The sequence below is a fragment of the Canis aureus genome, chromosome 9 (assembly GCF_053574225.1).
Source record: "Canis aureus isolate CA01 chromosome 9, VMU_Caureus_v.1.0, whole genome shotgun sequence".
Lineage (NCBI taxonomy): Eukaryota > Metazoa > Chordata > Mammalia > Carnivora > Canidae > Canis > Canis aureus.
In genome coordinates this window covers 32560378-32704556 of record NC_135619.1, presented here as the reverse complement: position 1 = coordinate 32704556, position 144179 = coordinate 32560378, and the positions used below count along the sequence as shown (strand labels likewise).

General features: G+C 37.7%; 1 protein-coding gene across 7 annotated transcripts; it reads left to right on the top strand.

Moving 5' to 3' along the window:
• Positions 1 to 32331: 32331 nt before the first annotated feature.
• On the top strand, positions 32332 to 143202 carry DDHD1 (DDHD domain containing 1). 7 transcript variants are annotated; one of them, XM_077909326.1, is made up of 15 exons: positions 32333 to 33346; positions 80899 to 81072; positions 81678 to 81698; positions 87876 to 87977; positions 89880 to 90008; positions 91069 to 91216; positions 105822 to 105928; positions 112662 to 112768; positions 120653 to 120915; positions 122509 to 122584; positions 128512 to 128661; positions 130525 to 130777; positions 131989 to 132180; positions 134664 to 134747; positions 140528 to 143202. In XM_077909326.1, exons 1-15 carry the CDS (start codon positions 32479 to 32481, stop codon positions 140707 to 140709), a joined length of 2856 nt encoding a protein of 951 aa, XP_077765452.1. In that variant the 5' UTR covers positions 32333 to 32478; the 3' UTR covers positions 140710 to 143202. The 7 variants fall into 7 exon arrangements, with proteins under 7 accessions (XP_077765455.1, XP_077765452.1, XP_077765453.1 ...); XM_077909329.1 differs by lacking the exon at positions 134664 to 134747 and having other exon boundaries at positions 32332 to 33346; XM_077909327.1 differs by lacking the exon at positions 81678 to 81698.
• Positions 143203 to 144179: the final 977 nt, after the last annotated feature.

Sequence of the window (144179 nt, the reverse complement as noted above, 5' to 3'; positions counted from 1 at the left end):
CAGGCAACACCCTTTTTGAACTCGGCCATAGTAACTTCTTGCAAGATACATCCACGAAGGCAAAAGAAACAAAAGCAAAAATGAACTATTGGGACTTCATCAAGATAAGAAGCTTTTGCACAGCAAAGGATACAGTCAACAAAACTCAAAGACAACCTACAGAATGGGAGAAGATATTTGCAAATGACATATCAGATAAAGGGCTAGTTTCCAAGATCTATAAAGAACTTATTAAACTCAACACCAAAGAAACAAACAATCCAATCATGAAATGGGCAAAAGACATGAACAGAAATCTCACAGAAGAAGACATAGACATGGCCAACATGCACATGAGAAAATGCTCTGCATCACTTGCCATCAGGGAAATACAAATCAAAACCACAATGAGATACCACCTCACACCAGTGAGAATGGGAAAAATTAACAAGGCAGGAAACAACAAATGTTGGAGAGGATGTGGAGAAAAGGGAACCCTCTTACACTGTTGGTGGGAATGTGAACTGGTGCAGCCACTGTGGAAAACTGTGTGGAGGTTCCTCAAACAGTTAAAAATATACCTGCCCTACGACCCAGCAATTGCACTGTTGGGGATTTACCCCAAAGATACAAATGCAATGAAACGCCGGGACACCTGCACCCCGATGTTTCTAGCAGCAATGGCCACGATAGCCAAACTGTGGAAGGAGCCTCGGTGTCCAACGAAAGATGAATGGATAAAGAAGATGTGGTTTATGTATACAATGGAATATTACTCAGCTATTAGAAATGACAAATACCCACCATTTGCTTCAACGTGGATGGAACTGGAGGGTATTATGCTGAGTGAAGTAAGTCAGTCGGAGAAGGACAAACATTATATGTTCTCATGCATTTGGGGATTATAAATAATAGTGAAAGGGAAAATAAGGGAAGGGAGAAGAAATGTGTGGGAAATATCAGAAAGGGAGACAGAACATAAAGACTGCTAACTCTGGGAAACGAACTAGGGGTGGTAGAAGGGGAGGAGGGCGGGGGGTGGGAGTGAATGGGTGACGGGCACTGGGTGTTATTCTGTATGTTAGTAAATTGAACACCAATAAAAAAAAAAAATAAATAAATAAATAAAATCTTTAAAAAAAAAAAAAAAAAAAGAAAGGGATATGTGTTTACACGAACCAATTTTGAAAATCTAGTATTCAACCCTGATCTCTGGGCATACTTCTTTCTTTCCCTAATGGCAACCCAGGCTAGCCTGATTTGTACAACTCCCATGTGGCCCCACCAAGAGGGCCTAGGGCACTGAGTCTTATTCTAGTTCAGCCACCTGGATTCTCTCATTAGATCTCTCATTAGATCAACAGAGTCCTACATCATAAGAATAATAGCCACCTTATTAAATACACAAAGTCCTTGTACAGTGGCCCACATGGACCAAAGTTGGGGATATACAGTAACTGTGATTTTTCTAAAAATCCATTGTCCATCTTGTAACTGATCCTTCCTGACAAGATCCACATGCATCAGGGGATCATTGGGGGAGGTGAACAGTGAAGTTATAGCTACTAGCATGGCTCACATTGATTTTGTTGTGGTGGGGGAAGGATAATACCTCGGCCCTTAGGCGGGACCATGTCACATTACAAAGATCTGATGGAGAAGGGGTAGTAAGGATCTTTAGAATCAATTCTGGGGCCTTTCTCACAAAGAAAAATTCCCTGATTGAATAAGGGTTAGGATTTCAACACAGACATTTGGGAGTGGGGCAGGGACACAAATATTCAGACTATAGCATGGCTCATAACCAGGGCTATATATGTGTATTCTCAAGGATACAGTGTATTCTCTAGAGGAAAAAGAAGAAAGAACTTTTGAACATAAAAATAAAAATCCCTGAGTTGTTAGATTAGCAAAACAAAACCTTCTTAACTTCAATTTAGGAAGAGCCAGTTGGTAAAAAGTTACATTTGCATGATAATTTAAAAGAGTTTGTTACTTATAATCATGTATAGGAATTCCTTTAGCAGAATGTCCAGGCAGTAATTCCTCTGGATCTGTCTTAATGACATATTATAATTAGTAAACTTGATAAATAAACAAGAACACATTCAAAGCCCTTGATAATGCCACTTCTCAGATACAGAGGGAATGTTGATGCCTAAAAACATAATCTCTATAGCAACACTAGTTATATCAGTTTGCTAGGGCTGCCATAACCTCATACCACAGACTGGGTGGCTTCAACAACAGAAATTTATTTTCTCACATTTCTGAAGACTAAAAGTCTGACATGAAAGTGTCATCAGGATTAGTTCCATTGAAGGCTTCTCTTCCTGGTTTATAGATGGCTGTTTTCTTCCTGTGTCTTCACAAGGTTACACAGAAAGCCATTGCCAGTATGCCCCATCATCTGAAAAGTACACACATGTGCAAACTGAACAAGTGAGCCTGACATCCAGATCAAAAGTCCATTCAGGGATCCCTGGGTGGCGCAGCGGTTTAGCGCCTGCTTTTGGCCCGGGGTGCGATCCTGGAGACCCGGGATCGAGTCCCGCGTCGGGCTCCCTGCATGGAGCCTGCTTCTCCCTCTGCCTGTGTCTCTGCCTCTCTGTCTCTCTCTGTGTGACTATCATGAATAAATAAATAAAATCTTTTTTAAAAAAAAGAAAAAAGTCCATTCAGCCATCAAAAAATAAAAAGACAGGGACGCCTGGGTGGCTCAGCGGTTGAGCATCTGCCTTTGGCTCAGGGCGTGATCCCGAAATCCCCGGATCGAATCCCACATCGGGCTCCCCTCAGAGAGCCTGCTTCTCCCTCTGCCTGTGTCTCTGCCTCTTTCTCTGTGTCTCTCATGAATAAATAAATAAAATCTTAAAAAAACAATAATAAAATAAATAAAAATTGAAAAATAAAAAGAGTGGAAGAATGGAAGAAAATACTTGCAAATCATATATCTTACAAGGAACTTGTATCCAAAAATATATAAAGAACTCTTACAATCAACAAATATTCTAATATTTTGAATAGGAAAAAGAATTTTTTCTTAAAAATTTTTATTTATTCATTCATGAGAGACATACAGAGGCAGAGACACAGGCAGAGGAAGAAGCAGACTGCCTGCCAGGAGCTCGATATGGAACTAGATTCTAGGACCTCAAGATCGAAACCTGAGCCAAAGGCAGATGCTCAACCACTGAGCCACCCAGGTGCCCCTAAATAAGGAAAGGATTTGAATAGATATTTTTCCAAAGAAGATACACAAATGGTCAATAAGCAAATGAAAAGATTAATTAAACATTATTAGTCATCAGGGAAACATAAGTCACAACCACAAAGAAATATCAATTCCATACCCACTACAATGGCCGTAATCAAAAGGACAGCAATAACAAGTATTGGCAAGGATGCGGAGAAACTGGATTCCACATATGCTGCTTGTAGGATTGAAAAATGGTGCAGCTACTTTAGGAAATATGAACGAACCTTGAAAACATTATGCTAAGCAAAAGAACCAAGACACAAAAGACCACACATCATATGATGCTATTTACATGAAATATCCAGAATAGGCAAATCCATGGAGATGGAAAATAGATTAGTGGTTGCCAGGAGGTGGAGGTCAAGGGGAAGTGGCAAATGACTGCTAATGGGTCTGGAGTTCCTTTTGGGGATAATGAAAATGTTCTGGAATTAGATAGTGGTGATTAAGGCATAATTTTGTTAATGTTTACAATTAATTCTCATTTTTCAGTGTAATTATATTCTATATAGTTATGTAAACATTGCTGTAGTAAATACTGAGCTATTGCTCCTCAAGGAAATATAGGGCTAGGCTCTGACAAGCTTCTGTTCATAGCATTTTTATCAACCAATTGGTGCATAACCTTGTTTTATGTATATTCCTGTCTAAAAACATATTATTTAATATGTATTTCTTATAATTAATTATATGCAGTATTTCTATATGCTAAAACACTAACCAAGAAGAGTTTAACATTTTCCTCACCTTGGGCAACATGACAGTAAATATTTTTGGCTTTTGGCTCACAATGCCCCCAACCTATATATCCTTTATGCTTTTTAAAGATGGATTATCATCTCAAGAGGTCACAGATTTAGCCACTTTTCCATCTTCTCCATAGCTTCATCACACACTACAGATGTCACGTTAGCATTTTCCAAAGCAGCTTCAAGAACAGACGGGCAAACTTCCTCCTCTTTTTTCTAGATGTACCGCATTGTTGATTCATTAGCATTGAGCTCATAGGGAACAGAGCTATAACTCATGCCTGAAAAAAAAAAAAGCTTATCTAACATACATATTTTCTTTGTAAGGCACATCACAGCCTTCCAATGCTTGGGAACAGCAGACAGCACTTTGGCACTATACTGGGGGGCCATTCTAAACAGCAATATCAGGCAGCCCGGGTGGCTCAGCGGTTTAGCGCCACCTTCAGCCCAGAGCCTGATCTTGGAGACCCAGGATCGAATCCTGTGTCAGGCTCCCTGCATGGAGCCTGCTTCTCCCTCTGCCTGTGTCTCTGTGCCCCGCACCCCCACCATGTCTCTCATGAATAAATAAATAAAATCTTAAACAAAAAATAAATAGCAATATCACCAACAAAAAGCACAAAAATGCAAAAAACATGACACTAAATAGACCACCAAAAGGGCATCTGTCTTTGGTGTGTGTTGTCCAACCTCAGCTGGAAGCGTGCATGTCCAGCAATTCAAATTTTTCACCACTGTGCATGTTTCTGTGAATAACCAACTGTATAAAAAGTCACTACTGAGCCATACAACTTTATTTTTTTTTAAATAGAATTTAAATTTTTTCTTTTTTTTTTTTTTTTTTTTAATTTATGATAGTCACAGAGAGAGAGAGAGAGAGAGGCAGAGACACAGGCAGAGGGAGAAGCAGGCTCCATGCACTGAGAGCCCGATGTGGGATTCGATCCCGGGTCTCCAGGATCGCGCCCTGGGCCAAAGGCAGGCGCTAACCCGCTGCGCCACCCAGGGATCCCGTGAGCCATACAACTTTAAAAGTGAACTTTATGGTATGTGAATTTTTTACTTCTATCTCAATAAATCCATTACCTTAAAAAAAAACTTTAAAAAGGAAAATATCAAGAATCAGTCAACTATGTGACATATAAAACTTGTATTTTATATACCATTACCTGTGGCTTCTTTTTTCTACCATGTATATATACTGCGAAATAGAAAAATACCATCTGGGACTCCTAGGTGGCTCAGTGGTTGAGCGTCTGCTTTTGGCTCAGGGTGTGATCCCAGGGTCTGGGGATCGAGTCCCACATCAGGATCCCTACAGAAAGCCTGCTTCTCCCTCTGCCTATGTCTCTGCCTCTCTCTGTGTGGCTCTCATGAATAAATAAATAAAATCTTAAAAAGAAAAATACCATTCTGTTACATGAGAGATTAGTGATACTGACCAGCAGGAAGAAGCAGATGAGGAGGACCCCCAGAAAGAAGAATTCTAGGCTCCTTACAATGCTTCCAACCCCAGTTCCTATCCTCTTGGGGCCTGCTTGTCCAACTCCTTCTTCAATCCCGCCGTAACTAATGCACCCTTTTTGCTGAAACTGACTCAAGTAGGCTTCTGTTCTGGCAACCAAAACGATTCTAATCAATACAATAGATCTTTAGAGAATTTTCCTGAATCTTTTGCCAAAGCAAAGAATGAGTATAACTAAGTCGTCATCTTGAACTTGAATAGATGACTGGAAAACATCAGACTGAATTTCTTGAGAGCAAGTTTCTATTGGTCTTTACCCAGAATTTAGGCTTGCCATCCATTCCATGCAAGGAAAATGTTGAAGCGTTAAGTGCTGAGTGGTGTAAAGTATTCCTGGCACTGTAGACAGTACATTCGAATCCCTAGAACAAGCACCCCTTTGTGGTCCTGACTCTATCACTAACTAGTTGTGAGACCTCCATAAAACAAGATCAGAAAAACAATCAGTTCCTAAGGTCTCTTGCAGCTCTGATATTTTTTATGTAAATGAAACATACTTCTTAAAATCTTTCATACACTATTGATTATCTTGCTAACCCCCCCTCCTTCACGGCTGTCACAGAAGATAAATGTCAACTCAGGCCGAATCAGTCCAGTGCATCCAGATCAATTTACAGTGTTCAACTAAGCACTATTCCAGCTCTCAGCTGAATTAGCAAATCCCTATTAAGATTTCAATGGATAAGTAAAGTGTTATTTTAGTAGAGAGAGCTTTGAAGTATTTTTATTTTAATAGGACAAAAAAAAAAAAAAAGAATAAGCTTCATTCTCCCTTTTTCCCCAGAAACATTCATTTTCTCCATTGCCCAAGGCCCAAGGGAGCTTTCCCCAGGTGATCTGAACCGCTGGTACACAACAGCTGGTGAGGGTCAGGGTGGAACAGTATTCTCAAATTTTATTCTGCAGCAGAATCACCTGGAGGGCTTGTTAAAGAGCAGAGTCCTCGGCTCCACCCCAGAGTTCCTGATTCAGTAGATCCCAGGAGGGTCAGAAATTTTACATTTCTAGCTGGTTCCCAAGCAAAGTGAACTATTAGTTTTTGGTTTGGAACCACACCTTGAGAACGATAGAAAATCTCAGAGTCAATTCTTACAGCCAGCCAGGTTATATTGCCTTTTAGAGGTTGTCCAGTGGGGATGCTATTATATCAGGGATTGCATGTGAAGCGAGCCTCCATAAAGGTTTTCCTTGTTATCTTCCCCTTTCCTATTTTTAGCTTTCCTAGAGAGGTCAGGAGCTCCTCCTAAGAGCTTTCTAAAGCATTAGATGGATCTCCTTTCAAAGTCCCATCACATGACATCCCAATTGCAAGAAACCTGTTCCCTCTTGAAGCATCTGATTGCTATGTAATGTGAGAATAGTTCTTTCATGAAACAGGTACATTGAAGCCTTACATTAATGTTTTATGCCACATTGATTATCAAGTAGTGACTCCTTTCCCTTTAGGTTAATCTTGGAGATGAAATGTTCTGATACTCTTTATAAATGCCTACTATGCCCAAGGGCTATGTTACCTAAAGAGAGATACAGTTACCTAAACATACTGGCCATATTGCATTTAGATTGCACAGCAGAATTAATAGCACAAAGTAGAAGATGGCAGAAGGACTCCCCGTTTTCGGAGGAAATCATGAATAGCTTCATATAATTTTTTTTTCTTAAGGTTTTGAGCTGCAGGAAATTTGGCCCTTGGTCACTTTGTGTAAATGCTCTTTATGGTACTAGGAATGATTAATCTATCTAATATTAGTGGTCTAATATTGTCTCTCTATGAAAGAAAACATAAGATAACTGCATGGGACAGAAAAATTAAAACACTATTAACCAAATGGCAATCTGGAAGTGATAGTAAGGTGACTAGCTACCCACAGTAGTTCGGTGGAACTTCCTTTTCTAACCTTGTTCTCCTCCTTCCATCTCACACACGCACACAGTTACTCACACACACCTTCACCTCCAATGTCCCTTTTCACCTTATTCATGGGCCAAGGTAGGTGGGCAGTTTGCAATTTTAGAAAAAGCAGAAAAGAAGAGCACAAAAACAGGTTGTTAACCTTATAATTTGGAGCTGTTGGAAGAAACATACTTGCAATTCCACTGAGACTTGCATTCATTTTTAGCATCAGAATAAATAACACCATGCATACTAATCTCTTGAGTATTTCAAAACAAATATAAGTGAGAATGTGTGTGAAACCCAAACTGTGACTTTCCACTCAATATATATTTAGTTCAGTTAGATACAAGTTTCTGATCATACTTAAAATTAAGATGGAGGGAAAAGTATCTTAAATATTTAGTGGCAGGTGGGAAGAAAAGGTATCTATACCCAAATTATTATGTTATACAGAATACTTTAAATTTGTTGTCAACATGCAATATATGGTTTTTTTATTTTATTTAACTAACGCTAAGTATTTTTCCTTTTGAAAGCTAGAATAAAACAAAGAGATTGTATCAAGATAAATATCATTCTGCTTTTTAAACAAAGTGAATGATTTTTCAGTTTCCTTTTAATTCCGTATCCTGGGAGACCCTACCAAGTTACCCCTATCTTTTATTTAAATGATTGTTTGATGCATTTATAATCAGACCTCCTAACTGCTGCTGGTCGTTAGGCATACTGGTCTATCCAGAGCTAAGCTTCTCTCTTATATAACATCCAAGAACAAAAATGTTTTAATTATTTATAGAACAAAGGCTGTGTTAGTGGAATTGAGGCTATGGTAATGTTAGCAAAAATATGGAAATCTATGTGATAGAATAGAAAACACAATATTAGTTTCCATCACTAACTAGCTGTGAGACTTTGCATAGCTCACTTCAAATCTCTGGGACTTAGTTCCTTCGTCTATAAAATAGAATGATTGGACTTGTTGAGTTGTTCTGAACCAGAATAGGCAGCAGGATCATCTGAAGAAATTTTTTTTAAAGATGTATTTATTTATTTTAAGAGTAGGGAGAGAGAGAGACCACATGCAAGAGGAGAGGTGGGGGGTTGCCAGAGGGAGAAGGAAAGAGTAAACTCAAGTAAATTCCCAACTGATCATTAAACCCAAGGTGGGCCTTGATCTCAGGATCCTGAGATCATGACCTAAGCCAAAATCAAGAGTCAGATGCTAAACTGACTGAACCACCCAGGCATCCCTGGAGAGCTTCTTCTTCTTCTTCTCCTTTTTTTTTTTTTTTTTTAAGATTGTATTTATTTATTTGACAAGAGATAGCATAAGCAGGAGGAACAGCAGGCAGACAGAGAGGGAGAAGCAGGCTCCCCACTGAGCAGGGAGCCCAATGGGGGGCTCGATCCCAGGACCGTGGAATCATGACCTGAGCCAAAGGCAGACACTTATGTGACTGAGCCACCCAAGGGCCCCCCTGGAGAGCTTCATAAAATCATCTGTACCAAATCCCCCATTCCTGGCTCCTATATTCCAGATCATCCCTTCAGAAACCTGCCAAGTTTGTTTCTGAGAAAGCTCTCTAGGTCATTCTGGATGGTCTCCTGGATTTTTCCAACCCTCCCTTCTACCCCTCAATTCTAGGATTCTCTAAGTCTATGAAATATATCTTTAATTTTTTTCTCAATTTATCTCAAAGTGGAGCCAAGTAAGAGAAGAAATTAAAATACTTCAACAAAAACTTGGATATTTGTTTTCAAAAGATGCTTTCCTGTCTTATTCAAGTTGAAATCTTAGAATTTCAAGCTCCCCAGAGACCATCATAAACACAAGCTATCTCCAGAGCTTTAAAAATAAAGACATGGGGCAGCCTGGGTGGCTCAGCAGTTTAGCACCACCTTCAGCCCATGGCATGATCCTGGAGACCCAGGATTGAGTCCCACGTCGGGCACCCTGCATGGAGCCTGCTTCTTCCTCTGCCTGTGTCTCTGCCTCTCTCTGTCTCTGTGTCTCTTATGAATAAATAAATAAAATCTTTTAAAAAATAAAGACATGATTCTATATTCTTTTAAAACTTTCAAAATTGTATTGGCCTTAGCATTTGGCTTGTTTTCACAGTGAACTTTTTTTTTTAATCTTGTTCAGAAAAAAAAAAAAAATGTACCCTTTCTAACTTGGATAGAGTTATTCATTGATAATTTTTTAAAAAATCTGTTAAGTACCCTTTTGTACCTGATACAACACTACATGATACATAAAACAAGTAAAAAAGAAACCATTGCTACTTTCTGAAAATATTTCCAAAACCAGTAGCAATAAGTAGCAAAACTTGAGGTTTTATGGTTTCACAGTTCAAGGTATATAGAATTTTCTGTTGACTCATCAGGGATTCCTTATTTTCCAAAGCATTTGAATATTTATAATCTATTTTTATCCTCAGATCAGCCTTTTGAAATACGTTCAGAAGGCATTTTTGGGGATCCCTGGGTGGCGCAGCGGTTTAGCACCTGCCTTTGGCCCAGGGCGCGATCCTGGAGACGCGGGATCGAATCCCACATCGGGCTCCCAGTGCATGGAGCCTGCTTCTCCCTCTGCCTGTGTCTCTGCCTCTCTCTCTCTCACTGTGTGACTATCATAAATAAATAAAGAAAAAAATATTAAAAAAAAAGAAGGCATTTTTGTTTTGATTTATCCTGACAAACTAAAAAACAGAATAGATTCCTTGTCTTCTGTGAGCAACTTGAGTTCATGGCTGCTCTTCTAGCCCCAATGCCTAGCACACTGCCTGACACATAGTAGGTGCTCAGTAAATGTTGAATCAATGAATAAATGATGCATATTGCCTCCTTCCTCGGGCCAATTCTCCAAGGCAAGGATATGATAGGGAGAGCAATCAAAGCAGCAGGGTGCCTTGACTGCCCTCTGAATCCTCACAACTGGACACCAGGAGGAGGAGCATCCATCTCTCCTGGCTGGGGGTTCCTGGTTTCTGGGATTTCCAGTGAAAATACCAGGAAAGACACTGTAGATATGCAACCACATGATTTATTATTTTCATTGACTTTGACTTCAAAGATTCCTTTAATTGCATCCTGACATGTGGGGCTGTCTCAACTTTGATTGCTTTAGTACCAGCAGCAGGCAGATGCTAGGACTTCGGAGTGGTTAACAGCGAAAACAGCTTTCACACTTACTCATCTTCGTAGGCACAGCATCTAACACAGTGCTTGGATTTAGGATCAGTAGTAGCTCAATAAATGTTTGTTAAATTGAATTGCAGAGGCTACTGTATCTTATAAAATATGGTTGCTTGGCTCCCATGCTTAGAGATTCTGATTTACTTGGTCTTGAGTGTGGCCTTGCATCAGCATATTTAAAAGTTTTTCTGACACAGCCACATCTGAGAACTACTAAAAAAGACTTCACAAATGCTACCCCTTATTAAGGGGGAAATTAATAGTTCATCAAAAGCCACCAGGTGTTAAAGAGAGACTAGCTCCTAATAGGAATTTCTATCTGATGTAGTCAGAATGAAAAGCTTAGAAATAGGGAATGAATGCCACAAAGCAAAGTAGGCACGATTGTCACTCTCCTTATTCAACACCTTTCAAAGGTATCATATCGCTCCTGAGACAAGATCCCAAATCCTTAGCATGGACTGCAAAACGTCTTCTTCTATAACCCCAACCTGGCTTCCCAATGTCATCTGGTGCTACCTCCTCCCTCACCTCCTCTGCAGCAACCTCCTTTCAGTGCCATGGGCTATCGTACCTTTTCTTACCTCAGACTCTCTTCCCTCCCAAAATATTGCCTACTCCTCATCCTTAATCCCATCCCACACATCCACCCATCCCACTCATTCTTTTGCCTTGATAACTCCTACACATGTAATGGCTCACAACTGAATGTCACTTTGTCAGGAAAGAATGTTTTCCTTCACCCATCAGACTAGAGGTTATGGGTGCTAAGGACCTGGCATGACACTCATCACACCTGTCATCGATTATTTGTTCATTGTTCAATATCTGTTGTCTCCATAGGGGACTGGGATGGGATCTATCTTATTTACCCCTCCATGGGATTCTGCTGCTTAATCATTCTGTAACTTTGGGCATATTAATTAACCACTTCAAGTTTCTAATTAGTGAGCCTATGTCCCTAGTGCCCATCTCATAGGACTGCTGTAAGAATTAAATGAGATCTTCATGCAGAAGGCTTGTGGTCCAGTGCCCATCATATAGTAAGTGCTAATAAAATGTTAAGAACGATTATTTTATGGAAGTCTTTAAGCTTAGATGTGGTTCAGGATGACCTATTCAGGTCCCTTCCAAACTCAATCATACAATTTTATGATGGCATACCATGAGTTTAAGGACTGAAAAAATAACAGCTCTTTTCTTCCTTTCTAAAATCTGTAACCAATAAGAAATAAAATGTGGGAAACAGAAAAATAAGTATCTGTTACCTTTATATCAGATAAAGCTAATTAGATATTGTGACTTTAGATATGAAGCCAAAAGGGCTGAGAATACCCTTCCCAAATGGAATTCACCCTAAGTCAGAGACAGCAGGCTTCTTCCTAGAGGCAGAGCTCCTTCAGTAGATGAACCACAGGGAAGAGCAGAGGATATGGGTATCCTGGAGATAGACTGGCTCTGAAAGGTAAGCCCAAAAGACACAGAGCCAAGCCAATTCACAGGTAAGGTCAGTTATTCCATGTCCCTGGAGAAGGAATGAGAGGACAGAAGGTACAGTACAAGGAGTCCTGGCAGGCCTATTCCTTTTGGGAAGGAAATGGATGGCCCATCCCTGTCCATGAAGAGTAGGAAGGAAGTACTGTCTCATTCACAATGTAGTTTCAATACTGACAGAATGGTGTTTTTCAAAGATAATTACAGAATGCATTTCGAAAAAAATCAATTCATAGTGTACTACAGGTGGTATGTCTGAGGTAGTATTTAAGTAAAAAGAATTTTGGTGAATGCTTCTATTGCTTTTCTTCTAAACCAGTTAGTGTTTCTTTGTGTGTATATGTATAACAATACCTGAAGATAGTATCTAAGGCCCAAGCCTATTCCAGCCTCCCACTCTTATTAATTATCTCTGGCCCCTTCTTCAAGAGACACCCTAGTTTTCAGACTGATATAGGTCTGTGACCACATTTTCACCTGTTGATGTCAAAATTAGAAAAAGAGGTTATGTAACCAATATTTTAGTGACGCTAATTGTAAGGTGTCATTAATACTTATCACATAGTTTTTAAAACCATGGTCTCTGAAGAAATGAATTCACACTGTGCCATTACTGTGTTTCCTTAGACACATTATCTCCTTGTAATCCAATTCCTCATCTGTCCAGTGGGAATAATAACTGTATCCATCTCACAAGGTTGTATGAGTAAGACAATATATTCAATGTCTTAGTACCTTACATGGAAGTGTCCAATAAGTGTTAGACACTGTTATCTACTCTGAAAGTTATTCTTTATTCTGAAATTATATCCACTCTTTTATTTTGGTATTTGAATGTCTTTCTTCATGAAATTATAGCAATAGTTTCTAGGAAATCTCTTTTTTAATTTCCTTCACAAAATTTGCAAAAAAAGTTGACAACCTTGTACTAATTAGTTCCTCTCATTTCTTGTTTTAAAATTTAACTAATTTATTGAAAAAAATTATCTGGAAACCACTAAACTATAGTACTCTACTTCCCACTTCCATTTTTTGAAGACCTTACAGGTAAAGAAATAATGATGTATATTTTGTAATCAAATCTCTTTTAGAATATCACCAACTTTCATGCCTCTTTATCCATACAATTTGCCTTTTTTTGCAAATTAACACCCAAGGTCCCATTAGGATATTTGCACAGGGGTCTGAAGAATTCTGTGAAATATCTGTGTGTTAAACAGTCTTTGCTAATGGGCAATCATTCTGCCTATCTACCTTGTCTTGGCATTGTGCAGCAATCAATTTATGATAAATACGGCTCCATGACAATGTCCTCTGTGACAGTGATTCTAATATCCTTTGTCACTTGACTTGAGGCAGTAGAGGCACTGAATGAACAATTTATCCATGATTGACTGAAAGACACCAGAAGACACCAATTAAAATCAAACCTCATTTCTTTTTTTTCTAGTTCAAAGTTTTATTAACCACTCTCCTTTTTTATACAGTGTTGAATTAGGTTCAGGTGTACAGTAATTCAGTAATTCTGTACATCACCTGGTGCTCATCATCACACTGCACTCCTTAATCCCCATCACCTGTTTCACCCATCCTCCCACCTCCCCTCTGGTAATCATCAGTTTGTTCTCTGTATTTAAGAGTCTGGATTTTTGTTTGTTTCCCCCCTACCCTTTCTTTCTTTTTTTTTTTTTTTAAGCAAACCTCATTTGCATCTCTAGGCCTGATCTTTTTTTAATATTTATTTATTTATTATTCATGATAGACACAGAGAGAGACAGACAGACAGGAGGAGGGAGAAGCAGGCTCCGTGCTGGGAGCCCAACACGGGACTCGATCCTGGGACTCCAGGATCGCGCCCTGGGCCAAAAGCAGGTGCCAAACCGCTGAGCCACCCAAGGATCCCCTCTAGGCCTGATCTTATGAAGTCGCTGGCCTGCTGATTGTCACTAGTGAGAAACAAATTCGTATTTTGAAATAAGTTGGTAATGAAATAAGGAAATGAGAACCCATGTAGTAGGGAAGTGAGAATCCATGTTAGCACCCAGAAGTTCTATAAATCCATTGGGATGGACTCTAAAAGTCCAAAACATTTTCCCAGGACCTCCTATTTGCTCATACTGCAGCACTGTGGGTTAAAGCTATGATTAATTCTGTCTTTAACCACATGTAAGGGATAAAATTTGTCATAAAAACATATAAGCCTTTGCTGCAAACTAACATGTGAAGGTATCTTTTACTAAGAAAATATCCAGGCTCCTCCAGGTATTTCTGAAGGAGATGTGTCTTTTCCTCCAAGCTAGCTCTAGGCATCTGGCACATGCCTAGGAGTGGGCAAAGGAGTGATGCCAAAGCAGCAGTTCTTTGGTCTGAACTCTTGATTTGCCTTCCCTGACAGCCCTGCTTGGAGAGAAACAAATATTAGAGAGATGCTTGGCTCCTGGGAATGTGACAAGTGACAGTTTCCATCAGCAGTTATCTCTACTTGGCAAAAATAAGGGAAGTCTGGAAACAGGTTCCTGTGGAACTTGTTGGCAGTCACGGACTATCCTGAGCTGGTCCTTCAAATCCAAGATACATACATATTATCCATCATAACCAGATAAAGAGGCTGCCAACTATGAGAGTGACTAGAATTTGACCTTCCTTCACTGAAATGAGGGCAATCATTTAATGACCCATAGATTTAAATGAACTCTCAGATGAGTATTACTATCATTGTTTAATGGTTCAAACAAACAAACCCAAAGCTGAGAAAGATTTGGTCACATAAGAGCCCACAGCAGGTAAATGACAGGCCAGGATTCCAACTTGCCTGTTTGGCTCCAAAATTCAGGCTCTGGCTACGATACTAATGGACCTCTGCTCTTGGAGGAAGTCTGGGTAAGGTAAGCCTACTCTCTGCAAGACTGGGCCATGTTTATGAAACTGTATTTCTAATTCACCTCTGTCCTGAAATGTTTCTCAGAAAGGACCACCCCATCAGAGATTCTTCAGGGTTTGACTGGCTTGCTTGTTCCTGACACTTTAAATCCAAAGCTAGGAATACTATATGTATTTGTTTCAATGCATCCATTTCCTCCTTGGTTTTAACTCTCACTTTACCTCAGGAGAGTCTCCCAAGCAAGCTTAGTGAGCCTTCAACCAATAATCCCTTTGGTTAATAATTCTTTTTTTTTTTTTAATTTATTTATGATAGGCACACAGTGAGAGAGAGAGGCAGAGACACAGGCAGAGGGAGAAGCAGGCTCCATGCACCGGGAGCCTGACGTGGGACTTGATCCTGGGTCTCCAGGATCGCGCCCTGGGCCAAAGGCAGGCGCTAAACCGCTGCGCCACCCAGGGATCCCTGGTTAATAATTCTTAAGAAGTATTTGACTCTAGGGACACCTGGGTGGCTCAGAGGTTCAGCATCTGTCTTTGGCTCAGGTCCTGATCCCGGAGTCCTGGGATCGAGTCCCACATAGGGCTCCCTGCATGGAGCCTGCTTCTCCCTCTGCCTGTGTCTCTGCTACTCTCTCTGTGTCTCTCATGAATAAATAAATAAAATCTTAAAAAAAAAAAAAAGAGGAGTATTTGACTCTAAAGGTATATTCTGCTGGCTTGTCACCTAGAAAAATGGAAGCATAGAAAATTGTTTTATTTTAGTTAACTAGCCATCTGTGACAGCAAATCTACAAACAAGCTATTGAAAAGATGTTTTCATAAAGTTACAATTAGTATTCAAAATATAGTATCTTTTTTAACAAATGAAGATAAGTAGAAGAAATTAGGTATAGCTTAAATGTCTTTATGTGGGTTTTGCTCCCAATCCTGACCCTCCTAACCCTAATAATCCTAACCAATGTCCTCATGTCTGGGCAAAATGTGCCAAAGGAAGGAGTTAGGGCCTGGTGATTCATCCAGAATCTGGCCAAAAGCAAAGACCTGTGATCTGGAAGGAGAATGGTGCCAAAATCAAGAATCACAACCAGTCAATCAGCAGGAGGATTGACTAAGGAGAAACAGATGCAATGACACAAACTAAGTCTAGTAAAGAGATATTGAACCAGGTGTGGGCAGGTCAGGCTGGATAGTGGGAACCTGAGAACATTCTAGGTGATTTATTTTGCACTGACCTTTGTCCACTTTGCTGGACCAAAAGTAGAATGAAGCTATGTTGGAAAACACTAGAAGTAACACTGGGTTAATGGACTACATGTTTGTGTCCCCCTAAAGTTAATAATGTTGAGATCCTAACTCCCAAAGTGATGGTGTTAGGAGGTAGGGCCTTTGATAGGTGATTAGGTCATGAAGGTGGAGCCCTCATGAGTGGGATCAGTGCCTTATAAAAGGGACCCCCCCAAAAAAATAAATAAAATAAGAGGGACCCCAGAGCACTCTCTCACTCCTTCCACCATGTGAGGACACAGCAAGAAGATGGCTGTCTATGAACCAGTAAGTGGATCTCACCAGACACTGAATCTGCCAACAACTTGATCTTAGACTTCTCAGATTCCAATATTGTAAGAAATAGATTTGTCATTTATAAACCACCCAGTCTATGGTATTTTTGTGATAGCAGCCCAAATAGACTAAGACAGACTTTTTACAACTTTTGCACTAATAATATACATCTGAAAGCCATGAATTAAAATGAACTTTGCCTGGTACTTAAGGAATATGCCCAAATATCAACTCTTAAAAATAAATTCTGACTATATTTCAAAAAGCAAAAAACAGCATACTTGTGCATGGTAGGGATTATCCAGAGTCTACTTTCTTCATCATATCATCATGACCTTGAACCAGTCTGGTTCAATATCATTCAGCTCAGCACAAACCAAGCACCACATAAAGCAAATCCCCTTTCCCATTCCCTGTTGTAGACCTCACCTGGGAAGCCTTCAGCCTCTTCCATACTTCTCAACTTGTCCTAATGTTCCAGTGTACCAGCCAGGTTCCATGTCTGTCTCTAACTGGCTCTCTGACAGCAGCTCTATAATTCTGCCCTTCACTCTGCCTCAGGGGTCCTCTCCTTTGTCGGAGTTGTTCCTTGCTTACCTGATTTGTTCTGGCTTTTCAGGGAAGGGGAAGAGAATACCATTCCTTTACCTTGAGCCATGGAGTGCTTACTCCCATAGTGAGAAAAATGTCAAAATCTCTCCCTTCCCACTATCTTAAGTTTCACCTATAGTGATCCATTCCTTTGTGTTAAACATTGATCTATCCCTACTATCCTCTTTTAAAATGTAAATCTTCCAGAAGACAGAGATTTTTAGCATGAATTAATTTATCTCATTTTTCCCCAGAACAAAAGAAACCAGGATAACACAAGCAACTCAGAGCAGAGAAGGCACTGAAATTCAGAAAAAGAGAGAAGAAAACTAGAAGCATCAGGCAACATCACCCCTTTCCAATTTCCCCATTAATAGGAACAGCATTGGATTTTTGAAAACAATATCCTACCTGAGCTACCTCTTCAGAATGAAGAAGTCAAAATAGTTAATAGGTTTATTATTGCTGCCTTGTCCCAAAAATCAAGGATTAAATACAGACTCATTAATTTTGTGTAATAGGATAATATTTTGAGATATATTTTTTAAAGATTTTATTCATTTATTCATGAGAGACACAGAGAGAAAGAGAGGCAGAGACACAGGCAGAGGGAGAAGCAGGCTCCACGTAGGGAGCCCGACGTGGGACTCAATCCCAGGTCTCCAGGATCACGCCCTGGGCTGAAGGTGGCACTAAACCACTGAGCCACCCGGGCTGCCCAATATTTTGAGATATTAACTTAGAGTCCCCCCCCCCCCCCAGATATTAACCTAGAGTTTACCCACCACTCTAGTCTGTCCTCCCCACATCCACCCATTGCTCTTCTGGAGTCCCTACAGAGAGAACCTTTTTATTCACTGTCTCAGCCAAGAGCCTACCTAGGAAGCCCTTGATCTCTGCTCACTCAGCCTAGTGTGATAGAGTAGAGCTTCATAGCTTCACAATGTTTCTTCTTGCCTAGAGTGACTGACAGAGCTCCAAGGAGTTTTCCATAGGCCACCATGGTGCTCCAGCTGAACAATGGTCAACACGCAGCTGAGAAAGGGCTAGCAAGACTGAAGAAAACTTGATGTTGGAACGAGAAAGACACAACAGTGACCCACTGATGGATCATCAAAGATCAGACAAGAATGCTGACACTCTTGGCAGGTGCCAGGATGGATAAATGATGACAACATAAAAAAGATGCTCCTGACTCCCCCTCCAGTCTGACTCATTGGCACAGGTGAGCACCCCAGAACTCAGACCCTAAAATTAATTTTCAACCACCTGGAAGAATAGAGAAAAAGAGAGTATGTTTCTTAAGTAACTGCATATGTAGCCTGCTTCCACATCAGTTAATAAAACAAGTTGCAATTTAACCAAATGGAAAAACCTTTTTTAAGTTAAGTTTTTACTTTAAAATCTGGTATAGTTAACATACTGTGTGATATTAGTTTCAGGCATACAATGTAGTGATCCAACAATTCTATACATTATTTAGTGCTCATCATGACCAGTGTACTGATAGAAAAACATTTTTAGGAAACAAGAAGATAGGGCACAAAGTAGACATGGACAAAAGCAAATGGAGAGCCTCTGCCTCATGGTATGTGAGTCACATGGCACTTGTACTTGAATGACATGTGTAAGGATCCTCTCCCTGGAACTTCAGTGCTAGGAACTCTTGCAAAAGGATTGCTACTCACACTCCTACTCCAAAGGCTTCTCATAGTGTGAATCAATACATGAAGTTGGTTAGGATTACATTTCAGTTAGCAGGAGTTATATGACATTTCTTCCAGACCCAGAGTTCTGCAAATTCCTTTCCAAGAACACTGAAGCCTGTATACTGTAAAGGAAAGAAAAGGGTCAGGGTTGGGAGAACAATATAAAACACAAAAATGAGACAGGACAGGAATGAAAAAATGAGAGCAGTATAGAGAAAAGAGATAATACATAAGATCATATAAGCAGTCTCTAAACCACAGCCAATATTGTTCCCACTCCCAGGATACCCCCACTATCTCAATAGTTTTATTTTGCTCTAGGTTTGCACGACATATCAATTCAATTGCTCACATCTTTGTTGGTGCCAATAATGACAGGCCAGATGCTCCCATTTGGCAAAAAGGCCAGAAGTCTTATGTAGTCACAGATGCTGAATTTAGGAATAGAAAAAATTCTTAAGATGTCATAACTAGAAATCATTTTAGCTCATTTTCCTCATATTATAAATGAAAAAAGTCAGACCCTATGTAGATAAATTGTTGCCAGAGGTCAAATGACTAGTTGGTGACCGGCTTGAGTTTAGAATCCAAGTATCCAGGCAGCCTGGGTGGCTCAGCTGTTTAGCTCCGCCTTCAGCCCAGTTTGTGATCCTGGAGACCCCGGATGAGTCCTGCTTCTCCCTCTGCCTGTGTCTCTGCCTCTCTCTCTCTCTCTCTCTCTCATGAATAAATAAATAAAATCTTAAAAAAAAAAAAAAGAATCCAAGTATCCTAATTTCCTATCCCATACTTATCCTACTCCTTCACATGCTGCTATTCACTAGATCTTGAAATACACCTGCTTCCCTGGTTTCTGTCATTAGTACCAACTTTTTTTCCTTCCATTTCTATGAAGGATGCAGTTAGGGATGGCTGAGATCAACAAGACCCACTGCACCCACCTACAAAAAGAAAGAGGAAACACCTGGGGGCTCAGTCAGTTAAGCATCTGCCTTTTGATTTGGGCTCAGGTCATGATCTCAGGGTTGTAGGATCAAGTCCCACATTGGGCTCCACACTCAGCAGGGGGTCAGCTTACGGGTCTCTCTCTCCCTCTTTCTCCCTCTCCCACCTGTGCTCACTCTCTCAAGTAAATAAATAAATAAATCTGAGAGAGAGAGAGAGAGAGAGAGAAAGTTATGATAGCTCAGAGACTCTATATTTCATCCCTAGAGCTCTACCTGGGAAAGTTCTGAAAAATACATAATTAAAAAAAAATTCATTAGCTCTATGGTTGCTACATTAGACCATAGTCAGCTGATGGTCTGGATGACACCAGACCTCAGTTGGGGAAAGGGTAAACCATCATTGCGTCACCATATCTTTGGTGAGCTCTAAAGAACAGGCTTAACACACAAGAAGTAAACAGAAGAAATCTGGGCAGGAAAAATGGGGTTTTGCTCAATGTTACTGCCAAGGTTGCAATATTTTTTTAAATATGTATCAGAAAATTATTTGCCCTTGAAGTAAAGCCAAACTTAAGGAAGCCTCATTACCACAGGCTATCTGTGCAATTAAGGAGGACCATTAAAAATAAATGGCCCAGTCATTTTAAGATTTTAAGGAGGCTGAGAAATTGTTCATGTGTCATGGACATTGAGAAGAAAAAAAACCAACAACAGCACTTTCTGAAAATGGAAATCCCCTGATTCTTGACGCTGATGCTTCCCAATTTTTGCGGAAAGACAAAAATTTCTTTAAAAGGACACCTCTGTTCAATTTGAAAAATGAGTTCTGGGCTGTTCCTACGTGATGTCAATTTATACAGAGTCTCGTGGTACATTAGCATCACTTATCAGGCAGCGAGGTCTTCTGTGAGACAGTATAATGGATGGAGGAAGTCAGTGCATTATGCGGGCCTTTCTCATGGGTTTTTCCAAAGCTAGATATCTAACAACATGCCTGTATAGACCATTTCTGGAACTGTTCCCTCACCTTTACCATAATGGTAGGCACTATGATCTTTAATCTGTCCTATACCCAATTGACTAATTAATCTTCCCTTTTAAAAAAGAGAGGAGGCTGAGAAGATGTTATTCTCCTGCTGGAAATCTGTCCATGTCTTTCTATCATGTACAGAATAAATTTTAGCCTCATGACCATGGCATTCAGGGTCCTCTGTGATCTGCACAAATTTTGCTTGCACAAAGTGGCATGCAATTATTGCTTTACTTTATATTGTTGTTGTTAATGTGCCAGATGGATCTTTTATTCTATTCTTTTCATTGTTTTTTAAACTTTCATTTCCATATTTGGCAATTTTCTACTTATAACTCCTGATGGAAGTTTTTTAGTTTTTCTAGTACATGACTAGGAACTCTCTACCAATTAAGGTTTGTAATCTTATATCAGGAATGTTTTATGACGTCTTTTCCAGAGTTGTTGATATTAACTCATGGGTGAACAGCCTAATTGGTAAGGCCAGAGTTTATCTTCTATGCAATTCATGTCTAGAATCTCTTTCTAGAGTTTTCTGGTTCCAGATATTTCGTACATTGACATTGACCAGTCTTAAGACTTCTGACCTTTTGTGCCTTTATCAATTTGATAAACTATTGAGAATTTTTGGGTTAATTTTTTTAAACTGTCTCTTTTGGGGCAGCCCCGGTGGCCCAGTGGTTTAGTGCTGCCTTCAGCCCAGGGTGTGATCCTGGAGACCTGGGATCGAGTCCCACGTTAGGCTTCCAGCACAAAGCCTGCTTCTTCCTCTGCCTGTGTCTCTGCCTCTCTCTCTCTCTCATGAATAAATAAATAAAAATCTTTTTTAAAAAAAATTAACTGTCTTTTTCCTTCTGGATGGCAGAACTTCCTTTGTGCCCAGGGTGCCCTAGACCCAGGCCTTTTTTTGAAACCTGGGTGGGTAGAAGTGAGGAAGTTGTCCTTTAAGAGTTGCAGATTCTTTGGCACCCAGAATTGGAGACTTCTTTCTTCACCTTTGGAAGAGACTAGTAATTGTTCTGGGGAAAATCTATTAAGGTGCTTGATCTTGTTAGTATGTTACCTTGACCACAGATGCTGGATGATCACATGCTATTCTGTACTGGTTGACCCCAAGCTTTATCTCTGAGGATTTTGTGGTTTTATTTTGGGAATGGTGGAAGGACAGGAAGAAGAGGAAGAGGAGTTGAGAGTCATCTTTGGGGAGTAAAAACAGAAGGAAAAGCTTGAAGGGGAAGCTTTATGACTCTGGGCAGAACAATGGTACTCTAGGTTCCAGGGGAAAGGTGTGGCTCAGAACTGGAAAAGGGTCTGATCCTGCCTCCTCCCAACTCAGCTGGCACTGCTCAGCAGCCACCCAGACAGTGGAGGCTTTGGGCGAGCCAGAAGACCACCACCAATATCAGGAGACAGCACCATTAGTGAGACAATAGCAAGGTTCCTCCAAGCCATTTGGAAATCAGGAAGAGTGCATGGGTGGACACAATGTTGCCAGAGCAGGGGAGAAGGGGAACAGATGGATGATTATTGTAGTAGACAGAACACACTGTTTCCGGATATAAGACATCCTTTGGGGAACAAGAAGAAATACTTGGAAAGATTTGACTAGCAGTCAAGTCAGTGGGGACTCTAGTCACACACATTTTAAGGATAAATGTATGAAGACAATGCTCCTATTTCATTATATAACTCAAGAAAGTGCCTCAAATTATTGGTGTATGAGAGACCTGTTAGAAAGGAAAGACCCACCATGGCAGGCCTATTGAGGAACTATTTTAAAGCAGATTGAGCTTTGCAATGCCTTTCTCATCAAAATTTGAACAGTGACTTATGGAGGATAAGCCCCTGGTGGGCCCATGTGAGAATGATGATAATACTATAGGTCATGGAATGAAACAAATACCTACAAGTGCCCTGGTTCAGCAGTATAGACTGAATGGCAATTATGTGCAAAGCCCTGTGCCAGATGAAGTAGGAGCTATCAAAGTGCTTACATTGGACTGATTTAAGCAAGATCATATTCCCCCCATCATTCTAGGGACTTATACTTGCTATTCAAGTACAATGGATTGTGATCCTCTCCAAGAAGCTCCCATAAAATAACTTTTTTTTCCCCAAAATACATCAGACATCTGCAGTATCTACATAATTATGGCTTTACATTATTTGCCTTTTCCCCAATAATCTGTATGTGCTTATCTCTCCTACTCTACTCTCTGTCTTCTCTGTCTTCTAGTTCATCTGTCTTCATCTGTCTAGTTCTCTGTCTTTTATCTAGTTCTTCAGATCTTGGGTCAGGGAGTACATGATTCTTTCTGCCTAGAATATTGTTCTGCAGCCCGCCTCCACTCACTCTCCTTTTCAGCTATCTTTTATTTACCTTCAGATCCTGGTTTAGGCCTCTCTCTTTTTATTTTTTTAAAGATTTTGTTTATTTATTTGAGAGAGAGAGAGAGAGAGCACAAGCAGGGTGGGAAGCAAAGGAAGAGGGAGAAGTAGACTCCCTGCTGAGCAGGGAGCCAAACGTGAGGCTCCATCCCAAGACCCTGAGATCGTGACCTGAGCCAAAGGTAGATGCTTAACCAACTAGGCATCTTTTTTTCAGGGAGGCTTCTGTGAGTGTCTTCATCCTTGCCCTCATGGTTGGGTTGGGCAACTCTCTGAGTGCTGCAACAGCACCCTTTAAGGTTTTTCTCAAGACTCCTTTCACCTTTACATCTGCCTATTTAATTGTCCATTTTCCTACTGGACTATGGGTTCTGTCCTTAATACAGTGCTTGGCTCATACTTAGTAGGCAGGCAATATTTAAGTGTTCATTTCAGTTGATCTTTTGTCGGTTTCCCCTCACAACTGATACCCCTTGAAAGAGAGGTCATGCCAATTGTCCTTTATATTACAGGTAGCAAAATATGATTTATAGGGGTTGAAAGAGGCCACTGAAAATAAAATTCCATTTGTATCCTTTTCTTCCCTAAGAATTATAATAATGAGTTCCATGTTTCACCTCTGACTTGGACTACTAAGTGTTCAAATCAACTCCAAGAAAGTTTCACTTCACATTAAAATTTATTTAGCACTAATAGGGTTCTTGTAGTTTTCCTGATCTGTGAAGGAGATCAGAAATTTCATACATACCGAAGAACCTCAGAGGTCCTTGGACTTCTCAAAAGAAGGTTTCGAAGTACATGGAAGAGTACTTGAGTTTTCATTTTTTGCCCTACAAGCTGTGCTGGCTGTTAATAAGAAGGCCATCAGTGTTAAGAAGGGGAGAAGGGCAGAGTTGCAAAAGGATTTTGTGTTACCTAAAATTTAGGTCTATGGGGATCCCTGGGTGGCGCAGCGGTTTGGCGCCTGCCTTTGGCCCAGGGCGTGATCCTGGAGACTCGGGATCGAATCCCACATCGGGCTCCCGGTGCTTGGAGCCTGCTTCTCCCTCTGCCTGTGTCTCTGCCTCTCTCTCTCTCTCCGTGTGACTATCATGAATAAATAAATTTGAAAAAAAAATTAAAAAAAAAAAAATTTAGGTCTATGACCTCTCCAAGGACTTGCACAAATGTAGAGGAGTCAAAAAAAAAAAAAAGGTTTGAGAACACCTCCAGAGAAGAGAATACAAGTAATTACAGGCCATATAAGGACTGAGAAGTCAAGTTCCCTTCCCTGACTGACCTCTGTGTGGATTGGCCAAGAGTTCTGAGAACAAGTTTAAGAAATTGAAGAATCACAGCGCTAATTGAAATGTAAAAAAATAAGGTACTTTATTATTTTTAAAAAATATTTATTTATTCATGAGAGAGAGAGAGGCAGAGCACAGGCAGAGGGAGAAACAGGCTCCATGCAGGAAGCCTGACGTGGGACCCCATCCTAGGACCCCATCCTGGGACTCCAGGATCACACCCTGGACCAAAGGCAGCGCTAAACCGCTGAGCCACCTGGGCTGCCCCAAAATAAGGTACTTTAGATGCTGAATACCATTAATTCTACTTCATAAAACTTATAGATTAAAAGAAACCAGGAAAAAAAAAAAAAAGAAACCAGGGTGGTGGGGAGAAACAAAAGAAACCTTTGGAAATACTGGAAGGCATTCTGTTGCATAATGCGTTTGCTGCCAGGTGACAACCGTGGGAGGTTCCACAAGAGCTTTCGTATGCATTATCCTATTTTTTCTTAAGTAATCCTTACCACAACAAAGTGAGGCAAGTATTGTCATTATTCCCATGTAAATGATGATGAATTTGAGCTAAAAGCTGGCATAGCTACTAATCAGAGCTGAACCTAGGCCCGTTTACAACCTATGTGTGATTTCTATGACACCTGTAGATAGTGATTTTATTCAAATTAGTGAGTCAACATGATTGATGTGGTCATACAAGGAGAAGGCTACCTGGAAAAGAGGAACCTCAAGGAAGGTGGTAGTGGTTAACACTATATTATTCTCCTTTTTACCCTACTTTTTAAAAAAGTTGTTTAATGATACAAGTAACATACAAATGTATGCTCATCATATAAAGTTCAAATAATACAAAACTTAGTCTAACTTCATTTCCTTACCACCTTCCAGGATTAGTCATATGGGTAATTTGTAGCTTATTCTTTCAGATTTTTACCAATGATTTACATATATGTGTGAGCATATATGTATACATATGCACATATGTATATTATATATGTATAGTGTGGATTTGGGTTTAAGATTTTTTTTTTTTTGAAAGAGAATGTGAATGAGAGCAAGCCGCTGGGAGTGGGCAGAGGGAGAAGGAGGGATTCTTCAGCAGACTCCCTGCTGAGTGAGAAGCCCAGTGGTGCTAGATCCCATGACCCTGTGATCATGACCTGGGGCGAAATCAAGAGTCAGATGCTGAACCAGCTGAGCTACCCAGGCACCCTTGGATTTGTGTTTTTAATGTAAAAATAGGATCAAACCACAGAGCACCTGGGTGGTTCAGTTGGGTAAACATCTGCCTTTGGCTCAGGCAGATATTCTGGGATGGAGTCTGGGCTGAGGCTCCCCCTCTGCAGTGAACCTACTTCTTATCTTTGTCCCTCTCCCCTTTGCCCCCAACACATGTTCTCTCGTGCTCACTCTGCTCTCTCTCACAAATAAATTTTTTAAATTTTTTTTTTTAAGATTTTATTTATTTATTCATAGACACAGAGATAGAGAGGCAGAGACACAGGCAGAGGAAGAAGCAGGCTCCATGCCATGCAGGGAGCCCGACGTGGGACTCGATCCCGGGTCTCCAGGATCACGCCCTGGGCTGCAGGCGGCACCAAACTGCTGCGCCACCGGGGCTGCCCTCTCACAAATAAATTAAAAAAAAAAACACATTTTTTTTTTTAAGTCAGACTACTTAATAACATGATTTAGCAATATTTCTCTGCTAGTACATCCTTTTTAACTGCTCTTTGCATAGTACCCCATAGTCATAGATACACAATAGTTTATTCAGCCATGCTGCAATTTTCATCTCAATGCCAAGATGTTGCTAATTATGGGTTGATTTTTATTTTTCTTGTTGTTTTGTTTTCAAAATAGAGATGATCCACTTTGAATTATATTTCTAGTATTATGTGTCTGTCAGAAAGGATTTAGGAAAGATAGTTGCTCCCCAAAAAATGTTTTGTAGGAAATGTGTGACTCACCTATGAAATTTCAGAATGGCATTTGCATAATAAAGTTTTACAATAGCATATTTATCGTCTAAAAGTCTAAAGATGAAAATAAGTAATTCCCTTTGCTGAGACACTTGGGTGGCTCAGAGGTTGGGTGTCTGCCTTTCGCTCAGGGAGTGAGAGTGGGGTCCTGAGATTGAGTCCCGCGTCAGGCTCCTTGCAAGGAGCCTGCTTCTCCCTCTGCCTATGTCTCTGCCTCTCTCTGTGTCTCTTATGAATAAATAAATAAAATCTTTAAAAAAAAAAAAAAGAAAGAATTCCCTTTGTTGAATAATGCTTTATTTCCTTTTTACAGATAAAAAACAAATATCAATAACCAACTGTTTCATCTTATTCAGATTACAGACCACATACCAAATCTGCTGGAAAATGAGGAGCCGAACTGTGGCCCATCTTTATTTTGCAAATATATGAGATTTAACCCAGTATGTTTTCTTACCTGATTTTTTATTTATCTAATCTCACATTTCCCCTTTCTCCTAATTCCTCACTTATATTAATTGTTTTGAACATATTTCTAGAAATCAATTCAAATTCCTTTTTGAATAGTTGAGAGATGAATAGATAGTTGGATGGATGAATGGCTGGAAATAGTTGAATGAGTCAAAAGGCAACTTTTCCTGAGCTACCTGTCAAATATTATTTTTATTATTTTTATAATGAATTATTGCATTTACTGTAGTAAACATACCATAGAATATCCTTTGTACCATATCATTTTCTGAATTTGGAATGTTGAATTCCTGCATCTATATTTATGATCTTTGCATTTCCATTTTAATTTAAATATATAAAAGTTGTCCAGTTGTCCAGTAAAGGGGTTCCTGAGAAGCTCAGTTGCTTAAGCATCTCCCTTGCCGTTTGCTCAGGTCATGATCCTGGATTCCTAGGATTGAGCCTGGTATTGGGCTCCCTGCTCAGCCAATGCAGAGATCAAACCCAGGACTCTATCATCATGATCTGAGCCAAAAGCAGATGATAAACTGAGCCACCGAGGTGCACCATAAACACACTGTCTTAATCAGCAGTTGCAAAAACAATGAGTTGATTCTGCCACTCAGTCTTTAAAAATTCAGCAAGTTATCCAGAGTTGCACTAATAGAAATCCCTACTAAAACATAGGTTCTTTTTTCTTTCCTTTTTCATTTGTTATTTGAAAATCAGAATAAGTTACACATATACAATATGCAACATCTAAGTCTTAGCAAAACTTATGATGATCAATTACTTATTGTTAAAGGTAAATGATATGAATTATGTACTATATATGTACTGGATATGAATTATATACTACATAATTTGTGAATAAATAAATATGGACTGGTGTGAGAAAGGAAAAAATGCTGGAGCACAAAAAGTCATCAAATGTATCTATAGTGGATGTATAATGTGGACCTCACAATAGCTTATGATTATAGTCTAACTCACTTTTCTATAATGAAAGGACAGGGATATAGCCAAATTTTCTCTTTCAGATATAAACAAGCTAATGAGGATTTTGTAGTTGCCTCGATAAAGAATGCATCAATATTATATTGATCTGCAGTCTGTTTCATTTGAATATATACCTTCAATACCACTGACCTTTATTTCCAGAAGGAATAAAAAAAAAAAAATGCGGTTTTGGTGAGTACAATCTTGAGGGCAGACCTCTTACAAGTCTTTAAGTAAATGCATTTGATAATTCTACACTTTAAGTGTGACTTCAATTAACATAGAAACAAAAACAAACCATAAGCAAAATAGCAGTAGACAATAAATATTTATTGAATGAATAAATAGATGAATGACTTTATTCATTATGTATTCCTATGTTATTTCTGCTCACATAGCTACATTTTTATTGTAATTTGGCTTCCTATATTGATCTGTCTTTAGGGAAAGAATGACTCCTGCGGTCATTCTGGTATTACGATTATATTCCTCATAGGAACTAAGGAGTGGCATTCTGGTTTTATTTAAAGATACCTCTAGACTGTGAATGCTTCACTGTAGGGTCTAGCTAGTGCCTGGAACTTAGCAAACATCTAATATGTGTTCAACGAATGTTCCCTGTTTTAGTCTAGGTTATCATTCCTTTCAATCTATGCACCCAAAAAAAGACACTCTGCCATGGTCTGAATGTTTGTGTACCCTCCAGAATTCATATATTGAAATCCTCATCCCCAAGGTGATGGGATTAGGAGGTGAGCCTTAAAAAGAGGCCTCACAGAACTCCCTAGCCCCTTCTGACATATGAAGACCCAAAGAAAAAAAATGACTATGAGCCAGAAAGATCTCACCAAACACCAAATCTGCCAGCACCATGATCTTGAACTTCCCAGACTCTAGAACTGTGAGAAGTAAATGTTTGTTGTTTATAAGCTATCCAGGTTACGGTATTTTGTTATAGTAGCATGAACAGACTAAGATATTCTCATTTTAAGAAACTGGAGGGGATCCCTGGGTGGCTCAGTGATTTCGCGCCTGCCTTTGGCCCAGGGTGCGATCTTGGAGTCCCGGGATCGAGTCCCACGTCGGGCTCCCTGCATGGAGCCTGCTTCTCCCTCTGCCTGTGTCTCTGCCTCTCTCTCTCTCTCTATGTCTATCATAAATAAATAAAAATAAATCTTAAAAAAAAAGAAACTGGATAGTGATCCTAAAAATAAAAAGTCCAATAAAAATTTAAATGTCGTGGATGGTTTATCAAACAGGAGATAGAACAAACAGAGATATGGCTAGATGACCACCCTCTTTCTCCATTCTAAATCTTCCATCAATATACTTTGGAAAAAGCCATTTCAAGTATGGGTGTGGGATTTTGGTTCAGAATAAATTGCATGGCATAAGGCTACCCCTAATATTTTTATACGTGAAAATGGATTAAAACGAACAAGGAAACCTTAAAAAGAGAAGAAAAAAAAAAGAGGGAGAGAGAGAAGGAAAGGGAGAGGTGGCTTAAGATTGCACCGTGTAACTTTTGAGCAATGGTGGGGAAAAGATGGTCACATTTAATAGGGCAAGTAGTATGGCAGGATATGCAGATGAAGTGCTTCAGTTTTTAATAGTACAAACCACCTGGCTTTGTCTCTTTTTCTTTCTCACACCAACCAGAACTTCCTCAGGCTTGGTTGCACGTCCACCTGGTTATTACAGCAGCCCAAATCCACAAATACCAGAAGTCTGAATCAATCATACTTATTTGGCTTAAGGGGAGGAGGCTTGGTCTTGCATACAAGACCGATTAAAATATAATGCTTTACATACAACCATTAATGTTCAGATACTGCTGTGTCAGTTGCATACAATAATGAGGTAGAGTGAGGAGGAGCTACCCAACACCTATGACAAGTTGGGACTGAAATAGAGGAAACCTTCCCCCTCTTATCAGGATATTATGACCTAAAAAGATGCTCTAAAAAGCAAAAGTAGGAGAGCAGTAGCAGGAAAAATCAGATAAAGGATGATTTTGTTTTTTTAAAGCAGAGAAGAAAGTTGGGAAGAGCAGCTTCATGGCCTTTGCCTTGACATGGTTCAGGAAGAACAAGGAAATAAACACGTAACAGTCGCATGAAGTTAGACATTATATTTTCAGGTATCTTTTACTCACTGGCAGCCAGGGGCCAGCTACATGGGTCTGTCCTAGTTCCAGCTCACTTCCAAGAGGTAGAAGCAATCTCAACTCCCTTAGGTACTGAATGACATCTCCCCTTACCAAGATCTAAACCAAAATAGTGAAATCAGAAGAGAATGTGGGATTCTCTTCTCCTGTCAACTAGATTTTGTGTGTGTGTGTGTGTGTGTGTGTGTGTTTTTCCCATCGTCTTTGGGGGTCAAGAGCTTCTTCAAGAAAGATCATGCTACCTAAACAAATGTGGCCTTATCCAATCGACCACAACAAGATAACCCTTTTAGTAAAACCTAACAGGCACAACATTTAAACAATAGAAACATTCATTTCATACAGGGTAGAGAGTAATCTTTTTTTTTTTTAAAGGAGAATATTCATTAATGAGAATGGTACTTTCCTAACAGGTTAACATTTGGCTAAAATAATCAGATCAGATGCTATACAGGTAGGCTATGTCAAGAAACCCGAAGAAATAGAGATATTTTAAATGTTATATCACTTATTTTGAATCCTCTTTATAGTATTTATTGCACTCTACTATAATGTATTTGTGTACTTGTATGTATCCCTCATTAGATCATAAGGTTCCTTCCTTAAGGAAGGAACTAAGTCTCTCCCATTCCCTTTTGTATTGACACCTAGCACAGAGGTGCCTGGCACATATATCAAAGCGCTACAGAATAAATGCTTTCATAGGTAGTAAATAGAGCAAAGCTCATAACCGAAGTTCATATTCTGCATGGTGTCATAGAAAGACTGGAGAAGAAATTGAAAAGCAAGTATTCAGAAAGCAGTATTAATAAAGATGAGGGCTCTGAGATGTGCTGTGTCCAATTTGGCATGTCGTTCACTACATAAAATCATCATTTGGGCAAGGGCACAAATTGGAGCAAAAATCCAGCCCATGCTCTGCTTTCTAACCCATGAACTTCAACACTGTTTCATATCTTGCATTGCACACAGGAAGCAATGCCCTTTCTTTCAAATTCATATAGCACAAGCTAGGGACAGCCATGCTTTAAATTATGACTTAATCTCTAACTGGTTAGTTCACCGGGCAAGAAATACTGCCCCACTGATCTGATTCCTCCACAAAGGGAGGAAAAGAAACAGTGTAGACTATCTGATCATGAATTGAGAACACTGAGGTTGGAGATTGTTTTTCCCTGGATTCTCAACATAGGGTGTTGTGCTTATAAAACTTTTTTTTGTGTGTGATATAAAAGAACTACACAGTGGAGGCTCAGCATTCAATCTGCTCCCAGACAGTGAGCTACAGACTCAGAGATGCATAAAGAACAGGAAGAACCGGGGAAGATCATAGAATTCCATTGCTGCAAGACATTTGAGAGATCATCTGGTCAAATAACAACTTCATTTTACAGATGAGGAAACCAAAAAGATCAAGGAGATGAAGTGACTCGCCTGTGGTTAGTAAAACTAAGTCTAGGACCTAGTGTTTTTCGGCCTTCAGTGTAATAATCTATCACAACTGGCTGCGCTTGCCACGATTATAATCAACATTGATTGTGCGCCCACTGTGTGAGACAGGTTGAGACATACGGACTCGGTCTCCATCAAGGGCCTTACAATGAGGCTGGGAAAACAGGATATATGTATCAAAAGATAAACAATAATAGCAGGTGGCCTATGAAGAAAGGCTTAGACTTCGGTTTCTGCGAGGGAATGGTAATGCCACCATTAGGGATCGCAGGCATGCGGTGCAATGCCTTTGTGTGACAGGCCGACAGTTCTGGAGGGACCAGAGCTAAGTGACTGAGAAAGTCCAGATGAGGACGTAAGGTCAACAAAAGCAAGGTCAGGAGAGCCCAACTTCCAGGGGGCCCCCTCTCATGCAGCTCCAGCTCCCCGGGCTCATGAGCCAGAATACAAGAATGGGTGGGATAAAGCCTCTGCTCGTCTGGGCTCTGACCCCTAGGGCTGAGGCAGGTGTGCAGGGAGAGCAGAGCGGAGGCGGAAAACGACTGAGAACTCGGAAGCGTTGCCAGCGCGCGGAGCCGACCCTCCGCTGGAGGCCGAGCCGAGAAAGCAGCGGCTCGCGGGAGGCCCGGCGGGACAGGGGCTTCCGGGGCGGCGCGCGCGGCCGGCGGGGGCGGGGCCAGGGCCAAGCCCCGCCCCTCCGGGCTGCGCGACAATGGGGCGGGCGGTGGAACGCGGCTGCGGCTGCCGCGGGCCTCGGGTGGGCGGAGCCACCGCCTCTGCCGCCGCTGCCGCCGCTGCCGCCGCAGCCCCGGTTGGGATTTGAAAGATTAAAAACTACCGGTGGAGAGGGCGACGGCGTTGAATGTGTGGCGGAAGCGCTGGGGGCCGCGGCTCGGCGCGGGGCCGGGCAGCCGGCGGCGTCTCCACACCATGAATTACCCGGGCCGCGGCTCCCCGCGGAGCCCGGAGCATAACGGCCGGGGCGGCGGCAGCGCAGCCTGGGAGCTGGGCTCGGATGCGGAGCCGGCGTGCGGCGGCGGCGGCGGCGGCGGCGGCGTCTGCCGCTTCGACCACCTGCCCGGCGGGGCCCCGGGCGACGGCGAGGTGCCCCTGGCCCTGCTGCGCGGGGACCCCGGGCTGCACCTGGCGCCGGGCGCGGAGGACCACGATCACCACCTGGCGCTGGACCCCTGCCTCAGTGACGAGAACTATGACTTCAGCTCGGCGGAGTCGGGCTCCTCGCTGCGCTACTACAGCGAGGGCGAGAGCGGCGGCGGCGGCAGCTCCTCGTCGCTGCACCCGCCGCCGCAGCCGCCGCTAGTCCCGGCGGGCGCGGGGAGCGGCGGGGCGGCGGGAGGGGCGCTTGGGGAGAGGAAGCGCACGCGCCCCGGCGGGGTGGCCGCCAGGCACCGCTACGAGGTGGTGACGGAGCTGGGCCCCGAGGAGGTCCGCTGGTTCTACAAGGAAGACAAGAAGACCTGGAAGCCCTTCATCGGCTACGACTCGCTCCGCATCGAGCTCGCCTTCCGGACGCTGCTGAAGGTCACCGGTGGCCGGCCCCGGGCCGAGGCCCCGGACGGCGACCGAGTGTGCGGCCCGGCCTCCAGCTCCGGGGAGGAGGAGGAGGAGGACGACGACGACGACGACGACGGGGACCGCGTCTGCGGCTTCTGCCCGCGCGCTGCGGGGCACGAGCCCGAGATGGAGGAGCTGGTGAACATCGAGCGGGTGTGTGTGCGGGGCGGCCTCTACGAGGTGGATGTGACCCAAGGAGAGTGCTACCCGGTGTACTGGAACCGTGAGTAGCCGGCCGGGGGACGGAGCGGGACGGGCTGCTGCGGGGGCCGACGAGCGCCCGGGTGGGCTCGGGACTTGACCGCCGCGGAGAGGCAGGCGCGCGAGGCCTGGCGTTCGGTAGGAGCGGGGTGGAGAGGAGACCCGCCGCGCCGGCAGGTGAAGGGTTAAAGAGCAGGTGGCAAAATGCAAGCTGCCTGGGGTTCCGAAGGAGAAGACTGTGCGAGGGTAGCGCTGCCTGGGGTGAGCTGGGTGCTGCTGCCATCCCCTGGAGGGGATCCAGGAGCGGTGATGCCCAGCCCGAAGGTTTAATTTCGCCATCCCACCCGCGCTCTGTCCGCCCGGGGATCTGATTCGGTCTCGTTTACCCTGATCTCTGCCTATGACTTAAAGAGCAGCCCGCCCTGTGGAGTGGGAGCGTTTTGAGATGATCTGCTCGAGAATCAGCAGTTCAGTTATGAACTCAGGAGAGGAACGTTAATCCCAGGCGGGAAAGGAAAGGAGACGGGTTGCTTCCACCGGGTGCATTCGGGAGACGTGGAGAGCACTGCTGCTGGCGAATGGGTCCGCTCACTGTCTGTGGATTACTCGTTTTTGTCCCTTCTTACGTTCTCGTTTACGTATTCTCAGTTTGCTTCTTAGCCTTGAAAACTTACGAGGCCTGTGCCTTGTTTCCTCATCTATAAAATAGGGATAATTGTGTCTACTTGCGGGGTTGTCGGGGAGATTAAATGAAATAATGTACCTAACCTGCTTGCAACTGTCTTTGGCACATGTGTGATTTATCAGTGTTAATAGTGGGTTCTTGTTAAATTAGATAGCAGCACAATTAAGTTTGCAATTAGATTAAAAGTAAATGTTACATATGTGATATATACTATTCTACTGTAACAGAAACTATTGGCTACCAGTAGTTTGTAATATATAGTTTTAGTTCTTATGGGCCTAGTGCCCTAACTCTGTCTTCTTTGGTTGTCACTGGCCTTCGGATACATTTTACAATATTCGGTCTTGTATTAATATATATATTCATGACTTAGCTTCCTTTCTATATGTTTGACAATCTATGGACAGAGTCCACCTTTATCTTCATACTCTCATTGGGCCTGGTGCAGTAGATATTTAATAAATAGGTATTGAATTGCATGAGTGATTCTGATAATGTTAAAACCTATGTTAAGCATGAGTCACTAAGATAGCAATTACAGTGTGTATCAAATCACCAAATAAGCATAGCAGAAAATTTAATTTCTTATTACACTTAAGGATGACATTGAAGGCATTCGTTAACATTTACACAAGACCAGATTCATATGGGATTTGTCACATAACTCCTTTTGATTACAAGCTCACGAAGGATAGGGTATACTTATACTCATTCATTCATTCATTCATTCAGCTCTTTCATTTTTGCCACCTATTTGTGCCTAATATAGTAGTCTCATGAAGGCATCAGGAAAGGTGGAAGGACAGTCATTATCCTTCAGGAGCTTCCCACTTAGTCTTTTCTTCAAATGTCATAGACATCACTATAGATTTTTTTTTCCTTTGAATATAAGGAAAGGAATATAGAAAAACAAGGACTTAGTAGAGCGAGAAAGTTAGATAAAATGCAGAAAGTTAGATAAAATGCATCCTTGGAGAAGAGTCTGGAGATCAAAGGATGAATCCTATCTTTAAATCAGCTAAAGTATATTCATCTAGAATATTGTGTACTCTTTCGGTTTATGGTAAAATTGTTAATGCATAGTGCTTTACTGTTTATAAAGTGATTTTTCACATTATTTCATAGTGATACCAAATTAATGGTAACCTTCTGTTTTATGAAGAAACAGCCTCAGTAAAGTTAATGAACTTGTTCAAGGTTACTTAGCTAGAAAGTGATGAAGCATTTTAGAGGCTAGTCAGGGAATGTGTGTGGTATCCAGAGAGCATCTGACCCACTACCCGAGGGTGAGGGTATCAGGAAAGCTTCCCAGATAATGTAAGACTGAACCCTAAAGGATGAAATAAATCAAGCAAAAAAAAAAGGGGGGGGGGGCGATGCTGGGAAAGGCCTCTAGCCAGATGGGGTAACATATACAAAGACACAGAGGCATGAAACTGCATGGCATTTTGAGGAAATTAAGGTTGCACCTGTAGGGGCCAAGACACATACAGTAGGCTTGGGATTTGACCACCACAGAGACAGAGGTTTCTGGTCAAGGACAGGAGGAGATTGTGAAGGGTACCTGCCCTTAAATGGTGCATTTGGGAGAGTAGTTAGAAAAGGAACAAGAGTAGATCTGCAGTGCTAAGGACTTTGGACTATATCCTGTGAGTTATAGAAACCAAGCAATTGAAGGTTCTCTTTTGCTTAGGTGATTAGTGACAATACAAAGGTTGCGTTGGAGAATTGGGGTATATCATGAGAATAGTAGCATCATAAATCAAGAGAAAAACCGGGAGAGCCTACAGATGTTAAACTGAAAGGAAATGTGGACTTAGCCTTCTCAAATCTTTTTAAAAGCAGATAGCTTATAAACCAATTATAACTTATAAATTAATTTTTGTTAATTAGCATGACAGCAACACCTATTTTCACTCCATTTTAGCATTTTCTAAATAGTTTTCTACAATATATAATCCTGTGGGTGTCCCAGGCCTTCATATGAAGTACAGTGAAAACACAATGGTGCTTTTTTTGTCCCTAACTTGCCACTTCTCACAAAATCCCATATCACTCTGCTCTAATTGCTTCTTCAAGTCTTTCCATGTTATATAAGTTTTCACATCTTCTCGAAAGGGTTCAGTCTCACTATGGTCTCTTAAGCTTTTGCAGCTTTTGACTTCCTTCTCATTTTACCTTTTTTTTTTTTTTTTTTTAACTCTTCTGGAAACATTCTGAATAGTGGCTATGAAAGTTAAAAAAAAAATACAAAAAAAATTCAAAAAGTTCCTATGACATGGTGGTTGAGGCTTTTGGGACCTAATTGAGCCCTCTGCACCTGGGTGTCAAGGCCAATAAATTAGCTCTGCCTAGTCTAAAGGAAAGATATATATTTGCTCTTCCTTTTGAACTCTTACTAGCAGATAAAATTAGAAGCAGTTTGGGGTACATGAGTCAGAAGGGGAATAGAATTTGACTTCTATAGCAGGAAGCTCATATTATTGTATATGTAAAAAGTATTATAGGAAATTTATCTTCATTTTATTGTCTGTTTAGATTTTTTTTTTTAAGATTTTATTTATTTATTCATGAGAGACACACAGAGAGAGGCAGAATAGAAGGAGAAGGAGGCTCCATGCAGGGAGCCCAATCAGGATTCATACCCTGAGCCGAAGGCAAACGCTTAGCCACCCAGGCGTACCTGCTTAGATATTTTTCTTATTGCATGTAAACACTTTAGATAAAAATTGATTCTTGCTGAGTAATGGCTAAGGCTTGCTCCCCCTCTTCTTCCTAAGATACTTGTAGAAACCAAACAGTTGAAGATTCTCTTTTGCTTAGGTGATGAGTGACCATACAAAGGTTGCATTGGAGAATTGCTTGTATACATCTCATAGGCTTATTTTGAGAATTATTATATATAAACATGCCTGGAACAGTGGTTGACACAAAGCACAAGGTGTTAACTGTATCTATGTAGATCTCAGAAAACAATAATCCTTAATTGTAGAAACTCATATGAAAATTAAGGCTGTCCAGTGCAGAACTGTGAAGTACCCAGGGTTTGTTGTTACTGGCTTATACCTCACCATAGATGAAAGAATGTTTCTAAAGAATATTAGCAAGCATTTAATAATAGTGGTAGAAAGGCATATGGAACATTACACAGATACTTGACGAATCGTCTCATAGCAATTCTTATGGCAGTGATGTGTGCGTTATACACTAGGGAGTATATAATTTTCATTTATTGACTAAAGTTATTTGACCAAATATTTATATGAATGTGCAATTTCTTCCCCTTCTCCATTTTTCCATATACTTGCGGTCTACGTCCATTATTATTCTAAATCATTTTCAAACACTTTATAAATTAACCAGTCTTCATGATATATTGAAGAAAAAATAATATTCCCACCAAAATGAGGTAGAAAAATAAGGGCTTTTTCTGCAAGTACCCAAATTAAATGTTTATTATTATTAGTTTTAAAGATTTTATTTATTCATGAGAGACAGAAAAAGGCAGAAGCAAGGAGAAGCAGGCGCCCCATGGAGCTCGGAGCCTGATGTGGGGATCAATCCCAGGACCCTGGGCTCACGACCTGAGCTGAAGGTAGACACTTAACAGACAGAGGCACCCAGGCTCCTCTAACTGGTGTTTTTTTAACTTGGCATAACCATAACCATCTCTTTGGCCTTTTTCATTTAAGGGTTAGTAACCTTAATAATTAAGAATCCTTTATGCGACATCATGGGAATCATGGGAAAGTAATGGAGTCCAAGCTGGGAGAAGTCCAACTCTTTCTTATTAGTTGCTGCCTCCAGTAAAGCAGAACTATAGGGAACGGAGACCAGAGATTGACATGCCTGATTCTGAAAAAGTGTTAAGTCTTTTCTATCTCTTCTTAACTGCATTGTCTCCCTCTAGCCTGGACTGGAAAGCAACCTTGGGCTGCATTGGAACCCTGGCTGCTCAGGTTTGCAGAATCCTGGTTGAAGTCTTGGGAGAGCGCTGTTTAAATCAAGCCTACTTTAGACTGCATTTTTCAGTGACCTACTGAAAGAGCACAAAGATATGAATGACAGTGATGTGTGTGCAGGGCAGGACTTGGCGCAATCTGATCAAGGCATTCAGGACTTTTCTTCCCCTTTACGTGGGACCATTACTTTAAAACTGATTTCATATCAGTTATTGATCCACCTTGCTTATATATAGCTCAAATGTAATAATGCATGCTGTACAAGTACTTTATATAAATGTTCAGAGTAACTGGTAGATCTTTCTTTATTCCATCTGTCACCTGCTTCCTCTACTCTTTTTTTCATAAAAGAGTTTTTTTGTACTGTTCTTCCAAATCCTATTTCCTGGGTCTTTTATCTCCACATCACACCCTGTAGTTTCTGCTTTGTTAAGATCTCTGATGTCTGGAATCCTGGGGGTGATCGTTTTCTGATCCACAGGGGAAAAAGCTGGATGTGCTGCTGGTCATGGAATCCTCTGAAATTATGGACACTAAGTGAGGAGAATAGGCGGATAGAAAGGAGAGAGGGAAATGGGGAATGCACTCACAGGAAACGTAAGATAATTATTGGCAGAAATAGTGGGGAGGTAGACAGTTCTAGAATCCCTGGTTGTTGGGCAATTTAAGTCCTTTGTGGTTTCATGAGTCTGATAAAATTTAAACCGTATGTGTTATGAGGAAAAAATTCAACACCGATAAAGGCCTAGATACCAGCTCTTTTTTGCCACAGTACATTTCTAAAAGCTCAGTTAAAAAGTATAACAAGGGAAAACATTTTTTAGATCAGTAGATATAACTTAGAGTTCCACTTTTTTGAATCTGCTTTGGTCAAGGGAAATTATGCCCACAAAAAGATGCTGAATCACTAACAAATGAGTGGATTAATGGGATAAAAACCATAATATAGATACCTTTTGGTACCCCTGGATTAGGAGACAGATGTAATTTAAGACGGTGAAAAGATGAGGGGACAAAAGAAGTTCAAGATTATGAGAACTGCTATCCATGATTTATTGTCAAGATTGCCTGTGCCAGAGATCAAAAGAAAAAGGGTGGAAGTATTGATATGGTCATGTAAAATTAATTCTGTTTTATGTGCTTTCTAACTTTGCCAGATTGCTATATAAAGAATAAATTATATACTCATTAGTATTTATTCTGATATGTTATTACATTAAGCTATATCTAGATAATCTTTGTAATCATCACACTTGTATATTTAAGTAAAATCTGTTGAGTGACTTTTGGGGCCAGGCCAGCCTTTAGAAATTACATTGTTATTGGTACTTCTGTACCCCAAGACCTCAGGTATCTGAAAATCTTAGCCATTCAGACAATTTACATTTCTCTATCTTTTCCAAATTAGTTGAGAATTAGGCTTTTATTTAAGGGTAATTTTAACTGTGAATGGAAATCTCTATATTATTACTATTTCACCTTTTGACTACTTCTCAGTGAACCATCATTGTAGAAATGGATGCAGGATAGTCCTTGAGACTCATGACATGAAACAACTGGATTAACTGTGCCAAAACAAATCTTCTAGATCACAAGCCATAGAATGTGCTGTTCACTAACTTTACGTGATGCACAGGGAGCTTAGTTAGAATTACTTCCAAGCCTTCATGTACATAGAGTTAAATGTAGTTCCACCTTTGTTTTACTAATTATTACAAATGATCAATTTTCAGTTAGTGTTTTATTGACTGAATTCATTTTTTTCTTTTTTTCTTTTTCTTTTCCATTTTTTTTTCTTTTCATTCTATAGAACTGCTTCTAGATAGGCCTAGGGTATCCCCTACCACCTGATTCACCCACCTAGACCTTCAGTAAAGCTTGCACTTCAACATCTGGTATGTTAAGTACCCTCAAGTTTGTTTATGCCTTAGAAAACAAAATCTCTGCTGTGAATCAAAAGACAGTCATTGGAAAGAGAGAGTCTACTTGAAAGAAATTGTTGAGGACCACTCAAACGGAAGAAAGCACAGTATGGCTGCTCAAGCACTTTTAATGGCACTCATTTTACCATACTGGCTGTTTGCTGCTGAAATGAACCCTTACTGTATGGTTAGCACTAAATGAGGCAGGTATACATGTCTGTAAGGTTTATCAACAGATGCTTGCCTTTGCTTGACATTTTCATTATATAGCTCACCACTCTTACTCTTCTTGTTTAAGATTAGCACCACTACTCGTGCTTCTGTTCTTTTTCGCTAGAAAAAATTGGGACCTTATATTTTAGAATATTCTTTTTGGATATAGTTTATTCTTATTTTTAACCTGTTTACTATTTAACCTGTTATTTTGTGTAAACCACATTATATATTACACTTTTTTTTTTTTTTTTAAATTTTGGTGGGCAAGAAAGGTGTTACTGTACTTCACATAGAACGAATGTTCCTAATCCTGGAATACTAGGCTGAATTGTTTGGAATTCTGATTGCCTGACAGGATTCTCTTTTTGGGCAGATCTAGTAGAACCCATCAAAGTATATGGTAGGTCACAAACAAGGGTTGACCTGGTTTACAGACCCTTTTCAGATCAACTCTTAGCCAACCTCAGGACATCGGTTTTCTCTCTTCCTCTTCCAGTTCAGTTCTTACTGGTTTTTCTAGAGAGGCCGTACTATGTCATATTTATGAATGTAAATGACCACGGGAGGCAACTGTCTGGGCCAGAATCCCAGTCTGCCATATACTGTCTGTGTCTTCTGGCAACTTAAATTCTCTGTGCATCAGTTTCTTCTGTAAGATGTTAATAGTACCTACCTCTTACTTAGGATTGTTGTAGTAAATGTGTTATAACATTCAGAGATCTTGAAACCGCTCATGATGAACAGTAAGGTCTATATAACAGTTAGCTGTGATTGCTTCTCCATTTTCCTGCCTCTTCCGTCCTTTGAAATTTACAGCCCAGTTGACATTCTTGGTTTTCAACTCTCCAAAAGAGACTGCCAAATTCAGTTTGCAGTCTCTTTCCTGACATGGCATTTTCTTTAGCTTCAACTCTTGGTGATCAACTCAACACAGCCCGAGAACCCCTTGTGAACTGTTGCCTGCCCCTGTGAAAAACTGTGACGGACTTTTGCCTATTCTCAGGCCCCAGAAAGAGCCATACTGTCTTGAGTTTTCCTGGTTGTGCACCAGAGATGTGCCCTACTCTTCTTACATACCTACTGCCTGTGGGAAAGGAGGAATTCTTTTGCATGAAAGCATTCTAAGTTCTTAAGCATCTCCTTGTTTTGGTATGCAGATCCTGTCACCAGCTGCAGGAGGTACTGACTTCACCCCCAAAACTCATTGAGAACATCTCTACCAGCTACCAGGATTTCTTTTTTTTCTTTTATTGTCTTTTCTTTTCTTTTCTTTTCTTTTCTTTTCTTTTCTTTTCTTTTCTTTTCTTTTCTTTCTTTTCTTTTCTTTCTTTTCTTTTCTTTCTTTTCTTTCTTTCTTTCTTTCTTTCTTTCTTTCTTTCTTTCTTTCTTTCTTCTTTCTTCCTTTCCTTTCCTTTCCTTTCCTTTCCTTTCCTTTCCTTTCCTTTCCTTTCCTTTCCTTTCCTTTCCTTTCCTTTCCTTTCCTTTCTTTTCCTTTTCTTTTCTTTCTTTCTTTTCTTTCTTTCTTCTTTCTTTTTCTTTTCTTTCTTCTTTTTTTTTTCTACCAGGATTTCTGATACAATAGAGAATCTTACAGCTTTCGAAAGGCTGCTCAGTTTTCAGTTGAGGCAGAGCCAGTAGTGTTCTTGGTCTTTTGCCATGTTGGCCAAAAGAAGTGGCCCATAATTCCTTTTACAGTGGAGACTTCAGCATGAAAACTTTGAAGGGATCGATTCCTCTTAATTGACCTGCAGTTGAACCAGTAGTAGTGGTGGGAATGCTGCTGGGTTCTGGCACCTAGTGCAAAATCTTGCTTCAGTCTGAAGCTGTCTTTGAGTCCAGGGATTTGAAGCAACCTTCTCTTACCAGCATTGTTAATAAAAGCTGAGTGGGCTAAGAAAACAGATCTTTGTTGCCAAATTCCCTTAGTTTGAATCCTTCATTTATCATAACCATATGACTTGAGGCAAGTTATAATCTCTTGATGGTCCAGTTTCAGCTTTGTAAGTGGGGATAATAATGCCTGCTTTACAGGGTTATTATAAAGATTCTGTTAAAGTATACCAGTGTAGAGTACTTAGTGCAGTACTCAATAAATGTTAGCTGTTATAGTTAAGCCGGGCTGATATATTAGATCTTCAACTAGAAGCCTAGCTTCTGGAAATTAAAAAGTGTGTGTCTGGCCTCTTTTACTTGTGAAAAAGCAGAATGTGAATCTGTGGCTCAACCAAAATTAACTTCACCCCATATTTGATAACCATAGGCACACATACATACATACATTTGTAGTCCCTCACTCTTCCTTTCCCCTTCTCCCTCACTCTTTTCTAAATATACATCTATATGTTCATCGTAAAGCTGTTTAATCTTACCACCACCATCCCCCCCCCCACAAAAGTTCTGGAAATCACAAGTATCACGTTGCAGGGACCCTAATTCCTCTTCTAGACTCTGACACTGAACAAAATGAAGACCTTTCCATGTGGTGAGGACAGCGAAAAACACTTCAGCCTTTGAATTACCTCTCCTAGTATGGCATCCTGTCATAGACCAGTAGTTTGCAGATTTCATTGAGCCCAAGTCATTAGGAAGATTGTTAAAACTAGATTTTTAGATCTTATCCTTGGAGATTAGATTCAACAGATCTGGGCCTGGGGCCTGAGAATCTTCTTCCTTAATAGGTATCTCAGGTAATTCTGATGGGGGTGGGGAGATGGGGATTATAGGCCTCAACATTGATAACTCAATTAATTAACTCCTCCAGTCTAAATAGCTCACAAATGCTTCATCCTAGGTTGTCTTCGTTTCAATCAGAGGATTACCAGTTCAACCAGTCCCAAGGTTGTATTTCAAGCAGTTTGAGAGGAACCAGCCTTCTATCTACCGATTGTTTTATCTTTATTTCATCTTTTTCTTTTACCTGTTTCTGCTCTGCCCTTCCAATTTATAATTTCTGTATTTATGTCGTTATTCTGTAAACTCATTCTATCAATTATTAAGAAGGATGAAATCTCCAACTATAATTGTGGATTTATTTATTTTTTTTAGTTCTATTGGTTTCGGTTTAGTGTATTTTGAAGCTCTATTATTAAATGCATCCACATCTAGGATTATTATATCCTTGTGATGAAATAAAACCTTTATCAGAAGATGGCGGAAGAGTAGGGTCTCCAAATCACCTGTCTCCACCAAATTACCTAGAAAACCTTCCAATCATCCTGAAAATCTATGAATTCGGCCTGAGAATTAAAGAGAGAACACCTGGAATGCAACAGTGAGAAGAGTTCGCGCTTCTATCAAGGTAGGAAGACGGGGAAAAAGAAGTAAAGAAACAAAGGCCTCCAAGGGGGAGGGGCCCCGCGAGGAGCCAGGCTAAGGCCGGGGCGAGTGTCCCCAGGACAGGAGAGCCCCGTCCCGGAGACGCAGGAGCTGCACCGACCTTCCCGGGCGGAAAGGGGCTCGTGGGGAGTTGGAGCAGGACCCAGGAGGGCGAGGATGCCCTCGGGTTCCCTGGGACAGTAACAGAGCAACTGCGCGCCCAGGAGAGTGCGCGGAGCTCCCTAAGGGCTGCAGCGCGCACGGTGGGACCCGGAGCAGCTCGGAGGGGCTCGGGCGGCGGCTCCGCGGAGGGGGCTGCGGGGCGGGAGCGCGAATCCACCAGCGCAGGCTCCGGAGCACAGGGCGCCGGGACACAGCCCAGGATCCCGCCTCCCCCGGGACAGGCAGAGGCCGGGAGGGCCCAGGACAGCGAGGACGCCCCTGCCCCAGCTGAGCAGATCAGCGGCCCCGCCCCGGAGCCTCCAGGCCCTGCAGACAGAGAGCTCTGGGTTACTGCGGGAGGTGACTCCGGGGCTCCAGAGCTGGCCCCGCCACTGGGGTTGTTCCTCCTGCGGCCTCACGGGGTGAACAACCCCCACTGAGCCCTGCACCAGGCAGGGGCAGAGAAGCTCCCGTAACTGCTAACACCTGAAAATCAGCACAGCAGGCCCCTCCCCCAGAACACCAGCTAGACTGACAACTTCCAGGAGAAGCCAAGGGACTTAAAGTACACAGAATCAGAAGATACTCCCCGGTGGTTCTTTCTTTTTTTTTGTTTTGTTTTGTTTTGCTTTTTGATTTGTTTCCTTCCCCCACCCCCTTTTTTTTCTCCTTTCTTTTTCTTTCTCTTTTTCTTCTTTTTTTTTCCGTTTTTTTTCTTCCCTTTTTTTTCTCTTTCTCTTTTCTTTCCTTCTTTCTCTCCTCTCTTTTTCTCTTTTTCCCAATACAACTTGCTTTTGGCCACTCTGCACTGAGCAAAATGACTAGAAGGAAAACCTCACCTCAAAAGAAAGAATCAGAAACAGTCCTCTCTCCCACAGAGTTACAAAATCTGGATTACAATTCAATGTCAGAAAGCCAATTCAGAAGCACTATTATACAGCTACTGGTGGCTCTAGAAAAAAGCATAAAGGACTCAAGAGACTTCATGACTGCAGAATTTAGAGCAAATCAGGCAGAAATTAAAAATCAATTGAATGAGATGCAATCCAAACTAGAAGTCCTAACGACGAGGGTTAACGAGGTGGAAGAACGAGTGAGTGACATAGAAGACAAGTTGATAGCAAAGAGGGAAACTGAGGAAAAAAGAGACAAACAATTAAAAGACCATGAGGATAGATTAAGGGAAATAAACGACAGCCTGAGAAAAACCTACGTTTAATTGGGGTTCCCGAGGGCGCCGAAAGGGACAGAGGGCCAGAATATGTATTTGAACAAATTCTAGCTGAAAACTTTCCTAATCTGGGAAGGGAAACAGGCATTCAGATCCAGGAAATAGAGAGATCCCCCGCCCTAAAATCAATAAAAACCATTCAACACCTCGACATTTAATAGTGAAGCTTGCAAATTCCAAAGATAAAGAGAAGATCCTTAAAGCAGCAAGAGACAAGAAATCCCTGACTTTTATGGGGAGGAGTATTAGGGTAACAGCAGACCTCTCCACAGAGACCTGGCAGGCCAGAAAGGGCTGGCAGGATATATTCAGGGTCCTAAATGAGAAGAACATGCAACCAAGAATCCTTTATCCAGCAAGGCTCTCATTCAAAATGGAAGGAGAGATAAAGAGCTTCCAAGACAGGCAGCAACTAAAAGAATATGTGACCTCCAAACCAGCTCTGCAAGAAATTTTAAGGGGGACTCTTAAAATTCCCCTTTAAGAAGAAGTTCAGTGGAACATTCCACAAAAACAAGGACTGAATAGATATCATGATGACACTAAACTCATATCTCTCAATAGTAACTCTGAATGTGAACGGGCTTAATGACCCCATCAAAAGGCGCAGGGTTTCAGACTGGATAAAAAAGCAGGACCCATCTATTTGCTGCCTACAAGAGACTCATTTTAGACAGAAGGACACCTACAGCCTGAAAATAAAAGGTTGGAGAACCATTTACCATTTGAATGGTCCTCAAAAGAAAGCAGGGGTAGCCATCCTTATATCAGATAAACTAAAATTTACCCCAAAGACTGTAGTGAGAGATGAAGAGGGACACTATATCATACTTAAAGGATCTATTCAACAAGAGGACTTAACAGTCCTCAATATATATGCCCCGAATGTGGGAGCTGCCAAATATATCAATCAATTATTAACCAAAGTGAAGAAATACTTAGATAATAATACACTTATACTTGGTGACTTCAATCTAGCTCTTTCTATACTCGATAGGTCTTCTAAGCACAACATCTCCAAAGAAACGAGAGCTTTAAATGATACACTGGACCAGATGGATTTCACAGATATCTACAGAACTTTACATCCAAACTCAACTGAATACACATTCTTCTCAAGCGCACATGGAACTTTCTCCAGAATAGACCACATATTGGGTCACAAATCGGGTCTGAACCGATACCAAAAGATTGGGATTGTCCCCTGCATATTCTCAGACCATAATGCCTTGAAATTAGAACTAAATCACAACAAGAAGTTTGGAAGGACCTCAAACACGTGGAGGTTAAGGACCATCCTGCTAAAATATAAAAGGGTCAACCAGGAAATTAAGGAAGAATTAAAAAGATTCATGGAAACCAATGAGAATGAAGATACAACCGTTCAAAATCTTTGGGATGCAGGAAAAGCAGTCCTAAGGGGGAAATACATCGCAATACAAGCATCCATTCAAAAACTGGAAAGAACTCAAATACAAAAGCTAACCTTACACATAAAGGAGCTAGAGAAAAAACAGCAAATAGATCCTACACCCAAGAGAAGAAGGGAGTTAATAAAGATTCGAGCAGAACTCAACGAAATCAAGACCAGAAGAACTGTGGAACAGATCAACAGAACCAGGAGTTGGTTCTTTGAAAGAATTAATAAGATAGATAAACCATTAGCCAGCCTTATTAAAAAGAAGAGAGAGAAGACTCAAATTAATAAAATCATGAATGAGAAAGGAGAGATCACTACCAACACCAAGGAAATACAAACGATTTTAAAAACATATTATGAACAGCTATACGCCAATAAATTAGGCAACCTAGAAGAAATGGACGCATTCCTGGAAAGCCACAAACTACCAAAACTGGAACAGGAAGAAATAGAAAACCTGAACAGGCCAATAACCAGGGAGGAAATTGAAGCAGTCATCAAAAACCTCCCAAGACACAAGAGTCCAGGGCCAGATGGCTTCCCAGGGGAATTTTATCAAACGTTTAAAGAAGAAACCATACCTATTCTCCTAAAGCTGTTTGGAAAGATAGAAAGAGATGGAGTACTTCCAAATTCGTTCTATGAAGCCAGCATCACCTTAATTCCAAAGCCAGACAAAGACCCCGCCAAAAAGGAGAATTACAGACCAATATCCCTGATGAACATGGATGCAAAAATTCTCAACAAGATACTGGCCAATAGGATCCAACAGTACATTAAGAAAATTATTCACCATGACCAAGTAGGATTTCTCCCTGGGACACTAGGCTGGTTCAACACCCGTAAAACAATCAATGTGATTCATCATATCAGCAAGAGAAAAACCAAGAACCATATGATCCTCTCATTGGATGCAGAGAAAGCATTTGACAAAATACAGCATCCATTCCTGATCAAAACTCTTCAGAGTGTAGGGATAGAGGGAACATTCCTCGACATCTTAAAAGCCATCTATGAAAAGCCCACAGCAAATATCATTCTCAATGGGGAAGCACTAGGAGCCTTTCCCCTAAGATCAGGAACAAGACAGGGATGTCCACTCTCACCACTGCTGTTCAACATAGTACTGGAAGTCCTAGCCTCAGCAATCAGACAACAAAAAGACATTAAAGGCATTCAAATTGGCAAAGAAGAAGTCAAACTCTCCCTCTTCGCCGATGGCATGATACTCTACATAGAAAACCCAAAAGTCTCCACCCCAAGATTGCTAGAACTCATACAGCAATTCGGTAGCGTGGCAGGATACAAAATCAATGCCCAGAAGTCAGTGGCATTTCTATACACTAACAATGAGACTGAAGAAAGAGAAATTAAGGAGTCAATCCCATTTACAATTGCACCCAAAAGCATAAGATACCTAGGAATAAACCTAACCAAAGATGTAAAGGATCTATACCCTCAAAACTATAGAACGCTTCTGAAAGAAATTGAGGAAGACACAAAGAGATGGAAAAATATTCCATGCTCATGGATTGGCAGAATTAATATTGTGAAAATGTCAATGTTACCCAGGGCAATATACACGTTTAATGCAATCCCTATCAAAATACCATGGACTTTCTTCAGAGAGTTAGAACAAATTGTTTTAAGATTTGTGTGGAATCAGAAAAGACCCCGAATAGCCAGGGGAATTTTAAAAAAGAAAACCATATCTGGGGGCATCACAATGCCAGATTTCAGGTTGTACTACAAAGCTGTGGTCATCAAGACAGTGTGGTACTGGCACAAAAACAGACACATAGATCAGTGGAACAGAATAGAGAATCCAGAAGTGGACCCTGAACCTTATGGGCAACTAATATTCGATAAAGGAGGAAAGACTATCCATTGGAAGAAAGACAGTCTCTTCAATAAATGGTGCTGGGAAAATTGGACATCCACATGCAGAAGAATGAAACTAGACCACTCTCTTTCACCATACACAAAGATAAAATGGATGAAAGATCTAAATGTGAGACAAGATTCCATCAAAATCCTAGAGAAGAACACAGGCAACACCCTTTTTGAACTCGGCCATAGTAACTTCTTGCAAGATACATCCACGAAGGCAAAAGAAACAAAAGCAAAAATGAACTATTGGGACTTCATCAAGATAAGAAGCTTTTGCACAGCAAAGGATACAGTCAACAAAACTCAAAGACAACCTACAGAATGGGAGAAGATATTTGCAAATGACATATCAGATAAAGGGCTAGTTTCCAAGATCTATAAAGAACTTATCAAACTCAACACCAAAGAAACAAACAATCCAATCATGAAATGGGCAAAAGACATGAACAGAAATCTCACAGAGGAAGACATAGACATGGCCAACATGCACATGAGAAAATGCTCTGCATCACTTGCCATCAGGGAAATACAAATCAAAACCACAATGAGATACCACCTCACACCAGTGAGAATGGGGAAAATTAACAAGGCAGAAAACATCAAATGTTGGAGAGGATGCGGAGAAAAGGGAACCCTCATACACTGTTGGTGGGAATGTGAACTGGTGCGGCCACTCTGGAAAACTGTGTGGAGGTTCCTCAAAGAGTTAAAAATAGACCTGCCCTACGACCCAGCAATTGCACTGTTGGGGATTTACCCCAAAGATACAAATGCAATGAAACGCCGGGACACCTGCACCCCGATGTTTATAGCAGCAATGGCCATGATAGCCAAACTGTGGAAGGAGCCTCGGTGTCCAACGAAAGATGAATGGATAAAGAAGATGTGGTTTATGTATACAATGGAATATTACTCAGCTATTAGAAATGACAAATACCCACCATTTGCTTCAACGTGGATGGAACTGGAGGGTATTATGCTGAGTGAAGTAAGCCAGTCGGAGAAGGACAAACATTATATGTTCTCATTCATTTGGGGAATATAAATAACAGTGAAAGGGAATATAAGGGAAAGGGGAAGAAATGTGTGGGAAATATCAGAAAGGGAGACAGAACGTAAAGACTGCTAATTCTGGGAAACGAACTAGGGGTGGTAGAAGGGGAGGAGGGCGGGGGGTGGGAGTGAATGGGTGACGGGCACTGGGGGTTATTCTGTATGTTAGTAAATTGAACACCAATAAAAAATAAATTAAAAAAAAAAAACCTTTATCATTTTGAATGATTCTACTTAGATACTAATTTAGACACTCCCAACTTTCTTTTGATTTAGCATTTGTGTAATATGTCATATTCTTTTACTTTTAAACCCATATGTGTCTTTACCTATCTTAGATGTTGCTTCATAAATTCCATCTGAGAAGTGCTTTTATTTGGTGTTTTAGGTCATTTATATATTTAATGTGATTAATGCTAATTTTGAATTCAAATTGACCATCTTGCTAGTTGTTTTCCCATTTATTCCTTTTTTTTTTTAAAGGATTTATTTATTTGAGAGAAAGAGGGCTGGGGAGAGGGGCAGAGGGAAAGAATCTTCAAGCAGACACACCCACCCCCCACCCCCACTGAGCTGGGAGCCCCACTTGGGGTTCAATCCCAGGACCTGTAAGTTCATGACCTGAGCCAAAACCAAGAACCAGACACCTAACTGACTGAGCTACCCAGGCTGTCTTGTCCTGCTTATTCTTACTTCCTTTTTTCTTTATCCTGCCTTCTTTTGATTATTTATTATGATTCTCTTTTATCTCCATTATTAGCTTTTAGAGATAGCTTTTTCATATTTATCCTGGTTGGTGTTCTCTGAGACTTTTGGATTACAATTACACATGTATTAGATCGTTTGATATTGTCCCCCAGCTCTTGGATACTCTCTTCTGTTTTTTAATTTTTCCTGTGTATGTGTGTGTGTGTTTGTTTCAGTTTGGGTAATATTTATTAACTTCCAGGCTCACCAATTCTTTCCTCAACTGTGTTGAGTCCACTGATGAACCCATCAAAAGTATTCTTATCTCTCTTCCTGTGTTTTTAATTTCTAGCATCTTTTATTCTTTCTCGCAGTTTCCATCTCTGTGCTGAAATCATCCATCTGAGATTATACATGTTGCCCACCTTTTCCACTACAGCCTTTAGCATATCAGTCATAGTTCTATTAAATTCTCTTATAATTCCAACATCTGGGACATTTGAGATCTGATTCTGTTGTTTTGTCTATTGATGGTATGTTTTCTTTCTTTTTCATATGTCTCAACTTTTTATTGAAAGCTGGACATATTATGTAGGACAGTAATTAGCCTAGAAATAGACACACCTTATCTTTGCTCAGCCTTTAGTATGGGAGGTTGATCAGTCTGTTTGGGAGTAGAGCTGGCTTTGGATTTTGTTACTACAGTTGTTATCAGGCTTCGGATTTTCCTGGCATTACCTTGTATTTAGGGTGGGGGCTGTTTGCCAGGGGTTTTTTGTTCATGCTGTTACCCTCCCTCAGCAGAAGATTAAATGCTTGCTATATTGGTGATGGTGGTGGGAGAGTGGAGAAGGGACACTCTGTTCTAACCAGCCTCATTCTTAGTGTCTCTGACTCTTGAGAGTGGGTCCTCCTCCGTGATTCTGCCTCCACCCCAGCTATAGGAAACGTCATGGTCTAGACTCAAGACAGTATCCTGCCCCTACACCAAGGGTAGGTTTTTTATTTTAGTGCCTTTTCCCAGCTTTGAGTCTTCATGTATGCCCTGAAAGCAACAGTGGTTTCTGCCTAATAAAAGCTTAAGGCTTTTGTTCCATGGGTGAAATAGGAAGGATCCAATAAGGCTTCACACTTTTCCCATAGCTAGTGCTGTTCCTCCCCTGCCCCAGGCCTGCACTGCGTACCTTTTTCGGGTTTCTCATCCTTGTCCCAATCTTTTTCTTAGAGCTCCTGGTAAAATTTTTGAAGAAGAATGTACAAGAGGGTGCAGTTAACTCTGTCTGAAGCCCCAGGGATTCAAACTCTCACTGCAGCCTACCTTACCTTTAGCAGTTTGTTAAAACATATAGCTGAAACCTTTTTACTCGCTTTTAAGACTTCTGCTCTTACCCAGTAAGCAAGTACTCCATCTAATTCTTTCCTGTTTTAGATACACAGTTAGTTGCCCTGTGACTTCAGGTCTCTGAAGGATTTGAGAAAAATCACAGTTTGGGAAATTATGTGTGGTTTTTTTTTTTTTTTTTTTTTTTTTAAGATTCTATTTATTTATTCATGAGAGAGAGGCAGTCTCCATACAGAAGCCTAATGTGGGACTCAATTCCGGAACTCCAGGATCACACCCTGGGCTGAAGGCAGGCGCTAAACCGCTGAGCCACCCAGGGATCCCCTATATTTGTGTCTTCTGTTTGTGTTAAGGGTAGGAGAAATAAGTACTCTTAGCTTTTCACATTCTAAGCAAAGGCTGAAATTCAGATATACTTTTTTGTTTTTAATTTTATAGTGGTTACTCCAGGATTTTCACTGTGCGTCTTTAACTTGTCACAGCCTAACTCTAGAAACTATGTTGTCACTTCATATAGAGTGAAAGAACCTTATTAGTGTACTTCCATTTAATCTCTTAACCTTTTTGCTATTGGTATATATTTTACTTCTGCATATGTTATATACCCCAAAATATTTTTACTTTAAGAGATCAGTTTTTGGGATGCCTGGGTGGCTAAGCAGTTGAGCATCTGTCTTCACTCAGGGCGTGATCCCAGGGTCCTGGGATTGAGTCCTACATGGAGCTTCCTGGGTAGAGCCTGCTTCTCCCTCTGCCTTTGTCTCTGCTTCTCTCTGTGTGTGTCTCTCATGAATAAATAAATAAAATCTTTAAAAAAAAAATCAATTTAAAAAAATCAATTTTCAAGAAATTTCTTTAAATGAGGAAAAAAGTCATATTTACCGCATATATATCATTTCTGTTGTTCTTCATTACTTTATGGAGATTTTCCTTGAAGAACTTCCTTTTATTGTTTCTTGTAGTGTAGATCTGCTGATGATAAATTCTCTTGGCTTTTGTCTTTAGAAGTCTTTATTCCTCCCTCGTTTTTGAAAGATTTTTGCTGGATATAGCATCCTAGGTTGACTTTTTTTTTTTCCCCCTCTAGAACTTAAAAGATGTCACTCACTTGTCTTTTATTTGTATAGCTTCTGTTGAGAAACTGCTGTTACTTGTTCTAGATGTCATCTTTTTTTCTGGCAGCTTTTCCACTCCCAGCTTGATTATGATGTGTCTTAGTGTGGCTTCATATTTCTTCTGCATAGGATTTGTTGAGATTCTAGGAACTGTGGGTTTATAGTTTTCATCAAATTTGGAAAGTATTTGGCTATTATTTCTCTGAATTTATTTTTTCTGTTTACCCTACCCTCTTTCTGGGATTCCTACTACATGTATGTTAGCCAGCTTGACATTGTCACCCAGCTTTATGCATTTTCTTTTCAGCATTTTTTTTTTTTACTATTTCATTTTGGATGGTTTCTATTATGTTTTTTAATATATTCTTTTGCTTTGTTATAAACTTCATGTTCACTGATCTTTTCATCTGCAATGTCTAATCTGCTATTGATCTCATTTGGTATAGTTTTCATTTCTGTTGTTGTATTTTCTACCTGTAGAAATTCAGTTTAAGTATTTTATATATCTTCCATGCCCTTCCTCATTATCTTCATATTTTCCTCTACCTTCTTGAATCTAGAGTGTAATGGTTTTAACATCTTTAGCCTGCTTATTTTACCATTTTTGTTGTTTTGGGATCTCTTGCTATTCACTGACCTTTCTCTTGGTTGTGGCTTAGACTTTCATGTTGCTTTGAATGCCTGGTGTTGTTTTGTTTTGTTTTTATGTCAGATATTATCCATTTTCTCTTGTGTGCTGGATTTTGTAGGATTCCTTTAATATTATTAGGCTTTGTTATAATATACAGTTAAGTTACTTCAAATTTGTTTGGCCTTGTCAAGGCTTTCTTTTGAGCTTTATTAGGGTGGTCAAACAGCCTTTAGTTTGGGGACAATGTATCCCCACTACTAAGACAGTACCTTTCTGAGGATATTACTTAAGGCCCCAAGATATTAGGTCTTTTTTACTCTTGTTTACTGGAACTTGAACTATTCTTGGCCATATATGAGCTCTGAAAATTGTTACACCTACTCCTTTCCAGTGGTCTTTTCCCCTGGCCTTAGATAGTTTTCTTCCATGTGTGCATAGATAAGTATTTGCCCAAGGACTCACAGGAACTCCTCTGGAGAGCTCCAGTTTCTCTGTATAGCCATCTATTTTCTGGTATTTTGCCCTGTAGATTCTAGCTACCTTGCCCTGAACTCTGAGCCATTTGCCATCTGAGCAAGACTTCTGGGCTCTGCTTGGGTTTCTTCTTCCTACTGTATAGTATGGAAGCTCTAGGCACTAAGCTTGGGCAGTTGCAAGATTTCTCCCAGTGATCACTGCCCTCTTTTGCCTATTGTACAATATCTGAAAATCATCATTCCATATATTTTATCTGATTCTCTAGTTAAGGTGGGGCAGTAAATCTAGTATGCATTACTCCATCATGACTAGAAGTAGAAGTCTGTCCTTCCAATTTAGCAAATTGGTTTACTCTTTCCATTCTTGGTGGCCTTTTAGGTCTCCTTTTGTTAGGCACAATCTATTACTCCCATATCCTACATGCATTTCTGCCTAGAAATGTTGAAATGGACAATAATACCGTTAGTGAGCTAGTATGGATCCAGTGGCTATTTGCCACACAGAGTAGAATTAAGGTGTCTTCTGTAGCTGTTTCTATGGGCTATAGGGTAGAAGTTCTTGTTAGACTTGTACATCAAAACTATCTGCTGCTGCCGCTTTTTGCTGAATATTCTATGCAGCCTACCATACCAACTGCTGCTTTTAATTTCTCCTGTTGCCTACTCTCCACCTTTCTTTTTTTAATTTCTTACACCTCCATATTGAAACAGACTCTCAAGAATCTCTGTAAAAACAGGGATGTGAAAATACAAAGGATCCCCCCCACATACACCCAAATACTTTTACTGGTCAAAGCAGGAAGTAAATCAAAGTACTGGATTAACCTGCCAGTCACAGTATGTCTGCAGTGATCCCATATGTAGATTTTTTTTTTTTAATTTTTATTTATTTATGATAGTCACAGAGAGAGAGAGAGGCGCAGAGACACAGGCAGAGGGAGAAGCAGGCTCCATGCACCGGGAGCCCGATGTGGGATTCGATCCCGGGTCTCCAGGATCACGCCCTGGGCCAAAGGCAGGCGCCAAACCTCTGCGCCACCCAGGGATCCCCCATATGTAGATTTTAAGCTTATATTTAGTTTTAGGATTTCTGAGTGTGCTTCAGTTGTCATAGTGTGAGGTTTCCAATTTGGAAGAGACGGTCGGGGAAAAGGGAGTTTAGTTGGTTCAAATGGCTGAGGATTCTAGAAGGTTAGTCTTGAAATAGCTAGATTTAACCACTGCATGTGGTTTTAAAAATTTAAAAAGATATTATGTGAATCAAAATAATACAATAATTAGGCATAGGATTTTATAGTTTACAGAGTACTTTCACATACATTATTTTATTAATCCCTATTGTAACCCTGCAATGGGCTAGAATATACTCATGTTACAAGATGGTTACAGAGAGAAGTTAAGATTGAACTGTAATTAGGCCTAGCCTTCTGAGTCCTTAACTAGTTACCTTTCTCCTGTATACCATCTATGACCTCACAGTTTGTATTATCTGAACAAATATGAAGATTATACACTAACAATACTTAATATCCTGGATTATTTTATAACCTAAGTAAGATTTTCTTGCCCACTTTTATTGTTACCCATTCCTTTGCCTGCCTGCCTGCCTGCCTTCCTTCCTTCCTTCCTTCCTTCCTTCCTTCCTTCCTTCGGGAGAGAAGAGGGGACAGAGGGAAAAGGAGAAACCGAATCCCAAGCAGACTTACACGCCCAGTGCAGAACCCAACATAGGGCTCAGTCCCAACGACCCTGAGGCTATGACCTGAGCTGAAATCAAGAGTCAGATGCTCAACCTACAGCCATCCAGGCACCCCTCTATTTGATGATTTTTAAAAATATATTCCTCAAATAAGTTTCTTATGACTTTAGTTTTAGGAACTTAAGTGTTTTCCTCAGCTTCTTTTTTTGCATATTTTCAAGTTTTTGCTTTTATGCTTTTTAGCATTCTGAACTTTGAGTACACAAATTTTTTCTCCCTTTTCTCCCCGTTCCTCTTTTTTACAAAATACTTTAGCTTTTCTTTTGATTTTGACCCAATTTAGAACTTACATTCTGAAATGATCATATTTCATTTGTAGCTTGTTAACCCACCTGAAGAGAAACTGTTTTGACAGACTGGCATTTGTTTGCCATCTTCTAAACTTTGTGCTTCTCTTTTGCAATGTGAATTATTATTATTTTTGTAATGTGAATTATTTTCTTTCAATACTTTTAACTTAGTGTGTCACATTAATTTTACAAATATTTATCTAGTGAGGAGAGGGATCATCTCTACTTCAAGATTACAAAAAGCTTACCAGAGAAATAGATACTTGACCTGGATCTTAAAGAGTGTTTTGGCAGAGGGAATGGCATGGCTAGAGGCCTGGAGTCTTTTTTCCCCACCCCCCTTAAGATTTATTTATTTATTTTAGAGAGCATACTTGTGTGTGTGTTCAAGAGCCAGGAGAGGGGTAGAGGAGAAGGGAGAGAGAATCTTCAAGCAGACTATCTGCTGAGTGGCAACACAGGAGTGGGATCAGTGGGGCTAGACTTGGGCTCTACCCCAGGACCCTGAGATCATGACCTGAGCCAAAATCAAGAGATGACTGAGCCACCCAGGCTTCTCCAGGCCTGTAGTCTTGAGGAGGACTCCTGCATTCAAAGGCCTCAAGAGGGTCCACTTGGCAGGAGACCTGGGAATAGAGTAAAGGGTAGAAGAAGGAAACTGAATATAGGTAGGCAAGGACTAGATCGGGCCTTTTCATACTGAAAATTTAAATTTTTTCTGTGAGAATGAAACACAGGAAGGTATAAAATGAGGAAATTGCTTGACCAGATTTGCATTTTAAATTATGAATTTGGCAGTTGTATGGAAGATAAATGGAAATCTGAAAATGTAATCTGATACTCAGACTAGCAAGGGAGTTATTGTGGTATTACAAAGGAAAAATGGGGTCTAGGGCAACACTCTGGTTATTGGAGGGTTGGAAGAAGATGTTAAGGAAGTAGAAGGTACATACTATCAATACAACGCAATTAAGAGGGAGGATAGTCCAGCTTATCTCTAATGTTTTTAACTTGGATGGATTTTGGAAGAACAGGTTTCCCACCCAAGTTCAGCTTGGGGCAGCGAAAGGAAGCTAAATAGTAGTTTGTTTTGATTGCATTTAAGGTGTATATTGCACACCATATAGAATCATCCAGTGGGCAATTGGATATATAGGTCTGGAGCTCAGAAGAAAATGGTATTGCAATTAAAGATTCAAAGATCGTCATAAATCTAAAATGGGTATGCAGACACTTTATTGGGAACATAAAAATGAAAATGTTTGAATTTTTGTATATGTGCTGCCGAAGCAAGCATGAAAATGTTTGAATTTATATTTACTTTCTATTTCATCCCTTCAAATTTTTATTTTTGAATGTTTTCTAATGTATGTAACATGTAGAACAGTAATATATATACATAATTTAGAAATAACTATGTATGCTCGAAATATTTCTGGCAATTACTAATGTAAGCTGGTTGCAAACTAGTGGTCACTTCTGAGCATTTTGCTTTACAGTAACCTGGAGAACTTTTAGGAAATACATACTTCCGGACCCCTATCTCCAGAAGACTGATTTTTATTTTAAGTGTGTAGCAAGGAATTTGAAAAATCCATTTTTTAATTTAATTCCTCAAGTGATTCTGACAATCAGGCCAAGTTTGAGAGAACCAAGGATAAAACTGTGGGAAATGTACAGTATAGAAAGAGATGAGAAGAAAAGATAGGTTTGAATGACACTTTGCTAATTCTAAAAGTTCCAACTATGTTAATTTCTGTTCTTTTGATTTTAATAATCTCATGGAATGGCCATGGTCAATACTAAATTGATTATCACCATTAAGCTAAAATTAACATAAAAATGCAAAAGTCTGTTTTGTATTATATACTTCATTTTTGGTATTGGTATTCCTTCCATATCCATGCAGATTATATCAAACATTTTTTAACTAGCCAAGAAAATAGAGAACTTTTTCTTAAGCATGTAAAATTCTGCATTGCTTGGAACCACTCAAATATTAGACTCGGAGGGTTCAGGGCAAAAGGGCCAACGATTGAAAGCTTTTGCTAACAGCATCTAAAATATGCCTTCTGTGAATTAAAATTCTAGAAAAGGATGAAAATGTAATGAAAAAGCCTAAAAGGATCATAAGAATTTTTGAGGACTGTTATGGGCTGAATTTTGTCTTTCCCACAGATTCCTTTTGGTAAAGCCCTTATCACCACTACCTCAGAATGTGACTGTGTGTGAAGATAGAGCCTTTAAGAGATGATTAAATTAAAATGAGGCCATTAGAGGAGGCAGTAATCCAATTTGACTGATGTCCTAAGGAAAGGAAATTTAGACACAAGATGAGACACAAGGGATGCATACACACAAAGAAAAGACTGTGTGAGGCTGTAGAGAGAAGGTGGCCATCTATAAGCCAAAGACAGAGGCCTCAGAGGAAGCCAAACCTGCCAACACCTTGATCTTGGGTTCTAACCTCCAAAACTTGTGAGAAAATAAGTTTCTCTTGTTTAAACCACTCAGAATTTGGTATTTTGTTATGGCAGTCCTAGCACACTACTATAAGGACAATAAATTGCTTATTAAACTTTACAGTTATACTAATGAAGAACTAAGAAACATACACAGGTTCTAAAACCCACATGGCCTTGTTCCCTGAATCAAAAGAAGCAAACAGTATTAGAGTAATAATTACATTGTCTGGAGTTTCTCACCTCTAAGAAATCTGTTTAAACTTTGATGAGTGGGACATGTTATTCACTGTAGCTCTTGCCCAAACATAATTTAGTATTCCTAGTGTAATTGTTACTTCAAATGTGAGCCCCGGTGTATTTTGAGGTATAGGTATTTCTTTCATAAGATAGAATTTTGTGTGATTGCTAATGATGAACCCAGTTTTGCAATTATAACATTGTGGCCAAGCTAAATGATGATTGAGATAATGATTGTATAATTATTTCTGTCCTACATTATTCCTCCAGATTATAGTTTCTTGTGCAGTGAATGAACAAGTCTTCAGGTATTCAAATGAAAAGTAATATTTTGATATCTAGAATCCTAATTTACTACCTTTCATTCCACTTACCAACAAAACTTTCTTTTCATATATATTTTTATCACCTACTTTCTGAGAACTGTTGGTTTATTAGTGATTATTGATTTTATTCGGAAATGTCTCAAATATATACAAAGGGCTAGATAACATAACCAACAATGAGTACTCCCCATCACTTAACTTGGCAAATTAAACATGACCCCCACCGCAGCCCCTTTTTATTCAGTCCAGAAGTGACCATCCTCCTTAATTTGTTATTCCCATACTTTTTTTTTTTTTTTCTCATTTGACTTCATAGAAATGCCATTTCTGTTTATTTCCTTCTGAAGTTTGCCTTCTGGTTCAGATTAGATCTTTGAGATTTATCTGTGCTGATACATGTAACAAAGCTATTTGTTTTTACCTTGTGTAGTAGCGATACGTTATGTGAACATTACCCCCGTTTGTTTTCCTTTTTGGACACTTAAGCTGTTAGCAGTTTTTTACTATTATAAACATTGCTGTAATAAACATTTTTATATGTGCCTCCTATGCAGATGTGCAAGAATTTCTGTAGAGTATATACCTAGGAATCACACTGTTTCAGATTCCATCTCTTTCTCTGTATACTGGTGACTGAGTGTATTTCATGTTATATATTTATTGATTATTTGGGGATTTTTTTTCCCCCTGTGGAAATCTTGTTATATCAGTTAGAATCCAAACAGGAGGCACAAACACAGTAATTTCACCAGAGAAAGTGTAACATAAAGAATTATTAGAGGATTGAAGTAAGAGGGCAAAGAGAACTCTATGAAGAATAGAGTTAGCTGATGCACATAGCAGCCACCAGCTCTATGAGTGAGCTTGGGCACCCAAGGAAGAGGCCATTTCCTCTCGGGCCTGACATCCTGATTTTGTCACTGAAGTGCTACCACAATGGGACTACTGGAAATCTCCCCTTGGGACAGCTGGGCGAGGCAGCTCCCTGCTTTGAGGGTTTAGGGTGTGTAGCCTGTGACATTCTACCCTGCGACTGCCTGGGGCTGAAGCGACTGCCTGCAGGAAGGTGCTACTGCTCTTAGCACATGGGTGCTGCTGAGAACTCAGTAAAGGTGAGCACGCTGGAACTGGGGGAGAGAAAACCCTTCTTCCATCATAAAGGATGATTTGGAAGAAATGGTTCATCAATATCTTAGGCACATAACAGTTTAAGTAGGCCACTGTGGGGCTGCTCCAGAACCTTATCTACCATTTGCAGCATTAATTCCACGAAAGTATATTCAGCGTTCCCAAGTAGTAAGTTTACAATAAACCTTAAGAATGAATGACAAACTATTTTTCCTAGTCTTCCACTTTCTTTTCCAACCTCCTTGTCTGTCTCTCCACCTTTCCTTGTGTTTTTTTATTTTTCTTACATCTGATCCATACTAGTTTATTCTTCTGAGTACCAATACTCCCTATTCTTTTTTTTTTAATTTTTATTTATTTATGATAGTCACAGAGAAAGAGAGAGAGGCAGAGACATAGGTAGAGGGAGAAGCAGGCTCCATGCACCGGGAGCCTGATGTGGGATTCGATCCCGGGTCTCCAGGATCACGCCCTGGGCCAAAGGCAGGCACCAAACCGCTGCGCCACCCAGGGATCCCAATACTCCCTATTCTTATTCTCCCTTCCTCTGGGACTTTCTTCCTCTGTAAGTCCTGTGTGGTCACATTGGCTGCTTAAGTTTTTAGAGCAGTGAGTTACAGGCATGCCTTGGACCCTCAGTGCATAAAGCTACAGGAGCATAGCTAAGCTGGAGAAGGTTCAAGACTTCATCTCTATACATATCCTATATTGCAGAAGTATAAGATGGGTTGAAATACAGTTCTTGGAAAACAGTCCTTTAGAAATCGTATAGTTGTTCCCTCTGCCTCTTGGTGTAAGTGTGGCTTTTTATACATAAATATCATTATTGCCAAGTTTCCACCTTCCACACATGAGAGATCCAGGCTTTTTTTTTTTTAAAGGTTATTTTATTTTATTTTATTATTTATTTATTTTTTTTTTTAAATTTATTTTTGTTTATTTATGATAGTCATACAGAGAGAGAGAGAGGCAGAGACACAGGCAGAGGGAGAAGCAGGCTCCATGCACCGGGAGCCCGACGTGGGATTTGATCCCGGGTCTCCAGGATCGCGCCCTGGGCCAAAGGCAGGCGCCAAACCGCTGCGCCACCCAGGGATCCCTTATTTTATTATTTATTTATTTATTTATTTATTTATTTATTTATTTATTTATTTATTTATTTATTTTATTCATGAGACAGAGAGGGAGGGAGGGAGGCAGAGACACAGGCAGAGGGAGAAGCAGGCTCCATGCAGGGAGCCAGACGTGGGACTCCATCGGGGTCTCCAGGATCACGCCCGGGCTGAAGGCGGCGCTAAACCGCTGAGCCACCGGGCTGCCCTCCATCCAAGCTTTTGCTTAAATGAAGTGTTCATAGGGGAAGACGGACCTTCCAATTGTTTCCTAGTCAACAAGAACCTACATTTCTCTCTCTCTCTCTTTTTTTTTTTAGTTTTTATTTAAGGTATAATTGACATGTGACATTTTCTTACTTTCAAGTGTATAACGCAGTGATTTGATATTTGTGTATATTATAAAGTGATCACTACAATAAGTCTAATCAAATATCCATCACTATACATAGTTAAAAAAATTATCTTTTCTTGTGATGAGGTAACTTTCAGATACAGGTGGGTTCAGTTCCAGACCACCACCATAATACAAATATCACAATAAACCAAGTCAAATGAATTTTTTTAGTTTCCCAGTGCATATAAAAGTTGTCTTTATACTATATTGTAGTCTGTCAAGTGTGCAATAGCATTCTGTCTAAAAAAACAACATACATCCCTTGATTTTAAAATACTTATTGCTAAAAAAATGCTAACCATTACCGGATTTTAGTGAATCATCATTTTTTTTTTTTTTTTTGCTAGTTGGGGAGATCTTGCCTCAATTCCAATGGCTGCTGACTGATCAGGGTCGTGGTTGCTGAAAGTTAGGGTGTCTGTGGCAGTTCTTTAACAATGAAGTTTGCTGTATCCATTTTACTATTCCTTTCACACATGGTTTCTGTACAGCATGCAATGCAAGCTGATAGCATTTTAACCACAGTAGAACCTCTTTCAGAATTGGAGTCATAAGTCCTCTGTGGTCATTTCCACAATTTTCAAAGCTTCTTCACCAGTAGATGACAGCTCAAGAAACCACTTTCTTTGCTCCTCATTGTTCAGGTTTTACCCCAGGATTGCAGCAGGTCAGTCCCATCTTCAATCTCTACTTCTAATTCCAGTTCTCTTGCTGTTTCTACCACATCCACAGTTACTTCTTCCACTGAAGTCTTGAACCCTCAAAGTCATCCGTGAGGGTTTTTATTTATTTATTCATGAGAGAGAGAGAGAGAGAGACAGAGAGGGTCAGAATCCACTACTTCCAAACTCCTGTTCATGTTGATATTTTGACCTTTTCCCATGAATCAAGATGTTTTCAGTGGCACCTAGAATGGTGACCTCTTTCCAAAAGATTTTCTATTAACTTTGGCTGGATCCATTGGAAGAATCACTAACCATGGGAGCGCTAGCCCTAGAAAGTACATGTACATGTACTATAAAAAGTACATGGAGTGTACTTTTTAAATAAGATTTGAACATTGAAATTATTTCTTGGGACACCTGGGTGGCTCAGCAGTTGAGCATCTGTCTTTGGCTCAGGGCATGATCCTGGGGTCCTGGGATCGAGTCCTGCATCCAGCTTCCTGTATGGAGCCTGCTTCTCCCTCTGCCTATGTCTCTACCTCTATCTCTATGTCCCTCATGAATAAATAAATAAATAAATAAATAACCTTTAAAAAAATATTATTCTTTGATCCACAGACTGCAGAATGGATGTTGTGTTGGCAGCCATGAAAACAACATTCAATAAAAAAGGCAAAACGGGCAGCCCAGGTGGCGCAGCGGTTTAGCGCTGACTGCAGCCCGAGGTGTGATCCTGGAGACCCGGGATCAAGTCCCACGTCGTTGGGCTCCCTGCATGGAGCCTGCTTCTCCTTCTGTCTGTGTCTCTGCCTCTCTCTCTCTCTCTGAATGAATACAGATCAATAGATTCTACGAAACAGATCCAACATTCATTAATTTTATTGTGTATCTCCATTGGAACTCTTGGGTAACCAGGTGCCTTTTCAGTGAGCAATAATATTTTATTTTTTATTTTTTTTAATTTATTTTTTATTGGTGTTCAATTTACTAACATACAGAATAACCCCCAGTGCCCGTCACCCATTCACTCCCACCCCCCGCCCTCCTCCCCTTCTACCACCCCTAGTTCGTTTCCCAGAGTTAGCAGTCTTTACGTTCTGTCTCCCTTTCTGATATTTCCCACACATTTCTTCTCCCTTCCCTTATATTCCCTTTCACTATTATTTATATTCCCCAAATGAATGAGAACATATAATGTTTGTCCTTCTCCGACTGACTTACTTCACTCAGCGTGAGCAATAATATTTTAAAAGGAATCTTTTTTTTCCCCTGAACAGTAGGTCTCAACAGTGGGCTTAAAATATCCAGGAAACCATGTTGTAAACAGATGTGCTGTCACCCAGGCTTTGTTCCATTTATAGAATACCTGCAGAGTAGAGTTAGCATTATTCTTAAGGGCTCTAGGATTTTCAGAATGGTGACTGAGCATTGGCTTCAACTTAACTCACCAGCTGCATTAGCCCCTAGCACGAAAGTCATCCTATCTTTGGAAGCTTTGAAGCCAGGCATCAACTCCTCTAGCTGTGAAAGTCTTGAATGGCGTCTTTTTCCAATAGAAGACTTTTGTCTACATTGCAAATCTGTTGTTTACTATTACCATCTTTATTATCTGAGCTACATCTTCTGGATAACTTTCTATAGCTTCTACATCAGCACACTTGTTGCTTCACTTTGTACTTTCATGTTATATAGATGGCTTCTTCGCTAAACCTCATGAACCAACAACCTCTGCTAGCTTCAGACTTTTCTGAGCTTCCTCACTCTCTCAGCCTTCTTAGAAGAGTTAGGTCTTTGCTCTGGATTAGGCTTTAGTTTAAGGGAATGTTGGTTTGATTTCTGTCTAGACCACTAAAATTCTATTCATATCAGCAATGATGCTGTTTTGCTTTCTCATCATTCATATGTTCACTGGACTAGCACTTTTAATTTCCTTCAAGAACTTTTTCTTTGCATTCACAACTTGGTTAACTTTGGTGCAGGAGACCTAGCTTTTGGCTTGTCTCAGCTCTCAACATGCCTTCTTCACCGAGCTTAATCATTTCTAGCTTTTTTTTTTTTTTTTAAGATTTTATTTATTCATGAGAGACAGAGAGAAAGGCAGAGACACAGGCAGAGGGAGAAGCAGGCTCTATGCAGGGAGCCTGATGTGGGACTCGATCCTGGGTCTCCAGGATCATACCCTGGGCTGAAGGCACTAAACCACTGAGCCATCCGAGCTGCCCTCATTTCTAGCTTTTGATTTAAAGTGAGAGACACGGAACTTTCTTTCACTTGAGCACTTACAAGCCACTATAGGGCTCTTAATTGTCCTGATTTCAATATTATTGTATCTCAGGGAATAAGGAGAGGGAGAGAGACAAGTAATCTGTGGAGCAGTCAGAACACATGTTTATGAATTAAGTTTGCCATCTTGTATGGGTATAGTTCATGGTGTCCTAAAACAATTACAATAGTAATGTCATCAGAGATCACTGATCGCAGATCACCATAACAAATATCATAATGAGAAAGTTTGAAATAGTGCCAGAATTACCAAGTGTGACACGGGGACACGAAGTGAACTAATGCGTTTGGAAAAAATAGTGTCAATAGACTTGTTAAACATAGGGTTGCCACAGACTTTTCAATTTGTAAAAAAAAAAAAAAAAATGTAATATATATGAAGCACAATAAAACAAGATATGAATACAATATTAATTACAGTCACCATGCTGTACATTGTTCCTCATGAATTGCTTAATTTTTATTTTTTAAAGATTTTTATTTATTTATTCATGAGACACACACGGAGAGGCAGAGACACAGGCAGAGGAAGAAGCAAGCTCTCTGCAGGGAGCCGGATGTAGGACTTGTTCCCGGACCCCAGGATCACAGCCTGAGCTGAAGGCAGATGCTTAACCGCTGAGCCACCCAGGCATCCCAACTTATTTATTTTATAACTAGAAGTTTGTACATTTGACCCCCTTCATCCATTTCACCCACTCCCCCACCTCTGGCAACCACTAGTCTGTTCTCTGTATCTGTGAGCTTGTTCTGTTTTTTTGTTTTAATTTAACATAGAAGTGAGATCATGTGCTATTTGTCTTTTTCTGTATAACTTATTTCACTTAGCATAATGCCCTCATGGTCTGTCCATGTTGACCCAAATGACAAGATTTCATTCTTTCTTACATTGACTAGTAGTCCATTGTGTGTGTATATACCACATCTTCTATACCCATTTATCCAATGATGGTTGCTTAGGTTCTTTCCATATCTCCCATATCTTGGCTATTGTAAATAATGCTGCAATGAACATGATTCCAGTAAAGGCTTTTCTTTTTTTGCCTAAGGGTTATAATTGGGATAATGATTTAGTTGTTTTCTGATAGGCAAGTAGTAGTACTAGTCTTAATTATAATTATTAAGTCTAAAATGACTTTCAATGAGTGTTGTTGTAAATGAAAAAGTAACACTTTGATAATCTAGTTCCAACATATTCTTTACATGCATTATCCCTGTGAAGTTTTTCTCTGGTCTCTAACTGTATAGGCAATTGTTTAACAAATGTATTCAGATCCCACCATTCTATACCCACAAAGACGACATTTTCAGTCTACATCTGCAAGTCCATACCATCATGTGATTCTGCCGTGTGTGATTTTAAGAAGCCAAAATAACAGTGGCTTAAACACAAAAAGGTATATTTCTTTCCATTTACAAGAGGTTGGGCTATCTCGAATTCAGGGCTATGTCGCTGTAATCCTTCTGTTTTAGGCTCTTGTAGCCAATTCCATGTGTGTGAGTATGCTACTGTGTTGTACTGTGGTGGCGGCCCACCAGTTCTGTAGGGAAACCAGCTATAGTTGTTCTACAGTTCAATTCAGTTCCGATGTTGTCTCCCCGACCCCCTACCCTTCAGAAGCCAGTCACAAGCCAGTCTGTACTTCTCACTGACCAATTATCAATCAGAGGCTTCTGTGACCCCCCTGCTTGGGTTTGAATAATTTGCTAGAGTGGCTCACAGAACTGAGAGAAGCATTCTACATACTGAATTACTGGTTTATTCCAAACCATATGCCTTAGGAACAAGCAAATGTAAAATATTCATAAAGCAAGTTATGTGGAAAGGGGTGCGGAGTTTCTTTGCTCTCTTTTAGTGCAGCATTCTTACTACAGTTCCACATGTTCACCAATCCAGAAGCTCTCCACACTCTATCCTTTTGGTTTTTCATGTAGACTGTTTTACAAAGATAACAGCTGATTAAATCCATGGTCATTGGTGATTGATTCAACCTTCAGCCCATTTCTTCTCAAAGATGGTAAGGGAGTAAGACTGAAAATTCCAACCCTCTCATATGGTTGGTTCCTCCGATGACCAGCCCCCATCCATAGATGAGCTAGGGGCATGCCAAAGGTCACCTCATTAACATAACAAATGATACCTTTATCTTCCCATCTCTTAAGAAATTCCAAGGGTTTTAGGAGTTCTGTTCCAGAAATAAGGGCAGAGACCAAATATGTTTTTCTTAATCTTGTTTAAAAAGCAAAATTCAACTGAACACATTTGAAGATATAATTGGTTTTATTAAGCAATTCATCAATCAGGCAGCATCCCAGGAGTTGTACAAAATGGAAGGTTTTTATAGGAAGGAGGGTAGGGCAAGAAATTATTAATAAAAGAAAATAATTATTTTAGGCCTTAGGGGAAAGGGCAGAGGGTCTTATTAGGTAGGTGGATTACCTCAACTTCCTTTGGGGGATGGAGAGGACCCAAGTGACAGATTATTATTATTATTAATTTTTTTTTTTTTTTTTTTTGACGAAATTTCTGACTGCCAGGTTAAGACACGTTTCTGGGAGAGATTGGAACTGCAATTAAATTAGGTATTAAGCCCCAGTTTGATGACTTGATCTGGTGTAAATGACTCTCGTGCCTATGGTTTTCTTTTTAATTACAAATCACAATATTATAATTAGTGACTTGATCCAAGAGATCTTTAGGAGCTCTAGACAAATAGGTGACAGTAAAGAAAGAGAGGTAAATGTCAAAGAGCTGTGCCACCAGTAATTTGCAGTATCCTGTTACTCAAGTTCAGCCATGTGACTGAACCTAGCTGTACAAGGAGACTAGAAAAAAAGAAAAAAAGCCTTTGAAATACATATTGCTGCCCTGAATAAATTAGTATTCTAAGGAATAGGAGGAAAGTAGATAATAGGGAGACCTTCTAGAAGTTTCTTCCAAAATATGTAATCTCTGTTTTTCCTGAATGTTAGGGTTCTCCAGAGATGAAAAGATTATAGGGATTTGACTCACACAATTTGAGGGAGGCTGGCAAATTGGCAGAGCAAGTGTCTCTATTCAAAGACCATCAAGAGGGAAGAGCTTAATGTTCCAGTTTAATAAAACTAAAACATTTATATTGGGAAAATGCCAAACAGTTACATTTATTTTGTAGAAATAAAAATTTTCTTACATTCCTACCTCCCAGAGATACATGTTAATAACAGCTTGGTATATTTCCTCCAGTTATTTACAGTATATATACTAATGTATATCTCTTGGAGAAACAAGATTACATCACTTTCATACACACACACACTATATAGTACTCTGACTTAATTTTAAAATTTTTATTCTAGACATTATTCCATGTCATTAAATGTAGATCTGCTTCTTCTGAACACTGTTCCACTATGGACATTTATCCATTCATTCATATTTTGATTTATTTAATGAATATTTTTTCATACGTACCAGTGTGCCAAGCAACATTTATGTATCTGATCCTCTATTGGTAGAAATTTAGGTCATTTTGTTTGTTTTTATTCTTTTGTTTTCCATTATAACAATGTTAAGGCAATCATCTTTATCTTCAGACATTTTTGTGAGAGTTTATTCTATAAAACATATTTCTAGAATTGCTCTATAAGAAGGTACCCACATTTTAAGTTTTAAAAGGTGCTGCTAGACCACAGTCAACCTCAGCACTGTTAACACTTTAGGCAGATAATTTATCATTGCTGGGCAGGGTGATAGGAGGTCAGGGGAGCTGTTCTGTGCATTGTTAAGACGTTTAGCAACATCTTTGGCCTAGATGCCAGCAACACCATCCCACCCCCAAGTTGGGACAATCAGAAATGTCTTCAAACATTGCTAGTGTCTCCTGGTGAGGAGATTGTCCCAGATTGAGAACCAGTACACGTGCTCCTCTCTCTTTTCCTGATCCCATGTAATGCACACAGCCAGGCTTGAGATGTCAGAGCCCAAGTTGAGTGAAGAGATCTCCACATGCGAGGCAGCCTAGCATGGGATATTGGAGGCCCCCTGGGGTGAGGAGGGCAGCCACAAGAGATTGTGGCTTATTGTGGGATGTCAGAACACAAGCAGCATTAGGAGGGGGTCCAGCCATGATGGCAACCTGGTATGGGGTATTCTGAGCCTCAGGTAGGGTGAAAAGTATGTGCATGTTAGAGAGGCAGGAACAGTCCTTTCTAGTCCAAAACAGAGCTACCTCATTTATATGGGTAAAGGCCCATTTAGGGTGATTTCCCTTTGTTAGAGTTTGCTTCCTATAGAGGTCTATTACTGATTTGATGACAATATCTTTTACAGCATATAATTAGGGATTTGGGGGCTAATGTCTCTGTTGTTTGGAATTATTTTAATAGTAGAAGAAGCCCACCCAAAAACGTAGCTCACAGCTATGTAGTGCTTACTTGCTATCATCTGGCAGGTACCTGAACCATGCAGATAATCACATCTTTGTGACTGACTTTCAATAACGTAATGCTGAGCCAAAGAAACTAAATAGAAGAGTATGTCATACTACATAATTCTATATAAGCTACTAAAAAAGCAAAATAAATCTGTGGTGCTAGAGGGAAGAATTATGTTTACTCTTGGTGAGGGGTAGCATCTGGAAAAGAGATGCATGAGGGGGCTTCTGAAATGTTGATAATGTTTACTTGCTTGATTTTGTAACTTGTAAAAAGCTACTGACCTGTATGCATAAGAGTAGCACACCTTTCTATATTTATGTCATTCTTCAACAGAATGTCCACCCTCCCCCAAAAAACCTGTTCTTTTATTCTTGGAAAATAGTCAAAATTTTTCCTCGGAATCACATAATTATCAGAAAATAGAATGTTAATGGCTGACAGACCACAGCATAAACCAACTAAGTAGGTTGACAAATACCGCTCAACTTGAGGAAGGCCCAATTTGGAGCACTAACAGAAGTGCTCTGTCTGCCAGACTTGCCAGGTGATCAGACAAGCTGGATGAAATATGTCTTATTCAGCAACATTCAGCATACTTTTATTAAAATCCAACTTTATCATAGGTGCTCTTATCTTTTAGGTTTTGGAGGCACCTACGAACATAGTACTTCCATCCAAGGATCCCATGGAAGTGAGGAAGGCAGAGCAGTTGGAATACAATAACACAAACACTGATAAATGTGCAGAATTAATTCATTGAAATCACAGAGAGGGGAAGGTAACCAAAGGCTTCCTGAAGGAAACAAAGATGAAAGATAGCTAAATGGAGAAAATGGGGAAGAGCATCCAGGTAAAAGGAAGAGTACACTTAGGATACAGAAGTATAACTCACATTCAAGGAACTGTTCTTGTTGACATGGAAAGCACAGGGACCATCAGCATTATCATATTTATCATCAAGAGGCCAACCCAGAGCCTGATTCATGGTAGACATTCAGATATTAGTTAGGTAAATAAATACCTAACATGGCATCAGTTATGTAAATAAGTAGTCAAAGATCATGAGCTTATTGCTTCTCGGCCTTTTGGCTGAGATCAAGTGTAGAAAGGTCATGAGCTTATAATTCTAAGAAGCTCAGAGCTCATTTGGTAGACAGTGAGGAGCCATTAAAGAATTTAGGTTTTGGAATAACACGATTTGTGGTATTTTAGAAAGGTTTTCTGGGAATTCTATAAAAGAAGGATTGAGTCTTTCTAAATAGAAGAGAATAAGGGGAATTTTGTTATGTATACGTAAATGTGTGTGCTTAACACTACACGTGCATGTGAGTAGGCATTTGGTGAGAGTTGAAGTTAGGAATACTACATTTAGATTGGAAGTTCTAAAATGAAACAAATGATAAGAGTGAACTTATTAGACTATAGGCCCGATAAATATGGAATGAATTTGCAGATGATTTTGGAGATACAATAAAGAGTGATTAATATACAGGTATAAGAAGTATTTGAGGAGGAGGCATCTTGAATGACTCCCAGAATTCTGTCTTGGATGACGGGCTGAATATTGTCAGCACACCATTTGTTACAATAGGGAATACAGGTTGAGTAACAGGTTTGTGTTCCGTTTTGTTTTCCAGGAATCTAGTGTGTTCCATGGCTACTTATGATTCTGGTAATTGTTGATCTGTCTGCTAGGGGATGTTTAGTTGGCAGTTGAATATTTGGATAAGACTGAGGCCTGAATGAGAAAGATGATATAGTATTTAATAATAGCATACTGGTTGAATTTAAAGCTTGGGTAAAACTCCCAAAACATCTATCAGCAGAATACATGTTTAGATTAATTATGCTAAAGAGAGGAAAAGAGTTAGGAGTGCAGATGTTTGCTATAAACTTGTTTTATTGTTTTTCACTCTGCTTTTTTTATTTCTCTAATTTTTATGGGGAGGCATGGTTGGCTCTGGTTTGTAAGTCTCGTAATAGACTGTCAATATAAAATCTCCCAAATTGGGATCCCTGGGTGGTGCAGTGGTTTAGCGCCTACCTTTGGCCCAGGGCGCGATCCTGGAGACCCGGGATCGAATCCCACGTCGAGCTCCTGGTGCATGGAGCCTGCTTCTCCCTCTGCCTATGTCTCTGCCTCTCTGTGTGTGTGTGTGTGACTCTCATAAATAAATAAACATTAAAAAAAATAATAAAATCTCCCAAATTACTTGTTTTCAAATTACCAATACAACTAAACAGCCTGTATTTCTTGGGGAGAAGGCAAAAAAAAAAAAGGATTTTCTTACTTGAGAAGGTTGTGTTATGTAGTAGAAAGAGCATAGATGAACTTTGGAGTCAAAGTTTGTTAGGAATTCTGTTTCTCATATTATCTAGCTATGTGCCTTTGGGCAAGTCATTTAGTTTCACTAAGACCTTATTTATTTGTAAAACTGCAGTAATTATAGCTATATTTTAAGATTATTATAAAAATTAGCTTTTGGGTCTGGAAGATAATGGCAACTGTCCAAGTGTAAATCTCTCCACACATCCTCCCCAGAAGCCATTAGACCAAAAAGGGCCACACACACACATTCCCCATATATAACTCATACCTTCAGCATTACTACAACATAGATAATACCATGATTTTTAAATTGCCTTTATGTTGTAAATAAACAACGAATTACAATGGTTCCTATTGCTACTCAGACAAACCCCTGAGTCTGGAGAGTGGGGCAAGGAGAGGCATAAGAGACAGTGAAAACGGGGGTGGGGGAAGGAGATCAGAGGTTTACAATGAAGCACAAGCAAAATGACTTCCAGAAAGAAAACATCCCCCACAGAACTGGAAAAAATATAGACACGGGCCTGGGACTTTGGAATTCATAGCACTAGTTATATGGGAAGGTATATGAAAGAGAGAGACCACTAGCAGCATCAGAGAAATATTGCTCCTGGGAGAGGAGATAGAGAAAGGATGATGCCTCTTGGAGCCATCGCAGGGAGAGGAAAGAAGGAAGTAAGGAGAAATAAGGCACACAAGTTCAGTATCCACCCACCCACCCACCCACCACCACCATAACATCATCCATTAAAGCAGCTGCTTTTACTAATCTGCAGAAGCAGACAGTCTTCAACTAAGAACTCTAACCATAAAGTGCTCAGGAATAGAAATAAAGTAGAAGCTATACAAAGCCACTTTAAGAGGAATACAGAAAATATGAAACAATGTATCTCCACTGAAAAAAATTCTTTTCTAAAAAGGAAACATAAAACAAAGGGAAACTTAGTATTTTTAGTAACAGTTTATTTTTTTAATATTTATTTATTTATTTATTTATTTATTTATTTATTTATTTATTTATTTATTTATGATAGAGAGAGAGAGAGAGGCAGAGACACAGAGACACAGTAGGAGGGAGAAGCAGGCTCCATGCAGGGAGCCGGACGTGGGACTTGATCCTAGGACTCCAGGATTGGGCCCTGGGCCAAAGGCAGGCGCCAAACTGCTGAGCCACCCAGGGATCCCTTTAGTAACAGTTTAATTAACGTACTGTGTTATATTAGTTTCTGGTGCATGATATAATGATTTGACAATTCTGTATGTTACTCAGTGCTCATCACACTAAGTGTACTCTTAACCTTTTTCATCTCTTTCACCCATTCCCCACCCATTCCCCTCTGGTAACTATCATTTTGTTCTCTGAATTTGAGTGTTTTTTGGTTTGTCTCTTTTTTATTTTTGTACCTTTATTTTGTTTCTTACATTTCACATGTGAGTGAAATCATATGGTATTTGTTTTTCTCTGATATATTTCACTAACATTATGTCCACTAGATCCATCCATGTAGTTGCAAATGGCAAGGTTTCATTCTTTTTTAACTGAGTTTATTTTTGTGTATGGTTTAAGAAAGTGTTCATTTTCATTCTTTCTCATGAAGCTGTCTGGTTTTCCCAACACCGTTTGTTGAAGAGACTTTTTCCCATTGCATATTCTCTCCTCTTTTGTTGTAGATTATCTGACAATATAATTGTGAGTTTATTTCTGGGCTTTCTGTTCTGTTCCATTTATCTATGAACGTGTCAATTTTTGTGCTAGTATCATACTGTTTTGATTACTACAGCTTTGTAGTATATCTTGAAATCTAGGATTGTAATAACACCAGTTTAGTTCCTTTTCAAGATTACTTTGACTATTCAGGATCTTTTGTGGTTCCATACAAATTTGAGGATTTTGTTCTAGTTCTGTGAAAAATGCTATTGGTATTTTGACAGAGATATCATTAAATCTGTAAGAAGCTTTGGCTAGTATGCATATTTTAACAGTATTTGTTCTCCCATTCCATGACCATGGAATCTCTTTCTTTATGTCGTATTTCATTTCTTTTGTTGGTGTTTTTTATAGTTTTCAGAATACAGATCTTTCATCTTCTTGGTTAAGTTTATTCCTAGATTTTAAAATTATTTTTGGAGCAATTGTAAATGAGGTTATTTTATGGATTTCTCTTTGTCCTACTTCATTATTAGTATGTAGAAATGCAGTGGATTTCTTTAAGTGGATTTTGTATCCTGCAACCTTAATGAATTCATTTATCAGTTCTAACAGCATTCTTGTCTTGTTCCTGATCTTAGGGGAAAAGCTCTCAGTTTTTACCATCCAGTATGCTGTTAGCTGTGTGGGTTTTTCATATATGGTCTTTGTTATGTTGAGGTCTGTTCCCTCTAAACCTACTTTGTTGAGGGTTTTTATCATGAATGGATGTTGAATTTTGTCAGTTGCTTTTTCTGAATCTATTGAAATGATCATATGGTTTTTATCTTTTCTCTTACTGATGTGATATATCACGTTGACTGATTCATGAATAATTGAACCACCCTTTGCATCTCAGGAGTAAATCCCACTTACTCATAGTGAAAATTTTTTAAAAATATATTTTTGGGTTTAGTTTACTAATATTTTGTTAAGGATTCTTGCATCTGTGTTCATCAGAGATACTGGCCTATGGCTCTCTCTCTTTTCTTTTTTTTTGTAGTGTCTTTATGTGGTTTTGGTATCAGGGAAATGCTAGCCTCATATGAATTTGGAAGCTTTCCTTCCTCTTCTATTTTTTGGATTGGTTTGAGAGAAATATGTATTACCTCTTTTTCAAATGTTTGGTAAAATTCACCTGTGAAGCCATCTGGTCCTGGACTTTTGTTTGCTGGAAGTTTTTTGAATATTGATTCAATTTTATTGCCGGTAATCAGTCTGTTCAAATTTTCTTCCTGATCCTTTTTCAGGAGGTTATGTTTCTAGGAATTAAGCCATTTTTTCCTACATTGCCCAATTTTTTGGCATATGATTTTTCACAACACTCTCTTATAATCTCATGTACTTTTATGCTGCTGGTTATTTCTCTTTAATTTCTGATTTTGATTCTTTTTTTATTATGAATCTGGCTAAACGTTTACCAATTTCCTCTTTTCAAAGAACTAGCTTCTGGCTTCATGGATCTGTTCTCTTGGGGTTTTTTTATTTCTATTTTGTTTATTTCTGCTTTAATATTTCCTTTCTTCTACTGGTTTTGGGTTTTGTTTCTTTTTCTTTTTCTAGCTCCTTTAGATGACAGGTTAGGTGGTTTATTTGAGAGTTTTCTTGCTTCTTAAGGTAGCCTGTATTGCTATAAACTTCCCTCTTAGAACAGCTTTTGCTGCCTCCCAAAGGTTTTGGACTGTTGTGTTTTCATTTTCATTTGTCTCTCTTTTTTTTTTTTTTTTTCCTCTTTGGATTCTTGGTTGACCCATTCATTGTTTTAGTATCATGTTATTTAGCCTCCGTGTATTTGTGTTCTTTCCAGATCTTTTCTTGTGGTTTATTTCTAGTTTCAAGGCATTGTGGTCAGAAAAGATGCATGGTATGATTTCAGTCTTTTTGATTTGTTGAGACTTGTTTTGTGACCTAACATGTGATCTCTTCTAGAGAATGTTCCATGTGCAGTGAAAAAGAATGTGTATTCTGATGTTTTTTCACGGAATGTTCTGAATGTATGCTGTTAGATCCATTTGGTCTAATGTATCATCCAAAGCCACTGTTTCCTTGTTGCTTTTCTATTTGGATAATCTATCCATTGATGTAAGTGGGGGGTTAAAGTCTCCTACTATTAATTGTATTACTATCAATTACTTCCATTATGTTTGTAATTAACTACTTTATCTATTTGGGTGCTCCCATACTGGGCGCATAAATATTTACAATTGTTATATTTTCTTTTTTTGGATTGTTCCTTTTATGATTATGTGGTGTCCTTCTTAGACTCTTGTTATAGTCTTTGTTTTAAAGTTTATTTTGTGTGATTTTAAGTGTTGCTACTCAGCTTTCCTTTCACTTCTGTTTGCATGATAAATGCTTTTCCATCAGATCAATTTCAATATGCCTGTGCCTTTATGTCTGAAATGAGTTTTTGTAGGCAGCATACAGATGGATTTTGCTTTTTTATCCATTCCATCACTCTGTGTCTTAATTGGAGCATTTAGTCTATTTACATTCAAAGTAATTGTTGTTAGGTATGTACATATTGCCATTTTGTTTCTGGTTTTATGGTTATTTTTATAGTTCTTCTCTGTTCCTTTTCCTGCTCTCCTCTCACAGTTTGCTGGGTTTCTTTAATGATATACTTGGATTCCTTTCTCTTCTATTTTGCATACCTATTACTGGCTTTTGATTTGTGATTAACATTAGTTTTATATATAACATCATATGCATATAGCAGTGTATACTAAGCTTAAATTTGAACCCATTCTAAAAGCACTAAATTATTTCTCCTTACCTCTTCCCTCATTTTAAGTATATGATATCATACCTTACATCTTTTTATTTTGTGAATCCCTTGAATGATTATTATGGATATATTTAATTTTACTGCTTTTATGCTTGCTTCTGTTCTTATTCCTGCTTATGGTCTTTCCTTTCCAAAGACCCCTCTTTAACATTTCTTGTAAGGCTGTTTAGTGGTGATGAATTCCTTTAATTCTTATTTGTCTGGAACACTCTATCTCTCCTTCCCTTGCTGGATGGATAGAGTATGCTTGGTTGCAGGGTTTTTTCTTTCAGCACTTTGACTATATCATGCCACTCCCTTCTGGCCTGCAATTTTTTGCTAAAAAAAATCAGCTCATAGCCTTATGGAGTTTCCCTTCTATCTAAGTGTTTTTTCTCTTACTGCTTTTAAAATTCTCTCTTTATCACTGTAATTTGCCATTTTAATTACTGTGTGTCCTGGTGTAGACTTCCTTGGGTTGATTTTGTTAGGGGTTCTCTGTACCTCCTGGATCTGGATTTCTGTTTCCTTCCACAAATTTGGGGAGTTTTCCACTATAATTTCTTCAAATACATTCTCTGCCCCCTTTTCTCTGTATACTCCTTCTGGGAACCCTATAGTTTGAATGTTACTATACTTGATGGTGTTACTGAGTATGCTTCATCTATTCTTATTTTTTCATTTTCTTTTTTCTTTCTCCTGTTCAGCTTGATTGTTTTTTGTTACTCTGTCCTCCAGGTTGCCAATCTGTTCTTCCCTCTAGTGTACTATTTATTCCCTCTAGTCTATTTTGGATTTCACTTATTGAATTTATCTGATTCTTTTTTATGTTTTCTCTTTGATGATATTCTCACTGAAGTCCTCCACTTTTTTTGAAGTCTAGTCAGTATCTTCACAACCATTACTTTAAATGCTCTAGTAGGCATGTTACTACTCAGCTCCATTTCACTTAGCTCTTTTGTTGTGATTTGTCCTATTCTTTATTTGGGACATATTTCTCTCTCCTCATTTTGAGTGACTCTCTGTTTCTATGTGTTAGGTCAATCAGCTTCTCCTCCTGACAGTTGTGGCTTAAGATGAAGAGTCCTGCGGTGCCCTGCAGTACAATGTCCCATGTTCACCAGAACTTGGCACTTCAGGTGTCCTATGTGTGTTGCATGTACCCTACTATTGTGGCTGAGCAACATTGCCTCCAGTCCAGTCATCTGCAATGGCTCTCTTTGCCTGTTGTGGGCAAAGTTTGGTCCTTGTGTTGTTAATGGGCCAGTCTGGGGCTGCCTTGGGCTTGAGTCAGATCAGGCGTTTGTCAGAAATGCAGTATCACTGAACTGTGGGGTGCTTTCTCTTTGTTGTCCCCTGAGAAGCTTTTGTCAGTAAGTAGGACCTGCAGTTAGACCACATGTCTGGCCTCTCCCTACTGCTGAGGCTGCAGTGAGACTGGTATGTATGATGGCCTTCCCCCTCTCTCTGGGGCAGGAGTTACTTTGGAATGGTGCTGGCCCCTGTTGGGGCTGTTTGCACACTGCTTTGGATGGACTCCTGCTGAGGGCCTGTTTGAGAGGGCAAGTCCACAGGAGAGTGCTCTGTTAGCAAGCTAGGTGGAGTGTTCCTAGTGGTTCCCAGTGGTTCCCTCAGGTGTCTGTGTATCTAGGCTGGGGGTAGGGGAAGGAAATGGTACCCTCCAGCTCTTTGGTTCTTGGAGAAGTCTCCTAAAAATCCCAGCCTCTCCAGCATACGTTCTGAGATTCATAAATGATTCTTGCCCAGGTATTTTTCAAACTGCTGTTTCTAATCTGTATCTCCATGGGGCTCTTTCTTATACTGTCTCTTTTCAGGCAAGGACTGGACTCAGTTTTCTATTACTCTCTCTCAGAGCCAAGCCTGCTGATTTTTTAAAATTCCAGCTTTTAATCAGCACTGACTGTAAGAACTAGAGATGTTTTTCTGATTTTCAAAGCCATATGTTATGAAGATTTGTCCTCCCAGTGCAGGTTCCCCAGGCCTGATGAGGTGTCTACTGCTCTCCCTTTCTGTGCCTGCAGTCACTTCCTCCTGCAGACCGTCTCCCAGTCAGTTCAGTTCCCAGCCACCTTTCTCCATTCTTCCTACTGTCTTTGATGTGGCCTCTTCTCTACATTTAGCTGTGGATAGTCTTTAGGTTGTTTCAGGAAACTATTAAGTTACTCCAACCAAATAAAAAAATTCTGAAACAAACTTGTGGACATACTAATAGGGGCATTGACGTAAGAGGCTTTGATAAAACAAACAAAATAATGGAAAAGATGCAGAGAGAAGTAAAAAGCTTGAGAAAGAAAGTGTGTGAAATGCAATATAGGCAAAGGAAGATCCAACAACTCTATAATTAGGGTCTCTGAAGGGGAGAAATAATTGGAACAGAGCTAATGACAATCATAATCCGAGGGAACTTTTCAGAAACAAGAGGAAAACTGAAATCCACGTATTAAAAGGGCCCACTTGGACAGATTGGTCCAGAACAATGAACTGTGAGTCAGAAACTATTAGACTTTAAAGACTAGTGAAGCTATTAGACTTTAAAGACTTTTTTTTCCTGTTCTCTGAGGTAAGGACTGAGTAGATCACTTTACTAATTAAAAAAGAAAAAAAGACATCAGACTTCTCAAGAACAATATACCAAGGAAAGCTACCAGAGAGCAGAATTTTTAAAAACTCAGGGAAACAAAGTTCAAGCTAGCCAACTTGTCTTTCAAGTATCAAGGTGATAGATAAAGTTTTTTTTTTTTTTTTTTGATAAACAGTTTTGAACGTAAAAGAATTTAGGTAATTCTTAGTGAGAATTTAATATGTTTAATTGTAGATCCAAAACTAATATATATTTATTAGTTTTAATATTTTATATATTCTGACAAAGTAGAATGAATAAAATTAATAATGAATGAAGAGAGAAAGGGAAAATAGAGTAAGATCATTCCCTATAAGTATTAAGTGGCTATTATAGGATACTACTTATGATGGTAAGTCAGATGGTAAAAGGTTAAATAAGAAAAAGAGACTTAAGATGCTCTAAAATACACGCACAGACACACACACAACATATGAAGGCAACCATCAGAAAAAAAATGTAAATCTTCCTAAATACCAAAAGAAAGTAAAAGAAAAGAAAAAAAGCAGGAATACCAACTATATAAGGAAAAAAGAGTAAGTATGAGTAATACTTGGTAATTATAATATATACCAATAATACTTGGTGATAAAGGTAATTATAGAACACACAATTCAGATATATCAGCCATGTCAATAAATATAAATGGGCTTATCTCACCTTAGAAGAAAAAGATTTTCAAGTGTCTCCATAAAGCAAAATCCATTTTATGGTGTGTATGAAGGATACACCTAAAACAGAGTGATTCAAAAATTTAAAAATAAGGGATGTGCAAAAACATCACAGGCAAATAGAAAAAAATAAAGCAGGGGTTGTAATCTCAATAAACAAAGTAGGATGTATATTAAAAAGTCATTAAACACAACCAAGTATACTTTATAGTGTTAAAAGCCATAATTCATAATGAAGGTATAATATTTTTTAGTATCTATACACCATATAACACAGTAAACACTTAAATACAGTGAAATTGCTATAGCAGAATATAGAATAATATAAGAAATAGAAACATACATGATGGATTTCTAATCCATCACAGTACAAGTCTGGTACAAGATATTTAAAGCTTGTTTAGTAAATTTTCAGTCTCATACCCAGAATTAGCCATTTCTTAAAGAATTCTTGGTTTCTTTTAGTGAGAAATGATATTTAGAGATCATGGTCTTTATTTCAGGAGTGCTCACCTGTTGGTCTCTTTCTAGGCCTTTTCAATGGACAAAGCTTAGGACCTTTTATTTTTTTTTATTTTTTAATTTTTATTTATTTATGATAGTCACAGAGAGAGAGAGAGAGGCGCAGAGACACAGGCAGAGGGAGAAGCAGGCTCCATGCACCGGAAGCCCGATGTGGGATTCGATCCGGGTCTCCAGGATCCCGCCCTGGGCCAAAGGCAGGTGCCAAACCGCTGCGCCACCCAGGGATCCCAGCTTAGGACCTTTTAAAGAGAAAATACATCATTTTAGTTCACGCTGACATTAGTAATTGAAATTTAAAATTACAATTTTAATTCTTTGATTTTTATATCTGTACCTATTTTTTCTTGGTTCCTAATGATAGTAACAAAACTAATATATTTATTTTAACTGCTTCAAATACTGTTTCAAAATAACAATACCAATATTAATACAATATTAAGATCTATGGCAGTGCATTTACTGCAAAAGGCTTAAGATGTATTTGCAGTTTTTTTTGTTCACAGGATATATGTAAAAATTACTGTTTTAAATCCACTTGAAAATTTTTTCTGTATATGGTTAAACTACCAAATCTCTACATAATTAAGTTTATCTGTTTTATTTTACTTTTTATTTTTAGGGTTTGTTATTTCCATTTTATTTTTACTTTTTTTTTTTTTTTTTTTAAACAAACCTTAAAGGATTCAAGATCTCATAGCTGACAGTTGTGGTTTATTTAAAAAATAAAAATAAAAAATAAAAAAGGAGTGCCTAGGTGGCTCAGTCAGTTAAGCATCTGACTCTTGATCTCAGTTTAGGTCTTGGTATTGGGGTACTGAGTTCAAGCCCTGCACTGGGCTCCACACTAGGGAAAGAAAGAAAGAAAGAGAGAGAGAGAGAGAGAGAGAGAGAAAGGGAGAAAGGGAGAAAGGAAGGAAAGAGGGAGGGAGGGAGGGATGGACAGACACAGGGAAGAAGGAAGGAAAAAAAGTGTTAGGCTTATAGGAACAGTATTTAATCAAAGAAATGTTGGTATGCTTGGGTGGCTCAGCAGTTGAGTGTCTGCCTTTGGCTCTGGGTGTGATCCCGGTCCTGGGATCAAGTCCCACATCTGGCTCCCTGCGAGGAGCCTACCTCTCCCTCTGTGTCAATGCCTCTCTCTCTGTGTCTCTCATGAATAAATAAATAAAATCTTAAAAAAAAAAAAAAAAAAGAAATATTTACAGTTATTCAAGAAAACTTTCTACCCATTTTTTTTTTCTAAAATGGATGAGGAATTTACTATAATTAAATGTTTCAGCTATTCCCGTATTCTAACTGGGAGTCTATAACTTTTAAGGCAGCCCTAAAAAGTGCAGCACACTACAATCACACACACTATTTCTGAACTACTTCTGGGAATGTATATCAGTATTTTCTAAGACATTGAAACTGTCACCAGAGTCTTGCATGAACTTGTCTTAACCCCATACCCTAATAATTGGGGTTGCTGGGGGTCTCAGTTATAAAGATAACTGCTCATCTGCCTTTCTTTCTTTTTTTCTTTTTCATCTGCCTTTCTAATGCCAAAGTAATTTTTATGCATAATATCCAATATAAATAAAATAATATGCTGTAAAAAAATATATACACTGTGGTTTGAAATCTGGAATTTAAAACTTGAAGGGATTAAGCTGAGTCATGAAAGTTTTTGCCACAGTAGTAACAAAATATAAAATTATAGTTACTCTGTGTCTTTCTAGGAGGTTGGATCCTAAAATGTATAATTCTGTGTCTTCTCTTTTCAGAAGCTGATAAAATACCAGTAATGCGTGGACAGTGGTTTATTGATGGTACTTGGCAGCCTCTAGAAGAAGAAGAAAGTAATTTAATTGAGCAAGAACATCTCAGCTGTTTTAGAGGTCAGCAGATGCAGGAAAATTTTGATATTGAAGTGACAAAATCCGTAGATGGAAAAGATGGTAAGACCGATTAATATATTTAATATGTTCTGTAAATCAAGTAAGTTCTTGGTGAAGTGTAGAGTAGTTCTAATTTTGCATAGTAATTCATGAGTGTTAGAATTTATAAAATTTCTGATTTAAACATTTGATTACTTAGAATTTAAATCTATGAATTTCTGAACTATCTCAGTTTTTTATTTTATTTAATATGTGTGTGCACTGGCATGACACTAACATGACTTACTATAATTGTACAATTGTTATGTTCTGTGAATTAGTCCTTTTAGTAGTTTTTAATTACCAACAAAATTGAATCTACAAAAAAATCTGTCATTATATCAAAAGGACAGTTTTGTTAATATTTTAATGTTGGTTCTTTTCCTGAAGTTTAAAAAAAGTTAATTTCCTTTATGTAAATAACTTTAGGCTGTCTCCATACCAACTTTTAATTTGAATTAGTCTACTCTTTATATTCCCTTATTCAGCATTTGGATTTGTTTGCAGTAGCTTAATATATTTTCATAATAGCCAAGATTGCCATGTTTCATTATGTGTCTGATCTTGAGTAAAATTCAAAATGTGTGGTAAAGTTAAAAATACTTCTATTGTTCCATTTACTGCAGGCAGTGGGATCAGCTATTCTGGTGAGTATGATAATCCAGGTAGATTAGAATTTGTAGATTTCTCTAAATATTTTTTTCTAAAAAGTGTTTCTTCATCTATGCTTGCCTTTATTTTGGAAGTTTCTTGGCAAGCCCCATTGAAACTAGTGAATTAAAAGTATGAATTAAGTGAGTTTCCCCCCACCCCAAAACATTTCTGAAGCAGAAACTCAATATTGATCAAGTAATTCACAGATGCAGCTTGGAAAAAATTATGTGGTCGGAAGTAATTGCTTATATGACATAATTAATAGCAGAACAACAAGCTTTAAATTGGCTTGGGTTTTTTTTTTTTTTCTTAGACAAACATCCTTAAGTATTTTCTTTCTGAAAATTTCAAAAATTTTCTCTCTCTGAACACACATCACAAGCAAGGAAACTATAGTTCATACCAGATTAACATTATCTTTTATGTCTCGTTGATTAAAAGTCTACATAACTGAGAAACTAGCTTCTCAAAGTTGTGGTTCATTACCACTACCAAAATAAGATTGCTATTCGAGAGGGCTGAATTCTAGATTTTTTTCTATTCTCCTTCAGTCCTCCCTCAAAAATAGCAATTCACCTTAACAAACCCAGTTTAGCCACCTGAATTCCTTACTATGAATGTAGAGGAAAAAACCCAAGAGCTTGGAGGAAAACAAGAATAAGTATAAAAAATAAAAATATAAGTTGATTATTCTCCTTTCTTGTACTGTATTCAAAACATATTCTTTTTCCTTTTGCTAATTCATCTTGTAGAAGTTAATCTATCAGCTCTGTTTCATCTAATAGATCACATCTATTGGAATCTTGTTTTTATTACAATAAAAATTAGAATTTTGTGTGTCTTTTTTAGATCTACTACCTATCAGAATGTTAAGTTTAGCAAGATACTTCAGTTTTCTTCACAGTGCCCTAATTTTATGAGCCAGTCATTTAAAAAGGTCTGATAGAAAAAAAAAAAAAGTCTGATAGAGAACAGGTGTATTTGTATGAGTAGGTTTTTAGGAGGTCTTGGAGTGTCTGTGTTGATTCTAGAGTATCAATCAAGGATATTATAGTGATATTTTTTGCTAGATTTAAGGATATACATCTAGTGGTAAAATTCTAATTGGTAATAGAAAATTTTTAAACTGTTACAACACTTTTGCACTGTAATCTTTCAAAATGATTCTTTGAGGTTCATTAGAAGAAAAATTGTTTTTTTTTTTTAAATATAGCGTGGCATGTAAAGCTTTGCCGTATTTTATTATTAGCAAAGATTTTAAATTCAGTTTAGTATGGATACTGTTGTCATAAACTTACAGCCATTTTAGTTGTTTTTCAGTTTTATGTAAAATGTACATGTATCATGTATATGTTAAGATGTGATATTTCACTTTGAAAATTAAGGGAAATTTTATAGTACATTTGAAAAATTATCACTGGTCTTAAGGAAAGAACATTTGCTGTCCAAAAAGCCACCATTATTAGAAAAATAAATCCAATTTACCATATCTACAAAGATAAAATATAGTATAATATTTTATTTTGTTTCCTATCTCCTACCTTCTGAAATTTCACCTTTCATAATTAGAGTAAAAAAAAAAAAAAAAACCTTTTCCTCCTAAATTTTCTCATGTATATATATAAGAAAGCCTTGATTCATGATATTGTCAGATTTTAAATGTTTCCATGTGCAGATAGTGTTGTGCTAGGCACTTTTGTGAAGGAAATAGACAAAATTTTTACCTTCAAGAAGTTTTGGGGAAGACAACGTCAAAGATGAGAATTGTTAGTATAAGATAACACGGTAAACAATGAATATAGAATTAGATATTCTACAAATAGATTTGGAATACTGAGAGTTGGAGATCACGATGCTGTGGAGGTTTTCAAGTAAGGCTTTCTGGAAAAATCCCATTTAATAATTAAAAACATTTAAAAATACTGTAACTGGGAACCTTTAAGTGCTCTGGGATTTTTTTTTTTCCTCGGCAGAATTTCTGAGAAACTAAACAGAGTTCTTGTCTTGAAGGACATTGATATAAAACAATTCCTTTTCTTTCTGACCTTATCTGTGTTTTAGTTAAGGCAGCTGATGCCACAAATAAATTGGATTTCTTAATGTTTTCTCCTTGTTAATTTTCCTACTAATCTCAAAGTAAGCATTGAAATAGATTGATGAAAATTTAGCATAACTTTTTTAGCACACAAATCAAAATAACCCATAAAAGCATCATCACTTTTTTGCGATTTAGATACTTTAATCTAAGTTTTGTTTTCCCTTAGACTTAAAAATCAATTCTCTTCTTGTCCCACCTCCTAGCAGCCTAACATATGGAAGCCTGGAGTTTCACTGGGGATGAATTCTACAAATAAAATCAGCCCTTCAAAAAGTAATTTTGAAAATATTTGCGCGTAGTACTAGATTAGTGTTTGACTCATTTTATAATCTATCCAAGCAGTAATCAGTTTAAAAAAGGTTAAACTAGGAGTGCCTGGGTGGCTTAGTCGGTTAACTGTCTGTCTGCCTTCACTTAGGTCATGATCCCAGGGTCCTGGGATCCAGTCCTGTATTGGACTCCTTGCTCAGTGGAGAGCTTGCTTCTCCCTCTCCCTCTGCTACCCCCTGCTTGTGCTCTCTCTGTGTCAAATAAATACATTAAAAATCTTTAAAAAAAATAAAAGGGCAATTTAATGGGTTAATCCTGCATCTCACCCTGGCCAAAAAATGCATAGCATCAATCCAATCATGAGAAAACATCAGATAAATTCAAATTAAGGGATATTCTACAAAATAACAAAATAGCTCTTCAAAAGTGTTATGGGGTCTAGTTAACTAGATGAGGTGAATCCTTTACCACTATATGTCAAATTACTATTATGTACATGTTAAATATTTTCTTTTTTTGTCAAGTATATCTCAATAAAGATGAGGGTTTTTTTTTTAAGTATCAAAGTTAGGAAAGAAAAAAAGTCCAGTAGGGGCATTAAAATAAAATAGTAAAAAATATTTAATTAGACCAAAAGAAATCAGGAAAAGAGAAACAAGAAACAAAATACAGAAGGAACAAAGAGAAAATAAATGGGAAATAGTAAACCTAAATTTACCCATATTGATAATTATGGTGAATGTAAGTGAACTAATGCTCCAATTATTTTTTTTTTAATTTTTTTAAATTTTTATTTATTTATGATAGTTACAGAGAGAGAGAGAGAGAGGCAGAGACACAGGCAGAGGGAGAAGCAGGCTCCATGCACCGGGAGCCCGATGTGGGATTCGATCCCGGGTCTCCAGGATCACGCCCTGGGCCAAAGGCAGGCGCCAAACCGCTGCGCCACCAGGGATCCCCTAATGCTCCAATTAAAAGGCAAAGATTGACATATTAAGAATGCAAAACCTGACTGATATGCTGTCTACAAGAGTCTCGGCTAGGTTACCATTCAAGCTAATTTGGGGTGCTGTGACATCACAGGTGTTGGTGTACCTTGAAGAACTTCAAACATTTAACAATTTGGCATGTAAAGTGTATATTCCTATCACTGTTACTGAATAAGAATATCCCAAACTGTGAATATAAAACTGAAAAGTCAAAAAGGTGAGAGGAGCTACAAGGGTGCTAATCCCTTCTAACCTGCTTTCCTTTTTCTCCCTCTTTGGTGACTAAGAGAATTCCCCATCTTCTAGCTCTTAGTTATTACTTTTTATAAATTTACCTAATTTAATCTCTCTGAGATCCAAGAAGGTTGCTAGGCATTTTCTGGTTACAGTTGGCATGTTTGAGATGTGCAGACCTGCTTTCCCTAAAGGTGAGATTATCCAGGTTACCAGCTTTTAGAAAGGGAGAAGTCATTGAGTTGTTCTGGGGATTTCTATGTCATCAACGACCCCCTTTTTTGATATTCTTTTGCTTTCAGAATTATATAATGAAGAAAATCTCTTTAAGAAACAGGATTAGTAGGGACATTTATTGGAAATGCTATAGTACTTTAGATCTTTTTCATTGCTATGGAAGGCTTTAGTATATAAAATAACATTTTAATTAAATGTTAGCATTTAATAAGTTAACAGTTTTGGGTTTGTGCATATTGTTGCTAACATAAAAGGAAAAATTTAGTAATGCTTTCTAGCACTTGAATTTCATTTAGTGGTGATCCCTGTTTGGATTGATAGTAAATACTTTGTACTGTGCTTATAATAGTACCCCTAATTCTATGCTTTGGGTTGAAAATAATTAAGCTTTCTAACTGTGCTATGGGATATTGTGACAAATACAGCAAGTGACTTTCAAGTGAAAATAGGAATTTGATTTGAGAGAAAGGTAAAGAACCAAGTCTAATTTTGTGAAGATGTTTTAAATAAGTGTACTTCTCTCTTTTTAGTATTTTGGGATATTTGTCTCTTTTAATCCCTAAATTATACTGTTTATTTAAAAAAGAAAGCCTTTCTTTTTTATATCTTGACTAGCTTTCTGAAAGTGTTTGCATAATTTTGAAGTGTAGTCAAATGGTCCATATGAATTTCAAGTGGATTTTTAAATAATTATTTAAAATGTAAAGAAATGTATTGATATATTATAACCAGCAATATTTGACAAGAAAAATGTTGACTTCAAGGTTTTCTGCTGATTTGCCAAATATCAAGTCTGTCTGGCTTTCTGTTGGCTGTTTCATGTTTACAAAATGTCAAAGTATACATTTTTATTAATGACTTTTTATTATTTTTAGTTTTCTTTTAGTAAATATGGATTTAGTTCATGTTTTACTAGTGTATATATAAAACCTAGGTTTTGTTTCTTTGAGTAATAAAGTCTCAAATTCATGCCAATTTGATCTACTTTGATATTTAGCTTTTTCCTAATGAATTTTTTGTTTAAAAATGTTTCCTGCAAATGTACATTCTACTCCTCAATAACTGATCAGAAGGCACCCCAGAGAAGAAACTTTAATGAAGAAAATTGTTTCAGTTATAATTTTCCAACCCAGTTATCATTTTCCAGCCCTTTGTAACAATGAAGTGTTTTTACTAATGTTCCAACCCAGTTTTTAATCCTAGTCTATAGCCTTCTAATTACATAGTTGTAATTATTAAGTGCCTTGTAAGCATTTCTCAGTTACCTTTTCATCTGTACATACAACAGATTTTTAAACCATTTCTGGTACTGCACAACAGGAATTAAATATTCATATTGGAGCAGTATTTAACCTTTGAATGTCACATTAATGTAGAAGGGAGTGAGGATGAAAAAGCAAATGTTTTAGAACATAAATTTGAACTAAGTCATAAAGGTTCTATGGTTCATTTCCTGAACTGTTAAAAACTGATCTGTAAAAAAAGAAAAGAAAAAGAAACTGATTTGTAAGGTTCAATTTCAAGTGGATTTTTAAATAACTGCTTATTTAAAATGTAAAGAAATTTACTGATACATAACTAACAATGTTCCACAGGGAAAGTGTTGATTTTAAGGTTATTTACTGATTTGCCAAAGGCTGTGTCTGGCTTTATGTTGTCTGTTGCATGTTTACAAGATGTCACAGCATACATTGTTACTAGTGACTTTTTTTTTTTCATTATTTTATCACTGATCAGTTAAAGAGCTTCCAATTTGATTTACTTTGGCAAAAGTTTCATTTTATAATTCTTTTAGCAAATCAAACAGAGTTGTGAAAAGATTTTGTTTCTGTGGGAAGCTTCCATTATACACTTCAGTAATAGAAGGCATCTAGTGGAATGTATACTATGATATTTTCTCAGGAAAACTGCATTAGATGTTTAAAATGTTATTTGTTGCCTTCTTAATTTGCACATCAACTGTCAACTAATTTGGTGAGAGTAAATAACCTTAGTATTGTAAAGATGGGGCTTATAAATCCCTTATGCATACAAAAATACCATGACCTATTTTTTTATTCTGTCTGTGCAGAGACATTAAATGTGATGATCACATAGTTGTCTGATAAAATTTGAGTATCATTTGCCTTTTTTCATTCAATAAAAGTAGAGCATATATTTGATAAACATTATTAAACTACTATTTTGCTTCACTGATTTTTAATTAGAAAATTATATACATAAACATTTGGAATAATGTTTGTCAAATACAACTCCTTTTTTTAAAGTTAATACAACAAAAAGGCAAAATGGCAAACCTCATTTACAATTTACTTTGAAGCTCAGTGTTTTTGCTTTCTTAGTTGCCTACCACCTCCCTCCCTTCTCCCTCCCTTCTCTGTTCAAATGGAGAGGATATAAGGAGAGTTCAGATGCGGCAGGTCTTAAGCGAAAGCGTTCTCAAGGTACAGTAACTGTAGTTTCATTTCTCCATGTAGTTATACTCCCTGGCTTATAGTATTCAGTATTTAAAGCATAGAAATTACTAGTTTTTTAGAAATGTGTCCGTTGTGCTATTTTGTTTAGAGTTACTTGATTATAAGGGATATAAACATTTGTAAATAATATATGTGGTCCAGTAATAAGATGTTTACCAATATTAAGATGTTTTACTTTAAAACAGTTTGTGGATGATTTGAAGAGGAACAAAATTCGTTGGCTTAACACTATTCTCTTAATATCTTGGTCCCGTAGTTTCAATGTTTTAAGCATATGTCGCTCAAAACTATTTTAACATAGATGTGGTTTAGAAACATTAGATTAAAAAGCATAAAATAGTGGTTTGGATCAGACATAGAAAAGTAAATTATTAAACTCTTGAAAAAGATTTTCCTAATTTACAAAAAGTTCTTTTATTAAAAAAAAAAGCTGAGTTTGTACATCGTAGATGTTTTTTTGGTTTTTGGTTTTTTTTAAATTGAAGATATTATTGTTTGTCACATTAATTGCATCTTGGTCTATGTTCAATGTTAGTAATGTATCCTGACAGATAAATGAAATATAAATTGGTTTTTCATACATTTTTGAAATTGGATTTGTAATCAAGAACAATTTCCCAGAAAGGATTTACTTTTCTATGTGTTCTAGTAGGAAATAGGTTTTCATAAAAATGACTTTGATCTTAGATCTTGGCCAGGGCTATATAACCTTTCACGTTTAACTTGAGGTTATTTTCAACCCAGCTTCAAATCAGAATAGTTAGGTTCTGCTGGTAATTTGCTTTATGGCAAGTCATTTAATCTCTTTGTACCTCAGAGTCTTTATATATAATGGGAGATAATATTTTGTTTAAAGAGGATTTGTTTTAAATAAATCAGGCATAGCAGTTTTAAGGTGCATAGTTTTCTATGCACCTTAAGATGGATATGTGGATTTTTTTCTCACCTCTATTCCAGAGATACAGAGAGAGGAAAGTTTAAGGCATTCAGGATTATAAGAATTAGCAAGTTATGAATGGATGAATACGTTATGACAGTTCTTTTAATCTATTGCTTCTGCAAGCATTACTAAATTAGTGATACATGTCAGGCTCTGTGCTAGGACACTGTGTTTGGTGTTAGTGGTGCAAAATGATCAAGACATTAGTACCTGCCTCAGACAGCTTATATGTATTTTTTGAGCATAGAGGTTTGTGGGTTTTTTGGGTTTGTTTTTTAGCTTATTTTTACCAGGCATATCTTAGTTATAGAAATGCAGTAACCATACTGATTTAAACATTATAGTAGAAAAAAATTTCTTTGATTTCTTATTAAAACATCTTTTAACTTTGGATTTCTGTTATGGTGAGCAATATCCAATGATAATTGGTCTTCATATCTATTTCAAAACTACCATATATTCTAATAATTAGATTGTTCTCTTCCCAGTTTAAAGATAATTTTTTCCCCTTAGTCTTGTTTTATCTGCACTGAGTGAAATTTTCACAGATCCAAAAATAAAATCCACAGAAGAAAAGAAACTTAAGTTTCTATGTCAAAGGTATTGAGGACTCAGACCTAAGAAACAGTTATATCATCTGGGAAAGCAATTCTTTAATAATCAAAACATATTAATTACATGTTAGAGGTTAAAATTATGGTGGTTAAGCCAGTTATTCTGTGTTCTTCTAACAAGTTGACATTCCCTGTAGCATGGTTAATCATTTATAAGATAAAGTCCCTGTATTACTTGCTTCATATCAATGTGTGTTTCAGCAGAATAGTTTTTTATTGAGCTCAGTTCAGATATGGATTCAAAAATCTGTGTATTATAATTATTCACACTTATAAATAAGAGACCTTCAAATTAATTTTTCCTTTTTGCAACAGCTGTTCATAGTTTCAAATTGAGTCGAAATCACGTTGACTGGCACAGTATGGATGAAGTGTATCTTTATAGTGATGCAACAACTTCTAAAATTGCAAGGACAGTTACCCAAAAACTGGGATTTTCTAAAGGTAATTGTTAAGTGTTACTATGCTTTGTCAAAATTTGTAGAATCTTTTTCTCTTATATTCAAAATAGGCTATTCAAATTCTACTTTTAGAATATTTTAAAGATGTTTTAAATTTAGTGACAGTTACTGCCCTATTAAATGAAACTTTATTAAGGTGACTAAATTCACATGTACTTATCAGTGATAATCATATATTTAGACTGATCTGGCAGGATTAATATCTTTTATACTTCTAGAAACACAAGAGCAGTCAAACCTCAGGCAGTGATGTGAAAATAAAACATGGCAATTAAAGGTGAAAGCTAAAATTTTCTGTTGGGTTTAGTGAAATGGAAGTCATGAGTGGATTTGAAGTCTAGGTAGGTGAAGAAATAGAGGCAGTGAGAATAGACAACTCTTTCAAGAAGTGTGACTAAAGGGAAGAAAAGAGGAAATGATACCTGAGGAAGATGTGAGAGCATTATTAATAAATTCTCAGAAATTTTTGTTAAGTCTGGTATTTTTTTGCTATTCCATCTTTTGTTGTGATTTCTTTGATAACAGATGTGCTTGAGTATATTCTTTGTTTACTAGTCATTTATATTTGTCTTGTGAATTATCTTGTATCTTTAGCCTGTTCTGCTATTTGAATGGTTGTCTTCTCACTTTTTGATTAGTAAGCCCTCCTTTGTACCTCAGTAATTAGCTAATTATGCATATATTTTGCAAAATTTTTCCCAGCTTGTGATTCATCTTTTATCTATGCTTCATGGTATTTTTTTGATAGAGAACTGTTTAAACTTTTGTGTTCAGTCCGTCCTTTCTTCCTTCCTTTTCTTTTTCCTGTGGTTTCTGACTTTGGTGTCATGTCCAGTTAAGAACTTTGTATCTGAGCCAGTCAAGATACATTATCTTACAAATTTCATCCCCACCCAACCCAGTGAATTTTTTTCTTTTTTCTTTTTTGTTTTGTGTTTTTTTTTTCTTAATATCCCTTTTACTTTATTATTTCTTTCAATATATATTGTCAAAATGTTGTTTCTGGAATAAATAGTAAACTTAGAATCATAATTTTTCTACAGCATCAAGCAGTGGGACCAGACTTCATAGAGGTTATGTAGAAGAAGCCACATTAGAAGATAAGCCATCACAGACTACCCACATTGTATTTGTCGTGCATGGCATTGGGCAGAAAATGGACCAAGGAAGAATTATCAAAAATACAGCCATGTGAGTTCTTTGATGAATACATTCTTCATCTAGTCTAATAGTCCAAACTTGTGTCTGGAGTGTAACAGAGTTTAATCTTTCCACCACACGTTTCTTCAATGCCAGTTACTGTAATACCTACTTTATATATGTGCTGCCGAACTGAGCACTGTAATACCTACATTATAGATGGAAATTCTGGACCAGAATTTGGAGTGCTATGTCCAGATGATGGTGATGATAATATTTGAGTTTTTTCCCCCACCGCATTGAGAAGGTGAAGGATAAAGTGTTTTTAACTTATTGATTTACATTAAACTAAGATTGAAAGCAAAGAAGAACGTTTAGTTTTCAATTTGTATCTTGCTCTCTGAACTGCAGAAACAGAATAATTGCAAAGTTTCATGATTATGAAGAACCTAGGAATTATTTAAATTGCCGGTCAGCAGTTTAACCTGGCCAATTAATTACTACAAGAGGGAACCAGACTCTAAATTTTACTCAGACAAGGTGGGTGTTTACCAATACACCAGGTACATTGTTTACCTCATTAATTTACTTCTATTCATATCTTTATTCTAAAAACTCCATCATGTTATGGAGGTGGAGGATGTTTGTATTTGTGTTTAAAAAACATTAAGGACTGTATTTTGAAAGCAAATGTTAGGGTTAAAAAGTTTCACCTAAAATTTGGCCTTAACCTAGCACCAGTATGAAGAAAAATCTAATCTGGGGTGCCTGCATGGCTCAGTTTGTAGAGCATGCCACTCTCGATCTCAGGGTGATGAGTTCAAGCCCCGTGTTAGGCGTGGAGCCTACTTCAAATTAAACAAAAAAAAAAAAAAAAGAGGGATGCCTGTGTGGCTCAGTGGTTGGGTGTCTGCCTTTGGCTGTGGGTGTGATCCCAGGGTTGGGATCGAGTTCTACATCAGGCTCCCTGCGTGGAGCCTGCTTCTTCCTCTGCCTATATCTCTGCCTCTCTCTATGTCACTCATAAGTAAATAAATAAATAAAATCTTAAAAAAAAAAAAAAAAGAAAATCTAATCATATTTATGATGTGATGAAAACAGATCAGTTGTTGATTCAGAGCATACTTTATCTGGTTCTGAGGCTTCAAGTAAATGTATTTCTTCAGTCCTTAGCAAATACTATGTGATACCAAGAATTTTGTCCTTATCAAATAATAATAGTGCAACGTTGCATTTGTTTTCACTTTTTATTGTAATCTCTTAATGCCAACTAATGGATTAAAGTAAAAGTACAGTTCAGCTTTTAAAAACTTTGTCAGATACTGCCAAGCCACCGAAATTTTGGTCAATCTTCATAACTTTTATTACACAAATCTCTTCCCTCTGATTCTGACTTTATTTTTTGTTGAGTTGCACATTACTTCATATATATACATTTTTGTTAAAATGCTGATCTTTTGCTTGGATATTTAGGAACCCGAGAAATAGGTTTAATGGCATGTTTTCTCTGGAACTATTGATAAATGGGAAGGTACCGGCTTGCATATTTTGGGTGTACCTGAGGGAAGACCTAACCATAAAGGCTTAACCCAAAAGGAAGATTTAGTAATTCATAAAACTGAGAATTCTAAACCTAAGATTTGCCAGTCATGAGAATCCAGAATTCAGTGTCTATCTACTCTGCTTTCCTTCATTTTTGAGCTATACTTAGACATCTGATTCCAGATATGGTTTATATTGTGTTCAACTTCAAGAAGAATAAGCCCTTTTTCCATAAGTCCCAGTTGGTTTAGGCATTTCAGTGACCAGTGGTGTCACATCCAGCTACCTGAATCTACACATGCTGCTATACAGGGTCTGATCTGCTGAACTTGTCATTTCCCACAATCAGATGGAAATTGGCTTCATCATAATTATAGGGAGAGGTAGAGCCACAGATAAAAATCAAGAGCTAATATTGGAAATAGGATGAATGAATCCAGAGTGGCTCAAAAAAACAAAGTATCTGCCAGGGCACCTGGGTGGTACATTTGGTTGTGTGTCCAACCCTTGGTTTCCACTCCAATGACAATGTCAGGGTCGTGGGATTGAGCCTCATGTCAGGCTCCACACTCAGTGCTGAGTCTCCTTGGATTCTTTCCCTCTGCCCCTCCTGCTGACTGACTTGACTATCTCTCAAATCTTAAAAAAAAAAAAAAAAAAATTGTTGGCTATAGAGAATTGGCATTATTCCTTCAGAGACAGGTTAATTTGATGGAAAACTCCCCACATAAATTAGTAATTGATAGAAAATAAACAAAAAGGAATTCAGCTTAATGGAAAATCCAGAGAATTTCATAATCCTTTCCCTGCTTTCTACCATTCATTCCTAAGTTAGCTGTCCAAAACTAGAGAAAGAGTAAAATTAACTCCATCCTGGTCACTGCCCTTCTGAATCTTGTTTGTATTTGTGAGACTGTAGTTGAAATGAACAAAGTAGTATAAAGGGTTATCAGACTCCACCCTGCTGGCAACGTTTTGTTCTCTGAGGATCTTTGAAATCATGTTTTTAGAATCCTAGAGCTAGGTGTTTATCCTTCACCTTATTTTAGTGATTGATGTGGGTTGAGAAGAAAGTTTATAGACAACTTCTAGGAATATCAGAACTGGTTTACTGAAATGGATGACTGTATCTGAAATTGGATTTACTTTTTGTGGCACTTTATTATAAGGTAAATCTTCACTGAATTTATATGCTAATACCGTGCTAAAATTTTAGCAGAGTATAAAGACTTTCTAGAACCTGGTAGATTTAACTCTTAAGCTAATCTTATTCCCTCTTGAAACTTAATTAAAAATGATAGCAAAGGAATTTTAATTTTTTAAAATTTTTGTATATTTTTCTATTGGAGTTCGATTTGCCAACTTATAACACCCAATGCTCATCCAGTCAAGCGCCCCCTCGGTGCCAGTCACCCCATCCCTCCATCACCTCCCTTTCCACTACCCTTTGTTCATTTCCCAGAGTTAGGAGTCTCTCATGTTCTGTCACCCTCTCTAATTTTTCCCACTCGTTTTCTCTCCTTTCCCCTATAATCCCTTTCACTACTTTTTATATTCCCTTTATGAATGAAACCATATGATGTTTGTCCTCCGATTGACTCACTTCACTCAGTATAATACCCTCCAGTTCTATCCACGTTGAAGCAAATGATGGGTATTTGTCTTTTTTTTTTTTTTTTAAGAATTTATTTATTTATTCATGAGAGACAGAGAGAGGCAGAGGGGGAAGCAGGCTCCATGCAGGGAGACTGATGCGGGACTTGATTCTGGGACTTCAGGATCACGCCCTGGGCCAAAGGCAGGCGCCAAACTGCTGAGCCACCCAGGATTCCCTATTCGTCATTTCTAATGGCTGAGTAATATTCCATTGTATATATAGACTACATCTTTATCCATTCATCTTTTGTGGACACTGAGGCTCCTTCCACAGTTTGGCTACTGTGAACATTGTTACTATAAACATTGGGGTGCAGGAGTCTTGGTCTTTCACTGCATCTTTATCTTTGGGGTAAATCCCCAGCAGCGCAATTGCTGGGTCGTAGGGTAGCTCTATTTTTAATTCTTTGAGGAACCTCCACACAGTTTTCCAGAGTGGCTGTACCAGTTCACATTCCCACCAACAGTGCAAGAGGGTTCCCCTTTCTCCACATCCTCTCCAACATTTGCTGTTACCTGTCTTGTTAATTTTCACCATTCTCACTGTTGTAAAGTGGTATCTCATTGTGGTTTTGATTTATATTTCCCTGATGGCCAGTGATGTGGAGCATTTTCTCATGTGCTTGTTGGCCATGTCTATGTCTTCTTTGGTGAAATTTCTGTTCATGTCTTTTGCCCATTTTAATGATTGGATTGTTTGTTTCTTTGCTGTTGAGTTTAATAAGTTCTTTATAGATCTTGGATACTAGCCCTTTATCTGATAGGTTATTTGCAAATATCTTCTCCCATTCTGTAGGTTGTCTTTTAGTTTTGTTGACTGTTTTTTTTGCTGTGCAGAAGCTTTTTATCTTGATGAAGTCCCAATAATTCATTTTTGCTTTTGTTTCCCTTGCCTTCATAGCTGTATCTTGCAAGAAGTTGCTGTGGCCAAGTTGAAAAAGGGTATTGCCTGTGTTCTCTAGGATTTTTGTGGGTTCTTGTCTCACATTTAGATTTTTCATCCATTTTGAGTTTATCTTTGTGTCTGGTGTAAGAGAATAGTTTCATTCTTCTGCACGTGGCTGTCCAATTTTCCCAGCACCGTTTATTGAAGAGACTGTCTTTTTCCCAATGGATAGTCTTTCTTGCTTTGTCAAATATTAGTTGACCATAGAGTTGAGGGCCCATTTCTGGGTTCTCTATTCTGTTCCATTGATCTTTGTGTCTGTTTTTGTACCATGCTGTCTTGATGATTACAGCTTTGTGATACAACTTGAAATCCAGCATTGTGATGTCCCCATCTCTGGTTTTCTTTTTCAATATTCCCCTGGCTATTCGGGGTCTTTTCTGATTCCACACAAATCTTAAGATTATTTGTTCCAACTCTCTGAAGAAACTCCATGGTATTTTGATAAGGGGATTGCATTAAATGTGAAAATTGCCCTGGGTAGCATTGACATTTTCACAATATTCTTCCATGCCATGAGCATGGAATATTTTTCCATCTCTTTGTGTACTCAATTTCTTTCAGCAGTGTTCTGTAGTTTTTAGGACATAGATCCTTTACCTCTTGGTTAGGTTTATTCCTAAGTATCTTAGGCTTATAACTGGGTGCAATTATAACTGGGATTGAATCCTTAATTTCTCTTTCTTCAGTCTCATTGTTAGTGTATAGAAATGCCACTGATTTCTGGGCATTGATTTTGTATCCCGGCACATTGCCGAATTGCTGTAGGAGTTCTAGCAGTCTTGGGATGTAGTCTTTTGGTTTTTCCATGTACAGTATCATGTTATCTGCAAAGAGGGAGAGTTTGACTTCTTCTTTGCCAGTTTCAATGCCTTTTATTTCTTTTTGTTGTCTGATTGCTGAGGCTAGGACTGCTGGTACTATGTTGAATAGCAGTGATGAGAGTGGACATCCCTGTCGTGTTCGTGATCTTAGGGGAAAGGCTCTCAGTGTTTCCCCATTGAGAATGATATTTGATGGGCTTTTTGTAGATGGGTTTTAAGATGCTGAGGAATGTTCCCTCTAACCCTACACTCTGAAGAGTTTTGATCAGGAATGGATGCTGTATTTTGTCAAATGCTTTCTCTGCATCTACTGAGAGGATCATATGGTTCTTGTTTTTTCTCTTGTTGATATAATATGTCAGGTAGATTGTTTTACCAGTGTTGAACCCACGTTGGATCCCCGCGATAAATTCCACTTGGTCATGGTGAATAATCTTCTTAATGTGCTCTTGGATCCATTGGCTAGTATCTTGTTGAGAATTTTTGCATCTGTGTTCATCAGGGATATTGGTCTCTAATCCTCCTTTTTGGTGGGGTCTTTGTCTGATTTTGGAATTAAGGTGATGCTGGCCTCATAAAACGAGTTTGGAAGTATTCTGTATTTGGAAGTATTTTGGAAGTATTCTGTCCCTTTCTAGCTTTCAGAACAGCTTTTGTAGAGTAGGTATTGTTTCTTCTTTAAACGTTTGATAGAATTCCCCTGGGAAGCCATCTGACCCTGGACTTTTGTGTCTTGAGAGGTGTTTGATGACTGCTTCAATTCCTCCTTGGTTATTGGCCTGTTCAGGTTTTCTATTTCTTCCTGTTCCAGGTTTGGTAATTTGTGGTTTTCCAGAAATGCATTCATTTCTTCTAGATTGCCTAATTTATTGGCACATAGCTGCTCATAATACGTTTTTAAAATTATTTGTATTTCCTTGGTAGTGGTTGTAATCTCTCCTTTTTCATTCATGATTTTATTAATGTGAGTCTTTTCTCTTTTTTAATAAGGCTGGCTAATGGTTTATCTATCTTAATTCTTTCAAAGAACCATCTCCTGGTTTTATTGATCTGTTCCACAGTTCTTCCTGTCTCTATTTCATTGAGTTCTGCTCAAATCTTTATTCACTCTCCTTCTTGGTGTTGGTTTTATTTGCTGTTCTTTCTCCAGTTCCTTTAGGTGCGAGGTTAGCTTGTGTATTTGAGTTTTTTCCAGTTTTTTGAGGGATGCTTGTATTGCAATGTATTTCCCTCTTAGGACTGCTTTTGCTGTATCCCAAAGATTTTGGTTGTGTCTTCATTTTCTTTAGTTTCCATGAATCTTTTTAATTCTTCTCTAATTTCCTGGTTGACCCATTCATCTTTTAGCAGGATGCTCTTTAACCTCCACATGTTTGAGTTTCTTCCAAATTTCTTCTTGTGATTGAGTTCTAGTTTCAAAGCATTGTGATCTGAAAATATGTAGGGGACATTCCCAATCTTTTGGTATCAGTTGAGTCCTGATTTGTGACCCCATATGTGGTCTATTCTGGAGAAGGTTCCATGTGCACCCAGAAGAATATGTATTCAGTGCGTTCGGATGGAAAGTTCTGTATATATGTGTGAAATCCATCTGGTCCAGTGTATCATTTAAAGCTCTTGTTTCTTTGGTGATGTTGTGCCTGAAATATCTGTCATTTGCAGCAAGTGCTGTGTTGAGGTCTCCTACTATTATTGTATTATTATCTAAGTATGTCTTTACTTTGGTTATTGATTGATTGATATACTTGGTAGCTCCCACATTAGGGGCATAAATATTCATGATTGTTAGGTCTTGTTGGATAGACCCTTTAAGTATGATATAGTGTCCCTCTTCATCTCTTACTACAGTCTTTGTGATAAACTTTAATTTATCTGATATGATGATCGCTACCCCTGCTTTCTTTTGAGGACCATTTAAATGGTAAGTGGTTCTCCAACTTTCATTTTCAGGCTGGAGGTATCCTTAGGTCTCAAATGAGTCTCTTGTAGACAGCAAATAGATGGGTCTTGCTTTTTTATCCATTCTGATACCCTGGGTCTTTTGATGGGATCACTTAGCCCATTCCCATTCAGAGTAACTATTGAAAGATATGAATTTAGTGTCATTGTAATATCTTTTCAATCCCTGTTTTTGTGGATTATTTCTTTTGGCTTCCTCTTTCTTTAACAGGGTCCCCACAAAGGAATTTTTAAAGAAGAAAGGCATCAAGCTGTAAGCACAGAAAAAAATGGAAGAACAACAGCAAACCAGATTGTCAACAAAATTTATTTTTTGAATAGGAAATATATTCACATGGTTTACAAAGTATAAAAATGTGCAGAATGAGAAGTCTGACTCCCATTCCTCTCTCCATCATCCCCCATTGTCTTCTGTCCTTGTGTCTTATAGCAATGTTATTCATTTGTTTTATATTTTTCTAAAATTTCTTTCAGCAATGCAAATTTTTTCACACAAAGGTGGCATATACACTTTTGGGCCTTGCTTTCTTGTGTAAAGGGTGTACCTTGTCAATTGTTTTCATTTTCTATTTTCATCCTTTCCTATATATATCTTAAAACCAATTTGTGTTATCAATTGATTTTTTTAAATTGAGAATTATAAAGCTTTATTTTTTCAGAGCTATTTAATGATCTTTAATTGGACAGTAATTCTTAGGTCCTATTAATTTCTCTCTCTCTCTCTCTTTCAAAATATCAACTAAGCAAGCATTCATTGCCTACAGAGGAACGATGAAGCTTAATAAGCTTATAGCAAGACGCAACTTTGTGTGGAGCCTTGTAGCTGTACATTCATGGGTTGTAGCCTGTGCTATATCATAATGTTTTTTAATCATTCCTGTTTTGTTGTTTTCTCTGTTCTACATTGGTCTCAGGGTTTCTCATGTAGTCAAGACCCATATATTTAGGAAATATTTTACCATTTTTAGTAAGGCAAATCTGGAGGCATAGCCAATCTCTCTCCCTTCCTCCGTCCCTGCCCTCTCTTCTCCCTCTTCCCTTCCTTATCCCCTTCCTTCCTCCATTCCTTACTATTTTCTTTTATCTTTCTCTTTCTTTCCTTTTTTGAATCATTGCAATTAATTACAACCAAGTGATTTAGGAGACATACCTGCTTGCCTAATTAGTATCTAAATATGTGACCATTTGAGAACTAGGATAGTGATCCTGCAGAGTGGAGGATTATGTAAATTTACTGTAGGAGACCACAGTACTTTAGTCAAATGCAGTATTTTCCTGAGATTATAACTCAGAGTTTCTCAGCCCCACCAGTTTTTACATTTTGGTCAGATAATTCTAATTATTATATCATAATGAACTACGTAAGAACTCTACAGCCATCAAACATGAATTTATGGGTAGGATAATATTAGAAACCTTAAAGTGTGGTCTTTCTTTATACATTCTTATACTTGTTAAAACTAAACATTTGAAAAGATGAATCAAAGAGGGAAATAATTACCTTATCGAAATCAAAAGGATTATAGGGGAATACTGTGCATAATTCTATGCCAACAAATTAGATACCATAGATGAAATGGACAAATTCCTAGAGAGATACACACTCACAAACTGATCTGGTGGTCAGTAAGAAGATAGAGAAAATCTAAATTGACCATTAACAAGTAAAGTATTTGAATTAATAATCAGGGACACCTGGGTGGCTCAGTGGTTGAGCGTTCTGTCTGCCTTTGGCTCAAGGCATGATCCCAGGGTCCCAGAATCAGGTTCTACATCAGGCTTCCTGCACGAAGCCTGCTTCTCGTCCCTCTGCTTATATCTCTGCCTCTCTCTCTCTCTCTGTGTCTCTCATAAATAAATATGTAAGATCTTTAAAAAAATAATAATCCAAAAACTTCTGAAAAAATGAAAAGGCTCAGGACCAGATGACTTCATTAGCAAAATCTGCAAAACATTGAAAGAGTATCAATTCTTCACAAACTCAGAAAAGTTAAGAGTCAAGAAGACTTACCAACTTATCCTTTGAGGCCAGTATTGCCCTAATGCCAAAACCAGACAAAAATGTCATAAGGAGAAAAAAACACTATAGGTCAATATCCTTTACGAATACAAATTACAAATTAGTATTCATTATGGACACAAAAATCCTCAACAAACTGAATCCATCAACAGCATGTAAAGATGATACACACTACTATCAAGTGAGATTTATCCCAGGAATGCAAGGTTGATTCAACATATTTTTAAAGATCAATCAAGGGTAATAGAACAAAGGGAAAAAAACACATCATGTGGTTTTTGATGCATTAACAAAATTTAACACCCTTTCATAATGAAAACACTCAGGAAACTAGTGGGAGAGAAGGGAATTTCCACAATCTGAGAAAAGATATCTACAAGCCCCTGACTAAAATTATACTTTAAAAACCTGAAAGCTTTTCCTCAAGATCAAAAACAAAACTGGGACGACATCTCTCAATTCTGTTCAACATTATACTGTAGGTTTCAGCCAGGGCTGTTAGACAAGAAAAAGAAATTAAAAAGTTCCAGATTATAAATGAAGAAATAAAATGATCTCTGTTTGCAGATAAGATCGATCTTTTTTTTTTTTTTTTAAGATTTTATTTATTTATGACAGACAGACAGAGGCAGAGAGAAGCAGGCTCCATGCAGGGAGCCCGATGCGGAACTCGATCCCGGGTCTCCAGGATCAGGCCCTGGGCTGATGGCGGCGCTAAACTGCTGAGCTACCTGGGCTGCCCACATAATAAGATCTTATAGAGAGAGAATACTAGGGAATCTATACATATACACAGAAAAACTATTACAGCTGATAAATGAACTCAGCAAAGTTATAGGATACAAGATCAGATGCAAAAACAAATTGTATTTACATACTATCAATGAACAATCTGAAAATTAAGATAGCATTTCCAGGGGCACCTGGCTGGCTCAGTCAAGAATGTATGACTCTTGATCCCAAGGTTATGAGTTCAAGACTCAGGTTGGGGGGAGTTTACTTTATAAAAAAAAGAAAAAAAGCATTTCCATTTTACTAAGTATCAAAAAGAATAACCTACCTAGCAATAAGTTTAACAAGAGAAATATAAGATTTGTACACTAAAAACTAGAATATACCTTTGAAAGAAATTGAGCAGACCTAAATATAAGTGAAAATGACTGCCTTCATTTGTGGATTAAAAGATTTAATGTTAAGATTGCAGTACTTCCCAAATTGATCTCCAAACTCAGCACATTCCTATTAAAGACCTATCTGTGCTTATGCAGAAATTGACACGTTGATCCTCAAATCCTTGTGGAAATTCAAGGAACTCAGAACAGCCAAAACAATCTTGAAAAAGAACAAAGACTGAAGACTTAGACTTCCCAATTTCATAACTTACTACAAAGCAAGATGAATGGAATAGAATTTAGTGTTCAATTGATTTTTCAATGGAAGTGCTGAAATAATTCATTAAGGAAATAATAACCTTTTTTAAAAAAGTAGACTCCAGGGCAGCCTGGGTGGCTCAGTGGTTTAGCGCCGCCTTCAGCCCAGGGTGTTATCCTGGAGACCCAGGATCAAGTCCCTCGTCAGGCTCCCTCCTTTGGGCCTACTTCTCCCTCTGCCTGTGTCTGTGCACCTCTCTCTCTCTCTCTCTCTCTCTCTCTCTTGAATAAATGAATAAAATCTTTAAAAAAAAAAAAAAGTAGACTCCATACTGGGCATGGAGCCCAATGCAGGGCTTGAACTCACATCACCGAGATCTAGAGTTGGACATCTACCTGACTAAGCCACCCGGGTGTCCCAAGAATAGCCTTTTAACAAATGGTGCTGGGACACCTGGATATTTGCAAAAGAATGAAATCAAACCTCTACCTCACACATATACAAAAATTAATTCAAAATCAGAGGCTAAAATATAAGAGCCAAAACTATAAACTCTTAAAACGTAGGAGTATATCTTTGTGACCTTGGATTAGGCAATGGTTTCTAAGATCCAACATCAAAAATAGAAGCCACAGAGGAAAAAAGAGATAAGTTGAACTTTAGCAAAAGTTAAAACTTTTGTTCTTCAAAGGACATTATCAGGAAGGTGAAGACAACCCACAGAATGGGGGGATTACAAATTGTAATTTGAGGGCAGCCCAGGTGGCCTAGTGGTTTAGCGCCGCCTTCTCCCCAGGGCCTGATCCTGGAGACCCGGGATGGAGCCTGCTTCTCTCTCTGCCTGTGTCTCTGCCTCTATCTCTCTGTGTGTGTGTCTCTCATGAATGAACAAATAAAATCTTTTTTAAAAAATTGTAATTTGAAAAAAAAAAAAAAAATTGTAATTTGAGAAGAATCTAGCCTGTATAAAGAATGCTTATTTAAAAAGTTCAATTTTTTAAAATAGGAAAAAGATTTGAACAAACATTTGTCCAGATAAAATATACAATGGCACATAAACACTGAAAAAATGTTCAATATCATTAGAGGTTAGGAAGATGCAATTTGTAACCACGATGAGATGCCACTCTCTACACCTGCTAGGTTGACTCTTACAAAAAAGATGGAAAATAATAAATGTTAATGAGGACGTTTAAAAATTAGAACCCTCATGTTGCTGGTGGGATTGTAAAGTAGTACAACTGCTTTGGAAAATAGTTTAGTACTTTTTCAAAAAATTATGTAGAGTTAGCATACAAGCCAGTATAATTCCACTCCTAGGTATATACCCAGGAGAATTGAAAACATATCTACACAAAAACCTGTTAAAGAATATTCAGAGCAACATTATACATCATTGTCCCAAAAATAGAATATTCATTAGCTGATGGATGGATAAGTAAAAGTATATTCATACAGTAGAATATTATTCAGCTATAAAAAGCAGTGAAGTACTGATTCATGATACCACATGGATGAACCTTGAAACATACTAAGTGAAAGAAGCCAGACACAAAAGCCACATACATATGATTCCATTTATATTAAATATCCAGAATAGGCAGATCCATAGAGTCAGAAAGTGGATTCATGATCACCAGGGCTTAGGGAGAGGAAACATGGGGAGTGAACGTTGTGACTACATTGTTTCTTTTGGGGATATGTAAGTTCTAAAATTAGATAGTGGTGATAATTGCACAACTCTGAACAAACGAAAGAGCCACCAAACTGGGATGCCTGGGTAGCTCAGCAATTGAGCGTCTACTTTCAGGGCCTGATCCCCGCTCCAGGGATCAAGTATCAGGCTTCCTGCAAGGAGCCTGCTTGTGCCTCTGCCCATGTTCCTGCCTTTCTCTGTGTGTCTCTCATGAATAAATAAAATCTTTTAAAAAGTAATTAAATAAAAATAAAATATTTTTTAAAATAATTAAATAAAAATAATTAAATAAAAACTCTTCAAAAGAAAAGACTCAGGTTGTGTCAAAAGGAGACAGAAGCCACAGAAACAAAACAAAACAAAAGAGAAGCCAACTTGAAGATATTTACTGACCAAAAAAAGGAGAGAGTTGTACTACAAAACAACCAAGTATTCGATACGAGGAAATTTCTCTTTCTAGAAGTATAAGCTTTGTAAACAAGGAGTGATGGAACCATAATAAATCAATCTAAGCAATGATTGTCATAACTGCTAGCATCACCAAAAAGAGACCAACACAGATATATGCACCTATGGAGTTAGTAGTCTTGCCAAAACAGTGGAACTTGAATCTGATCAAGCCTCATATCTCACTAACAAATTATGGGAAGTAGAGGACAAAGAACATGTTAAACAATACCATGGAATTGCAATCATTAAAAGTCAGACTCTGAAGAACTCTACAGGACAAAAATAAATTAGAAAACCAAACCCCCCCCCCCCAAAAAAAGGAGAGAAAGGAACCAATAGATTAAAAGATACATGAGAGAGATATCCACCACTTACAGTGCATGGACTATACAGTAGTCCCCCATCATATCTGCAGTTTCATTCTCCATGATGTCAGTTAACTGGTGTCAACTGCATCTGGAAGCAGATAATAGTAGCCTAACGCTGCCTCACAGTGCCCGTGTCATTCACCTCACTTCATCTCACCACATAGGCATTTTATCATCTCATATGTTATCATAAGAAGCAGAAGGATGAATACAATGCAGTAAGATTTTGAGGGAGAAACCACATATATATAACTTAATTGTTATAATTGTTCTGTTTGATTATTGTTACTAAGCTCTCACTATACCTACTTTATAAATTAAACTATCATAGGTGTATATGTATTGGAAAAAACAGAACATATAGGGTTCAGTACTATCTGTAGTTTCAGGCGTCCACTAGGAGTTTTGGAATGTATCCCACATATAAAGGGGAAACCATTGTATTTCGAGCTCAATTCAAACAAATGAAAGATATATTTTATGTTACAAAATAGCATGTCTAGTCTAACTGGGGAAATGGGACCACTGAGCCACGTATTTGCTGAAATTAAAGAATTGTTAAAAATTTGGTATGATAATAGCTCTGAATAGGTTATGTTTTCCTTATGTTTAGAAATAGCTACTAAACAAGTTACAGATGAGATGATGTGATGTCTGGGATTTTCTTTAAAATATGGGGGAAGGGTGCTCTATAAAGGGTTCTTGTGAGGGAATTTGGGGGAATAATAGAACTAGACTGTATCTTAATTGTGGTGGTACTAATCGTGAATCTATACCACTGACCCCAAAAAGGAAAAAAAAAAATTTGCTCTATCTTAATTTTTATTTATTTTTTAAAAGATTTTATTTATTTATTCACAATAGAAAGAGAGAAAGAGAGGCAGAGACACAAGCAGAGGGAGAAGCAGGCTTCATGCAGGGAACCTAACGTGGGACTCGATCCCGGGACCCCAGGATCACGCCCTGGGCCAAAGGCAGGTGCTAAACTGCTGAGCCATCCAGGGATCCCTCTATCTTAATTTTTATTTTATTTTTAATTTTTAATTTTTTTTAATTTTTTTATTTATTTATGATAGTCTCACAGAGAGAGAGAGAGAGGCAGAGACACAGGCAGAGGGAGAAGCAGGCTCCATGCACCGGGAGCCCGATGTGGGATTCGATCCCGGGTCTCCAGGATCGCGCCCTGGGCCAAAGGCAGGCGCCAAACCACTGCGCCACCCAGGGATCCCTATCTTAATTTTTAAAATAAAACTTAAAAATTCATATTATGGGGAAGATGAGTGGAGGAATAGATGAAATAGGACAGGTCATGACTTGCTAATATTTGGAGCAGGATGATAGCATAGGAAGTCTTCATTGTACTGTTCTCTCTACCAAAGATTTTTATTTATTTATTTTTTTAATTTTGAGATTTTATTTTTTTATTCATGAGAGACAGAGGCAGACGGAGAAGCAGGCTCCATGCAGGGAGCCCGACGTGGGACTCGATCCCCGGTCTCCAGGATCACGCCCTGGGCTGAAGGCGGCGCTAAACCACTGAGCCACCTGGGCTGCCTTCTACCAAAGATTTTATGTATAGTTATTTAGGATATAATGTGAAAGCTTATAATATTTGAAATCATAGATGAGAAGTTTAGGGAAATAGATTTGAAATGAAGGTTTCCTACTGTTATGAACCATTGCATGGTGTAACAATAATTGAAACATAATAGGATAAAGTTAGAAGCAAGTGGAAGTGGTATGATTAAAGACATTTTATACCATATAAATACATAGAAGAAGTTTCTCTGATAACATGTTTTTGTTTTTATTTTTTTTTTTTAGGATGAGAGAAGCTGCAAGAAAAATTGAAGAAAGGCATTTTTCCAACCATGCAACACATGTTGAATTTCTGCCTGTTGAGTGGCGATCAAAACTTACTCTTGATGGAGGTAAAGTTTGTTTAGAACTTAAATGATTTAGCCACTAGCAACGAAGTGTTGGTTGTTGGGAACAAAGTGTCTTTCATTTAGTTGTCTTGAGGTATACTCAGTCTTTGTTCTAGATTATTTAAGAAAATCTGTTGATTTTTTTTGTTGTTGTTGTTGATTTTTAAAATAATTGTCATATGTTGATTCGGATCACCATATAGGTTTCATAGGTAGCCCAGTTTTTGTGCATGGCTTCTGTAGATTGGGGATTTGGGGGCGTGGTGGGGAGCATGTGGAGGGAACAAAATACTGTCTAAAGTTTTTGAGAGAAAGTGATTTGTTGACACTAAAAACATTTGTTGTCCACAGTTCCATTTGAGCTTACATTTTCTTTCTAATAGTTTTCTTTTCCTATATTTGGAAGATAAAATCTCAGGTTTTTGGTTTCCTTTTAGTGGTTCCTGCATTCTCTGGGCTGGTGAATTATAATCTAGCATAGGGAAATTATACAGTATGTTTGTTTAAATAAAATCATTTTTGTTTGCTTCCTTATAAAGAGGTGTTAGCTAAAATATGCACAAAGTTGTGACCTTTTAATATTTAAACCATTAGAATAGCATGTTTCAGTTGGTGATTTGCATAATCTGGAAAATGAGTGTTCTAGACACGATATCATTAGTGGAGCTTATACTATGTGCCTGGCACTCCATAGTTCATTTTGCATGGAGTTTCTCATTTAATTTCGCATATTTTTGTGAAATATACCTACTTTGTCAGTTATAGCTTATAAATCAAGATAGTATCCAAAGTTTTAACGAGTTGAAAAAAAAAAATACTAGTGACCAAAGAAGACTTCTCAGCAGCAGGAGCTCATATATAAGGTTCTAGTGTAGAAACACTATCTTTTGGACTTTTCCCATTTACCCAGATAAATTTTTCAGGCTACTCAAGAATGTAGACAACATGGTTGAATTAACATTTAATAAAACTGAATATCTAATATTCTATAAGGTTTAAACTACTGTGATAGACTATCAAAGGCATGATAGTGAGTGAGAAAAACTAAAGTTAAAGCACCACTGTTTCTCTCTATTCTCAATACTTTTTTTTTTTTTTTTTTTTTTAATTCAGAGAGAGAGAGAGAGAGGCAGAGACACAGGCAGAGGGAGAAGCAGGCCCATGCAGGGAGCCTGATGTGGGACTCATCCCGGGTCTCCAGGATCACACCCCGGGCTACAGGTGGCGCTAAACCGCAGCGCCACCGGGGCTGCCCTATTCTCAATACTTCTGATACCAAAAGTATGAAGGTTTTTCCCCATACCAACCATTTCTCCATCCTGGGTGTCCTGTAATTTAACTCAGTTCTGTCACAAACTCTCCAGAGAGAGTGCAGTCGGATTAAGGACTCAGTCCCCAAGACTGCCCCCCCCCACTTCAGATGTAGTCAGACATTCCAGATTGTCACTAGTACTTCTGACGGACTAGCTATAAATTCACAGGGAAGGGGTCCCTGTGACTCCATCCTAAGATTCAATAACTTACCAGATTCACAAAATGGCTCGCAAAACTTAAGGAAGCATTTACTTAGATTCACTAGTTTAAAACACATTTACTAATTTGAAAGAGTGTTAAGAAAGGCTGCAATAAAAAGCCAGGTGAAGAGCTATGTAGAGCAAGGTATGGGGAAGGGATACAGTAATTTCATATCTTGTCCAAGTGCGCCTTCCTTCCAGTACTAACATGGGTTTGCCAGTCTGGAGGCTCCCGAGACCCTGTTGTTGTTTAGAGTTTTTATGGAGGTTCTGCTATGTAGACACAATTGATTAAATCATTGGCAATTGACCTCAAGATCAATCTCAAGACCTTTACAGAGGTCAGGGGATGGTACAAAAAGTTCAACCCTCTAGTCACATGATTTCACATGATTGGTTTCTCTGTGAATCAGCCCCCATCCTCCAAGAATCACCTTACTAACACAAACTCAGGTGCAGTTGAAAGAGGCTTATTATGAATAATAAAAGATACTTCTTTCACCCCTCAGGAAATTATGAGGGTTTTAGGAATCCTGTGCCAAGAACCAGACAAAGACCAAACATGTTTCTTATTACAGTTGGTCCTTGAACAAAATATGTGTGGCGATGGGGGCACTGACCACCCCACACACAATCAAAATTTGCGTATAACTTTTGACTTTTCAAAATCTTAATGACTAATTGCCTACTGTTGACCAGAAGCCTTATTAATAACATAGTCAATTAACAAATGTTTTATGTTATGTGCTTATATACTGTATTCTGAGTAAAGTTAGCTAGAGAAAAGGAAGTGTTATTTAGGAAATCATAAGAGGGCAACCCGGGTAGCTCAGTGGTTTAGCACCACCTTCAGCCCAGGGTGTGATCCTGGAGACCTAGGATCAAGTCCCATGTGGGGCTCCCTGCATGGAGCCTGCTTCTCCCTTTGCCTGTGTCCCTGCCCCCCGCCCCCTCTCTCTCTCTCTCTCTCTGTGTGTGTATGTCTCTCATGAATAAATAAATACAATTAAAAAAAAAATCATAAGGAAGAGAAACTGCATTTACAGTGCTATACTGTATTTATAAAAAAAAAAAAAAAATCCATGTATGAATGGACCTGCACAGTTTAAACCCTTGTTGTACAGGGGTCAGCTGTATATCACAGTATTACAGAAGCCAGTCTCAAAGTTTGCATAATATGTGCTTCCATTTTTTTTTTAAACCTTTTTTTTTTTTTTTTTTGTGATAGTCACACAGAGAGAGAGAGAGGCAGAGACACAGGCAGAGGGAGAAGCAGGCTCCATGCACCGGGAGCCCGACGTGGGATTCGATCCCGGGTCTCCAAGATCGCGCCCTGGGCCAAAGGCAGGCGCTAAACTGCTGCGCCACCCAGGGATCCCGTGCTTCCATTTTTTTAAAAGATTCTATTTATTTAACAGAACATGAGCAAGACGGAGAAGCAGGCTCCTCACTAAGCAGGGAGCCTGATGAGGGGCCCAATCCCAGGATTCTGTGATCACAGCCTGAGCTAAAGGCAGATGCTTAACCAACTGAGCAGCTCAGACACCCTGTGTGCTTCCATTTATGTGACATCCTAAGAGAGGCAAAATTATAGAGACAGAGAACTGATTAGTGGTTACAGGGCTTAAGGGAGGGTTGTCTACACAGAATATACAAAAGAATCTACAGAAAAATTATTAGAATTAATAAGATTTTTTACAAGGTTGTGAAATAAAAGATCTATATGCAAAAATAACTGTATTTCTATATGCCAGCACAGACTATTCGAAGTAGCATAAATACAAGGTTCCTAGAAATCTAATAAAATATGTATATTTATATTAAAGATGAAAATAATTTAAAGGATACTAAGTACAACTTAAATATATACATAAGTACAACTTAAATATATACATAAGTACAACTTAAATATATACAAAGATCATTTTTGTAGATTGGATGGTTCAATATACTAGAGATATTATTTCTCCCAAACTGATCTGTAGATTCCATGCACTTTCAATCAAAATCCCAATGGAGTTCCATAAAACTTGACAAGCTGATCCCAAAATTAATGTAGAAGATCAGAGGCCCAAAAATAGCCAAGATACAAAACAAGAGAGTGGAGAGGGTGTCATATCCTTGTAGATAACTGGACTATTTTTTAACTTTTGTATATAAGATAATTTAGACTTAGATTGGCACAGGTTAGGTAAACAGATCAGTACACCAGACTGGAGACCCCTCATATGGATCTGTGTTTAGTTTGGAAACCTGGTTTATCATAGAGCCAGCATTACAGATCACAGGTGAAAGGATGGCCTGTCCCATAAATGGTGCTTAGTAACCAGTTATCCTGTAGAGAGAAAAGTGAAAATCATTTCTACCTCACATTCCAGAAGATCAAACATATAAGCCAGGGCTTTGAAATGTATTACAAAAAACAAAAAATATGACACAAAAACACAACTATAAAGTAACATGGATAAATTGATTAGATTGAAATTAAGAACTTCTTTTTCGCAGTAGCATAAAAAAGACAAGCCACAGGGACACTTGGGTGGCTCAGTGGTTGAGCGGCTGCCTTTGGCTCAGGGCACGATCCTGTGGTCCCGGGATCAAGTCCCACATAGAGCTACCCATGGAGAGCCTGCTTCTCCCTCTGCCTATGTCTCTACCTCTTCCTCTCTGTGTGTCTCATGAATAAATAAATTTAAAAATAAAAAATAAAAAATAAAAAAATAAAAAAAAAGAAAGATAAGCCGCAAATGGAAAAGATGTTGCAACAGAACAACAGATATAACCACCAAAGTCTAATATCCAGAATAAAGAATAGGAAACCTAAATGGAGATAGGCAGACACACACATACACATGTGTGTGTTATAATATATTTAATTTACAATTTCATATATAAAATGTACATTCTCTAGCAATCAAGGAGATGCAAATTAAACCACAATGAAATACCTTTAAGTCATCAGTCAGGAAAAAATTTAAGAAAGTGATGATACCAAATGTTGGTGAGGATATACAGCACTTATGATTCTCATTGACTATTGATGGAAATGTGAATTGGTACAATCACTTTGGAAGATGGTTTGACATATTCTTTTAACGGTGAATGTGAGTGTGCCCTGTGACACAGTAGTTTCACTCCTAGATGTATATATACTAAAGAAACTCCTACACATGTGCACCAAGAGACATACAACAGTGTTATTAGGAGCATAGTTTATATTAGCAAAAACTAAAAACAACCCAAATGTCTTTCAAAGGAAAATGAGTACGTTGATAGATATATGTGAAATAGTATATAGCAGTGAAAATGAGTGGGTTATAGCTATATAGCTCAACATCAGTGAATCTCAGAAGCATAGTATTGGGCCATATGAGCCATGGGCAGTAACTCAATTTACATAGTATTCAGAAACAGACAAAATGAAATAAAATATTTATGCTCTGGCACATAATAAATGCTCTAGAATTGGCTAAAATTATTAATATTAATGAACATGTAGTCTATAAAGCAAGAGTATAGCACAAACTTCTCATTGGTAGTTACTTAGGGAGAGGCATGTGATCATTTAGCATTATGCTGTGAGTTTTAGAGATACTGGCAATATTTTTAAGCTAGGTGACAGAAACATGTTTTCCCATATATAAATTATTCTTTCAGATGCATGTATATATTAAATATCTTCTTTGTATGTATGTGTATTTCACAGTAAAAACTTTTTTTGGGAAATGCATTAAAATGGCATTTAAGTTCTTTGTATCAGCATGGTAGTCACGTCTATCACTTTTACAACTTAAAAATAGGCATAGGCTATAAATGTGTTGTGCTACCCACATCCTTTACATCTTTGAAAAGACTTCTAGCTTTTGCTTGAGTCATTGTCTTCCAGTCGTTACTAGATTGTATTAAAGTAGGGGATGAATAAAAACAATTCAGTGAAAAACTGGAAGATAAACTACGCTAGACTAAAAATTTAAGCTTTGTCCTGCCCACCTTGTGCTTTCATATTATGATATTCATCCTTATATAGGGCTTCTTTGTATTTCTGTAAGAAATTCAAAGTTTCCTGCATCTCTGATCACTTTATTAGGTGTTTCCTAGAATATGCTTCCCACGGTAGAATTTTCACGGGTTAGCTGTAATCCAGGAATGTTGTTTGCAGTGCAGTGTAGTGTACATGACTTTCTTTTTTCAAAAGTGAATTATACCAACTTTATCATGTTTACATATTTGTAATTTGGCAGCTCTTGCCCATAGGATCTTGGGTTCACTGAAGAGAGATATATGTAAAGTGTAGGAAGTGTAGGGAAACTTTTTAATTTGTTACTGGGGGACGCCTAGGTGGCTCAGAGGTTGAGTGTCTGCCTTTGGCCCAGGGTGTGATCCTGGAGTCCCAGGATCGAGTCCCACATCTGGCTCCCTGCATGGAGCCTGCTTCTCCCTCTGCCTGTGTCTCCGCCTCTCTCTCTTTCCCTGTTTCTCATGAATAAATAAATACAATCTTTTTTTTTTTTTAATTTTTTTTTTTTTTATTTATTTATGATAGTCACAGAGAGAGAGAGAGCAGCAGAGACACAGGCAGAGGGAGAAGCAGACTCCATGCACTGGGAGCCCGACGTGGGATTCGATCCCGGGTCTCCAGGATCGCGCCCTGGGCCAAAGGCAGGCGCCAAACCGCTGCGCCACCCAGGGATCCCTAAATACAATCTTTAAAAAAATAATAATAATTTGTTACTGGTTTGCCACTGGTGGCGGTGGGCATTCCATATGGGTATTGCCAGGCCCAAAGTACAGAGGCCAAGGAAGAAGAGAAAGGAAACAGAGAAACAGGTACAGGAAGAGTAAGATCGGATCCCTTAACACTTGTTCAAGAATACAGATGGCCTGGTTTTGCTCTGAGTACCCCTGATTGTCATGCAAAAGCCAATATATAGGGAAAAAATGATAAATCTTTACAGATTTGATCATGGCTTTCATCCTTAATGTTCCTTTTCTTCCCATGTTCCCTTTAGTCTTTTACTGTTTGTGGGTTTGGTTTGGTTTGGGGTTTTTTTTGCAGCATTTTGTAAGAAGGCAAGTTTCATTAGATCCAAAGCCACTCTTGAATATGTAAATGTGAACTTAAAGACCCGTTGTTTTGGAGAATGTAATTTTTTCACAATTTATTTTTTCCCTAAAACAAAGATCTTCTATAAGTTTAATATTTTCTTTTTTTAAACTTGTAGACACTGTTGATTCCATTACTCCAGACAAAGTACGAGGTTTAAGGGATATGCTGAACAGCAGTGCAATGGACATAATGTATTACACTAGCCCACTTTATAGAGATGAAGTAAGTATCTTGATTATCTTGTTGCTGTTGCGTATTTTTTTAGAGCACTTTTTTTTACAAGCAAATGATAATTTATAGGAATCCATTAACCTCTAAATAGCCTGTATTTAATAGTAAATTTAATTATCTTCAAACTACACATTAATAAAATGGATAATATTGGAAGTAGGAAATTGGTTAATAAACAGCTCTTTGAAATATACCAGTTTTCATAAATTGATTAATTATATCTACAATTACTGTCCTCACAAAAAAGTTAGACGCTTAAGAAATTTCAAGTTTTTTGTTTGTCAAAGACTTGCTTTTATAGTGTCATTTCTATAGTGGATTCCTCTAGTTCTTAATTAATAATGTTGCTGATGCATCACAGAAATAACCCTGGGGAGTTGGGTAAGAGTAAAACTTTATTCAGGGGGATGAGAGACTACTGAATACATGTTGTCACTTTGTTGGTAAGAAAAAAAGAATTGTTTCATAGGAATAACCTTATTAATTACCTAACGTGTTAGCTTGTCTAAATCTCATAAAAACCGTATGAGGTAGATATAATTCGTATCCTCATTCAAAAGATGAAGAAACTGATACAAAGAGTAGTTACCAGTAGAGTTGCTCTGTGTTGTTCTAAGCCAATTCATTTCCGATTCTGTTCATTAAGAACAGAATATCCCTCACTTCGCTCAGGATATCCCTTGCATATGTACAGAAGTATGTTAGGTTAATTGCCACAGAACTTCCTTCTCTTTGGGCTGCCATTCCCTCAGGATTTTTCCGCCATTCCTTTCTATATCCCCTCATTGTCATATACCAGTATGGGGCAAAGTCTGCTTTGTTCTGACTGATAACGTATAAGAAAGTACAATAAACAATAAAAACAGTAAAAACAATCTATACAGGGCTTCATTCTAGCCCAACAGGGAAGGCCTGGCTCATGAAGTAGAATACTAATAATATACATGTTCATAGTCGTTTATAGTTTATGTTGGGCATCGTTGGACATACGCCCTAAAGATTAGGAAATTGAACAATAAGTATTGCAAGTGAAATCAGTAAGAGAGGGAGAAAAGGAAAGAGAATGGCTGAAAGCATGTAACACACACTCATAAACCATAAGTATACCTTATAGACACAGATATATGGTTGGTAGTATTTCTAAGAAGGTATCCTGAACGTTGAAGGGTAAAATGTACTGAGGCACATCCTCCAAACTAATAAGAGCTTTTTTTAAAAAAAGTTGTAAATTGACATTAATAACAGGAAAATCTGGAAAGAGAAAAGTAATCAGTTTCTATTTTACTCTCATATCTTCTGGAGATAGTTATCTACAGAATGGAATTGAATAAAACATATTCAGTAGAAAGAAGGAACTGATAGCTAAGATAAATGAAATAGACAACACGCAGAGTGGTGGGTTTTTGTTTGTTTGTTTCTTAAGATTTTATTCACTCATTTGAGGGAGGGGGTACAGAGGGAGAAGCAGGCTCCCCAGCTTCCCACTGAGCAGGGAAATGGGGCCAATTGCAGGACCCTGAGATCAGGACCTAAGTGGAAGGCAGACACAGATGCTTAACCAACTAAGCCACCCAAGCTCCCCAAGAACACCCAGTGTTTTAAATTAGTTTGTCTTTTAATCCATTTGAATTTTGTGGAAAAAGCACCAGAGAACTTGTGGCTGCGATTCATCATCATTCTTGAGCAGTGTTTCCCAAACATCCGTAATTAAAACAGTTACTTGGGGTACTCATTAATGGTAGAGACAAAAAACAGCCTCATAGAAGTCATTGGAATTGAAGGTATTCATGTGAATTTATGATTTTGAAAATCATAAATGTGTGTATATGTAAGTATATATTTAAGTGTATATGTGTATATATACATGTATATATTTCCCACCTGTGTACATTGTAAAGGCCAAGAAGCAAAGAAACCTCAGTGTGATGAGCACATCTAGCAACCAGATCTCTGTCTCTAGTCCTGTTGTTACCCTCTGAGAAGAACTAGGCTTCCATCAATTATATAAGGACAATATAATGAGTTATAAATCACTGAAAAATTCATAATTCGTATCAATTACAAAGAAGCAAATGGAAGAGAAAGCCTCTATGCTTATAGTAAATGCCAAGGGCTTTCTGAAAACTCAAGGGAATGCCAGAGGAAAATCCTCATTTTGTAGCTATAGTAGTAGGATTAGGTAAAAGAGCCTTGGGCAAGATTTGTCAGTGAGTGCTAAATTGAGGATATTATTTTGATGGGGAATAGGATATTTTCATAGTCTTAAAGTATATCCTCATAAACTGCTTATTTAAAAAAAAAAAAAGAGCAGGTATAGAGTGGAGAAATTAGGCAACACCTTTCCTGGCTGTTCCTGAGGGACACTCAGAGGACACAGCATCATTTATGCAGTGCTTCAGTCATTAGGAAACATCAAGCAAACACAGAGTGAAGAAGTTCAAATAAAGTAAGAATGGGACTGTGTTCTTTTCAAATGTAAATACCGTGAAAGAGAAGAATGGCTGGAAGAGGCTAAAAAGACACCTAGCTCAATCCAACATCTGTCTCATCCTAGACCATAATCTGTACTAGATGTTATTAGATCATCTGACGAGATGTGGATGGTAGGTCAAATTAGATTGAAATGTTGGGACGCCTGGGTGGCTTAGCGGTTGGGCATCTGCCTTCCGCTCAGGGCACGATCCTGGAGTTTCGGGATCGGGTTCGGGATCGGGATTGAGTCCCGCATCGTGTTCCTGCAGGGAGTGTGCCTGCTTCTGCCTCTGCCTCTCTCTGTGTGTCTCTCATGAATAAATAGATAAATCTTTAAAAAAAAAAAAATTAGATGAAATGTTATATAAGTTTTTGAAGTTCATTACTACACTCTGAGTGTGGAAGAGAATATCCCTAGTCTTAGGAAATATACACTGGAGTATTTAGGGGGTAAAAGACAATGACATATGTAATATATCCTCAAATGGTTCACCAAAAAATGTACATGATTGTGTGTGCTATAGAATAGAAGGAATGATAAACAGGATAAAAAGCTAACAATAGATAAACCTTTGATAAAGGATATATGGATGATATTTGTAGTTTGGGCTTTTTTGCAACATTTTTAAACTCGAAGTTATTTCCAGGTAAAAAGTTAAAAAAAGGAAATGAGGAAATAATGGTTTCCAAGGTCTCCCCGCCCCGCCCCCCCCCCCGCCCCCCCCGGAAATTCTGATTCAGTGGATCTGAGGTGGAGCCTGTGAATTTGTGTTTTTTAACAGTTCCACAGGTGATACCATCAGGGAAATTTGGGAAACATTGCTTAAGGTATTGTGAAAAACAAAAGAAAACTTAGTAAGAAGCAGGCAAAAATTGTTCTTAATTTTAAAAAAGGAAAGCTGATTCTGCAAATCAAAACTCATTTAGCACAGGGTGATGTTACCCATTCTAGATTAATTATTTTTAAACAGTGTACGTTTCCTAAGGGAAGAAGTGATAAATAACAGCAATCAGGACTTCTTTAGGATTATATCATGCCTGTTGAATGAACCTTGTTTGGTTTACTTGATAGGCATATGAAAGAGCCTTTTTATCCCTTTCACTCAGCCTTTGGAATTAAAATAGATGCCCTTCAAAACCTGCCATTTAACTATCTGTGTGACCTTAGATGAAATTTCTCACTTGTTCAGCTTCCTCACTTTATAAAATGGACACAGGGTACCTACCTGATAACGGGTGTCGTGAGGATTAAAGATGTAATGTATATATAAAGTTTCCAGTACAATTCCTCCTCTTTAGAGTCTCCAGTTGTGATTAATTATATATCTGTCTTTATGTATTTCAAGGTCTCTCATTAAAGAAAAGAAAGGAATAGACTTATTCTGTTAACTCTAGAAAGTGAATAAGGATCAGTGATAGAAAATATGGAACATGTTTGTTTACTAATGAAGAACTTTGTAACTAAAGGTGTCTTAAAAAAATAGAAATGTCTCAAGGGAAAAAATTGTAAATAATGTGATGGATTTTAACTAAACTTATTTATAATGATCATTTCACAATATATACATATATCAAATCGTTATGTTGTACATATACAATGTTATGTGTCAATTATATCACAATAAACTGGAAAAAAGTTTTTAAAAACCAAAAGTATCCACTTTAGAGTAGAGATACTCACTGGGGTGGATGCTGAGTGATTTACTCAGGGATGCCACTGAAGGGACTCCTACCTTCACAGCAGTTTAAATTAGATAATCTCTTTTAATTCCCCTTTCACTGAAGATTGTGAGATACTCCTGGGAGGACCCTAATCAGTGATTGTGCCAGTAATCATTAAAAAGCCCATAGTTAAGGGAAAAGTTTTGTGTGTCAATTAGTACTTTTCAGGTCTTACTTTCCAACCACCGATTAAAAAAAGGAAACTAATCCTGACTATAGAGATACCATCAGAGAGCCTTTGGCCCTTGTTTTAATTCTGAATAAAGTAACATGAAAAATCCAGAGAAAGCAATGACATCTTGTGTACATCTGAACTCTCTTTCCAGTGATTTTTAAAACTGAAGAATTTTAAAGAGAATGGTCATGGCCATCTCTTGTCAGTGTTCCTTGAAAAATCATTCAACTGATGTATATGACTAAAACTCTCTAAATTTCTTTTTCTCATTAAAATTTCCTGAAACAGGGAGAAGGACAAAGAAGGACTAATATTTTTCAGCCATACTTTATGTGTTTGGATTTCCTCTGGAAACTGCTGGCTTTTTTCCTTTTGGGTTGATTTTTTTCATAAATTTTAACTTGTAAGCAGCAGTTCTGAGAACTAAAAACTTTTAAGCTTTTGAAAAGCCATCAATTTGCCTACCACGTAAGAGATTAGCTGACTTGATTGGATAATATTGTAGAGCTAGTAAAATTAATATCACAGGGTATATCATTAATCTTCATATATCTCAAATGAATATACTTGGTCACAAAGGGATCATAGCTGGGAAAATATAATTGGATCAGCGAGGAGAAGGAGGAAAAAACAGCCCTAATTAGACTAGACTTTTTGTACACAAAATAGAGATGGATTTCTCCTTTTGCTGCTGACTGAGTGATTTATAAAACCATTTTGAGGTAGTATACAACTGTTTAAAACTTGGCTTTTAAAATCATAATGTTTTAGAACACAAACATTCCTGTATATGTAAGTTATGGACAAAATTTAAAAATGCTACCAGGGAACCCTGGGTGGCACAGTGGTTTAGCGCCTGCCTTTGGCCCAGGGCACGATCCTGGAGACCCAAGATCGAATCCCACGTCGGGCTCCCGGTGCATGGAGCCTGCTTCTCCCTCTGCCTATGTTTCTATCTCTCTCTCTCTCTGTGTGTGTGTGACTATCATAAATAAAAAAAATTTTTTTTAATTTAAAAAATTAAAAAAAAATTAAAAAAATTAAAATGCTACCATATCTAGATTTATTCTCATAAGGAAACATGAAGACCACTTCTGTTCAAGTACATGATTATTAAAACAGATGAAAGCATCAGGTCTTCAGAAACTGTCCATTCTGTATTTCATTCCACCGTGAAGTATTTTAACATCAAATAGACTTTCTCTGTCTTAGATATTTACCCTTGTTTTATTATCCATATAATTGCTGAAGTATTGCATATAATGAGAAATGCTTTAAAATTTTTTGATACGAATTAGGTTAATCACTGATAGAGATACTGGTAGACCTTTTCCCTTTTTTTCAATTTTTAAATTTTAATGAGGAGGTGGTATTCTGAAACAAAAAGATTGCCAGAGTACGTATTATGTCTTTTAGTGTTGCTAGATTTATGTGGTGTGAGTCTTAAAATTAAGAACTTCAAAAGTAAGAACTATTAACAAATGTTGCTTTCGAAGGAATTTATCTGTAAGTTAGCTTTTGCTGCACCTCCTTTCATGTAGATTATAAATCAAGAAAAATAGAAATTTTAAGAATTACTTGATATTCTTGTCAAAGCCACGTCCAAAGCATTACACTGTAGCTCCCTTTGAGCAGAACCTGTAATCCATATCATACTGCATACTCCTCAAACTGTATTGACTGGAATTATCTACAACCCATGTCTTAGAAGGTTTTTATATGCATTTGCCACTAAGGCAGTAAAATGCGGTGTCTAGAACTGCTGAATCAGACACTCTGGAATGGAGCCTAGCAATCTGTCTTTAACAAGCCCTCCATGTGATTCTGATGCACTTTGAAAGTTGGAGTTGGCTTTTCCCAAGAAAAAAATTAAAATGTCCAGTTAAAATAAAACCTTTGCATTTCTCCCTAGAGAAAAGGTGGCTTATCACCCTTTCACATGCTAGCAGCTCCTCCTGTTCTTCTCTTCCTTAATTGGCTGAATGTATCTCATCAGACCCAACACATGCTTTTGGTAGCTTTAAGCAGTCCTCAGTATTGTATTGTAGAATTCCTCGGTGCCAACAATCAAGGGAGAGCACCATGCCTTCATTCATGTCACTGCTAATCCTGCCAAGCACGAATGCTCAAATGATTTTCAGCAGGTAGAAAATGTTCAGTAAAATCTAGTGGAAGCTAGTTTCCTCTTGAGACGAAATAACAAAACTGAAAATAGAAGTAATGTATAAGCAATACTTGTATGTCAGAGTAGCAGCTGGCATATTAAGTACTGAAATGAGGAATTAAATTAATGTCAAGCAGGAAGTTTATAATCAAATAGTAGCAAGCAATGATAGGAAGAGGAGAGGAAGGACTGCCTTAAAACTTAGGTCAGGGCCCAGTATGGGCTGTATAATAAGCAAACATATTTTTCTGCCTTTATGGAATATTTCAGTTAATATTTAATAAAGCTAAATTTCAAAGGAAGAAGTTTTACAAAGAAAAATTACTTAAGATACTTCCACATTGCTAACCTTAAGCCTTAAAAAGTCCTGCTTTCCAGCCACACACAATTTTTTACTCATCCATATTGCCAACTTAATGGGAATTTTGGAATATTGAATAGATCAACATTAGCTTTCTTTTCAATCATACAATGGTCTTTCATTACATTATTCTTGTCTAAATGCATGATGTAATAATATATATGTTAGCACACTTGTTAGCATAAACTCATATTCTTTTTGTAAAATTTACTATAGCTCAAAACTGTAAGGTATAAAAACTTAGAATAGCATATGAGTAAGTTTCAATGAAGGGAAAATTTGAAGGGACTCTTTGGAAGTCTTACTGGAATCTGCATGGAACTTTTTTTTTAAATCTCTGAAACTGCTTGCTCATATAGTTGGTTTAAAGATGGTGAAGGGACGCCTGGGTGGCTCAACAGTTGAGTATCTGCCTTTGGCTCAGGGCATGATCCTGGAGTCCTGGGATCGAGTCCCACATCAGGTTCCCTGCATGGAGCCTGCTTATCCCTCTCTTCCTGTGTCTCTGCCTCTTTCTCTGTGTCTCTCATGATTCATAAGTAAAATCTTAAAAAAAAAGATGGTGAAAAGATGCCTGCCTTTATTCTTTTTTTTTTTTTTTTAAGATTTTTATTTATTAATTCATGAGAGACAGAGAGAGAGGCAGAGACACAGGCAGAGGGAGAAGCAGGCTCCGTGCAGGGAGCCAGACATGGGACTTGATCCTGGATCTCCAGGATCACAACCTGGGCTGTAGCACTAAACCGCTGAGCCACCCCGGCTGCCCCCTGCCTCTTTATTCTTTAATGATGAAGTGGATTACACCTTATGTATTCTTTTCTTCATTCTCTGCAAGGTTTTGAAGCACCTGAGTTAACTTTAATGAACTAGGTATATTTGACCAGTAATGTCTGTTTTTCTTTCTTCATGTATTTGAGTTTAGAAATAAAGTTTATAGCAAAGTCAGTGATTAACATGATAATGTTTTCTTATTTCAAACAGCTAGTTAAAGGCCTTCAGCAAGAGCTGAATCGATTATATTCCCTTTTCTGTTCTCGGAATCCAGACTTTGAAGAAAAAGGGGGTAAAGTCTCAATAGTGTCACATTCTTTGGGATGTGTAATCACTTATGACATAATGACTGGCTGGAATCCAGTTAGACTCTATGAACAGTTGCTGCAGAAGGAAGAAGAGCTGCCTGATGAACGATGGATGAGCTATGAAGAACGACACCTGCTGGATGAACTCTATATAACAAAGCGACGGTAAAATACCCTAATCTCTTAAAAGCGTTTTAAAAGTCTTCGTGGAATTACTGGACTTCTTACGAGAACACTGTAAGATTTTCATGATAAAAACATTATTCAGAGTGTAAAGATTTTTAGATAACAAAACTAGAGACAGTTTTTTTAATTTTCATGCCAATTATATGTGTGTTCCAGTAGCACAAAATAAATTATTTTGTCATCATCTCCTTTTTCCTTCTATCTCTTCTTTACAATTTATTAGGAGTGAAATCTAAATCTTACTCTGAGCTGAGTCACCACACAGAATCCTTATTGAAAATGTTTATCAGTTTATAATCCTTTATAGTTTTTACTAATCTTAGAGATGGGCCTTTGTCTTTCTCATTATTCTGAAAATAATTTAAAAACCCTTTCTTTCTTGGCAAATAAATTTTTTCACAGATTTACAGTTATTCAGTCACAAGTGATCCTGTTGTCTTGGATCAGATCCTCCCTATACTGTCTTAGAATTCTTTAACACATTCCTATCTTCATTTATAGTCATGTGCTCTATTCTATGTCCTCAATGCATCCCATCAATTCTAATAGAATAGTGGAAAGTCACTGATTTGGGTAGTTAGCATCACATAAAAACAAAATATAGTTGACTAAAACATTTATTCAGGAAGCCTCGGATTTGTTTTAGTCTTATAGAAGTTGACTAAAGATTTCATTTAGAATCTTATTAAGTACCATGGACTAGATATATAAATTTTATAGTGTCAAAATAATTGATAGTTTGGAAAGAAAAATATAGTAAGCCTCAGGGTAGCAGTAAAAAAAATAATAATAAACAGGTTTAGAAAATGAACTACAGGGGCGCCTGGGTGGCTCAGTTGGTTGAGCGTCTTGCCTTTGGCTCGGGTTGTGATCCCAGGGTCCTGGGATTGAGCCCCGCATCGGGCTCCCTCCTCAGTGGGGAGTCTGTTTCTCCCTCTCCCTCCCCCCACCACTCATGTTCTCTCTCTCTAATAAATAAATAAAATCTTTAAAAAAAAAAAAAAAGAAAATGAACTATACCTTAAAAAACTTAGCTGTGTAATTTACTAAATATAAGTAGATACAGAACATTGTAATGGGAAAAAATTGAAATAATGCATATGTTCATCAGCACAGATGGATTAATAAACTGATATGTTTGAAGAACAATTAAACAGCTGTTAACAGAGATTGAAATAGAACAGGAGGCAATGAAATGAAAAGACCTTCAAGATTCATTATTGAGTTAAAAAAAAAAGACCTAGAATATGGTGTATATGATATGAACATTCATATGACTTTTTATTTTTTTAAGTATATTTGTGCTTGTCTATCTTTGCCTCACATTTTCCTGAAGGATCCTCCCCAAAAGCTATTAACAGCAGTTATTATGAAGAGTAAGGCTACTTTTACTAATCATTTTATAAGTGCTTATAGCAGGTACATTTATTTATTAAATACTGTCAATAAGGATTAATTTGAGGGATTGGATAATGGGGTCATCATTTTCTTCTTTATACTTTAGTGAGATAGTAAGCATCTAATATTTATGGAATTATAAACATTACTACATAATCTCATACTGCTTTCTAGGCTGAGAGAAATAGAAGAACGACTACATGGATTGAAGGCATCATCCATGACACAAACACCTGCCTTAAAATTTAAGGTAAGAAAAGAGAGATGAGATTTTTATTTTTTATCTCAATTTCTTTTCAGACATCATTTGAAGTATGACATTAGCATTCAAGTGAAATCTGAATTTTCCTTTCAAATGAATATGTATTAAACACACACTGTATGTTGGACATTGCTAGTTTTGGGGTTCTACAAGGAAGAATGGACAAGATGGTTCCCCAACCCACAGGATCTGGAACATAGTGCTAATAGTACTATTAGCAGTGTATAGAATGATATATACACAAGAGAGGGGTTGTAATTTTGTCTGGAAAGGTTTACAAAGGAATGACATTTGTACTTGATCTCAGTAAATCGGATATTGCCAAGTGAAGGAAAGGAGAAATATTCTGTATAAAAGAAACAGCATAACAAAAGTGTGGAGGAGTATGACTTCCAAGAAACATGAAATAATCTCAAGTAATGGAAAGAGAAAAAGAGAGACAGATCTAGAAATATTTAGCATATAGAATTAACAAACTTTAGTGACTAGCTAGTTCTGGATGACAAGAAGCATAAGTAGAAGTATATCAGTGATGATTTTAAGAATGGAAAGCTGGCATTTCATTCAAATAGCAGTCTATGACAAAAGCACAAGATGGGACATATATGATTGGTTTAGAACATACAAAACAGTTTAACTAGAATGTATAGGATTCAGGGCAAGGGCTGCAGGATAGCAGGAAGAGCTAGAAATAAAGAACTTATATTTGATTGGACAATGGGAAACTTTTCAGGATTTTTGAGCACCAGAATGAAGTTGTTGAAAGCAGTGGTTTAGAAATATAAAAAGTGACAGAGAGATGGTGACATTGACCTGATGGTTGAAAAGGACACAGCCTATAGCTGAATAACAAATAACTTGCTTGCAATGTTAAGTGGAGCATGGTATAAATTCCCTAATACTCATTTCCTTGAGAATGTATACCCAGGGATTGTGTACCATATTATCTCATCTTGAAATCTCTTAATCACAGGAACTTTAATATACAGGCTAAGTAATGGAATGATGCAGAAATTTTTTTTTTGAGCAGTAAGAATTTTCTTACTGAGTCTATATGACTTATAATGTTTTCTTTTTAAACTTTAACATACGTAATAGCCATATGGTAAAGTTAAACTTTAACATACATAATAGCCATATGGTAAAGTTAAACTTATATTAAAAACCATAGGGGATCCCTGGGTGGCTCAGCGGTTTAGCACCTGCCTTTGGCCCAAGGCATGATCCTGGAGACTCAGGATCAAGTCCCATGTTTGGCTTCCAGCATGGAGCCTGCTTCTCCCTCCTCCTGTGTCTCTGCCTCTCTCTCTCTCTTTCTCTCTCTCTCTCTCTCTCATAAATAAATAAATCTTTAAAAAATAGTAATAAAAAATAAAAACCATACAAACATGGTCTTTGGAGTCATCTTCACCTGGAATTTGAGTTCCATCTCTACCACCATGATTATATATAATCAATGTTTTAAATATGTAGAATTGATCTGATAGAAAAAGTAAACTCTTTTATTTGAAGCCCTTGGTTTTTGTTTTGTTTTTTTTTTTAAACGGGAAAGTTGAGTATGATCCACCAAGTGTATTAGGTTCTCAAAATTCAGTATCATATTACTAGAACATATACACTATTATTGGGTATTCTTCTAAAATATAGTCATATATAGTCTAATAATATGGGTTTTAAATTATTTAATTACTCCTAGAAAAAAATACAGAAATCTGAAATTTAAAAAGGAATATCTGATGAATTGGCAAATATGTAGAACTCCAGAGATCTAAGAGGAACAAAAGTCTTTCTTTGCCTGTTAACCAATGGATGGATTTACTTTCAGAATACATGTGTTAAATCTGTTGTAGGTGACCACTGAACTTAAAAAAGAAAAGGAAAAAAAGAAACTATTGTCAAAAACTGGTCTTAGAGAGCGGGAAACTTTGCTTCTGATCATGAAGCTCTGCTACTATCTGGTTATGTAATGTTAGCCAAATCATTTAACATCTTAAATTCATCTGTTTATTCCTCTCTGGACAAGGAGGTTAGACTACATGTCTAAACCTCTTTTTCACTCTTAAAATTCTTTGATGGTTGTAATAGCATTAAAGTAGTCATTATTCCTATAATGATTACTTGGTGTGTTTGTCAATGAAACCGCATATCAGTCATAAAAGAAAGAAAAGTTATTTATTCCACGGATGTAGCAATTTAACAAACATTTATGAAACACCAGACCAAAGCATACAGTTTTGCTAGGGTGTATGTGTATATACGTGTGTGTATTAAGCAGAAAGGATTTACCAAAAAAAAAAAAAAAGAAAAGAAAAAGAAAGAAAGAAAGGATTTACATAGCTTCTCTTCTATCTCAACTATTTTTATATCTTTCTCTAGCCTTTATTATTTTAATTATATTTATCCTTTCAAAATTGGTATTTTTATCTGTGTCACTACTATTTCTATAGTTTTAATAACACAAGTTAATTTTCTTCAGCCTTCAGACATGCTGAAGCTACCAGTCCTTTAAAAACAAACAAAAACTGGGGTGTCTGGGTGGCTCAGTCGGTTAAGCTCTGCCTTCAGGTCAGGTCATGATTCCAGGGTCCTTGGATCCAGCCCCACATCAAGCTCCCTGCTCAGCAGAGTTTGCTTCTCCTTCTCTCTCTGCCCCACTCCCTCCTCATGCTGTCTCACTTGCACACTCCCGTGCTTGCTCTCAAATAAAATCTTTTAAAAAAATAAAAACTTTCTCATATCTTTAACATAAAGGTACCATTTTCAAAATGTATTATATTCATTCATTTGGAAAAAAGAATCACTTCAGAGGCAGTGGGAGAAGAGATTAAAGGTGCATAAAATTGGAGCCAGGGACAAATATAGTTACAATATAGCTACAGTGCAGTCCAGATTAGAGACCATGAGATGAAGTGTTAGAGTCTGTTGGAATAACTTCTTAGATATTGGGGATGAGAGGGAAAGATGAATTGGGGATGTCTCACTCATCGGGATAATGGGACATATGAGAGAAGTAGGGTGACTGTAGGAGAGAAAAGTGTCATGTTCCATATATAGTCCGGTGCTCTGGCCACACTAGTTTTCTAGACACTCTCTCCTGTGGCTTCCATGTGTACAGCATTATCCTGGTTCTCCTTTTCCTTTCACTCTCCCCATTTTGTAGGCTTATCTCCTTCACCTGCTAATCAAATGTAGTCATTGCTCATAGTTCCAGCTAAAGCCATATCTTACTCTGTGCACTTCATAAGCCATCTTACCACTTCTCCTGGTTTTACATGTCACTTCTGTGATGGTGGCACATAGACTTCGGAGAGGACATATCCAATTCTATATCTCTTGCCCTAAAATTTCAGCACTTGGTAGATATGTTACAGATACTTCAAACTTGTCATGAACAAAAACAGGACTTACCTACGGTTTCCTGCTGCAGTAGATGGAACTACTACTATATTCCCAGTTACCCAGGCCCAAAACTTGTAACTTGCCTCTGACTCATTCCTCATCCTCATCTCCATTAAATCATGTTGACTCCACCCTCTCCTCTCCCATTTCCATTTCTGAATGGAACATCTTGTCCTGCCCAGATCAGATTATCTTTTGCCTAAACACTGTCAGTAATTTCCTAACTTGTCTCTGAGTCACCAGATTTTCAGTTTTCCAGTTCATCCACACACTACTACCAGGTTTACTAACCCCCTAAAACATGGGGTCAAATCCTCTTCCCTTCACTACTAAAAAATCAATTAAGTCCTATTTTTTTAAGTTAAATAGTCAAGGTTCTCTACCTTCCCATTCCAAGTTACGTTTTCCCAACACCCAATTTTTCAACTATTTCTGTTTTCTAAATTAAGCCAGGTTCTCTCCAGCCTCTGCTTTAGTTCATAGTGATTCTGTCAATCTGAAATGCCCTCCTTTCTCGCCCCAATGACCCAGCCTCAAATGGGGAAATCCTTTTTACCTTGTATCACCAATGCAAATGCCTTCTCCTGTCTCGCAGAAGACATGCAGATAGTTAGCAGACACATGAAAATGAAATGCAAATCAAAACCCCATTGAGATACCTCCTCACACCTGTCAGAATGGCTAAAATAAGCAATACATAGAAACAGCAAGTGTTGGTGAGGACTTTGAGAAAAGTGTGGACTATTGGTAGGAATGCAAACTGGTGTAGCCACTGTGGAAGACGGTATGGAGGTTCTTCAAAACATTAAAAATAGCGGTGCCTAGGTGGCTCAGTTGTTTGAGAGGCTGTCTTCTGCTCAGATCATGATCCCCGGGGTCAAGCCCTGTGTCAGCCTCCCTGCTCAGCATGGAGCCTGCTTCTCCCTCTCCCTCTGCCACTGCTACTCCCCTGCTTGTGTTCTCTCTCTCAGTCAAATAAATAAAATCTTAAAAAAAAAAATAAAAATAGAATTAACATACAATCCAGTAATTCCACTATTGGATACTAACACAGGGAATACAGAAACACTAATTTGAAAAGATATATGCACCCCTATGTTTACTACAGCATTATTACAATAACCAAATTATGGAAGAAATGCATCCATTGATAAATGGATGAAGAAGATGTGATTTACACACACACACACACAAACACACACACACAAAACATGGAATACTAGCCATAAAAAAGAATGAAAGCTTGCCTTTTGCAACAACATGGATGGATCTAGTGGGTATAATGCTACATGAAATAAGTCAGAGAAAGTCATGATTTCATTTGTGGAATTTAAGAAACAAATTGACAAAAAGACAAACAGATTCTTAAATACAAAGAACTAACTGGTAGTTGCCAGAAGAGAGGTTAGGGGCAAGGTTATGGGTGAAATAAGTGAAGGAGATTAAGAATATACTTATTAAAAAAAAAAAAGAATATACTTATTGTGGTGAGGTCTGAGAAATGTACAGAATTGTTGAATCATTATATTGTACACCTGAAACTAATATAGCAATGTATGTTAATTATACTGGAATTAAAAAAAAAAAAGAAAAGAAACCTCATATAATGTGAAAAGAGCTGTGTAAAAACCCTCAGAGTTGAGGGGATCCCTGGGTGGCTCAGCGGTTTAGCACCTGCCTTCAGCCCATGGCATAATCCTAGAGACCCGAGATCAAGTCCCACGTCGGGCTCCCTGCATGGAGCCTGCTCCTCCCTCTGTCTGTGTCTCTGCCTCTCTCTCTCTCTTTCTGTCTCTCTGTCTCTCATGAATAATTTTTTTTTTAAAGTCTAAAAATAAATAAATAAAACATACCCTCAGAGTTGGAGTTACTCCTTTCTTTACTCTCTTATAGCAGTCTTTCCCCTGTTCACTAATTTTATTCTGCCTCCCCCACAGGATTGTAAACTCTGAGTGCATAAGCTCTGCCTTATTGGTCTTTACAGACTTCGTAGCACCTAGAATATTACGTAACACAAAATAGTAGCTTAAGGAAACTAACTAGTGTTGAGGAAACACACAATGAAATGGTCTTCCTTCTCCTCTTTTGTTTTCTATTAGTTGAAAGGAAAATGGAGTTGCTTCTGAAAATAGATTTTTAGAATAATTAATGGTGGGCAACCCGGGTGGCTCAGCGGTTTAGCGCCGCCTTCGGCCGGGGCGTGATCCTGGAGAACTGGGATCGAGTCCCATGTCAGGCTCCCTGCATGGAGCCTGCTTCTCCCTCTGCCTGTGTCTCTGCCTCTGTGTGTGTGTGTGTGTGTGTGTGTCTCATGAATAATAAATAAAATCTTAAAAAAAAAAAGAATAATTAATGGTTAGCATATAATTAACAAATAATGCAGATACCATCTGAACAAAGCTCATGAAAAAAGACTTATATTTGAAAATAATTTTGTTATTTGTATTATGTTGTGCCCAAATCTGATAAAAAACACTTCACCAGTTTTAAAATTTAGGATAACTTTCTCATTTTAGGTTGAGAATTTCTTCTGCATGGGATCCCCACTAGCGGTTTTCTTGGCATTGCGTGGCATCCGCCCAGGAAATAGTGGAAGTCAAGACCATATTTTGCCCAGAGAAATTTGTAACCGGTTATTAAATATTTTTCATCCAACAGATCCAGTGGTGAGTTGCAGTTAGGTATTTTCCCCTCAATATTAAATCATTCCTAAAGACTGTAAGAAATATTACAAGGTACAACTTAACTAATGAGAAATGAATTCATTTATCTGATGATATCTTCATAGATTAATAGTTTTAAGACATTTGTGTTTTGGTTTAGGGCTCAGCTAATACTTTAGAGATGATCTGTTTATGTTACAGTGTAAGAGCATAATGTAAAAATATTATCTCTGGACAATTAATACATGGAAAAAATCTTCTCAACTGTCAAACCATTACCAGTTGTGATACCAATAACCCAGCAACCATAAATTTCAAAAATCCCACTTTAAATTCTTCTTTCTGTAAAGCATGCTACAAGTACTGAAATGTGTCTGGTAGATCCTCTTAGAGATGAAAATATTTGAAAAAATGGATGAATTTACTTTAGCCTGGTGGGATTATAAAATTGGGGGGTTTTATATTCTGTTATGTTTATACTGTTAATAATTTTTTAATGTAAACACTCCAGTGATCTTGCATCCAGGTGGACCATTTTTTAATACCAAGTAAGGTTTTTAAATGAGAAAAATGCTCTTTAACCTTTTTTAAAGACAAGGCTAGGTATAACTAAGTTTAAAACAAACCATTTTAAATATCATTCATTCTCAGAAAAAATGGCTTTGTCTTTTAAAACATCTTTAGCTAGTACCAAGTAAATATAACATTGACTAAATACGAGAATTTTAGAAAATTTCCTATATGTTAAAGAATCAAAAATGCTATATTTAAGAAATAAATTTCACTGAGTTGGAAACTAGTATTAGATTCAAATACAGACTGCACTATCTTGGCCATGTCACTCCTAAGGCTGTTATCTATATGATTCAGATGATATTTTACTTCATAAAGTTGTTAGTATTAAGTAAAATATATGTGAAAAAACCCAGCTAGACATTAAGTATTTCATTAGTATACATTCATTTTACTCATTGTCTCACAACTTGAAAGTGAACTTGAGTTCATAGAGGAACTCTGAGTTTTCATTGTATACCCTGTCCTTCATATAATCTTAACTTTGTTATATTATAAAGGGGGGGCTCTAAACTCATTGTATTTAAGTTATTATTCATTTTATAGTTTTTCTCTGATTTTTTTAAGTAAAGTTTTTTTAAATAACGGTTATGTCAGAACTCTGCTAGGCAGTATTTACAAACATTATCCATTCTTTCCCACATCCTTATGAGGTAGAAAGTGTTAATCTCCTTTGTACAGCTCAGGAAACAGTGTCTCTGAGACCTTGCAACTTGGTAGATTTCATACAGTTAATAAGTGACAGAGGCTAGAATACGAACTTGGGGGAATTCCAATGCCAAATCCATTCATTGCCTTTTCTGCTATATCATCTTTTCTTCACATTAGACAAATGGTCTTGTATCAGCATCTAATTTGTGCTGTTACTATGTTAATCTATTTGAAAATAGAGCTTACTAAGAGCTCCTAAGATATTACAGATTGATTTTTGATCACATTCTGGTTTACTATTTACTACTTCAGCTTTGTTGGTAAGACAAACATAAATCTAATCATTAGGATGATACCAGAACATAATAAAAATGAATCTGTTTGTCTGAAAGACAAATCAGTGGGCACTGTTAACTTAGACCTATGCTAGTTTTTTTCCATAATCTTATCATTAAGGATATATAATTACACATATTACATATTATTAATAGTGAACAAATAGGAATGCATGTTAGAAATACCAGGTTTTTAAAAATTCCCTAAGGTCTGCTGAGCATGCAATAGAATAAGAATAAACAGTTTAATAAAATCCAAGCATTGTGCCTTAATGTTGTGTTTCTTTGAATGTTTTTTAATCTCAAGGCTTATAGATTAGAACCGTTAATACTGAAACACTACAGCAACATTTCACCTGTCCAGATCCACTGGTATAATACTTCCAATCCTCTACCTTATGAGTATATGAAGCCAAGCTTTCTCCACCCAGCAAAAGAACCTACCTCAATTTCAGAGAATGAAGGCATCTCAACAATACCAAGCCCTGTGACCTCACCAGTCTTGTCCCGCCGACACTATGGGGAATCTATAACAAATATAGGCAAAGCAAGTATATTAGGTAATTTCTCCTAAGTATTTCTTATTAGTAAATATAAGTGTTTTTTTAGATAGGCATTAAATTTAGGTTACTTGAAAATACTCTGTTACAAAATACCCAACATTTAATTCCTGCATTTAGAATTAACTACCCTCTCTTTCGTATTGAGAGCCAAAGGCCCTAAAGGTTCTGATTAGATCAGATCTTGTAGTTTTAGACTATGAGATAGCTGGATAGACAAAAAGTCTGGAAATCAAGACCTTCATTTTAATCTTGGCTCTGCCACCTACTGTGAGGTATTGGGTAAGTCACATCATTTTTAAGGGTCTGCTTCCTCATATGTAAAATGAGAGAGTACTTGAGTTCTCAGGGGCCCCCAAGGGTGCCAACCATTTCTCTGATTCATGACTCAGTAGTCTCTCAAATTCTATCATCCTAGGGACAACAAGGATATTTAATTTCTCTTTAAATGATCTCCACCAGCCACAATGTTTGGTGTACTGCTGGAGCTCAATTATGTGCCCCTTAAATTAGTTCATTGCTTTTGGTTATGGGTTGTCTTAATATAGAATGCCACAAGATGGCACTATAAATTGACTTTTCATTGATATTTTGTTATATCGATAGTTTATGATAGCTTTTTATAACATATTCACTTCAGTAGTAAAGCATATCGATAATAAATATATGCTCATGTCAGTGGCATGGTTCTGTTATTAAAGTTTTTAACCTTACCAAATAATGATCCCTTGAATGAGATAGAATCTTTATTCCTTTTTTTGTAAGCTAGATTTTTGCAGTTTGTACAACTCTCATTCTATTCAACACCATTTTTACTTAGAAACCTACAGTATAGGGCAGCCCTGGTGACTTAGCGGTTTAGCGCCACCTTTGGCCTAGGTTGTGATCCTGGAGACTCGTGATCGAGTCCCAAATCGGGCTCCCTGCATGGAGCCTGCTTCTCCCTCTGCCTGTGTCTCTGCCTCTCTCTCTCTCTCTCTCTCTCTCTCTCTCTCATGAATAAATAAAGAAAATTCTTTTAAAAAAAAAAAAAGAAAAAAGAAAAGAAAAGAAACCTACAGTATAAATTGCAGTTTTCCTATGTTCCCACCCTGGAAAAATATGACTATGGCTTGGTTCCTCTGCCAATTGGCTGTAACTATGGATGGTGCTCTTTAGCTTGGTATGTGGTGTAATTCAACAGTCTGACTGCCCTGTTTTGTGAAATACAGGGGCCGCTAGCATTGGAAAGGGCCTTGGTGGAATGTTGTTCTCAAGATTTGGACGTTCATCTACATCACAGCCATCTGAGACATCAAAAGACTCAATAGAAGACGAGAAGAAGTCTGTTGCCTCGCTTCCCACCACCACTGTTGCAACACAGACCCTTCCACACAGCAGTTCTGGCTTTCTGGATTCTGCATGTTAGTTCATACTCTTCTTTCCTTACGTTTATACTATATCACTTGCAACTTGAATGTGGAAAGGATTGAGATACTGACAGGAACAGTCAACTCTAAAATCTAAAGCATAAGTTAGCTTTAAAGGAAAAATACTTTTTCCTCTGGTTATATTTTTAAGTAGAGCTCCCAGGTAAATGCAGTTTTACTCTGCATTGGTGAATTAATAGTTAAGAACATTAATAATCGGAGCCTGGTGGCACAGGAGTCTTAAACATCAAGCATAAAACAATCTCTGGTGTGAGCACCCCCTGGTTTTATAAAGTAGATCTTTTTAAAAAATATGGTCTTTTCAGCCTCAAAATTTTATTTAACTGCTTCAGACCTATACTGTGATATTCATGATTCTTTTTCAAAGCTGTTATACCAGAGCCATTCTGCTGCTAATTCTATAGTTCTCTTTATCCAACCAAATTATAAGACTTTAAGGCTTATATTGTATTGGATCTGCTGTATGGCTTTCAATCCTATCCCAGCTTACCTAGCATAGAGTAAATATTCAAGAAATAACTGAATGAATGGATAGTTATGCTGGACTTAGCATTAGAATAGAGCTTTATTTAATTTTTTCCAAAAGATTTCTAAGGTTTAAAATCTTAAATAGTTATGAAGTTCTTATACATTTTATTTATATTTAATTTCAAGAGTCTGAATTCGAACCTTATTTTTAAATGTCCATTTAAATAAGACTATAAATCAAGTCTTACTTTTCCATTGGCTACATAAGGAAATGTAGATTCTCGAACTAGCTGCTTTTTGTAACTATAGCAAGCAGAAAACTTTCCTTCCTTTCTCTCTAAACGTTTAAGCAGATTTTATTTCAGATACTTGCAGCCTTGTTTTCTTGCTATATCAGCTACTCTAAATTTCAAAATGACCATTATCCATTGCCATCCATAAAATATAACTTAAAAAGGAAGTTCAGGTGTGGCAGTCCTAGAGACTGGATCTTTCTCCACAGACAACCCCACTCCAGGAGAAATTATCCTGGACATTCCTGAATTGGATGTTCCTGTTTGGACCAGTAGCATTTTTTTAGCATAAGTCTATTTATGTCAAACTCTGAGTACTGAAAATTTTATAATTGTAAACCTTTTGAACACTGCCTAGAAAATTCATTTTGGACTTTGTACAAAATTCATTTTTTAGTTTTCTTATATGAGTTCCTATACTACTGCTGACTTAAGCTCTCATTTCTACTTAATATCAAAAATGTGACTGTAAAAATACAGAATTCTTTTGTGACATGCAGAGGTCAAAACTCTAAACTTCTGGGAAATAATACTTTGAAAGAATTTTGTAAGATGGCAGGTAAAAAGTCACAATTCCTTGTAATATTAATGCCCCCTAGAAAGGGTAATGAAGACATAAAGACAGTCTATAGGATCTGAGGGAAGAAAGCTGGCTTTTAGGTCTTTTTACTATTTAGCATAGTAATTTCAAAAGAATAATAGAAAAACCTTTCTTCTTTCAGGACAGCAGTTACAGAGATGCTTAGCTATATTGCATCATCATATTTTGATGGCTTAACAAAATTCATTTTCTGCCATTCTTAGGTATAAATTCTTTGTTATTCTCCTCTAAATATGAGCTAATTGTGACTCTTGGTTACATATATTTATCTTTAGACATAGATGTAACTATTAAAATGAAAGTACTATAGTAGGATTCCACCTTTTAAATCAGATTCTCAAGATTTGCCTAATTCTTAGATTTGCTTCAATAATATATTTTTCTATATAATCCTGATTTAAGACATTCCTTATGTCATACTTGCTATTTTGACTATATCTTGCAAATCATAAAGACTTTCTTCCTTAAATCTTCTTTCTGGAATTTGGTCATTGTGATTAGGCGATTCTGGCTTCCTTCCTTCTTTCTGCTCACATTGATTGCCTCAGTTCTTGATAACCTTTATTCTGAAGCTATGGACTTTGATTCTCTTGCTTTTTGAGGGTAAGATGAACAAAGACTTTGAATTCATGAATCAATCAGGGTTCCTGTCTTTGAAGAGTATGTGTGTGCTGTCTGTTGAATCCACTTTATTGTCATCAAGTTAAAGCATCTTAGATAGCTATCCTTCATTTCTTTTGAAAAGTCTAAGCTTATTTATGGTTCCATTTCTTATATTCCCCTGTGTTTGTAACATATGAAAAGCAAAAACTATTTCTTTTATAACATGTTTTACCTTAGGTTAGAACTTAAATGAGCTATAAATGTTGGGGATATCTGAGTGTTAACAGATTATGACCTTGTATTTCAAAGTTAATTATGCTTACATTTTCCATGAAAGAGCTCTTCATAAAAACCAAAGTGTATTTCTTTATGTCTGCTAGGTTTAATCAGCATATTTAGGGGTAGTCATCTAAATTTGGCCACTACATCGTTGAAGGTCCTTTGTAATCATCAGCCAGCACTTTACACATCTTGTGTTTTTTTTTTCACAGATTTCAGACTTCAGGAATCGTTCTTTAATCTCCCACAACTTCTTTTTCCGGAAAATGTAATGCAGAATAAAGATAATGCCCTCGGTATGGTATATGTCAGGAATAGCATTCAGAATACTATGACAATGATCTACTTTAGAAGTCTTCTGCTCATTGAAACTATGAGATCAGCTTGAATGTCACCATTACATAGACTATTTTATATATATTTTCTAACCTTAAGTAGTGGTGGTCCTAAAACCCAAGTATTGACTAGCTGCTTAATGTGCTAAAATGATAATCCTGTGTGTTCCTACAAAGAAGGAATCTTACAGAGGGAAGAAAAGCATTAGGCCATTTTCCTTCTTTATTGTCCTAAAGGCTTCGAAAGAGTTCACTGTTCTTTTCATGTAAGACATTTAGATATAAAAAGTTTTTATGGTATAAGAAATATAATCATTCCCAGTTATTTCAGATACTAGTAACATTTCTACTTAGGGCTGTAGGTGTGCCATTGCTGCTGATATCTGGTTTCAACACAAATATTTAATGTTCTTTAAAAGGGATAGGATCACTTTTAGTATTTTTGGATGCAAGACATATTTTCAGTCTCTTAATTTTCAGCAGATTCTAAATGTATTACTAAGGATTGATCCTAGTTTAAAAATCATTTTTAGGGACACCTGGTGGCTCAGTGGTTGGGCGTCTGCCTTTGGCTCAGGGCATGATCCCGGGTCCTGGGATAAGTCCCGCATCATGCTCCCTATTGGGAACCTGCTTCTCCCTCTTCTGTGTCTCTGCCTCTCTCTCTTTCTGTGTCTCTTGTGAATAAATAAATAAAATCTTTTTAAAAAATCATTTTTATCATTAACTTTCTTTTTTCCACAGCTCCTCCCTCTTTCCTTTTTCTTTCTTTCTTTTTAATATTAGATTTTTCTGTAACAAAAAATACATTACAGGTTTTTCCTTGGATTTTCAACTGCATCTAATTATACAACTTCTCTATTTAATTGCTAATATCCATACTTTTTTTCTCTATTTTCAAAAACAAGAAAGCTCTTAACTTGATAAAAATTCCAAAACAGTATTTTACTATAACAAACTAATATGAGTTTTTTTGCTCCCTAGCAACAGTTTGTGTTGATGTAACCTCATGCATTTCCTTCAAGGAATGATCTTATATAAGTGTTCTCTCTGGCCCCTGCTCATGTAAATAGTCAAATCCATTGAAGAAATTATTTGACTTGTGCTTTTTGCATATTTTATTGGATGAAGGAAAATTGATATACTTATTAATCCTGCATTCAAGTAGCCCTTATATCTACTATCTTAAAACCATCCCAGCTATCTAGGCAATTAGACCACTAATCGTAACTACACCAAACTGATTCAAATGGTAATATGTATATGGCTTATGTTTCTCTCCCCTTGCTTTTTTTCATTTAACAATGTTTACCATGAGCCAAAGTACCAAGCTAGTCACTAGAAAAGATAGCAAAATGAAACAGACCTCAGTACTGCCCATAAAGATGTTAAATGCTGGTATGGAAATTAAGTATTTTCTAGAGAATACATATTCTAGTAGGGAGGTAGATGACTATATAAATAATTATAATATATGATAGAATGTGATGAGCCACATAACAAAGGTATAAGTAAAGGAGTCTGTCAGTTCTAGGGATTGAGAAAATGCTTTGACCTAGAGAAATCATAAAAGGCTCTGTGGAAGTAGAATTTGGACATGCAGAGATGAAAAGATGTTTTGGGGAGAAGAAACAGCATAAGCAAAGCACAGGGTATGTAGAGAACTAGAACTTAGTTGAACCAAAGGATGAATGGAAAGGAATAGTTCCAAATATAATAGGAAAAGTTTCTTAAACCAGATTGTTAGAGGTTCCAACAAATCTGGCCATCTCCTAGAGTTCCTTTTATTCAAAATTTACTAAACCCTATATTCACCCATAAAGCCCATCTGTTACAAATGTGAGATATTTGAATATCTTTCAGGATATATTAGTGCTGGGAAATTATTTTGAAATTATTTTGACAGATATGAAAACCGTCTATAAAACTAATTTTAGAGGGTTTTTTTTTTTCAAATAAATGACAGTTGGAGAATATTCTTAAATATATTTGAAATTATAACAACTCACAAGATGTAAATATTCCTTGAATGTCAAACACCTACCACATGAAATGTATAGCTGCCCTGAGGCAGCACAGAAATAAGAAAACATAATTTACCAACAAGAACTCAGCATAATCTTTTTTTTTTTTAATGAAAAAAATCTTTGGCCAGTTATTTGAAAACACGGTTTCCTTTACTAATATTTTTCTTGGTGTCTGCCTATAGCCAAAAATCATGCAATTATTACCATAATTATTACTTACAAATAGGATAACTTTTTTAAAAGCTTATTTATTTGAGAAAATGAGAGAAAGGGGAAGGGAGAGAGAGAATCCCATCCCCACTGAGCACAGAGCCCAACTCAGGGCCCAATCTCATGACCCTGAAATCATGAGCCAAAACCAAGGGTCAGACACTTAACTGACTGAGCAACCCAGGTACTTCAAGATAACTTTAAAATTAAGGTTTTGAACATTTCTCTCCAGGGAAGGTAAGATGCTTCCATTAAAATAGTAGAAACCTGTCCAGTTAGTACACATTTTAACACTAAGATGCTTACTTTATATTCATACATATTTTTCTTAATACCATATCCATATGGACAAGACTTGTGTAGAGAGTTCTCTGATGAAAGCACAGTACTGATGACACCTTACCTAAATAGTTCATAAATTGCCAACATTCACTTTGGGGAATAGGAAGGGAAATAGGCCTGTTTGTGAGACTCCCAGAAAAGAAAAAAAAAAAAAAAAGTCCATGTTTTAAAGCAGTATAAGCAAACTGGTAATGATTGTTAAAATCTAACGATCTTTTTCTCATTTTCACTTCTCTTCAATTGTTCAGGATCTGAGGCTTTGTGGATAAAGGAATTCTAGCCCTTAGGCACTCAAAAGAGAAAAAAAAGGATAAAGTGATGATTTTATGTTCTCCTTTCTCTTTGACCTCACTTGGTGAGAGAAACTAGGAAAAACTATCAGCTGTGTTATGCCACCCATTTTTGATATGCTAATAATGAGAAAATAGGTCCAAGGCAATTCCATATAGATTTGGGCCTACTTGGGCTAAGAGCCCATCTCACATCACGTAAAGAATGGTACTGCCATCTGGACCCTTACTCCCTTGGGAATTCTATGATCTACATAAAAGGGAGAGAGAAGATGAGACATAGGCCCACCTAATTCCATTCCTCTACCTGTAGAATCAACATATGTAAGGTCAACTGGACGGGCAGCCAGACTGTCTGTTGTAAACCTTTTAAGGAAAATGAGAGACTAAAACCAGTGATCACTTTATTCCCATTTTGATGAGGGCAGCCTACAGATAAATAGCAAGGGGTAGAGACGGTCAGTCTATTTAACAACACTTACTAGAGTCCCCGTAGGTGATAAGAATGACAAGAGCCATAATAGGATGATAATTCAGCATTTGAGTTTCTAGTATATGAAAGACAGTGTTTCATGACAGTAACAACATTTAAGAATAAATTTCACAGGGATGCCTGTGAGCGGCTCAGCTGTTGAGTGTGTGTCTGCCTTTGGCTCAGGGCGTGATCCCAGGGTCCCAGGATCAAGTCCCACATCCGGCTTCATGCATGGAGCCGCCTCCTCCCTCTGTGTTGTGTCTCTGCCTCTCTCTGTGTGTCTCATGAATAAATAAAATATTTTTAAAAAAGAATTTTACAGACACAGTTTCAAAGCCAAATAATACTTACTAAAACAGAAAAAATCTTCCTTGCTTTGACTTTAAAACAACAATTCGACTTAAAACTGTTGGACTAGGAAGACATTCTCCAGTGGCATTTTTTTTTTTTTTTAAATTATGATAGTCACAGAGAGAGAGAGAGAGGCAGAGACACAGGCAGAGGCTTCTCCCTCTGCCTGTGTCTCTGCCTCTCTCTCTGTGTCTATCATGAATAAATAAATAAAATCTTTAAAAAAATTATAACTTGATGGTCTTTGCCGATACTAATGTGTATTTTTCTTATCTCTTCTGGTTTTCCTCTTGTTTCTCCTCTTTATAACTAACTGCAGCTTGACTTCTCTTCATCATGCTTGAGAATTCCAGTTTCCTCTTTTTTCATCTTCCTGTCTGTTGTGCCAGACTGTGCCTACAAATCAAACTCAAATGTCCCACAGAATACAAAAGATAAAAGATTCAGATATTACTATCCCACAGTTCCACATATGGATTGCAGCTATTTCTGTTTTATTGTGGATTAGCTTACTATAATTTAAATGAGAAAAATAGTTTTAAAAAGTGTAAAAGGAAAAAAAACTGTAAAAGGCCTATGTCAATATATTTTACGAGTGTTTTATAACCTAATTGGCATTTATACTGCTTATTTGAAAATGTATATATATCTGTATACAACATGGGTGTTCCTTGTCAGAAAAGCATAGTTGGGGGATCCCTGGGTGGCTCAGCGGTTTAGTGCTTGCCTTGGGCCCAGGGCGCGATCCTGGAGTCCCGGGAACAAGTCCCACATTGGGCTCCCGGCATGGAGCCTGCTTCTCCCTCTGCCTGTGTCTCTGCCTCTCTCTCTCTCTCTCTCTCTATCATGAATAAATAAAATATTTAAAAAAAAAGAAAAAGAAAAGCATAGTTGAATAGAAAAATAACAACTATATGCATTTTTAAATCACCAAAGGATCTTGTCATAAAATACCTACTTAAAATAAGCATTAGCTAAATATTTATGTGAAAGTATTCTCTAGAATAATATGATTTCCCATCTGCAACTACCAAATTTGCTTTTTAGAAAGCAAAACCCAACTTTTTTTCCAACCTCCTTGATTTTTGACACCTTTTACTTTCCGCATCTTCTGGCACTCTGAACAAAGATTTAGGTTTTTTTTGTTTTTAAGATAGCTCCGTCAAAGTATTATATCGCCCAATGACAGTTTTAAAGGAGTTCCTAAAGATCAAAATATTATTTTTCTAAGTGTTTTATCTCTAAGGACTTATTAAATGAATCATTTGTAATTCTCTTATTAGCCTTGATTTTTCTCTAACAGGTATTGCAAGGACTTTCTATGGGTTTTAGGAAAAAAAAATTTTTGAATTCACTGGATTATTTGAGAGTAGTAGCTATAAGTGAAGTCCTTCTTCCCAAGGATCATGACTGTTCCTCCCAGTTTAACTGCCCCTGCCACCCAGTGGATTCTTTATCCATCATACATTTAGTGAGCACTTGTATATCGCATGTGAGGCCCTGCTGACTGCTTGGGGACCAGGCTGTGTGATGGCAGCCACAGGGGGAGTCCGGGACTGCAAAAAGTCACAACAGAGCAAGGTAATGGATAGGGCCGCCCCAGAGAAGGAGCCTTTGAGTGACCTGTGCACCCTCACAGACATCACTGCATATAAGTCTGGCCCACGGTTTTGCAAGAGACAGTTTACTTATTTTACAGATTAGGAACAAAAATGGGAAAGTCAGATTTGAGCCCAGTTTCTTTACTCCAGATATACTGTGTGATACCAAGTGATTTTTTTGTTGTTGTTTTATTCCTTTATTATCCCATATTGGCCTGAGCATACAAAGGAAAGGACTCCACCAAATAGAATCCTGAGCTATTTAGACTGCGGTTGGATCTCCCCCAACCCCCACAAGATTACAGTGGATGGTCATGTAAGAGGAAAAAAATATAATTAGGAGAATCACTTCTGTTAGCTAAATTTTTATTCTCAACTCTAGGTAAAGTCTATATAGAACATACTGTAAAACTTACTCATTTGTTTGACTCTCTTTTCTTTTTAGTGGAATTGGATCACAGAATTGATTTTGAACTCAGAGAAGGACTTGTGGAAAGCCGCTACTGGTCAGCTGTCACATCGCATACTGCCTATTGGTCATCCTTGGATGTTGCCCTCTTTCTTTTAACCTTCATGTACAAACATGAGCACGATAGTAATGCAAAACCCAATTTAGATCCAATCTGAACTCTCGAAGGACATTAATGGCCCAAAACTGATTTCTTTCTGTTAAAATATGTATGTCAAGATATGGAGATTTCAGGTTAAAGTGTTTCAGTTTTGTATAGGGCAAGAAACATTTGAATTTAAAAGCACTTTATTTAAAAAACAAATATTTTTTCAGCCTGAAAGAAGTTATTTACAGTTTTCATCATTTTAATTATGAGTCTGATACAACCCCCTGCAGAGAATCAAGACCTAGAATTGAGTTTGGGTGAACTGTAAGGTTATAAATCACAATCTTAATTTCTCCCAAATATAAAAGCATATTAATGAGTTGAATCTAATGTATTAACCAAAATATGTTGTAAATCTAAAATGGCCAAGGTCCAGTGTAGTCTATGTAAAGATCACAGGTCTTATCACCGTTGTAGATTTCTATGAAAGCTTCTATCTCCACAGTTCCTTTGGAAGAAGAGGATAACAGATTTCAAGTGTTTTGAATTTAACTTGCTTAGAAAAATTAATGCTAAAAAAGAAATATTTAAACTACTGCTGTATTTATAATTTATTTCCTCTAACAACTTTATTTCAACATATGAAACATGAAAATTTTTAAATGTTTCCTTTGAACAATTTAAGAAACACATTTGATTTCTATAGAGTTACCATTTTTTCCTCAAAACTCCATCTTTGTACTCTTCAGATGAATATAAAGACACTGTGGCATACTCTCAGTATTTTTTGCATTAAAAACTTGTGGTTTCACATAATTAATACTAGTTCAGTTATTTTAAAAAAATGAACTTTGTATTATGTCAGATGTACCTTTGAAAAAGCTCAAGTTTTCTAAATTTGACACAAAGTACTCCATCGTGGCTACATTTCATTAACTTTATTGGACAATTAGTAAACAACTTTGGAGTAGTGAGTACTACAACTATTTTAAATATATAAACATCTGTGTGCCAAACAATTAACATATATAAAGGAATGGAGTGCCACCAACAGATTTTACTTGCGAAGTATATAAGAAAACCTGGTTGGGACACAAGGCACATAGATCAGGATTCCAAGGCATTGGGAGAGTTTTCCTCTGCTGTGATGGTCTCCACAGTGCTTTTCATCTGAGGAGCTCAAAATGCTTTAAGATTCAGTCATCTATGTGGTAGCTCCCTGTGGTAAGTAAATGAGTGTCTTTCTCATGTTACATGTTAATACACTAAGGCACCAAAATATTTTAAAGTGCCTTGAATTAGATTACAGAGCAAACAGAAGAGCTCAGATTGAGGCTAGACTGTATTCTTTTATAAGCTGTTCAGTGACTAGTAATTCACATGTGACCTCTTAGTTTGCAAACAATAATAATCACAAAGGTTGAAATGTGTAATTTGGAGAAGAGACTGAAGCCATTATTTAGCCTACTTTTCGTATATGTTCTGGGGTTCTCACATACAAAGGAGAGTTACTTGGAGGGGGACCATCTCTACCCCAACCAACCCTCACTCCCTAGTGGATTCTACTAGGTTCCACTTACGGTGCTGTCTTTGCTTATCTTACAAGGATTTTAGCTGCCTAGTAATCATTGTCAGACTGGGAGCAAATCTGGTCAGTTGCACATCTCACCTACTCTCTTCTTTACAAATAATGGAATCCATAGGCTCACCTATAGGTTCTCCTGCAGCACCATCAGTTCTCTTGTCTGTTCTGGCCTTTCATTGAATTTGCACAACAGAAGGCACTTCTTTTTAGTGCTTAAAAAGATCCCAAGGTTCCATGACCAAATAATGTGACTCCCTAAGAAATGCTTGCTCTAAATGGCTTTTGATGAAATCTTAGCAAAGCTGAAGCAATCTCTTTCAAATATAGAGATTCCAGTGAACTCAGGTCATTTTCATACCCTGTTTTACTTCATAAGTCTAATTTAGTTCTCAGGAAAATTAAACTCCTGTGTCATATGACTGTATCATTAAAGGTACTTGAGCATATGTTGCTGTAGGTGGTGTGACATTCAAATGTCTAAGATCTTTAAACGATTCATTCTTAACTACTAGAATATGAAGAGAAAAGTCTATCAAACCTTTTAATTTGATAATAAGTTTAAAAAAAAAGGATATACCCATAGCTACAGCATATCATCTGCTTATTTTTCACATTGAGGAAACAAAATTAGATTTAACCATATGGAGTTTATTTGAATTCTTGAAAAGAGCAACACTTAAAACCCCCTTGGCAAAATGAGATAGTCTTGGATTACTGAACAGGTGTTTTGTTTTCAATTCATTATTTCATCAATAGAGATGGTGATCTTGATTTGGTCGTACTCTTCTTGCTTCCATGTCTCTGCATGTTATCATGGAATGTACTTGTATATACTCAAGTAATATACAGAGTATGTGTAATTCCGGCTTGATTTAGAAGCTAAGTCCGTTACTGAGTAACATTTTGCAACTTTATTCCAGCAAGTACTAAATTGGCCAAAAAGTTCTGTTTTTGATACCATTAAAATTTTATTCTCTATTTTGTGTATATGCTATGATGATTCTTCTGAGTGCTGGTCAGATCATTTCAATTTTAATCCAGTTAGGGTCCCAAGAATGATCAAAACTTAGAATAAGGAGAATGTTTGGGATTAAATCTTACCTTATTTTACTTTGAAGTCAGCCTTTGCTAAACCCTTTTGTTCATAACTTTATTTTCAGCAGTAATTAGGCTTATGTTAAATCCGTCGTTACTGTATTATAGGACAAAATTACAAAATGGGCTGGGTTTCCCAAGAACTACCCCTTTTTATGTGAAGCAAACCTTAAGAATCTTATCTTTTACTTCTTTCTATTAAATAGCATCTGTCAGCCTGTGGAAATTCTCAAACTTCACATGTCCTACCGAAGCCTTCAGACAGTGAAGTGTGAACATTCGTCCTCATTCTCTTCTCTCTTTTGTTTCTTCACTGGGGGCTGAAGTATCCTGTTCTACATGGCATTTCACACACCTTATGCCAGCTTTGCATTTCCCTGAAGCATAGACGGGGGAAAGAAACCACCGGTGGTGTCCCAGTCGGTTCACCATTCATTTTCAGTGATGGCACTTCAGCCCCTTAAAGAGACCAGACCTTGAGATTTCACTGTAAGGCCTGCAGTGGAGGAAAATGAATTGAATGGCTTTCTTGTTAATTAGGTTGGTTAATATTTCAGTCTCTCCAGCTACTACATTTGGACAATTGAGAAAGTTAGTTTGAGTGTGTGTCTTAAAAGTTTTTTTTTTTAATATTCTTTTAAGTTTATTTAAGTAATTTATATACCCAACGTGGGGCTCAAATTCACAGTCCCAAGAGAAAGACTTGCCTGCTCTTCCGATTGAGCCTCCCAGGCACCTCTGTCTTAAAAGTATTTTTCAACAATCTTGTTGACATGGAAATGAGGCTAAAAAAGAAACATGTGACATTAAAGAAGGGTCAAGACAGAGCAAAAAAGAGGATATAGTAATCCTACACCAGA

Bases quoted from the DNA above. Each gene is read 5' to 3' on its own strand.
- DDHD1 (XM_077909326.1), top strand. From the start codon at position 32,479: ATGAATTACCCGGGCCGCGGCTCCCCGCGGAGCCCGGAGCATAACGGC. The intron at 87,978-89,879 runs GTACAGTAACTG...TTTTTGCAACAG, and splicing joins TAAGCGAAAGCGTTCTCAAG to CTGTTCATAGTTTCAAATTG. The intron at 122,585-128,511 runs GTAAGAAAAGAG...TTCTCATTTTAG, and splicing joins CACCTGCCTTAAAATTTAAG to GTTGAGAATTTCTTCTGCAT.